Source organism: Dunckerocampus dactyliophorus, chromosome 18, assembly GCF_027744805.1.
Source record: "Dunckerocampus dactyliophorus isolate RoL2022-P2 chromosome 18, RoL_Ddac_1.1, whole genome shotgun sequence".
Classification (NCBI taxonomy): Eukaryota; Metazoa; Chordata; class Actinopteri; order Syngnathiformes; family Syngnathidae; genus Dunckerocampus; species Dunckerocampus dactyliophorus.
The window spans coordinates 5,789,019-5,910,914 of record NC_072836.1 but is presented as its reverse complement, the minus strand read 5'-3'; the positions used below and the strand labels follow the sequence as shown (position 1 = coordinate 5,910,914).

The following is a 121,896-nucleotide window of genomic DNA, read 5'->3' as shown; positions in this document are numbered from 1 at the left end:
TTGGACGGTATCTTTGTAGATGCTAGGATGCAATTGTGTCATTAAGTTTTATGCTGAAGAAAAGCATGTCCATTTGAATTATTTGACTAAACTTGTTAAAGTGGCAAATAAATTCTGCTTCTCTGGAGATCTGCATTGTATTGCTTGTATATAACTAGACTGAGTCCACATGAATACGAAAATGATTTTAGACTCCTTTTACTTTGCCTCTTAAATCTTCCTAAATTGATTTTTACTTTTGGTTTTTTGACCTATGCTACAAGTTGGTGTGTATATATATATATATATATATATATATATATATATATATATATATATATATATGTATGTGTGTGTGTATGTATGTATGTCTGTATATGTATTAATTGCATCATAAACATTACCTGTGCAATTTTCTCTAAGTAAAAATAACAGGCATGTAATATTACCCTCATGGAAACATCACTGTATATGATGACGCTTTTGAGTGTGCATGACATATATAAATTACTAATAAGACATTTCAGGGGGGAATTTGTTTTTATTGCCTAAAAATAATGAATAGTTACATCATTTTTCTTTTGTACAGAAAACAATTTTCAAAACATGGCAGTGCCTCCTCCACTCCCAATTAAATTCAATGTAAAAAACAAAAATCTGTCTTAAAATCATTGAAAAACGATTTTAAGAGTGAATTCAGGCCAGATGCAAATACTATGAGTAGACAGGTTATCACAGTAATTAGAACGCTACAGGTTCATTTTCTACTAAAACAAGGAGAAAACAGTGATATTAAACTGAAATAAAGAAAATATGTACATGTGTTTTATAGTGCTTCACTATATGACTTTTGTGGTAAAACTGTATTATTCTATTTGGCAAGGATTAAAAGTTTGTAACCCAAAAAAAGCAGTACATAGCTTATAGTACAACAACCAAATCTCTTTACAGTTTCTTTTGACAAAGAAAAACACACACACACACACACACACACACACCTTGTCATAAAAAGCTGATGATTTTCCCAGGGAAAATAAAGAGTACTGAAAGTGGTGACGATAACCACAGAGCTACTGGTGGTATTCATTAAAAAGTGGACATACATACATACAAGAATAATAGACCTTGTGAAGGTGAAAGTCATCCAGAGTGTCGATCATCTTCATGCCACAAATCTGCGACCACAAAGCAGTCTAAGCTCAACTTGAAGTATGTCCTCACATTGGAGACGCCACGTCCATGTCCAGAGTGAGAGATTCTGTCAACGTGATGACATCACACAAGGGTCAACATGGACGAATAAACATCTGGTCGGTCCATTCACGTCCACGCATAATGTCAACATTCGTCTGTCCCTTTGTGCACACACACACTGTGCCAACATCATGATACATTACCAGATACATTTAGGTTGAATATCATCCATCCATTTTCTATACCGCTTCTCCTCTTTAGAGTCATGGGGGCATGCTGGAGCCTATCCCAGCTCACTTCGGGCGACAGGCGGGGTACACCCTGGACTGGTTGCCAGCCAATCGCAGGGCACATATAGACAAACAAACATTCACACTTATGGACAATTTAGAGTCTCCAATTAACCTAACGTGCATGTTTTTGGAATGTGGGAGGAAACCGGAGAAAACCCACGCACACACGGGGAGAACATGCAAACTCCACACAGAAATGCCCAACAGAGAATCGAACCCAGATCTTCCCGATCTCCAGACTGTGACTGTGTGACTGTGTTGGCCAACATGCTAACCACTAGACCACCGTGCGGCCCGGTTGAATATCAATATACGATAAACAGTGAGTTTAGACAAAAATCAAAGCCAAATATGCATTGTTTTATTAAAATAAATACTTAACGAGGATGTTTTTTGAAATGTTAAAGCTCCACGTAAGATGCACATTAAAAAAATCTCATCAAAAAATATCCTTTAAAATAAAGTAGGCCATTCTCTTTTTGAAATAAATATGGAAAAAAAGTCAGAGTCAGAGGCTGAAATCCTCAGCTAATAACAACAGAAGTAAATATGAAGGAGTGCCCGGTTTAAAAGGAAATCTTAAAATGTCAGCAACTCAAAAATGCTTTAAATTGAGCAGTAGTATTTTGTAGGTAAACATTTTTAGAAGACACAAGCATGTCCTTATTTTGTGCCAGGAACACCAACCTGTCATCTGCATCAGGCTGTGCAACTGTCTGTCTGACTTCCTTGTACATTTGTGGTAGAGCTTGTTGTGCTAAATAATTGTGACTGCGAAGCTCGTTGGACATTGCGAGTCCATCGTTTTCAGCAGGTTTTTAAAGCCGTTTTTTTTCCACTGTTGCAAGCACTCTGCTTTTCCTTTTATGAGGAACGCAACAGGAGCGCGGCAGACAGTGCACAGCTTCACGCATTCCTCGTATTGGAGTTTGTGCCGAGTTTAAAAGGTGGCGAAAAAGATTTTATTTATGCTATTAAGTACCTCCACATTACTGAGCTACCGCTTATTCCTTGCCGACTAATTCTTCCAGCGCAGACGCTGTCGCTTCGACTGGAGCTGCCGGGCTTCTGCTCCGCCCCTCCTCCTGCATGCAGCGATGAGGGAGATACAGCGCAAATCCTGTCTATATCGATATCAACGATATGGTTGGTTTTGATATCGTGCTTAAAGTAAATATCCATCGTTTAAAAATAGCGATATATCGCCCTGCCCTAATACAGAATGTCAAAAAGAGTCTGTCCATTCACATACACAAAATGTAACGATAATGTACATAAGGTAAACATCTGCCATCCAGTTAACCGCCATCCACTCTGTCCATTCATATACATACGTAATGCAAACATCTGGTCGGTCCATTCTCATACATGCATAGTGTAAACATCTGCCTGTCCACTTGCTTAAACACAATATGTGAACATCTGTCTGTCCATTTGTGTACACACAAAGTCAAAATCTGCCAAGTTACATACACGCATAATTTAAACATTTGGTTGGTCCATTCACGTACACACATATGGTAAACATGTGCCTGTCCATTTGTGTACACACAATTTGAACATTAGTCTGTCATTAGAACAGTCCATCCATTCACCTGACGTAAACGTCTGTCCATTCAAATAAATGCCTGTTACCCTCTGCAGTTGCGTAAGTAAAGGATATGTACTGTATGTATGGGAGTAGACCAAAATACTGTATATTGTACATTCTTTATGTTTACGTAGCTATTGTCACACATTTCAAGTACCTTAAAAGCACTTTATCTTGACTTCCAGCTCTTTTCAAAGCTGTTGGTGATAGTATTGTACTGTCAAAAACACTCTGGATTTCGGGCTGTGTCTGCTGCGGAGTGTACAAGCGTTTGTATGCAAGCGACTCACCCAGATGTCCTGGATTAGCCTCTGCTTCGTTGGGCATCAGCGAGTCCAGAGTGCGCGGGGAGAGCGAGAGCGAGAAAAGGTCGCTCGTGTTTCCAGAGTTTGTGCTGCGGAGAAAACAAACAATGACATCACCGGCTTCATTACGCGACTGACTGTGGACACGACAAAACATGCTGACACAGACATATATCATTTGATGTTGTTACGTGTTACACTATGTTATTTCATAGCCAGCCTGCAGTTTAACACACAAACACACACACAGTGTTGTATACTGAGTATATCCTACGCGCCGCTGACAGAAATGAAAATGTCCAATCGGTGCATCTCTATTTGTGGGAGCTGAAGGCAGCACAAGTACAAAAAACCAGGACGCACCCATGCACCCTCTTATATTTTAACATTAACATTTGCACCAAATAGTCATTTAGTGACTGTGTTGATTGGTGAGCTGCTCTGACACTCCAACACACAAAAAAACAACAAAAAAAACACACACACACACACACACACACAGATACAAACATTCCGTACATGCCCCCGCCCTCCCCTCCAAGCGCCTACCCTGGGAATCCGTTCCCAAGCAGCTCACTGTCCGGAAAGTCCATGAACACGGAGGGACACCTACGGAGACAGGTCAGGGATCTTTCTGAGCAAACCTCACAAAGCAGCACCACAGCCAGGGACACATTTCAACCGAGGCGTTAGAGGCAGAGAGGGTCACTGGAGTACATGAGTTAGTCCACACACACATTGATACTCACTACCTACTCTCCTCTATCCTTTTTGACCCTTTCAGGCCACCGTAAACTGGAATGATCTCAACAACATACGGTGTACTGGCTGAAATTAGTTTGATTTGTAGCAATACGACTACATCAAGATTGTTTGTCACATTGCACATATGTCCGTCCTTCGTATACACACGATGTCAACATCAATCTGTCCATTCACATCCACATGTAATGTAAACATTGTCTGTCTCGTCATACACACAACATCTGTCCACATATAGTGTATCACGTATCCTCATTTTTTGCACGTTAACAGCCGTCTGTCCATTTGTGTACACATAAAAAATAAAGCAAACACCATCGGTCTGTACGATCACACACACACACACACACACACACAGTGTAGACATCTGTCCCTCCATTTACATACACAGGTGGTGTAAATATGTGCGTCCATTCACATGCACACATAAATTGACATCTGTCTGTCCATTCACGTACACCCACAATGTAAACTGTCCATTAAGACGCGCATTACTCAGGTATCAATATGTCCATTTTTTTATAAACATATGCAAACATCTGTCCCTCCCGCTATACCCACACATAAGATGAACATCCGGTCGATCCATTCACATACACACCTACAGTAAGGCAACCATACGTTTGTCCAGTCATTTACACACACAAATATCAGTTTGTCCATTCACATAATTTGATCATCTGTCAGTACGTTCACATACATATGTAATGTTAACGAGAACATCCATTCAAATAGACATCGTGTGAACAGCTGTCTGTCCCTTCACATAGACATACATGGATCTTGCAGACGTCATAATTTTCTACAGCAGCAGACAATTCTCCATTTTCATCTAATTTGCTGCACAGTAAAACAAAAACAAATAAAGAAGCACTTCAGAATGTACATTATTTGGAGTAGAATCGTCGACTCATAACGAGAATGTTTTGTTCTCGTTTTTTTTCTCCACAATTATTACAAAAAGGGAAGCAGAGACACAGAGAAAGGATGTTGTGTCTTTGCAGAATTCGTTTATAAATGCAGAAGGAGCTTAAGAGAGGAAAAATAAGTCATACTCACGGGGTAACGCAGATGAACTTTGTCTTCAAGTATGGCTGAGTAGCTGTTGAAGACAGGACAGTGTTGCACTAATCCCAGAAGGCTACTTACTACATAGATATGCAATATGTGTATAGGTAGCCACTTACTGCTTGTGGAGTCTCCCGGCATCTCGGGTTCAGGAGCCGCTTCGGGCCTGCAGTACTTCCCAAAGGCTTCCTCCTTGGGGATTTCAGGGTAGAGGTACACAAGGGGCGAAACCAGGATGTTGGTGGCGTCCATGATTTTGTAGCCCATGATGATGTCGGCGAACGACATGCTGTTGAGCTGCTGCTTGGTGTAGGGCTCCACCGACTGGATCTGAGTCTTCCCTGGGTAGGGCAGAATGAACGCTCAGTGTCACAAAAAACAAAACTGGAAATGACAACCGCTACGTCTACCGCCGGGATTGGAAGCTCACCGCTGATGTCTTTCTCCACCCACGTAAACGTGATGCCGCCCTCCTTGCTGCTCTCGCTGAAGCGCAGCAGAAAGGTGCCTGGGGGTTTCGGGCTGAGAATGGCCCTCTCTCTTTCTTTGCTGATGAAGCCCATGATATACCTGATGGCCAGATACAAACACATTGCAGAATAGAATGAATGCAATAGAATACTTTATTGTCTGTCCCAAATGGGACAGAAATGTCATAGAAATTTTTCTATGACAGGGCTCACAAACACATTCACACATTACCATCAAGACACATTTTACCTTAGAAACACCATAAAAACAAATAATTAAGACACATGACTACTGCATGTTGAAAGTGCAATATTTTATTTCAAGGTATTCAGGATGGTTATAGCAGATGGAATGACAAACACCTGGAGCGTTACATGTCATATCCCCACTGGCTTACCCCTCGTTCCAGAGCGCCAGGATGTATTTCTTGACCAGGTCGATGATGTTGTCCAGCCACACCCAGAATGAAAAGCCTTTGCCAGCCATGTTTTCCTACGAAAACAAAAAAATCATATTAGCGACAACCACTGGAGCAACAACATGGCTGATGAAAAAGGCAAGGTACCTTGCAGAACTTGGCCCAGGTGAACTGACAGCCGGAATAGTTGACAGACGGCCCTGAATGGACAATGAGACAGTTACAGAGCACCGCATTTATTTAATGTATGGTCGCTGTCTGGTGTAAACTATGCATTCTATATCAACTGAGTCAAAATCAGTTGACTCATTTAGCAATTAAAGTAAATCTAACTAATTTGCACGCACATAAGGTAAACATCTGCTGATCCATATTTTTTGGGGGGGGAGGGGGGGACCCTCCCCCAACACACACACACGTACACAATGGCAACATTACTCTGTTCATTCATATTATGCAAACATCCATATGTCCATTCACATACACAAATAATGTAAATCTAGCCATCCATTCACATACACACATCAGGGAAACATCTGCCTATTCCTTTTTTCCCTTTAAACACAGAATGCAAACATTAGTTTGCCCATTGATATTATGCAAGTATCCGTATGTCCATCCTCACACACACACACGAACACACACACACACACACACATAAAAAAATCTGGCCGCTTGATTCACATACACACAGAACGAAAACATCTGCCTCTCCATTTGTATACACACAATTTGAATATCAGTCTGTCCATTCACATACACATGTAATGTAAACTTCTGGCCGCTCCATTCACATACACACATCAGGTAAACATCTGCCCTGTCTGTCTATTCCACACATACAAATACAAATCCATGTGACAAATTTAGCAATTTAACTATTAAGTAATCCAAATGTTACAAGCTGTGAGGAACATAAACAGAAGACAGAAAATGCGTCATCAAAACTTGTCACTTGTGTGGTACTCACCTAACAGTTTCTCAGCAAGCGTGGTGAGCTGCTCGATGGTCAGCCCCCTCTTGGTGGTGGATGAGAACTGCCAGCTGAGCACCTCAGCCACCTGGTCCCACGTCCCCACAGGGGGCTTGGTGAAAAAGTTCACATTCTGTATAAAAAAAAAAAAAAAAAGGACAGCACAGCACCATTTAGTTAGTGTGTAAACAGTGTGTCAGTCAGAGCTTCCCCACAGGAGGCGCCTGTCCGACCTTAGGCTGGTCGGTGAGCATGTTGTACCACAGGATGGACGCCCAGGCGTTGGGCATCTGGCAGATGTTTGAAATGACCACCACAGGCAGTGAATGCGTCTGGACACAAGAGTGGGAAAATGGACAAAGGTTTAAGTTCATTGCAGCATTTCAAGCCTAGTTTGTCGAGTCTTGCCTTCTTCTTGTGATTACTTCTTCATATTGCACTCGAGATATAGCTGTGGTAAATTGCATATTTGTACAAAAATTAATACAAATTTATAAATTATGTTTTATGTGCAAATTAGACATTTGTTATTGTACTTGTTTATTTTATTTTATTAAACTATTTGATCATAAGAAAATAATGGTAAAATACTGTCAAAAAATTTTTGACATCCAATTATTCCAATGAGTGAGCAATACGTTTAAAATTTTATGCTAGTTTAATGGGGCAAAAATGCAAATGTAAACTAAACTGGTATATATCAGTATATATCTGGGTTTATTTTTTCAGAAATTTGTAAGAAATAGACCTGAAAAAATGTCCACTGAAGAGGATGTTGTGCATTTTTTATAAGACGAAAATGCAACCTTAACCTTAAAATCAAGTAAACCCTGTTACTATACATTTTCTCTGTGCTTCCAGTATAGTTTTTTAGCAGGGGTTCTTGTGGAACCTACCTCCAGGTCAATCTTCAGGCCCTGGTGATAGACTTCCGTCTCAAACGTGATGAGATGGAGCTCCTCAGTGACAATTAGAGAGGCCTACAGAGAGAAGAAGTTTCATAAGTATCAAGCCTGCGGGCTGTCGACGAGTGGGAGGCCTCTGCGCTTACGTCACTGTTGGTGCGTCCGCCGTTGCCGCACCGCTGCTCTCTCAGGGTCTGCAACGAACAGGAAGTGGGGGTTCCGTCGTGAGGAAGTGTTTGTCAGAGAAAGTCGAGGAGACATGCCACAACTCACCAAGTGTTTAAACTCTGCCGACAGGCTGCCGTTGTTGGACTCCTCCATGTTCATGACTTTGGTGTTGGTGCCAAGGATGTTAAACTTTCGTGACCTAGACAGAAGTGAAAGTGAGACTTCTGACTTTGCTTTCTTGAAAAAGACAATGTGTGTGTTTAGAAGTTCAAAAACAAGTTATGAAACCCTACCCTCTGATTGCAGCCACATCTCCAGACTCTCTGAAAGATCAAGTTTACAATGAAATGCAGTATTTTTTCACATATTACTAACTTAGATTGCATTTGTAATAAAAAAAAAAGGCTTACTTGTCAATGCAAACTTTGATTTTCAGCTGGTAATTGAGTTCGGGGAATTTCACAAGTAGCCTGATTGAATAGAAACAAGGATGTTCATTGTGCATTACCCAGATTATATGAACTGCATGCACAAAAGCAATAAATCCCGCCCGCCCGCCCGCCCCTTTTAACAGCTTACACTCTTCTAGAGAATGGGTTCGATTGTCCCCGCCTCTCCTGCTCCCCGCTGGCCTGCGCTCACAGTCAGCATTTGTGACTTCGCCCATTTGCTTGCACTACCACATCTATTCTACAGCATTACAGCAACATCCAACATCCTTTGTGGATTATTTCCAGTCTTATCTGGAGTCGTTCTTATAATTTCTTTTGCGGAGGGTGGCAGATGCATGAATTAAATGACACATTTTTATGATGTACATTGAATATAGTCACGGGTGAGCAAGCCGTGGGTATCGACTTTTGGATTATTTTGAGTCTTTGTATTTATTTTCATTATGAAATGTGCGGGTTATCATTAAGACCCTTGCAAGGAGCGATTACATTACAGTCATTCTCTTACTCGGCTACACTGCACGTGTGTTAAGCGCTTTGCTTTGTGCAATGGGAACAGAAAAGGGTCTTTTCCCAACTGTTCCCACAAGGTTGGTTGCTAAGATGAAGAATTAAGATCACAGGTGCAATAAAAAAGTGCATCCCAAGATTTTTGTCCATGTAGTGTATGAAATAAAACAAACAATAAAACAAACTCATTCCTTACCGAACTTTATTTGTGAACTGCACGCCTGTTTTGATGACCAGCGGTCTGTCCGGGTGCATGGGCATACAAGGTTGTCTTTCCACCACAAATGCACTGTGTAACACAGGGACACAGTTAGGCCAAAATAATAAAACTACTGTAGGTGCATTGATGATGATGAGGAAAGGCTGTGTTCATGAGCAATACCTCTTCATGAGGTTTCGAAACAAGTCCACTATCTTCTCCTCTAGGGCGGGCCGGTGCTGGACGATAGGGTCCCCTTTGTAGGACACCTTCTGCTGGAGCTCCTCAAGCTTCTTGATCTGCTGACGAATCTGGAGTTGGGACTCGGCCAAGGACGTGATCCTGGTCGGGAAACGATCAGTCATACTTTTGTGTGATACCATCTGTTGCATTTTGGTGCTTCATTTCAGCAAGCTTACCATGTCTCCAGGCGGTCCAGGCAGATGTTAGGCGGACCACCGATGCAGGCGATTTGCTGCCGTCGCTTCCAATCGGCCAGTTCTTCGTCTGTCAGGTTTTTCTGTACATAATCCATGGCGGTCAGCAGGCCTCCCATTTCTGTCACAATTTGCTGCAAAAAGAAGCATCATTGGCCAGTTAGCCTCTGTGGTAGTATTTTACTGGAAATGTTGGGACACCCACCCTCCTGAGCTGGTCCAGGGTGCTCAGCATCTGCTCCAGCTGAGCCATCCTCTGCCTGGTGGCGGACGCCTGGCTATTGCCGTTCAGGTCTTGGGACAACTCTGGAAACACAATTTAAAGAGTGACTTTTATTCTGAATACGCTGCTCTAAACACATTGTTCATACCTCCTTGGCTTTTCAGCGTCTTGTAGTTGAAATCAAAGTCGTCCTGCAGGTTCTCGAGCATTTTCATTTTCTGTTCCATGTCCTGGAGAGCGGTAGAAGACATGTTAGAAAAAGAAAAAAAAAACATCACGATGGTGCTTGAGAAGCTGAATAGTCAATTATCAATGGAGGAAGTAGGGTATCTTGCGTTAGCACAAAACAAACCTGCACTCGTTTCCTGATGTCTTGAAGGTTGTGCTCCAGAATCTGCTGCTTCTCGGTCACCACAGTCCCTGTAGGGTGGGCGGCCTGTCCATCCTGACAAGGTATTATACTACATCGTAAAATAATCCCTACCATTTAAAAACCCAAGTGTAAAAAAAGCATTGTTGTTGTAATTCCCCACCTGCGCAGCGGCAGTGGCGGTCTGCAGCAGCCGTTGCTCCTCCCACAGGCAGCGGGCGACGATCCGGGCGATCTCCATGGGCTTCTCCAAGTACTTGCTCTGCAGGTGCTGCTTGATCCGCCGCAGGTTGTGCTGGTAGAGGACATTGTTCTCCTGTAGAAAGCGGCTGTACTGCTGGTCTATCTCGCCCAGGAGGTTGTGGAACACCAAGGTGGCGTGTGACTCCTTGTTGGCAGCGTAAGCCCTTTAAAAGAATAAATTAAATGACTACATATTTACACAAATTTGTTCCACAAGCATCAAAGGATATTATTATTATTTCAAAAGGAGAAGCAGCATCAAAAAGGAGTGTCAAGACTAGACCTGTCATGATAATCAATAAATCAATTGAGCGCATTATAATTAAAACAAACTCAATAATTTTGACAGCCTTGATACACTGACATGTGCATACGTGTTTGTTTTCCTCCTCTTTCTCTACCAAACAAGCTGGATGACAAGAGGTACACTCTGTATCTGTCTCACCACCCCGGCACCTTGGTTCTATCACGGAATGAACAGAGAGAGTGAACCCTCCTGTCAGTCATTCAGTCTCTTTGTCCCAGTGGGTGGAGGCGGGGCCGCTGGCAAGTGCACACGCAGAGTGGGGCAAGTGAGGAGTTACCGGTTTCAAGGTACACCACAGTATGAAAATGTCACGGTTTGAAAACCGCTAAAATAGTCCGTCCTACGGTATGAGAGAAAGTGGATGTCCAGCGCGGCCACTATGTGGAAATACTTCGTCACATCCTGTGTTATTCCTCACAGTTGGAACCGGGCTTCGATGTGCTGAAACCACGAGCATGAGTTGCCAAAAGTTGGCAACTTAACCGGCACAGCATAGCTAGCAGTGACGTCAGTTGTCTCGTTAGCATCAATCGGCGCCAGTGTGACAGGACGCATGCCCTTGTAGAGTTTTGCATCCCAAAGCATGTGGATGTAGTGCGTATTTCACATGGCTTTGCAAGTAATGTGTCAACACATAACACTATTTACTGTAAGTACATTTTCGACATGTTAATGTCAATATCATAACCTAATATGTCACAAATCATCATCTAAACAAACACGTATCGACACTACACATTGCAGCTTAAAACGTATAGTAAATGACAAAATACACTATTAAAGCATTATTAAGTGAAAACATTGCACTCATGTGAAAGATTCCTTCAAAGGGATGCACTTTTAGAAGATTTACTCCATTTACAAGATGGCTCCTTGTACATGCATGCGCAGTAGCGCTAGCTGGCAGAACTCGAAGGCACACGTGTCGTCATTCCACCGGCACGGCCATGTTGTTGTCATCGTTGTTGACAACAGATGATAAGTTTCTTGTTTTGATACGGTGTACTCGCAATATTATGCCATATTATCATTATATTAATGAAGAAATGGTCATAAAATAATGTCGACAATATCGATTATCTGCAATAATTTGCTGAAAAATTTGTCCAGCAAAATTTGTTATCCTGACAGGCCTAGTCAAGACAAACGGATAGAAGAGGAATGCAAACAGGAAGTTGGCACTGACTCTTCTATTGTTTTACCTTTTACCATTAACACCACTGACAATGTTCTTGCTTACCAGCAAGTCACGGTTATGCATGTGCAGGAAGTGGGCCATTAAAACATTGGTCATTGTTTACTAGGGGAAAAACAGGTAAACAATTGCATGTGCATCAAGGCAGCCGTCTAGGACGTGTGTCTCTCACCAGTCCTGGCTTTCGATCCAGGGGGCGAGGAACTGCCGCAGCTCCATGGGGAAGCTGTCACTGTACAGATGGTAGAGCTGCTCCAGATACCTGGTCTCCAGCTGCTGCAACTGGTTCCACTGGGCCATCTTGACCTGCAACATAACAAGTATAGAGCTAAATGTCTAATACAAATACAAGAAGTCTTCTACAAACCAGCGCGCCCACTCTCTGGACACGTCACTGGAGGTAAACCACTTTTGAACCTGCCTTATGCTTTATTAGTTAGTAAAGAAAGAGGTGTGCTTCCTCTTCTCCGATGCGGTGTAGAGTTACAGATAAGGGTGATGTTAGCGTAGCGGAGTTGCAACCTGAGAGTAGTTATAGATGTTTTCATTGATTATCAATTAGCTGCACGGATAGAAAGCAGCTAGCCAGCTCATCTTACCAAATGTTAGCAACAGCAGACTATGGCGCTCCCAAGAGGGCATGAAGTATATTATCTTCTCTTATGACCATCTTAAATGACCACCCAGTATTTCAAGGCCAGTCTTTTCTATCCTCTTATATTTCCTACAAACAGTCACACTAATAAGAAATAAAAAGATGACAAGAACAGAGGTATAATCCGAGAATAAAAACAAAATATTACAAGACTAAATGTCTCATTTTATGAGAAAAAAATGATACATTTGTGACAGAAGTCTTCATTTTCCTAGAGTAAAATCAAAGAATAATTTGAAAATATTACAAGAATAAAAGGGCATCATTTTACAATAATACATTTCTAATTTGTTGTAATAAAATGTCATCATTTTTCAAGAGTAAAGTAACAGAATCCATTCGAAATAGCTTGAGAATAAAGGTGTAATTTTACAAGAATGAAGACCTAAATGTACTAGGCTAGAGTTGTGACAGAAGTCCTTAAGAATTCAAGAATTAAGTCATAAAACGGATTTGAAATATTACGAGAATAAAGGTGTATACACAAGAATAAAGATGCAACTGTACAAGGACAATTGTACAAGTTCTGATTTCAAGAGGGTACAGTTGTATTAAAATGTCATAATTTTCAAAAAGTAAAGTAACAGAATAAATTCAAACCAGCACGAGAATCAAAGTGTAATTTTATAAGAATAAAGACGCAACTGTACTAGGAGAGTATTGTAAAGAAAAGTAATAGTTTTTCGAGAATAATGTTGAAATATTACGACAATAAAGTTGTAATTTTACAAGAAAATAGTTTTAATTTCACTTGGATAAAGCTGTATAGGAAGTCATCATTTTTATGGCAATAGAGTTGAAATATTATGAGAATAAAAACATAATTTTACAAGACAACGCTTCTATTTTACAGGAATAAAGTCAGAATATTACATGACATTTTTTTCAGAGGATGATGTAATCATTTTGCAAAAAATCCAAGTCCTCATTTATCGTCACTAACAATAGTCAGATAGGAGCAGTTTCCTTCCTTTCCTTTCCAGGAAAGCACAACCTGATTCTCAAAAGCACCTTGGATGTGATTGCTCCGGGAAGTGATATTGTTCTCAAACGAGCTGCAAGTTTCATTTTTGTGACATCCTCACATGCGTAAGCAGAAACCGAAAACAAACACAGAACTGCATGCAAATGCTGATAAAAAAACAAAACTCAGTGGTCAAGCCAAAAGGCCCCCAATACATAAATAACACTGGCCAATGAATCTGAATGCTGCAGAATGACTGGTTTGCGGCACAATGTAAATCTTTCCGACATACAATAGCGTATGTGTGAATGCTTGAGACACATGTGAGAACATTGCATGGATTTTAACATCGTATAATCCCTCTGACAGCAAAGTAATGTGTGTTGTTGTAAGGCTTTTTGCCAGGCAGGTGTCAGCCATGTTGGCTTGCATAATAAGGATGGAGATGGGCGTGGCCAATGCAGCAAACTAGCCATTGCTTTGAAAGACACTTCTAAATGTAAGATATTTAGCAATCTGATTATTAACGTGAGCGATTTTGAACACATTGTCAACTTTTTCTCTTTTAAAAGTTCATTTCGGAATAACTAAACAACAGCTACACAGCAGGTCGTTGCCAATGAAAGTTATGTAAAACCGAACATTGACCCAGCAGACATATCTACGGTTTTAACAATGTGTTAGTGTTGTAGATAACACATATATCACTGTATATATAATTAATTCACATAAAAAAATCTTTGCGTATTTAAATAATAAAGGCAAGGCAAAAGTCGTGACGGCTGCCTACCTGACTTGAGAATCTGACTCCTTCAGAAAGTACCTCAATAAAAGATTGCCACCCGTCAATATAAAAAAAATATAAAGGTAAAGTAAATTAGACACAGAAAAGTGTCAAGACTTATCCACCCACTTCTTCCAGCTCTCACGTCTGAAGCCTGGTTGTATACATTGCAGCCATTCCAGCCACACAAACCCCATAAACTGCTTAATTGACAGGTCTATCCATCCAATGGTTACACGACTAAGAGCTGTAAGCCAATCAGACTGTCCTATGCCGGCACAATAGGCGGGACTTTACTGCAGTAGCGTTTGAGTGCAATGAGTTTTATTACTGTCGCAACTGCGCTGTTCAGGGTTGAAAACCCTCCCTCCGGAAGGCCCGGAGAGTTTAGATCTCCGGAGGGAGGACGTTAGGCTTCCGCGGAACAGCCAGGCTGGAAGTCATCTGAATTACTGGCAGTGGTGACGTCATCATCAACGCCATTGCTGTGCGTTTCTGACCTCCATTATTCAGCACAGGTGGAAATAAATAAAATACATTTTTTTCTTATTATATTTCAATACGCAACTTTACATTATATATATGATGGCATAGAAAATAATACGATCATATATATATAACATCCGTGCATTTAATCAACCAAATAACGACTACCAGTCCCAAATCTAAATTAACCAATCAGCTTTTATTTATATTTGGCAAAAAAAAAGCATAGAACAAACAAGAAAAGCCATTATTATTATTCAAATGTCTTTTTGCAGTCGTTTGACTTCTCTTTAAACACAATATTTATAGGCCATAGCAAACACAATTGCTGTATAAACTTATTTTTTTTAATAACAGTGTATGTTATCATATTTTACAAATAAAGATACGCTTCAGAAAAGTATGATATTAATAATGCATAATGTAAAGCCTTGTGCCTCTTAATGCTTTATGCGCTCTTTTTCTGGTATTTGTGCTAAATGGTACAATTAAATAGCAGTACCTGTACGGTGTCCTATATGGCGCATCATTCCAGCCACACACATAAACACACACACACACACACATGCATACGCTTCTTTTATCCAGTGTTCTTGCTGTTCTGTTCTCCACTCTGCTTGGTGCACTCTCCTTAATTGAATTCTGCAGCTCATTGATTATTAGTTTGGCCTACACAAGTGGGCTTGTGCTAGACTGCACCACATCAAGGTCTCTCCCTCTCTCCCTTGCACACACACACAGGCACACACACACGCACAGTCTCCAGGCAAAGAAAATGGGAGCTTTGTGTACACTCAGTGTGTGTGGAAAAGCGGATGACAAAGATTGCAAATAACAATAATTGCAATCCAATTATGGCAACCTCACTCTCAGCCACAGTAGATTTTTTTAATGCACAATTCAATGCAATTACTGTGTAGCCAAGGTGCATTTTATTACACTTTGACATTTTGTCTTCAATTTAGATGTACACAAATTTGCCCTTTGTGAGGAGGACAAATCTGCCTTTAGGATGACGATTACATGTTGATATCTAGCAGAGGGATGGGTAGAATTCCAAAATAAATATATATTTTTTGGTTCTCACTAAACTTGCCCACTTTTGACCAACATATACCCTTAAAAAAAAACAGGATTTGAGATTATCGTAGATGACATCACTGGCGAAATTTGGTAGACTTTTCAATAAGGACTGGCGGATCTGTGCCGGCATACGTCAAACCCTGCATTCTTCTTCTTTCTGACAACTTCCTGTTCCCCTTTTAGCAACGTGTGTGCAAGTCATACAAACATGGCGAATATACAGTATATATATATATTTATATATATTACTATACATCACATCTTAACAGCAAAGACAACTTATACCTTTTTTCTTCTAATCGGCACTCCATTCATGCAAAGGTGTGCAGCTAGCGTAACTTGTCAGGTGTGAAGGTGCAGCCTATTCGTTTTCAAAGCATTGCTTAACGCAAGAAGAAGTATGAAAAGCTTTGGGATAGAAAATAATAGAAGAGATGTGAAACATTTGCATGAAGTCCTTGTGATTACTGATGTGTCCTCAGGGATCTCTTAGTCACGCTGGGTCTTCTCTAGGTGGTCTGCCTCCACCATGACCAACTGAGGGTCCTCCATCCCCGGGCTGTCCACCCTCACCAGCTCCCCTTCCTCCACCTCCACGTGCATGCCAAGCCCGTTCTCCTCGCCCTCCGCCTCGGTCACTTCCGCCATCTCGGTGCTCTCCGTCACCACCTCCTCCGCCTCGCCCTCTCGGATCTTCTTGACGTGGAAGGTGAAGGGCGGCACGCGGTAGACGCTGGTCTTGGAGCGGGCGTAGACGGTGTGGTCGGGCGTGAGGGACTTCTTTACCTTCTCCTTGGAGCTCTTCATCTTGACCCGGCGCTCCATGTTGGGGGTCATGCGGGAGCCCAGCTTGCCGATCTTCTTCTCCAGGCTGTGCTTGGTTTTCTCCAGGTTGTCGCGGGTTCTCTGCCTGGTCTTCTCCAGATTCTCGCGGGTTCTCTGCTTGGTCTTCTCCAGGTTCTCCTTGGTCTTCAGCTTGGTCTTCTCCATCTCCTCCTTGGAGAAGGCCTTCTTTATACTGGCCACTTGCCTCTTGGTGGAGCGCTGCAGGCGCTTGGTTCGGGACTCCTCCACAATTTCCTCGATCTCCACCTCCTCGTCCGAGTTGAGGGTGGTGGGCTGGGCCTCTCCCTCGCCACCCTCCTCGGGTATCTGCTGGAGGCCCTCCACTGTTCCGTCTTCGGCGACCGTCTCGCCCGTCTTGGACGGCTTTGGGGCCTTCACTTGGTCCTGAAGACAAATAGGACAGAAATTAATTAAGAGGTGCACGATTGAAAAGAGTGACATTTCCATTTTGACATTTGCAGCGATTCAAAAAATGCACTTTGTAATTAATTTCATTTCATTATCAACAGGGGAGAATGATTGGCCTTTGGGTGGGGAATGAAATTATAATTCTCACTTCATCCAAGCAAACGGCACAGTGCCATCTAGTGGCCACGTGGACGTACATCGTCATAAAGCCCTCATTTTTTCAAGGACTTGCGGTTGATGTGGTTGCATTTATCAAATACCACATCAAGAAAATTTCAGTAAAGCTACTAAGCTTAAAGGAAAAGACTGCATTTTTTTTTTGCATCCTCTTAGTCAGAACGAAACAACCGCATGCACATTTCCTGCTGTTTGGCAATCACACACACACACACACAATAAATGTTAAAGGATAAAGGTTTAACTTTCATTTTAAAGCTAAATTAACACAGACTCATATTTTTTATTGAGGTATCATGTATCATGTCAAGAATAATACTCATTTTTGACGTATTTGACAAATATGTCTATACATACAATACAATAGAAGGGGTAAAAAAAATGTAAGTAAACGTCGCCCAGTGACGTAATTAAAGATTATACTATTACAAATAAATTTAACAACAAAAAACAAATACACACAAAATAAATATTGGTTAATTCATATGTAAAAGTATACAGAAGTTAAGATTTATGCTATGAATAAATAAGAACAAAACATTTTAAAATGACATATAAAATAAATCAATACAAAAAATTAATACATTAATAAATATATACAACTATACAATTGCACTTGATGTGATTACATTTCCATTGTAAATTACATTTATTTTCAGTATGTAGAAACTTTCAATACATGGCCAATTATAAAAAAGAAAGTGATAGTTTATAGCATCAGACGTGTTGTGCTATTTATCATTTATTTAATATTTGATCATTTAAATAATGAAAAATAGATTAAATTTAATAGTTTTTGTTTGTTGGTTCATTACAAAATGCAAAGTTTATAAACTTTGAAAAAAAAAATGTATTTTGCAATGCATCATTTCAAGTGCAACTGTAAAGGTAAAGCTGAGACTTAAAAAAACCCAACCTAAACAAAACTTCATATGAATGACAAACACATAAATATAAAATTATAAGATAAGATAATACAACAAATCATTTGCAAAAACAGATATTTCATTCAATGTATTTTGCAGAAGAAGTGAAGAGAATTCACCTGTTCTGAAACATCAAGTTAATGGAATGCACATCGGACAGCGCTAGCACAGACAAAAGCTATTTTTAATTCCAACTAAACTCTCAGTGTGCTCTGTCATAAAACAAACCAACTTTAAATCTTAAATATCGCTTGAACTTGACGATGTCAAGACACCTGACAGATGAAAGGAGAGGTACGTTTCCAAGAATTAAAAATGGACATTCCCGCTCTTTCTGGCCCTGTGGTGCAGTGGAGTGTTCCGGGCGCTTCTGTCTGCACAGGTTTATTCTGGGCTGGCCTTTTCCTCTCTCTGGATTCCATCCTTCGTTCTCTGGCTACCCGCCAAGCCGGTGTTGAGCCCCACATGGACAGCCTCCCCCTCCACTGCATGCATGACGACGGGTAAACACAGGGCCGTGTCGCCATGGCAACCAGCTCCACACCTCGCCTGGTGCAGCTGGTGTAGTTTGTAGAAGGGCGACCAGATGACGCCACGACGGCGAAACTTCTTAATCAGACAAAAAAATGGGCGACTCTTTTTAGATACGTATCGAGCGAAGTGATGATGTCATCAGGCGATTGGAGCACGTAATGAGAGAAAAGATCCTCAGAACCGACCAGTGACAGCTCCTGGCTTTGCTTGAATGAACCACTGTGCTCCCTCGCAAAACAAAACAACCACTTTGTCACTTACCTAACACCTCAAATAATGGGAAAATAGTAGCACACACAGCAGCGTGGACTCATAACCATCCATGATGTAACAATGCAAGAGCAGTATCATGGTTTGGTTTGTACAAGTACAAATGCATTGACCCAAGACACTGTGATATTTTGCCTTTACTGTACTGTATTAAGATGCAGGACTGAATGCTGGCCTGAAGACGTTACAAAACGTCAGCTTGTATTCATAGCACCATCTACTGACAACCTGAGGTACTGCAGTACTTGTGTTTTGATCTGACAAATCTTAAGTAAATTTGACGTGACGCCACGCAACAGCAGGCATCAGCCCTAGCTTCATTAATTCCTCTGTTTGCAAGGGAACGACAAGATGTTGAACTCCAGAGAAGAAGCTCTCATTGCAGAAAAGAAAGGTAAGTCTATATTATCTCGCGGCTGTAGAAAGAGAACGCAGAAAGAGCAGGAAGAAGGCATGAACTATAAAAAAGGAGGCACGGACAGTGTGAGAGAGGGAATTGCTGACCGGAAGACTTTGTGTATATGATCACTTCCATCCATCCATTTTCTATACCGCTTCTCCTCTTTAGGGTCGCGGGGGCATACTGGAGCCTATCCCAGCTGACTTCGGGCGACAGGCGGGGTACACCCTGGACTGGTCGCCAGCCAATTGCAGGGCACATATAGACAAACAACCATTCACACTCACATTCATACCTATGGACAATTTTAGAGTCACCAATTAACCTAACATGCATGTTTTTGGATGTGGGAGGAAACCGGAGTACCCGGAGAAAACCCATACAAATACGGGGAGAACATGCAAACTCACTCAGAAATGCCCAGGGTAGTATCGAACCCAGGTCTTCCCGATCTCCAGGCTGTTACTGTGTTGGCCAGCATGCTAACCACTAGACCACCGTGCGGCCTATATGATCACTTATTAACAGAAATTCACAAGGAAGACTCAAGAGGCTACAAAAACTACTTGAGAATTCCCCCCAACTTGCGCCAAGAGGTGGGGGAAAAGTTAACCCAGTCATGTGAAGCCATTACTCATTGGCACGCAAAATTGCATACCACTGCAACTGATTCAAACCAATTGAACATTCCGTATATCATTCGCCTCATTCAGGCTATTTCTTTTCAACCCTCACACATTCCATCTTTTCACAGAATTCCAAATATTCCAGGCCCAAATTTATGGAGAATATAAATGAATGGAAATGAACGGAGAATATAATTTTCAAGATCCACAATTTCCAACCCATTCAAACCATTGCAGCATCAAAACATTCAGCTCCCAATTTTAATTTCCCCATTCCTAAAGTTCCCACATTTCCCCATAACCCACATTTTCTGTACAACATTTCAGCTGTGCTTCCTCTATTATTAAGCATTCGCATGCGATTTCTTCAGAAATTGGCTTTTTGAGGTTTTATTTGTTAGTAGAGGACAGGTTTTCAATTTTTGTGTTCAAGGGATAGTTGAAACTGAATGACGAGGGTGTGTTGCTGAAGTTTCCTGTGCAGTGAAGTGCAGTGAATCATACCTAAATGGAAATGTTGGTCGTGTGTGTGCGTCTGTGTGTGTGTGTGTGTGTTTGGACACAACAACAGCTGAGTCAGTTATTTTTGTGAGGGAGTGCATTTACAAAAAAGGCAGAAAAACAAACTAAATTCTGAGAAAATACTGTAACTATGGGCAATAACGACATCAAAAAGTCCTGCATGACATATTAAATGTCATCAGAGTCTTCTCACACCGGGTTTAATCGACTGTTGCCAGGGAGAACGGAGCAAACACTCCTCTCTGACTAAAGCCGCTGATATCCGTCTTTCACCATCCCTCTTTCCATCCCATAATACAATAGAACCATTGCTTATCTGTTTTTTTCAAATGCTGACATCCAGCACCAGTCAATTAGACAATATATGAAAGCAAAATGACTGCGTGCACATTGTAAATTTGACCATATGTGTATCTCCATGCCAACCATACGCTTCTTGTTTGTTGCCGGAGCTGCAGCCTACGGAGAGCACACAGAAGTACAGTAAAATGTCTTTTTTGGGGGTGCAATTTGCACGAGTTAAAAATAAACTGCCGAATAACGCAATGACTCGAATATAAGACAACTCTGCTTCATTGAACACCATTATTTTGAAATTAGTTGTTAGCGATACCTGTTTGTTGGCATGTATAAATCATGAGATGCTGAATATAAGACGACCCGTCTTTTTTTGCTGAGAAACCTCCATATAGTCGGGTTTATGCAGTAATTCAGCCATTGATGTAGGACAGGGGGCGTGCAGACCTGCAGCCTGTTTTTAATGGGTCGGTGACACATTTTACAAATAAAATGAAATTTTAACATGACATTAAACAAAGCAAATAGAGTAGACGCCCCTACAACGTAAATAACCCATTCCGAGAACACTTACGTTATAGGGTTTTTACGTTATACGAAGCGTAAAATACATGTAAATAGCCTAATCCGTTCCAAGATCTTCCCAAACTCACCCCATTGGCCCTTCAAAATATTCAAAGTCCACCAAATATGGTGGGTAAATATAACAAAACGTTAGCATAAACATAGTAGTTTACGTTCATAGAACTTTCAGTGGAATTTACGTAAAAGGAGGTTTACGTTATGCGAGGTACTACTGTAGCTCATACTTCAGAATAATGTCATCTGCAAATCAAACTGGTCGACTCCCTGTGCGTCTTCCATTGGTTCTTTGATTATTTCATGCGTCCTGTCCTGGCGTTAATATTTTCTGGGCGGGTTTTGGGCGGTTGTGTCCAAATACGTACATTTTTGTGTACACTACTGTTTGGAACCTTTACGCTGTTTAGAGTGAGCTGGGGAGCACACCCGAGATTTATTTTGTCCAGCTGGGGCTTCTGCTAGGTGGCCGGTGCAGTAGTTTTCCTTGGACTTTGGTTTACTGTGTCCTATGCATTCTGTTGCATCTCTGTTTTCCTATTTCCTGGTATTATTCACCTTTCATGGTGCGTTTTATGTTGTGTTTGCCTTAGCTGCCTTTTTGTGTGTCGTGCCGCTCTGTGTCAGCTCATCTTTCAATAATGAAAGACTGTATTGAGCCAGTCTTCCATCGTGTCCCTGCATCCTGGGGTAATGCTACATGAAATCATAGGGAAACAGGGCAATGTTCTCAACAGTTCTTTTTACAGACCAGAGTTACGGTAGCTAGTTTTTTCGTACCTGACAGTTTCGACTGCCCGCTTGCAATCTTCCTCAGAGTGGTCACGTGATGTTCCTGTGACGTGTCATGTCAGCTGATTTATAAATCTGTATAAAACTGTCAGGTATGAAAAAACTAGCTTTTTGATACAATCACATATTGCTGCATTTACATTGCTGATCAGTCTGCACCAACATGTCTGTTGTTCCTTTTCAGGAAGCGAGACGACTGCGCCTTCATGGTGGCACGCAAGACGGGAGAGAGAGATCAGCTGTCGGATCTCGTCTGCTCCTTGCAGCTATGCATCCCGCTTTCACAATGAGTGATATCAGACGACGGGCCGCATGAGAGCGGCACGGAGCGGAGGCTGGAAGTCCGCATGCAATGATCCCTAAAATAAGCAACCTCAATACGCCACGGTGATTAATCGTGACGGCCACACACCATCTCCAAATAAAGCTGCAACAACTGAGCACACAATTCAGTTGTGAAGCCATTCAAGGAGGGCTGCTGTGAGTTATGGAAACCCCGCAGGCACCAAACAGAGGCCTGACTATTCCACAGAACCAACACGGTCATGTTATAATTCTTCCACTTCTTCCATAGCCGGGGGAGTTCCGTGGTTCTTTGTGATCTCAAGAGCGGGGAAGCCCTTCCGCATTCTCTGAGGTGGAAAATGTAACGTCTGCGCTCACAGCTCTGCGAGAACTGAGGTGGAACTTATGACCCAATGAGCTCCTTCACTCACGCTTTGATGCTGTCATTTATGCTGACAGACACACAGACGGTTTAGTCAGAAGCACCTACGACTCACCTCAGAGTTTCCACAGCTGGAAGTCTCGGAACAATTCCAGTCTTTTGTAACATTATGTAAGAGTTAAGATGTTTTTTTTAGACTAGTCGGCTAAATTCTCATCATAATGTGACATTCAGTTTACTGCCAACTATTAAATTAAGTTAAATATAAAAAAAAAATGTTAAAATGTCGCTTATTACGTCGCCAGACTATTATCAAAGCTTTAAAAAAAAGTGTTTCATTCTTTAGCGGGCTGCTACTTCCTGGTTCATGGAGGATGGAAGGATTCATGTCCTACTATTCACTTTGTTAGCGTGACTGCTGTGAAAAAATGTTGTTAAAACAGCAACGCTAGTGGTGGACCAAGTACTCACTCCCTCGTATAGCATCAGCACGTTTCCTGGCATCTGCCTGAATTTTGTCTTCAACAATCACAAATTATTTACTAAGAAAGACAGTAAAATGTAAAATATTATTTAAATATTGTTATAAATTTGATTATTATTAATTATATTTAAAAATGAATTATTTATTAAATGTAATAATTTGAAAATACTGTAATATAAATATATATTTTTTTAAATCCTGCATCCACATGCATTATTTACTAAAAAATATATTTAAAATATGAATAAATATTATTATTATTATTATTATTATTATTATTATTATTATTATTATTATTATTATTAAGCTAAAGAAATCCTGAAGCACCACACATTTTTACAGGCCCTTCCTTGGCCCATGCTCTGCTCCTCTACAAGTTTTACTAATAAATGCACTAACAAATGAAAACAGTCAGAGAAAAGGGACACCCAGTAATGGTAATGGTTTAGTACAGGGGTGGCCATTTAGAGCTGGCAGCTGTATTTTTATTGGCCCTCAGCCCAACATAAAAACTTAAACAGCAAAAATGGAGAAATAAGGAATAATTGTGCAAGAATAAGGACAAAATATTAAAAGAGTAAAGTCATAATATTAAGAGAAAAAAATTATAGGAAAAAATTGTATAATGAGAAACAACAAAATAAAGAAAAAGTCAGCATTTTTGGAAAATTAAGTTTGGAAAACCATAATAAAGTCTAAATATTATGAAAATAAAGTCATGATATTGCGAGAAAAAAATGTACAAGAAGAAAGCTGAACTATTTTGAAAAAAAAAGTGTGACGTAAGGAGAAAAAGTTCACACTAATAATACACTTTGTCTCTGATAACACAAAGCTGAGACGCAGGCATCGTGGGTTGATTTAGTACATCACATGTGTACACTTGCACAGTTCAATGAGTCCGAAAAGGAGTAGAAAGAAGCAGAGCTGATTTAATCCTACCCCTTCTCCATGCCTCAACAATTACTGAGAGTTTGTTCACCTCCTGTGTTTAACTTGTACCAGGTTATCAATTTTCTAATAGGGAAAGAAAAGGATCAAAAACTAGTAACATCAAAGGCATTTGTAGATAGCTTATTTAGCTGTACCACCAGGCTTCTGAAGGGACCGGCTGTGCTTGCTGACATGCTAAAGTGAAATATGGAGCCTGTCAGCCATCGTTCCACTGCCTCTAAAGTCTAAAGTGAGGCACGCTGAACTTGAAGACGGCAATATAGGGTGCGAGTGGTGTTGCAAGTAAGACGCCACATAGGACCTCCATGGGATTCTGGGTTAAAGGTCCGAGCCGGTGCAAGACGGACTGGAAGGGGGAAAACCTGAAACGAAGGGAGGGGAGCGGGTAGATGCCAGCGACATGAATCACAACGCCAACTTAGCATCGCTTGTCAGTTTGTTTATGAAGTCCACAGTTGTCTGCTCTGAATGGGGGGGGGCTTAGCTAAGTGCCACATAACGACTGCAGCAGTAACAAAGTGGAACTGATTGCTGCACGCCACCGGCGGGGTTGACAGCTAAAATGTAGCGCCGAGCGAGACTAGTTGGCCGCGATCCCCCGAGAGGTCGACGAGTTTGGCACAAAAAAGTGTCAAGTGAGACATGTCTCGAGAGTGGAGCACAGGGCGGCATCAGCTGCAACTGAACACACCCAGATTCCAGTCCGCACGCTCCGACACAAGACATCACGAACCGGATCCATCCGCACCATTAAAACCGATGCTATGACACGCAGAGTCAAATAGAGCACAGGCATCCTCATCAAAGTAACTTTATCAGGCAGGATGTACGGCGTTGTTGCCTCAAACACCATCCGGTAAGGTGACTGGACCATCGACACCATGCCCCTGCTGGCCATTTGAAAGAACGCAGCTTCACCTGGCATCAATCTTTGCTGCACTGTAATTAATTGTAATTGAATCCTTAAGCGAAAGTAGCTTGCCCCCTATTGGATTGGGGTATGAACAGCAAGCTGGGACATACTGTATATTTTACCTCGCCGCTCTTGCCAGCTCACATGACAGCGAGTGTAATTATAAAATCATCCTAAGGTATGTAGCTAATGTCAGTGCATAGAGACGGAGTTAATTTCGGATAAAAACACGACACCTGTAGTTAACGCTGCATTATCAAACTAGGCTGTAAGGTCCATCAGTGGTAAGCAAGGCTAATGACCACACACACTTTAAACAAGCCTGCATATATTCCATTGACATTCAGTGCCGCCGCAACCTCTGCATGCCTAACCCTTATCTCATCCTTAACCTGATTCTGAGTCTAAACTGGTCCCGCTGTAGCACATTAACGCGCACAAAGAGGAAAGTGGTAAAAGTCCACTGGGAGTCAGTGGAGAGTTGCAACCGTGCCAATATGTTGCCGGCCTATTGAATGAAAAACAACGAGGCCGTGGCAATAAATAGAACGCAGAGGGAGGGTGCAGAATACCGATGGGCAGCATGATAGCGCCTACCTCGTTGTACAGCTGCTCGGAAAACGTGACCCTGGTTCTAACAATGATAATGTCGATTCATAAAAATGCTTTTAGTCCGTTTGATCCATTCCTTAAATGACACAACACAGATAAAGATTCTAGCTAACTTTGCCGGACTTGCATGGAAACTAGTAAGTCTGTGCTCACAGGAATTTAGACGGATTTTGTGCAAAAAAAAAAAAAAAAAAACGAGCATGCGCTTTGTTGCAGGTAAGTACCTTTTTCAGACTTCTCATTGGCCAAAAGAAGCAGAGTCACGATATCATCTACTGTACAGCGTTGTAATGGCAGGCTACACAGACAGTCCCATTATAATGGGTTCATGAGCGAGCGCGTAAATTAAAAAAAGTAGCGCTAAATCATCAGTGGCAGTCCAAATGTGTCTGTGGCAGTCCGACAAAAGTACAGTTATGTGAAATCTTTACTGTGGAATCACTAACACAAGGGGGTGTCCAAATTGCGGCCAGGGCGCCATTCTACATTTCAATTAAAGAAAAAAAAAAGGGAAAAAAAGAGAAAAAGTTGAAATGTCAATAGAACAGGATATAACTGCACAAATTGTACAATGAAGTAGGTCTGTTTTCCTCGTCTCCCACCTCCAAACAAGCAGAAAGAGGGTTCACTCTGTGCATTTCTTTTAGCACCTTGGTGTGTTTGTTCCATAGAACAACGGCACGAGAATGGAGTGAGCCCTTTTGTCAGTCATACAGTCTCTTTGTCTCAGTGGGTGGAGGCGGGGCCTCTAGCATACATACACAGCGCAGAAGAGTGTAACATAGTAGGAATTCAATTAGTAGATTGCAATATATTGTCATATATTTTTAATATTTTTTCAGTGTGCTTTTCTTAAAGGTAATGGTAAAATCTTGTCTCGTTTCGTAGACACAAACGTCATGACACCCCTAGTAATAACCCCTAGTGAAACTTCAAGTGGGATAGCCGCACATGCACGTCTCTGTCCTGGTTACTCAGTACAACATGGCTAGTCGACACAATGTTGCTAGCCTTAATAAAAGAATAAATTCTACTGTGGAAAGTGAGATGATAATACATAAGTTTTGCTTTTTTTTTTACCTAAATTGGAAGACTCCTGACGGTACTACTGCCCTCGCAATTTTGTGCCCCCCAAAAAATTTTGGGGAAAAGAGTCACACAAACATCCAGAGGTGAGAACTTCTCCTTTGCCGAGATCCACTTCACAGATAAGACATATCAAGATGCTGATAAAGACAACATCACTATTGCACAGCTGTGTCTTAGGCTGGCCACAACAAAAGGCCAATACAATACAAAAATGTGTGTAGTAATTTAATAAAGTGCTTATTTTTTTATTTTATTTCCTGATGAATTCCCATAAGATCACCACAACCATGTAGACCAGGGGTGTCTTAAGTGCGGCCCGGTGGCCATGTGTGGTCTGCAGCTCCTTTTTTTTACGGCCCATGGAACATTCTACAAATATTAGTTGTGGTCCGCACCAGAACATTACGAAAGAGAACAAAAAAAAGCTTTCAAGAACAAACTGAAACGATATCACACTAATATAAACATGTTTTGCTTGATCGCTTCTAAAATATGCAGACTGTTTTTTTGTTTCGGTACATTTAACAGCTTAGCATATACACTAGATTGGATTTATTTTCTTAATAAACAACAAAGAAAATAGCCCCTGTGGAAATTTGACTGTATGCCCGCCTGATGCAGACGATCACACAGCATCAGAAACACCTGCTCGGCGTAATTTATTAAGCCCAAATATCTGCGCTTGCATGTCTGACAGATGCCAATAGTGTAATCCGCTCCTGCTGCAAAATTCCTATGCAGGGGACGTGAAAACCTTTCAGCATACCAAACCAGATCCTCTCACTCACTGACATGCACCAAAGTGAAATCTCTCTTAACCCCTTCGACTCTTGAGGCTTGCTAGAAAACGACATATCTAAAATAGATAGCATTTTTTTTCCCAAGACTTTGCTCGTTACTGTAAATGTGAAATGTGATCTATTCGAGTCAGCATTCGCCCTGGCGCATATTCACGGATTTCTTTTCTCTGCTTTAAGTTGTAAATGATTCCTTTCTTTAGAGTAACTTTAAGAAAAAATGCACTTTTTGGGAATTTTGATCTACAATCCTTACGTGAGACATGAACACGTATGTCTTTCTCTTTTCTGTGTGTTCTAAAGACATAAAAACAGATAAAAAGAGATAGCTAAGAATTCACAAGAATTCACTATAATGCCTTCTGGAAAAAACCTCCAAAAAACGCTCCAATTACATCATGTGACGTGCATATTAGCCAAGCTACAGCGACATTGTTGTTATTATTATTAACATTGTCATGCCGAAGAACTACTTTACTGGAGTAGTGACACCTCACCACACCACACTGGCTAGCTACTAGCTTCTCCAAACACTCGTTCATAGCGCGTCAGCGCCGCGCTCACCATGTGTCAGGCCACTACTGAAAGGTAACGCTACATATTTTAGCTGCGACCACTGCTGCTGTGCTTTTGTTTTTGAGTTTGGAAGAGTTAACACTAGGTGCAGCGTTCCTTTGTATGTTGCTATGTGAAATCAATGTGCCCAGGAAGGGAGTTTCGGTATTGCTTAAAAGGACCAAAGTACGGTAAGTGTTACACGTTTTCATGAATGTGCCTGTTACTACATGGTTACAGCAGGGAAATAAACCCATGAAACCTTGTTGGAGGGTTTTGGAGGTGTTTTAATCGTGGGCGGAATAGGTGTGTCTCATTATGAGCTGCCTCTTTTTAGTTGTTTTTATATATTTAGAACGCACAGAAAGGAGAAAGACATGTATCAGTCTTTGATATTTTGTAGAACCTGTTGGAAACTTGTCCTGTTGTTTTTTTCCGAAGCGCTCTGACCATTTTTGGTGAAGTTATATGCACAAATGCCGAAAATGGTCCCATTTCGCAATGTTAAAGAATCCTTGAAAACATTCCCGGATCCAGACGCTGATCCGGATCGCCCCCAAAATCTGATCAGGTTTTCCATATCCCATTTCCGAAAATTCCTGAAAATTTCATCCAAATCCATTCTCAGCTTTTCAAGTTATTTTCAACACAAACAAACAGATGAACGCCGGCAAAAACATAACCTTGCGCTGTGCTTGGTGGAAGTAAAAACTGTAGTTTTTCCTTTAAACAGAACGCAGTTTGATGGCGCTATCTGCACAGGAAATACGGCGCGGCAGCTCCAAATTCAGCAGAGGGCGCTGTCTCACAAGTCAATTCACTCAACATTTTCCTGCAAGAAGATGCTTTGCCAAAACGTGATGTTGTAAAACTGCACATTTACTGTATCCTGTATGTCTGTAATTGTTTTTGAATTTAAAATGTGGGAGGCATATTATAGCGTTTAGAGTACCAAAAAACTGCATTTTTAGGGTGCGTCCATTAGTCACGGTTTTTCGCAAATCACAATTCCAAATAGTGGGGATGTGCTGTAAATATCTTTACTACTGGATACGAATAAATGAAGCTTCTTGTATTGTTGGAAGGGCTAAGTGTTAGTCTTACTTTGTCGCATTCGTGTTTTGTTTTATGAAATGATTCACAACATATGCTGGTCTCGGACTGTTTGAGTGCGTGTAGCTTGAATTGTTTTCTGTTTCTCTAAATTTGGTTGAATTTAACCTTTAGCTGACGCTCTCCTGGTTACGTGGAGGTGTACACAGCAGTCATTCCCAACCTCTGCGCCGCGGAAATGATCAAATTTCACTTAATTGGTCCAAATGTGCTGATTTATTTACTGCAAGTAATGTATCTATGGATACCAGTGACCTATAGTGACAGGCAGAACGATGAAATGGTAGAAGATACATGATCAACCTGTGTATCCACCTGTTGCCATTCATACAGCACAATAAGTCATGGCACCTGAGATTTGAGGTTAAGGCTAAGAGCTGCAATTAGCAATTTGGTCAGTGGTGTGAGGAAAAACAAGCGCTGTTGCTGCAAGCTAAACCTCCAGCAGCCGGACGTGAGAACGTCTCCTGCTAAAAACAGAGCGGCGCAGGGTGGGTGTCAAGTTCACAACGGTAGCTCCATCGCTCCGCAGCTCGGCCGTCACCCTCTCTCGAACGTTAGCTCACAATGTGGCCTTTATTTTATGACTTTTGTTTCCAAAATAATTCCACTGCTGACAGGTACAAATAGCCTTCCCGTCGGCCGTGCAGGGAGACCTTTAGCACGCTAACTACTGTACATCTTCATCTTGTGCCGCAACAGCCTGCCAACTATGCTCAGAGGCGGGGTGGAGCGGTGGGTTCTATCTCCCATGCCAGCGTTTACGAGCCTAATATTTTTATTTACACCCATCATATTTATAGCGTTTCACTGCGTAATCATAATGGAAGTCCAGCGCAATGGGAGTGGCCGGAAGAAATCTTCACTCGACACCAAACAACATTCTAAAGAAACAGCTTGCTGTTTGCAGGATTGGAGATAAACAGGGATGTTCTCTAACATCACCAAATCGTATATCGAATACAAAGTTGTGTTTCTGTAGGGACAACCTGCAGGGACCAATAAACAACAACGATGTTTAAACCTGACATTACTGACCACCGACATGAGTTTGAGTTTCCCGTGTGATGCTGCTTCATTCGTGTTAAACTTCCCCAGTTCTGTGCCACCACAAGAAGTTTGCGCATGACAAGTTTTGCACTAAGCTGCAACGTCTTTTAACTGCCACACGGCTGACATTACTCCTGCTACTTGCTACTTTGTTATCACGCTAGCAAACACTGTTGCTGTGATCACATGAGCTCTATCCGGTCACTGCTGGACAGCCGCGGTGGGCCGGAGTCTGGAATCGACTGCTCGCATTGGAGTGGCAATTTCGGAGAGCCAGTATCGTACATTTGAGATGTAGGCCGATATTGTTTTTTTGTTATTTTTCCTTTATGACAGTGTGAGTCAGACTGTTAAATTGCTCCCATGCTCACTGTGGGCTCTATTCTGGCTACTGCTAAGGCGCAACTTCCTTTAAGCGAAGTGAATTGCCTCTGACCATCTCTTCTGCAACTCCCGAGCACCTGCATATTATTATTTTTAGATCTTTTTATCACTAGTAGCTTACCATAGCTTGAGCTTGTTACAGGTTCTGGTGGTGTTTGGTGAACAGTGGTTTCCAATGTATGGGAAATACTTCTTTAAAAAAAACAACTTAAATTTACTGTAAAATTGAGTTGAACATAAGTGAACAGTTGAATTATGACATCAATCTACATTAATCCACTCGGTTGGCAGTTGCTTGTTTAGTGTTATGCAACTCCTCCCTGCAAAAGACACTATAGTTAGCATGACTGGACCCCTATGCAAATGAATCAATTGGGCTTTTTTTAAATGTGCCCCATGATTCTGCCTCACAACAAGTGACCACGAGGGGAAAATAGTACACGATACTGTACTTACAGTATTTTTTTCTCGTCATTTTCTATATCGCTCGTGTGGAAGCCAGAGAATTGAGGAAGAGGCGGTGTAGCGCTCATCGCCTGTCAATGACAAGGCTGGCATTGTAGCCCCTTTCATATTACCTGTAAAAAGCCACAATTTTTCCGCCTTTTTCATGTGTTTCTGTGCTGTATAAACAACACTGCAACTGAATGGTAGAATAAAGGCCACAAGGCAATTTTTGGCCTTCAGGGTAGTATCCGAGCTGTAACAGAGGTCTCAGGACTCCCCCTGAGACCCTGCAAAATAGCCGCCACACCAGAGCCATATGGGTAGCGACAGCATTTTTCCGCCTGTGCCTTTTACACAGAACACAAGGAAGCAGGGTATTGCTGCTTTGGCCATTTTGGACTGCGGAAGCAGCAATACTTGCAAGACCTGGACATCTATGATCTAGTACACCTGGAAGATGAGGACTTTGAAGTTGCGCCTCTTGAGTAGCTCGCCCTCGTTGCTCTCCAGCTTCTTGATCTGGCCCGCCTGCTTCTCCAAGTTGCTCCGCACTGTCTTGACGTTGACGCTGACTTTGCGGACCTTGTCCAGCATCTTGCTGACGGTGGTGCCCGTCCCCAGGTGGCTCTTGGACAGCTTGGTCAGCTCGCCCTGGATGGTGGACACCGACTTCTCCATGGCCTCCTGCCGAGCCTCCAGCCCGTTCTGGGTCTGCTGGATCTGGTCCACCACACCGATGATCTTGTCGAGCAGGGACAGGACCATGACGCCGTTCACCTGGGCTTCGCTCTTCTCTCCAGAGCCGACGGCCAGCACCGGGTCCACTTCCTCGATGGGTTTACCGCCGTCCACCGCCGGCTCTGTGGCGGCACCCACGAGGGCGACCTCGTCATCATCATAGGAGACCTCTGCCAGAGCACCGTGCTCTTTCTGGACCGCTGTATCCGCCATGGTTGTCAGCTCCAAACACAAACCGCTTGCACTCCCTCTGCAGATAAAAATAAACTCCTTAAAAATGACCAACAGGAGCGCCTCGGATACCCTCTTGCTTCTCTAAACGTTTCTGGTCTTCTTCCTCGTACCCTCTCACACTAAACCCTCTGTGCCTCTGCTTTGGGATGCCAGCCAGCCAGCCAAGGGGAGTTGGGCCTCTCACAGCTCAGGCACTCAAATGCCTCCGCTCCATGTGAAACCACCGAGTCAGACTTTTCCCGACGAACCCCTCCTGGCTCCACCTTGCTGCCGGGACTCCACCCCATTCTGTCCTCCACACCCCTGGCACATGGGCAGCATATCAGCAAGTGACAAACGACGACATGATACACTGCTGTTTGAGTGAAGTCAGAGGCGGGATAGAACATTTTTTAGAAATGAAAAAACTGTTTAATTAAAGTAATAATAACAATATTTATATTTTTCCTTAATATAAAACTGAATTAGTAATATCCAATCTTTTAAATTACGATAATTGATTTTCACGTTACAGATCACAGAGGCCCTTAGGTCATTTCATGCTGCAGTTCTTAGCTGTTACCACTAGATGACAGTAAGCAAATTTGAAGCGCTGCCAAGGCCCATTGACAACTTTATTTGTATTTTGTATTGTATTTTGTATTTGTATTTGTATTGTACTTTATTTATCCCACAGCAGGGAAATTCACTTGTTACAGCAGCAAGCAAGATACGCAAGTAAAGAATACATAGTGACACATGGTTCAAGTGGTGCAGGTGTTGTAGAGCCTGAAAGCGGTCGGTGTGAAGGACCTGCGGAACCTCTCCTTCTTACACCATGGTTTAACAGTCTGCTGCTGAAGGAGCTGCTAAGGGAACCCACAGTGTCATGTAGCGGGTGAGAGGTGTTGTCCATGATGGATGTCAGCTTTAATCAACAAATCTCTCTCTCTCTCTCTATATATATATATACATGTATATATATGTATATATGTATATATATATATATATATATATATATATATATATATATATATATATATATATATATATATATATATATAAAACAAGGTTAAACGTATGCTATATTGTCTTCAAACCAAATTTAACAAAAAACAGACTTGTTGATTTTATTTCTGTCCTGTTTTTTCATGTGACACTCACCTTTTAGATCCAGAAGAGAGCCAACTCACTGTGTTTTAAAACGGCAATGTATTTAAAAATATTTCCACAGAAAGAAAAATTCGCAGCCATCCATACTCATTTTGTTACCTTTTTCCTATAATAAATACCGCTAAACGGTAGTGTTGATGTTAGCGTTTGGCATTACATTACAGTACAGCCAACACATCAGAACTAATGCAATGTTTACCAAAAGTCATTACTGCCCCCATGTGGTCTGTTTTTGTAACATACATCTTGAGACGGAGGCCATTGTGCGTTTCCGGTGTAACCTTTCAAAAATAAAACAACTATTAGGCTCGACTAGATGCTAATAATAAAATGTATATATTTAGAACGTGCTTACCAAAATTACAATAGAGCATAATATGCGTAAACTTGCTCAATTCCACGTGTCCAAAAAGGATTTGGGGAAAATAAAATCTTATTTAATCCTACACTTTCTAATCGGTCGTTTGTTCAAATAAGAACCCGTCTTGAGCGTTCACAATTCAACCAAAAAAAAGAAAGACTATCACATGATGAATAATTTAGTATAAGATGGTAAAAATCGTTTCCATTCGTCAACGACATTTGGTTTTATGTTTTTGTGACGTCAGCTGGTGGCATGAAGGAAAGATGGGGGTGGTCACGTGACCGACAATCCCACTTCCGCTTTGAGGGCTCTCGCTAACAAATGGACTCTTCACTCTTCTCTTCGCTGCCACTAAAAAGTCGACCATAACAAACACGAAGAAAGACTGTAAGACAGCCAGAAATCTCTATCTAATCGGTAAGTACACCGATTTAAAAAGAAATATAAACACAGGATGATTATTATAACAGTAAGTAAGACAGTCGATGATGCGAAAGTTAAATATTGATCAACAGGTGCGCGGCGTTAGCCGTACTGTGACTGTATATTTCCTGTTATACTAGCACAACAAAGCTAATTACGGTAATCTGGTGAGCACAGCATTTGTTACTAAGTGCCTAATGTCGTCGTTCGGATGTCGAAATGTTTTCAAATAATGCTCAAAGTTTGCATAAACTGTTTAACATGTACATTACAGCTAGCCAGGGAGCTCTACTGGCTCCGTTGTGAGCATTTTATCCCCATTATAGTCGTTTATTAGCATATTAGCTGTGCATTATGCGTCATTTCCTGTTTTGGACTGGTGAAGCTGTCAAAGAGCCAACCGGACAGGTGGAGGTGTTATAAAACATTTAAACTGCGTTTAGTAACAGAATAGTGTTTTTATAGTGAAGTTGCATGCATAAATAAGGGAGTAGTGAGGCTTAATGAGCTACAGGTCACATGCTCCCCTCATAATCCACAGATAAGCCCTGTGTGGTCCTTTTTTCCCTCCTCCTTCAAGGTGGTAATGGCGCCTCTTTGGACTGAGAAATGCATTGTTTTTCCTTGCCTGACATCCCAGAAATGGCACAAATTAGTTTCTGCCATTGCTTTGTTCAATCTTTATTTGCATTGTGCTATTAGTCTATGCTAGCGTAACCGCATTCCTGCACCGATCATGGGATCAGCGTGAAGGCAACAGGATTTTCTTTCCTCTGGCCGTCACATGTCAACCTCTCACGCTGGTGCCAAACTGCACACATAGCTGATATTAGTCTGCATCATTAGCGAGCATCACACCACAGTGCTACACAAGAGAGCTTCTCCACTATAAATGTCATCAAATAAGGCGGTTTATGTGATTTGTTGCAGGTGCCGGGGCACTCTCGACCACCCGCCATCATGGGGGAACTCTTCAGAAGCGAGGAGATGACGCTGGCTCAGCTCTTCCTGCAGTCGGAAGCGGCCTACTGTTGCGTCAGTGAACTGGGAGAGATTGGAATGGTGCAGTTTCGTGATGTGAGTCTCCAACCGTCATCTCCATCACGTGCTCACAGCTGGCACCTCATTCCTCCCATGAACGGCCATTCCCCGGTCATCCCTGAGGGAAGCTTTGTGCTAGAGAGCTAAAGTGGAGTTTGTCTCGTCTGTGCAGTCATGTTGTATCCTCACATCCCCTACTCGCTGAAAGAAAGACTGTATTTTCTGGAATAGTATCAGAGCACATGATGAATTTTTCATGGGGCACAGTCATAATTGACACTATAAGCTTGTTCATGTCACCTCTTTAACGACCTTTGTATTGCTTTGCTTTATTTTCTCGCAGTTAAACCCTGATGTCAACGTCTTCCAGCGCAAGTTTGTCAACGAAGTGCGGCGATGTGAGGAAATGGATCGCAAACTGAGTACGTCGATGATTAGTTGCAAGGAATCTCTTATTTCTCAGATTATTATACTATGATTTCAGGTTTTAACATTTATATGAACATAAGGACACACTCAAAAGCACTGAAAAAATATACACTGGATTAGAAAAAAAAGTTGGAATGTTCCAAGAATAATGACATAATATTAATTGTGCATAAATACCCAAATTTTACTCAAATTAAGTTGTAATTTTTTTTTAATTTGAGAATAAATTTGTAATATAATTTATAATGGAATGTAATATTTCAAGAAGTCAGTCATTTTTGGAGGCCAATGCTGTGATGAAATCATGAAAATAAGTTAGTAATTTTAGGAGAATTAAGTTTGTTTTACAAGAATAAAGTAGGATAATACAAGAAAAAAGTAAGCAGCAAGACTGAATTCAAAGTCATAATTTTACTGGAATTAAGACACAAGAGTAAAGTTAATTTATTTAATATATAATTGTATATTTTATAAATAATTTATACATTTTATATAATATCAAATTTATATACAAGTTAATTTATATAACTAATAATAGTTTGTTTTTTTTTCCTCTCTAGTATTTTTTCATATGTTGTAAATTGAATTGTGATAGCTTGCTTTCTGATGAGGGCTTTTTATTGTGTTGCTGGTGCTTTCTGATCGTCAGGGTTTGTGGAGAAGGAGATCAAGAAGGCCAACACTCCAATAGTCGACACAGGAGAGAACCCAGAAGTGCCCTTCCCGAGAGACATGATCGACCTGGAGGTGCCTTCTCACCGTTGCCTGCCAGTAAAGATTCCCCAGTCGTGCTGTTGCTTACTTCCTTCTCTCCTCACCTGCAGGCCACCTTTGAGAAGCTGGAGAACGAGCTGAAGGAAATAAACACCAACCAAGAAGCCCTGAAGAAGAACTTCCTGGAGCTGACCGAGCTCAAGCACATTCTGCGGCGCACTCAGCAGTTTTTCGATGAGGTTAGTCCGACTTACAAGACAGAAACAAAACAACGTGCAGGCTGAGACACTGTAGCAATGTGTACTTCCAGCACAATGTCTCTTTTTTTTTTTTTTCTCCCTCACATCAGTGCCGCTCCACTGCCTTCACAAACGTGTGAAATGTGAAGCTGTCTTTAACGAGGTTTAATGAGTTGTTATGTGCCGTGATGGAGGTTAATCGTTGAGCCAGACATCTCAGAGTTTAGCTATTGACTTTTTTTTTCTTTTTTTTAAACCGTTAATGGACTCTCCTGCAGATGGAGGACCCCACTCTACTGGAGGAGTCATCCACCCTGCTGGACCCCAACGAGGCTAATCGAGGGGCTCCGCTTCGGCTTGGGTGAGTCTTTTTGGTACTTTGCAAAAATGGTCAGTGTTTAAGGTCTTCGATTCAAAGTGTGTCTCTGTTACAGATTTGTGGCGGGGGTCATCGGCAGGGAACGCATTCCCACGTTTGAAAGGATGCTGTGGAGAGTTTGCAGAGGGAACGTGTTCCTGAGGCAGGCCGACATCGGAGATCCCCTGGAGGACCCCCATTCGGTCAGCCTGCAGCTTTACGGTTGGCGCAATGCATGTCTTCTTACCGTGTTCAATGTGTCTACAGAGCGATCAGGTCCACAAGTCGGTCTTCATCATCTTCTTCCAGGGAGACCAGCTGAAGAATAGAGTGAAGAAGATCTGCGAGGGGTGAGGGAACAAAGCTGAACTTGTATTTTGTGTTATTTAATTTTCTTATACCTCCTTCTTTTGTGTCTTCAGCTTCCGAGCAACCTTGTACCCGTGTCCCGAAACCCCCCAGGAGAGGAAAGAGATGCTGGCGGGGGTGAACGCTCGCATCGATGACCTGCAAATGGTAAATCATCTCAAAAGGGACCCCACCAGTTCAAGCCCACAAGACACATTTTTGGCACCACTCTCTGGGGTTGGGCCTGTAGGTGCTGAACCAGACGGAGGACCACAGGCAGAGGGTCCTGCAGGCGGCGGCCAAGGCGGTGCGCGTGTGGTTCATCAAGGTGAGGAAGATGAAGGCCATCTACCACACCCTCAACCTCTGTAACATCGACGTCACCCAGAAGTGTCTCATCGCCGAGGTGTGGTGCCCCGTCTCCGACCTGGACTCCATTCAGTTCGCTCTACGCAGGGGAACGGTGAGAGACACCTATGATGCTTGTGCATTTCTTTTGACAATGTGCCATGGAAGAGTGCCTCCAGGCTCTGCCTTCTCAGCACTATCACCAGTCAATGGCTCCCGCTAGTCAAAGGCTTCACACATGTGGAGGTGCCCGGCATGTCTGGATCTTCTCTCCCGTGACGTCATGTACTCCAAATCATTATTAAAGTAAAAAACAAAAAAAACCTTATTATATAAAATTTGTTTTCAGTTTTTTCAGCATTAAGTCTCTCCGCTTGCAATTAACAGCCCGTCCTCTTTGTGGTTTTGTTAAATAAACGCCCTGGCTATAATTAGAGCATTTAGGGTAAATGAGATGTGCTCTCCTGTCCTAAACCTCCTTTATATGCCTACAGGAGAAAAGTGGCTCCACAGTGCCTTCCATCCTGAACAGGATGCAGACCAAACAGACCCCGCCCACCTACAACAAGACAAACAAGTTCACCTCGGGCTTTCAAAACATTGTGGACGCCTACGGAATCGGCAGCTACCGCGAGATCAACCCAGGTATGAATTGTTTTCACTTTTCTCTCCGTGTTGCGCCCCGTCACCCATCATGACATGTCTCCTCTTCCACGCCGCCTCCCCCACCCCTCCCAGCGCCATACACCATCATCACCTTCCCCTTCCTCTTTGCCGTCATGTTCGGCGACCTGGGCCACGGCGTGCTCATGACCTGCGCCGCTCTCTATCTGGTATTGCGGGAGAGCCGCCTGATCGCTCAGAAGAACGACAACGAGGTATCAGCAGTCACCTCATTACCCGTCCCGTCTCGTTGGTTCCTCCCATCATGCGACACGCCCACTGTGCTCGTAGATTTAACATGATGAAGTGTGTCGTTGCAGATGTTCAGCATGGTGTTTGCCGGGCGCTACATCATCCTGCTGATGGGAATCTTCTCCATCTACACGGGCATCATCTACAACGACTGCTTCTCCAAGTCCTTCAATGTCTTTGGCTCAGGCTGGAGCGTCCGGCCCATGTTTGACGCCCGAGTGGGAGGGAACTGGACGTAAGCGCGGCTGCCGAGCTTCTGTAACAAACAAACATTGTTAGCCTCAAGATGATCTCTTATACTTTTTGTATTTAAGGGTGGAGTTGCTTGAAAGCACCTCAGTTTTGCAGTTGGACCCGGTGATAGATGGCGTGTTCAGAGGACCCTACCCCATTGGCATTGACCCGGTACGTGCCGTTCTGTGTGTCTGTAGCTTTCGTGCTAACGAGCTTTGTTTGTCCGTGCCTGTCTCTGCACTTTATCCACTTTTTACATTTATTTGTCCAATGTAATATAGATGTCAGCCAGTATATCACATACAATAATGAAACATTAAGGAGTGGTACAGGTGGACACAAACGTTAGCGGCACTACCATAGCTATGTGATGCTACAGTGCTAACATTACACTCACATTTTAACAGCAATATCATGCTTGAAAAAACAGTATAATCAACTTACAGGTCACATGTCTGTTACTAACGGACGATTGTTTGTTTTTAAGATGTGCAGCTAAGCCTTTTATTTAATTTTTTTATGAAGTGATGGGAGTATTCACAGGGCGGGCGGATTCAGATAGGGGCGGGTCAGTGGCAGGTATGTCCACGAGGAAGGAGGTTTTTGCTTCATCATGTCATGAAACGTCTTCAAAAGTGGAGCAAACAAGTAAGGGAATGATAGATTTTTCTCACGTTTGGTGCTCATAGTAAGGCAGGGGCAGGGGTGTCTAAACTTTTTTCAGCAAGGGCCACATACTGAAAAATGAAAGGACGCAAGGTCCACTTGGACTTTGTAAGCCAACACATGTAAATATGCTAAGAAGTTAGATATATTTCAAGAAAAATGTCAACTTTCTGAAAAAGCGCGTTATTAGTATGCAATTTGGTCTTTGCTCTTTTTTTCCGCATTTTTGCAGTTTTTAAAAATTTTCCAAGTATTTAAACTTTCTTCTTGAACAATCTTTGGAATTTTTTGCTCGGAACATTACGACTTTATTCACATGATATTTTGACTTTAAATTCATAATGTTAAAACCTTTCCCCAACCTAATTTTCAAAAACTACAACCTTATTTGGTTTTGCATAATATTACAATAATATTTTCTTTTAATATTTCAACTCTATGCTACTAAAATGACATTTTTTTACTCATAATACAACAGGTTTATTCTCGTGAAATTGGCACTTTTTTTTTCTCGTTAGAAAATTTTTTCTCTTAATATTTTGCCTTTTTTCTCATAAAATTGTTTTTTTTAAGTTTTTTTTAATGTATTTTCCAACTATTTTTGTCTTATAATTTTTTTGTAATGATGACTTTATTTCTAATAATATTTTGAGTCTCATAACAACTTTTTCTGCAAAATAATTTTCCACAAATTACACCTTTTATTTGTTGTTTTGTCATTTATAATATTGTGAAAATAACTAATAATATTTCAACTTTCTGCTACTAAAATGTTATTTTTCCTCATAATATTACGACGTTATTCTTGTTATTGTCAACATTGTTTTCATAGTGTTTTGACTTTATTCTTGTAAAATTACTGGTGATTTTTCAATTTTTGCTGCTGTTGTGTTTATTTTTTTAGTTTTCTTATTGAACACTATGAATGTGCTTCCAGCCAATTAATAAAAGAGCCGTCGGCTGCAAATGGCCCCCGGGCCACACTTTGGACACATATTGCTGTTAGAACATAGCAAAATAGGGGACCTTTAAGATTTAAGGGTTAACTAAGGGCTCTAGTGCAACCTCTGATTGATAAGGAGGTGTACATGAAGGCTTGTATTCATAAAGTGTAGCTGTAAATGTCTACACTAAACACATACTGTCCTTGCCCGTCAGATCTGGAATATCGCAAAAAACAAGCTGACATTCCTCAACTCCTTCAAAATGAAGATGTCCGTCATCCTGGGAGTCATCCACATGCTCTTTGGAGTCACCCTCAGCCTCTTCAACCACCTGTGAGCATTCCTCCCATCTCTTAGTGTCTCCTCTTTTCTCATTCGTCTGGTCTTTGCCGGACTGCCGACTGACTCTGACTATCTCTCTGCTCAGGTACTTCAAGAAGCCCCTGAACATCTACTTGGGCTTCATCCCCGAGATCATCTTCATGGCCAGCCTCTTCGGCTACCTGGTGCTGCTCGTCTTCTACAAATGGCTGTCATATGATGCCCGGACGTCCCGCGATGCTCCGAGTCTTCTCATTGCCTTCATCAACATGTTCCTCTTCAACTACAACGACCCCAGTGTCAAACCTCTTTATGCTGGACAGGTGGGTTCAAATAATCAGACTTTTTGTACCCAGAAAGGAACTAATTCTATTTGACTTGTGTACGAATCTGCAGCAAGCCCTGCAGTCCCTCCTGGTGATCATCGCCTTGGCGTGCGTTCCTTGCATGTTAATAGTGAAAACTCTGGTCCTGCGGCGACAGTACCTGTGGCGCAAGAACCTTGTAAGCTGCACTTAGACCTGCACATTCTTCATTCTTCACCTTTCCCAAACGCTGCGTGTTGCACGACAGGGCACGCAGAACTTCGGGGGCATCAGGGTGGGCAACGGTCCCACAGAGGACGAGGCAGAAATTATCCAGCACGACCAGCTGTCGCAACACTCCGAAGAGGAACCCGAGGTGAGACGAGCACGTCGCTGTGCTGTCATTGGACCAGGGTTTTAATCATTTATTTGGAAACATTCCACTGCGGCTTTGAGGCCAACAAAAACATCCATTATGTATGAAAGTTCTGATGTTACCCTCGCCTACATTATACACTTCATACATTGGAACCTCTAAGGCTCAGCACAATCTGGTTCTTTTCCTCCAGAGCAAATAAAGGCGATAGAGTCAAACTGTGACCATTATAAAAACATGATTAACTCCACAGGCAATGTTTTAAGTCACATTTAACATTATTAACAGTGATACAAGTTTAAACACAAGTTAAGCACAAAACCTCCAAAGCCAAAAAATATTTGCCAATAAAAAGTTCAGAAATACTAAAGTAATATTATTTTGAAAAATACTAATAAGGCTGATATATACACATAAAACCACACACAACATGGTCAACATCACATTTGTCCTTTGCCATTACTGGTCCGCTTCTGTTGTGGCAGCCCAATAAAAAGAAAGACAAAGAAAAAAAATTCTCAGGGCGCGACTTCAGAGGCGGATTTTCCCCCAAATTGGGGTTGACCTTCTGAACGGCACAACGTTCCACTTTAGAGGCTCCACTGTAGAAGACACCCATGACAGTTTGACTTTTTGTTCTTCCCCACAGTCTTTTTCAGTGTGTAATCCCGTTTCTTCCATGATTTTCCTGTGTGTTGACGTTCGTGTGTGTGTGTGTGTGTGTGTGTGTGTTGTCAATAATCAAGCGTTGCCTTCTGTCGTCTGCTTTCAAGGCCCATGAGGAGGAAGAGGTAGGACTTGAAACGCTACCACCTCTCCTTAGTTGTAGCCGTGCATGTGTTGCTGCCCCCTTTGTGTTGTCGCTCCAGCGGTGTGTAGACAGTCGTGTTGGGTGTGTGTCCCTGCGCGCGTGTGTGTAGGATGATGCACGGCAGCGCTTCAAGCTTTCGGGTTCCAATCATTTCAGGTGTTAAATTTAATGGCTGGTATCGGATTTACAAATGGCTTTATGGACCTCAAGGGGGCGCCAGTAGTAGTACTATAGTAGTAGTAGTAGTAGTAGTAGTAAGTGGCTGTTTTTGACTGACATACATGTGTCTTGTCTATCAGTTTAACTTTGCAGATGTTGCAGTGCACCAGGCCATTCACACCATCGAATACTGCCTGGGCTGCATTTCCAATACAGCCTCCTATCTTAGGCTTTGGGCCCTCAGTCTGGCTCATGCACGTGAGTCCTACACACTCAAAAGGAATTATTTCACATTTTTGGCCACGAGGAGCAAATATTGCTTTTTATGTGTCGCGTTGCAAAATGTAAGGGTCAATTGTGCTTTCATCCACTAAATACATGAGAAAATTCATAACAAGTCCAGTGAGATACAATGTGGTCACATACCCCCGTGCCATCCTTGACTTCAAATCTTCCAATTTGAATGGAATACCAGTAAAACAAACACGCGCCGCTTGTGATGGTGTCTCGTTTGTTTGTTTGCCACACGTGCAGAACTGTCCGAGGTGCTATGGTCCATGGTGATGCACATCGGCCTCTCCACACGCAGCCTGGGCGGCTTCTTCCTGCTGGCCGTCGTCTTTTACTTCTTCGCCATTCTCACAGTGGCCATTCTGCTCATCATGGAAGGCCTGTCCGCTTTCCTGCACGCGCTCAGGCTGCACTGGTAAGCCGAATTTGCATCTGTCGGTTTTGTCTCCACCTGTTGGTCATTCTTTGTTTTCAAATTTGGTGTCGGATTTTAAGCAGATTTTATTGGAACTTTTCCAAGATGAGAGAGCACCACTTTGCACCCCCACCCTCCATAGTTATTCCTGGCTGCTCTGCTGAAAGGTCAACTCGCTAATTAGCGTCACCATTTTTAAAAATACAGCAAGATCAGTTGCCAGAGAGGAAGTAGGGCTTCAGATTCCCGGGTGCTGCTGGTCCAAGGGCAGCGTCTGGCTTGTAGTCGTGAACTAGTACATGTACAGCCTGGGTGGGGAGTCCAAGTGGAATGGAGGGGGAAAGTTCTACAAGTGCCCCTCTCCTTTAAGACTTCATGTGGTTCTTTCCTTCTTGTATCTGCAGGGTGGAGTTTCAGAACAAGTTTTACTCAGGTCAGGGCTTCAAGTTCCTCCCCTTCACCTTTGAAAGCATCCTGGATGGAAAGTTTGAGGACTGAGATCACATCTCCTGTGTGTCCAACCTGTTTTTGTTTTAAGTGTCTCGTCTTTCCAGAATCTAAATCCTGATCACATAGATCAGGATTCAAGTAGCATCGTCCGCTGTGTGTGTGTGTGTGTGTGTGTGTGTGTGTGTGTGTCGGTGTGGTCTTTGTGAGTTTGAATATTATTTATGCAAACAGTTCCACACAGTGAATTATTAACATAAACATTCAGTCACCCTCATCGTTCATGAAGGTCCAAAAGGGAAAACGTTCATCAGGACATGACTGCATGTCCATCTCTTTGCAAACCGTGTTAAACTAGATAAATATGATTAAGAATGAAATCCGAAATTCAGAAGCTCGACACGATCAGATGCATCTTACATTCTGCTTGTGTTGTTTAAATGTCTGTTTGACTGATCATCTGTCGCCAATAAAAGTGGGAAGAGCTGGTATGGACTTTTTCCTTTTTTGCTTATGTACCTTTTCTTGTAGTAGGATTCTCCGCCCTCTCATTTAATTTAATTATACAAATGTACGCATGCATCGTGGATGAGTTACTGCCCAAGTGGAGGAGTTTAAGTACCTCGGGGTTCTCTTTTGCATTGTTTTCAAAAATGGGTTGCTGAGATTTATTATTATATTATGAAATATTTCCGTATTTAGTAAATATACGTATACGCATATTTCGTATTTAGTAAATCACCGTTATTTTTGTTAAGTTTTGTTGTTACGTTAAAGCACCTTTTGGTGTCGCTGTTGTCCAACGAGAAGGCCTTCCGTTCGCCTGTGCGCGTGTGTGCAACAAGTAGCAACAGTAGCCAAGGTTGTCAGTGTGATTAATTAAAAAGTTAGGTTGCTAAAAAAAAATGAAATTGGCAAAGAATGTAGATTGTTTTTTTCTTTTTACACATCATCCCCTCAGTGCAGCCTCCTTGAGCCAATTATTTTCTCTCCAGGTTCCAAACAGAAGGATCCACTTTGTCGCTCCTGGCAAAAACATTTTCATAATGTGCGTGTGTTTTTTTTCTTGTTTTTATTTGGCACGTTGCAGTTTCTAAAAATGAGCAACATTTGGGAGGTGAGAGTTGAATGTAAAAGGTCTTCCAAACAGTAGTTTGTCATCCTGCTGACACCTTGTGAGGCCAAGGCAGTAAAAGTCCATCATGTCCTTTTACTGGGGACGGAGGGGGTCTTTCCTGTTAGCCTCTGGTAATAATAAAGCTCTTTATTTATATTACCACCCTTTTTTTCTTAGAACTTCATTTAATGTGATTTTTCCCAGAGACCTGTCACGCACATCATGGAGGGAATATGAGGTCAACTTGCATAAGCAACCCCACAATGGCCGCCGTGTTTACACATCCCAAAGATGATTATTGTGCTGTCTTATCTCCAGCAAATACTAAAGTGCACTTTAAGTCAAAACGTCTGTAAGGAATGTTGGCTTACATCTCAAGTTTAGAGGATCCTGTCAATATGGCAAAAAAATCTCCAATTTTAATTCTAAAAATACTCAAAACGTATCAACAAATATCAGTGAGGTCGTAGGACATTTTTACAGTCTCAAACCACTCCTCGGAAAATGTGCAAATACCAATACCAATTTAAATTGTTCAATGTCATATAAATAAATCAAATAAATAAAATTCTCATATCTGAAAAGTCTCCACCGAGTTTCAAGATAATCATGAGCAACACTAGCAACTCTGCCTCAAAATTATCTCACAAAATCACAAAATATTCCAAACTCCAAAAGAATCTCCATCAAGTCTCAAGACAACCCCCTAAAAAAAATGACAATAATGTTCTCTTTGCTGAAATCTAAGAATAATCTCCACATTTCCCAGAAATCTCTGTTAAATCTCCAAAACATCTTCGCCAAATATAAAGATTATCTTTGCACAATATTAAAATGGAATCTAAATCTCAAACTTTAGTGACGATTTATTTGCTTGTTTGCTGCACGTCCTCTCATGGTTTCACTTTGTCTTTCTAAGAAACGTCGCTCCATGTTGTTCTACTGTATGGTTGATATTTGGACCTCTGTCTCATGCTGCCGGAGCATGCATGCTTTCGGTTTCACGTGCACAGACGCCACCCTTTGCTGACTGTTTCTACGTCGGGCTGCAAAACACAAGAAGGTGCAGCTTTCCTCCATTTGACCTTCGGCTCCAGTTGCCCCGCTCCTTTTCCAGTTGTCGCTCCTAATCTGTAGCGTATTTCTCAGAAGTGCTCCATCTTGCACCTTACATAATGTGGACATTCCTTCGCACTTATGTTCCCAATTATTGCCGGAGAATCAAAACCATTTACCGTGTACTCATCAAAGGTTATGGAGAACTTCCTCTGACCTGTGCTTCCCCCTCCGTATACGGTCATGCTCTGTGATCATATGGCTAATCAAGTCATCTTCCCTTCATCCCTTTGGAATGTGGCCCGTGATGCTCTGACCTCTCCGCTCGCTCGCTTTCTGCTGCTACATTCCAGTGCTGACCTCAAGCTTTTGGTGCAAACATGAGACCATACACATACACACACACACCTACACACACACACACACAGCACCTATAGTCCGAGTAAAGTAGAGGAATGCAACACAACCAATGTAATAGTAACAAATGTAATAGTGCTAAGGAGCAACCTACTCAGCCAGCTTTAATAGCACTGATGTGGTCATAAATGCCATTTTCAAGGAATTTAAAGCTGCTGGATGCTGCCCACTCATGATACTTCAAATGCAGCTAAAATCTTATGGCGTTAATTAAAAAAACAACTACATCAGGAGGTTGCCTACAGCCACGGATGTTAATGTTTTGTGACCCAGCGCTAATTACAGACCCCAGCAGTTATTATTTATTACAGAAATCTGTGGTTAATTGAATCGAGGCGTTAATTAGAGCATTTGCGGTATACGTATTGTATTTCTGGCAGCGTGGGGGACAAGAGAGAAAGCCTTTTGGCTCAAGGCTGGTGTGGGGCGAGAGAGGGGATGCCTTTGGTTAGGCTCGGTTATTTATTCTGTCCCTGGAAACCAGCAACAAAAGCATTCTCAACAAAGGACGAGCTGATGCTGCCGCTGCCGCCGCCACCGCCGCAGCCTGTTTTCCGTTTGCGGCAGCCATTTCCTCCCTTGGCGTAGCAAACAAAAACACGCACAATAGGTGACACATTTAGCTGTGGGAGAACTTGTGAAGTTGTGTAAGGAGGCCAGCAGGGTCAGGGTGTTCTCAGCATATTTACTGTACTGCTGGATGAAGACGTGAAGAGCTCATGCATGCATCCAGTATCTCACAAAAGTGAGTACGGCAAGCATTTTATAAACTTGGATGTGCTTTAGAGTAGTCAATGTACAGCTTGTAGAGCAGTATAGAGTGACTATCCACCGAAAATTTGAAAAACATTGAGGGGGAAGGTGAATTTCAACATTCTTGGTTACTCTGTGTGAAAAAGGCCCATTCAGTTGTTTATTTTGCCAAATAAATAACACAAACAAGTTCTTGAAAAATGTATAAAATGACAGTGGTCTAATATAGTACATTAGTTAAGCACTGCATCGCTCAGACTTTAGTACACATGACGTAGGATAAGCAAAATGGTAAAACAGAGTAAATAAAAATATGTTTTTTAGTCAAAAATACTTATTTTTGATCATGATTTAAGAGATTTACTTGGTTTTTGCAGTACGGTAATCGCTTGTTTATTGCACTTAAATGGTTCCAGACCCGACCATAATAAGTGACTTTCCGCCAAGCAGGATTTGTAAAAGGAATATTTTCATAGTTAGAGCATAGAAAATCTTTTTCCGACCTTCTAAATTAGTTTTTTAACATTATTAGAGCCCTCTACGCATGAAATAACATCCCTGTAGTCACCTTTACACTCGTATTACTCAACATAGTCGACATAATAACAGAAGATAAGCCATTTAAGACATAAATAAGACTCGTGCTCATGCGTGTTGCTGTAAATGTGTTCCGGTGCTAGGTGAGCTGAGGGAGGACAGGAAGTGAGGATCAGAGTTGAGTCCTAGTTTGGTGTAACAGGCGCAACAGTAGCCTGTGATTTTATTAGGGATTATTGTGCCTGTGGTGAGATAATTCAAACCTGCAATAAAAGACTTGCCGCGATCAAGTGATTCACCGAATAGTACAGTAACATTACTGACACCTAGTGACCAGTGTAGAATACTACATATCATCACAACGTCTTTGAATGCGTCTTCTGAATGCCTTATATTTGTATTTTTGTCCATGTAGCCATTTTTATGCTTGAAAATGATTAATTTCGGCAAAAACACTTAAAATTTGCCCAAATATGCATTGTTTTTACAAATAACAGGCCGTATTCAACCACAAAACAGCATGATTTTTAATGATCACAGTTTAAAAATCTTTAAAAGAACTGTGAAGCAGCAAGAGATTACCGTATCTCAGATACGAGTACATATGACGCAAATTGGTAAAACATTGTAAGAAAAATATGATTTTTAGTCAGAAATACTTATTTTTGACCATGATGTTGGATTTTTAATCAGTTTTTGTAGTATAAAATTAATTACTGGACTCCAAGGTAACAGTTTGTAGCAAAGTACCAAAGTCAAGAATAGAAAGACACCTCGACTGTTAGCTTGCCTGTTCTAAGTCAGCCTGAACGGTCCAGTTGTGATCGAATCAATGTCCTTGACGTTTCACAGGACCCAAAAATGTACAGGTGCATTCCCAAGTCAGGCGTCAGTGGTGTAAAAGCAGAGCCTTCAAAGACCCTTGTGGCCTTGTAAAAACATATCCTTTCTACTCATGTGTTTGTGTTGTGAGTTTAGATCATCAGATAAACTCCGACCCGGAAATTCCTGAAAGGCCTACCAAGGCCTGGAAGAGACATCATGCACTGTTTACGTGTCCTTGTACAATGTTTTCAAGTCAGCCAGCCATCTTCCGCAAAGGTATTTACTGTATGCACAATATGTATGAATGAACTCGCTGCACTGTTCTAGTTTACTGTATGTGCGCCTCTCTGCAGGCTTTCTAAATTGGTAGGCTGCAAACAATGACCGGGGGGGTCGCACGGGTCGTGACAAAGTATGTTATCTGCAGTTTTAGGTGAAGAGGCGCTTCCGTTGTGCATTCTGTCCGTGTTAACAATTTTAACCCCGACGTGCCCCAACGGGACCCCGCGCTGGCTTTTCCTTTGAAGCATTTTGGCTCATTTGTATGAAGTAAATCAAGGAAAGTTTGTTATTTTGCTATCATTCTGGAAAGAGCCATTGTTGTCTTTGGTTTCTCTGCAAACTATTACCGTTTCTATTACATCAGTCAGTTTAAATGAAAATGTGAGGTTGTAACAGTTTATAAGCACCAAACATGAGCAAAATCTGTCATCTCCCTCATTTGTTTGCGTTATCTCTATTTAAAAGTGTTTTTTAAATGAATTGATCACGATTAATCACCATTTTCAGCTATGGGTGAAATATGCTAATTTTTATTATATTTTATGAACAGAAAGTTCATTGTTACGATTTGTGTTTCAAATGAACTGAAAATTGTAATTTTAGTCAAGTTAAAGATACCACTCTATTTGCCAAAAAGTAGCCAATGCAGATCAGCTTTAACTGGGTTATTATGAGTAATGAGGAGTTGCGTTCAAAGACACCACGTAATTTAAGATTAATTCACGTGTTTTGAGTGTACATATATTTTCTGGGATTTCCGAGCATATAAATTCAGAACATTTTACTTCTGTAGTAAGAGTTACGTTAGTGGGTGATGAGAATATCTACTTAAAGTTTTTTTTGTCTTTGTCTATGTTTATTTAGACTACGCATAATGAAGAAGATGTTGTGCTGTTTGGAGTGTCCCTGAATACATCTCGCGGTCGTCTCGTGACAATGAGGAAGTGTCTTTCCGATGTCAAACGGACGTGTTTGTGAGTTGGAGACACATTTATTATATATATAAAAAACCATACATGATATATGGTGTGTGAATTGCACTGCTGCTGATGTGTTCAAGTCAGAATACAGTGATAAATGAAAGGTGTGACTGTGTGAGGGCACTGCACAGTTTCACCTTCTGCCTTCGTAACAGAGGCGTGGCTTGACATGATGCACGTGGCTAAAAAAGTTTAACATAATCAATCAAATAAATTAGTTACTGGTATTTTTTACAGCGCTGGCTTTGAACAAATATTTGCCTTGTAGCCTTGATAGCTGTTGGATAAATTGGTCAAACATGCTCAAACAATCTTTACTTTGCGTATGTGTTGATGTTTGTAATGTAATGTAACCTTTGAACTTTCCTCCATATATCCCTCTTCTTATCGTCAGTACAGACCGCAGATAGACAAAGGCATCTCCCTTTGTGTGGACACATCGTGGTCACCATGGTTACAGCTACTGTTCCAGAGAGTTCTGCACGCTGCAGCGTCACCTCCCACTGGGAAAACAAACTTCGCAAGGATGGAGTATGGAGGTCACAGGAAGTGGGAACATTTCTGGCATTCCTCAGCCTCCAGCAGACCACCACAACGCTCCTCTGGAAGTACGTCCTTCACTTTTCAGCAGGGTTGAAGTTGGTTCTAATATTTTGGCAGCCTTTTTAGCTATGAGAGGGGCTAAATATGATGTGATGATATTGTTAATATGTTTTTTTAATGTGATTTGAAAAAATGGAGCGTTATCTTGGAAAAGTAGGAATTTTTGATATTTTATCAGATGAGGGCTGCTCAATGTGCCGCAACAGCATTTCATCAGGACCACCATGTTAATAACAATAACAATAAATAAATAATAGTCATATTTTTTTCAACTTTTGCCTCAGTTTCAAAAATCAAGTCCCACTTTTTACCCTTGCGTCCCAAAATGGTTTCCCCTCATGGAAGTGCAATACATTTGTAATATTTATTCCCCCCACGCCCCACTTTGGTCGAATCAAATCGCTTCGGTAACATCAAACCTAACAAAGGTTGTTTTTAAATGTATGTTTTTATGCTCTTTTTGTTATAAAAAATAAACAAATAAATATATATAATGTGTATATATACACATATATATATATAAAAATACTTACATGTGTGTATGTGTAATATATATATATATATATATATATATATATATAACACACACACACACACACATATATATATATACACATACATATATACACACTATACATATAAACGTACATGCTATATACATGTATATATAGATACATACATATATCTATATATATCTATATCTATATATCTCTATATATCTATATATATATACATACACAGTATATACATACATATATACACACTATACATATAAATAAACGTACATACTATATACATGTATATATAGATACATACATATATATGTATCTATCTATCTATCTATCTATATTTTTTAATGATTATTTTTTCCCTAGTCACCCAAAAAGGTGCCTTGTGGTTTAAAGCAATTAAACAGACAAAAAAAACCCATTTGATACAAAATGTATTTCTTTCCTCGTTACATTTTGCAACGAACAACAACATTTATTCATCTTTATACAAACAAACAAACAAAAGAAAACGTCCAGAAGGACAAGTGCAAAACTGCCCGTCATCCACAAGCAGAAGACGACGACAACAGCAAAAAGCAAGTAAAAGTTAACATTGAAAAAAACACTTCAGTTTATCCATCTTAATACTAAACGCACGATTTTATACCGCTGAAGGCGAGCATCATCGGTGTAAACAAGTGTGAGCTTTGAGCCGGTTATTTTAGCAACGCGTGAAGAGCGTCAATCTTGCGGCACTCTCACTCTGACTTTTTGAGTAAAAGTTCAAATAAAAGTTCAAATAAAATTTAAATTAAAAAAGAAAAGAAAAAAAAAAAGGTGTGACTTGTGCAAACGCCCAGAAGAACAACAAAACAACAGAAATACGCCGTAAGGTGATGTGGACACAGTGTGACATGGTGACGAATCATATGTACAGTAAGCGACGTGCGTTTTTGTTGTCTTTATACCGAAATATTTGTTGTTTTTAACATTAAAAAAAAAGTGCTACAGATTGTACTCAAAATGTGAGAATGCTGCCATTTCCATTCAACGCAGGTTTGCGGGATGTCGAAGAAGCTAAAGTTATACAAAAAAACATAAATAAACATATAAAAATTGTTTTTTTTTTAAACTTCCTTCACCAAAAGTTCATCACAGAACGTTGAGAAGTCCGAGTCACCTGAAGAGGAACCTCCTTATCGTCTTGATAAACAGGAGGTGTGGAACATCTCAGCAGGAAGTAAAGAGTTCAGCATCTCCACAGCAACGGGAGTCCTTCCTAGCAGATGAGCTCCTGCTGGATTTCGGGCCGCGTGGGGAAGGGTGGCTCGGCGAAGGAGAAGGCTCCGCATCCCGTCTTCAGCTCCCCCTGGCACGGGCACGCCAGGTAGGATCCGATCAAGTCCAGCTCCGGGGAAGGTGCCGGGCTTTCGGGCTCCGACTCGGACTGGCTGGTCTCCGGCTCGTCCAAAGACGTGTAGGAAGACCTGGTGTGGAGCAGGTGGGGATGGGGGTGAGGGTTCAGCCAGGGGTGCTTGAGACATTGCTCAGCCGTGGCTCGCTTCCTGTGAAAACAAAATGTCGCAGATCAGTGGAAATTCCATGAAAAACTGAAGAGTGGAACAAAAAACACTCGTCCTCCTTTGTCGATCAAAGATTATGCAACACTGAGGAATCTTTGAGGTCTCCACGCTAATCTGCTGCAATTTATCAATACTGACAGCACAAAAACATCCACTAATCCCATTTTGACACAAAAAATCCCCCTTCAAAATCACCTAGTTTCAGACAAGATGGCTCTTTGGGCGAGTAGAGACTTAATGAGGTGATGGGCTTGAAACACGATCATGTGTCATGTTCTGAAGCCCTACGCTGGCACTAAATGATTTCCCCAACAAAAACACGCTTTGCCTTTATTTTATTACCGTTGCATTCGGCTTCTGTTAGCTTTTTAGTGATTTTCAGGAACAAAAAACTGAGTGCACAGAGTCTGATCTAAAAAGAAAAAAGTGTGATGTTTGGCAAAAGGTTAAGTTAGCACAAGTGCTAGCATGATTTCCCCCAACAAAAACAGACTGTCAACCTGTACCGTTACGCCCTCCTTATCTCGACTTTTTAGCAAATGTAGGTAACAAAAAAGCACCACAAAACACAAAGTTGGACAAGTTTTAGCTAGCTTGTTCCATTTAGCCAAATGATTGCAAGCGCACTAACACGATTCCCCTACAAAAACACACGTTGGAATTATTCTTTACCACTACAGCCTGTTTGCCAATTTTTAATAATGCTTGCTAACAACAAAAAAAACCAAAACAAAACATGAAGGTCTAGACTGCAAAAACAGGGTTCTGCTAGCTTGCTACTGCTGAAAGTAGCTTAATATGACAGTTAATTTATGAAGGTCAAGTTTGTGTTCAATTTAAACAAACTCCAGAAAAAAGTTTTATATTAGTAAAACATTTATGGACCTTTTTTAAATAAACATAATTCCTTGTTAAGGTGAAGCCACATTTTTGCCACATTGCAGCGTGCTAAAACTAACGTAAACGTAAAAAAACGAGTTACTGCTAGCTTGCTACTATTAGCCGCAGGTTGCTAAAACTTATGTTCTCATAAAGCTGATCAATTAGTGTTCAATTTAAGTATAAACCCAATAAAAGGAAAGAAAAAGTGTGATGTTAGTCAAAAACGGGGATTTTTTTAAAAAACCACCACACAAAGGTAAAGCTAGCACTAGTGCTAACATCATTTCTCTGACAAAAACACACTTTGTCATTATTCTGTACCATTACTCTTGACTTTTTAAGTAACAAAACTCCAGAAAACACAAAAATGAGTTATTACCAGCTTGTTAGTGTTAGCCATAATCACACCTTGCTACAACTCATGTAATATTGTACAGATAATCTTTCCAAACAATGTTGAATAAAACTGCTCTCATAAAATGGACACAAAAAGTTGTGGGTTTCCCCAGAAAGGTCAGACCTGACGTGGTAAAACGGGTGACCAAAATGAGTCACGTATCCGTTTTGGAGTAATCAGAACAAAAATGACTCCATTTTTTTTTTTTAAAGGAGATGAAGTCACAACTTGCACAAGAGGAAACAGACTTTTTGCCCAAGACGGCGATTTAGACGCACATATCCGCCTGACTCAGATCCGGTGCGTACTCGTGTCCTCACCTGGGGTTTTTCACCAGCAGGCATTTGATGAAGTCGACGGCCATCGGGGAGATGTCCTCGAAGGTGTCGTGCGAGTACTCCACGCTGACTTGGGAGATGTTGAGAAACGTCTCCTGCTTGTCGTCGCCCAGGAAGGGTGACTCGCCGGTCAGCATGACGTAGGTTAGAACCCCCACGCTCCTGAGAGCAAGACGATGGGTCAGGTTTGAAAGTTGCAAAACGTGATGCTAAAAAGTAGAATAAAGCGCTCACCACATGTCTGTCGCAGTGCTGATTGGTTCGTAGTTCAGGATTTCTGGCGCTAGATCGCAAAAGAACGGTAATTAGCCGACGGGTAACCTAAAAACGACACAAGTGCTTCTTAAAAGAGGACTTACCGACATACTCCGGAGTACCCAGAATCTCCCGGACCTCAGAGATGCTGTCCATATGTCTGGACAGGCCAAAGTCCACGATGCGGATGTCGCCCAGAGGTCTAGCGCTGGTCAGTAGGATGTTCTGCGGCTGCGGAGGATCAGACGGACGTGAAAGGTTATGTAACCGCCGAAGGGATTTGGCACTTGAGATGAAAAGAATCCCGAGAGGATTTGGGAGTCTGCTTCGCCAGTCTGCATCTGACAGTGCCTCAGATCTTCGACTAAGCCAATCAGGGAGGAGAAGGGAGGGTTATTACATCCGATGACTTCCTGGACGCATTGTTAGGAGTGCACAATGACTTTGGGGTTGGTTTGGACAAACGCCAGGTTTGCTTGGGAACCCAATCTCTTGACACCGCAGTCAGGACCCATTTTAGCGCTAATAGGGAAGGATTATCTCATCTGGAGGACAGGGTTCGTGAAGGAAAACCACAATGACAAAAGCCACGTTACCTCATCTGCTGTTATTAGACGGTTCCCCTCATGGGACACCAAACCAGCTTACATAACAGACTAAAACACGCTGCCACCGCCGCCTCCAGGGAATAGTCTGCCCCGTATCGTCACATAATCTCTCACGAAAACCCTCCTCACCTTCAGGTCCAGATGCACCACATTGTTCCGATGCAGGAAGGCCACCCCTGACAGGATCTGCCTGGCCAGCCGGATTACGTCTTTCTCCGTGAAGGCCTCCTCGCTGTCGGCCACGCACTGCTCGAAGATTTCTCCTCCGGCCGCGCTGCAAGGATAGGAGGAAAAGGTCAAAGGTCATATATTGTAGTATTTCTCCACTAGCATAGCTATGTTAGTTACAGTGCTAACCCTCCAGTCACATTTGAACAGCAACATCATGCTAGGCTGGGCTACTCGCTGAAGAAAAACAAAATGAGACTTGGATCTCCCATGTCTGTAGCTGACTGACTCCTGTGCTGCATTTTAAGACATGTAGTGAAGCCTGCTAGTTAGGGGCTGGCTACTTTTGCATCCTAGGGGACCTTTAATGTATGTAAACCAACCGGCTCCATTTTGAGTGTTGCATAACCAGGAGTCTCCTGTGTACTTTGGTGTGATGATATCAGCGCTAATGAGAGTCATTGCTGTTCTACAGTAAATGTTATTGCACACTGGCCACCGTTACGTGCTGCCTCTCAGGGGGAAAATTACACAAGATAAGCACGGCGGCAGATAAGGACTCCTTGGGCCATCAACACGTCATGAACATGCATTTTTTAATGAATGTCAACAATGAAGGTGAATGACAAGGCAGGTAAAAGCTGTCAGGTTGGTAACAAGACACTTTAAAAACCATTTTTTGCGTGGGTGATTCAAATAATTTGTGGAATAATAACTCCTCCTGCCCGGTCTTGCTGCACTTGTGCAACAGCATCAAGTACAGTAAAGCGAGGACACGGTAGACTTCACCGATGCCTCCAGCCTCAACAAAAAACTGGAAGCATCTGTGGAGGATTTTGATGTTTTTTGTTTTTTTTTATATTACATAACCGCGGTAGCGCCCCCCCCCAACTAGATTCAGCTGTGAACATTTGCAGGATTTTGAGGACACACGCACACAGCAGCAGCGGTTGGATCTGATGGACTTGTGTTGCGGAAATCCCGAAAGAGTACAGATGAAAATGAAAACACGCCTTTGAGGATCCCCGCATTATCAGTGAGATTTGGACGACCTCCCACGTCACAAATGAACTAACCAGTCAACGGGGAAGGCTCCTTTGCACTGACGAACGTCTTAAGTAAAAAATGATCAACCGCAACTTTCCAAGAAGGCATGGCAAGCAGACATCCTCCCCTGCAACGGGGGGATTAGACCCCCTCCAGTACACCACATGGACAAAGGGATGAGGTCAGATCAGCCCTTAATCTCCAAGTAAGGTACTTTTAAAATGGGGAAAAGGGGGCAAAAATATGTCTAGGACTTACAAGCGTACTTCTTTGAGAGTAGTCCAGCCCAAGTAAGGTTTTAGGTCCGCCAACGGGCCGAGTGCAGTCATGAAAACTGCCATGTTCTCCAAACGTAAATAAACAGAATCAGGAAATGAAAAGTCTAACCGAGGGTTAACCTTGCTGGCTAAGACAGGGGCTGCTTTTTTAACTTACGAGGTAGATATCGCAATATTAAAGCCATATTTCGATTTTTCAACCGGACTAGTTTACAGCAGGGGTGTCCAACCTTTTTTTGCTGCTGCTTTTGTTTTTTGTTTTTTTGCTAAATTATATTTTTAGAATGTGCCACAGGACAATTAAAAAAAAAAGAAAAAAAAAGACGTGGGCCTCAAATGGCCCCCGGGCCTCCCTTTGGGCACCCATGAGTTACAGTGTTTCACACAGGACTGCCACCGTCATCGTCTAGTTTGCATAACCATCCATGTCGTGTTTATGGACGCTATCGGTGACAAAAAGTCAGCAAAAACCATGAAAAGCAAAAGACAAAGTTGGAGTAACAAAACTGCACCAGTGGGTCGGTTACAAAACACTCTTGGAACCCGATAACGTATTTTTCACCGTTTGTTTACACGGTAACGCTGGAGCCTCAAAATGCACCCCCCCAAAAACATAATTTTTGCACCACATTTTCAAAAGACTGGTGGAAAGCGGATGGAATGAGGTTCCCGAAGTCTTTATCAATGCATGTTCTCCAAGCGTAAATACTCAGAAACAGGAAACATCCACTTCAGTTTACCCTCGCTGAGACACAAAGTCAACATTGCAACTTTCTGGTGTGTTTTGGTTTTGCTAACCCGCTGTTAGCACATTAGCGAGCTGCTTACGCAACATCTTTTTCACCATGTCTTTACGCGATAATGCCGCTTTGAAGCCTGAAGTGCACAACATCTCACAATGCATATCAATGTGGACGTTGTTTTTTTCTTTTTTTTCCCCAACAGACGGTTGCAAAGTGAGTGGATGGAGTGAGGTTCCCCGGGCTGACAAAGTTAGCGCCACAACTGCTGTCGTTAAAATATGCTTTCACAAGTTGATACGCAAATGCTTCTCTTTATTCCGCTACTCAGCTGGTGTTCTTCAGTGTGAAGATGTTTAGCTCTGAACCACACCACTTCACAGGAATTTTCCTTTTTTGTATGTACTTTATTTATCCCACAGCGGGGAAATTAACTTGTTACAGCAGCAAGCAAGCAAGATACGCAAGTAAAGAGTACAGTGTAAAGAATGCATAGTGACTACAACATGGTTCAGGTGCGCACTTACTAAGGGACAACGCCACCAACTGGCATGCATATGACATCAAAAGCTTTCCGACAGTGCTGTATAAACATAGCCTAAAAGTTTTAAGCTTAAAATCTGAAGCGCATGCAGATGGCGGTGGGGGTTGGGGTGTTCTGCGGCAGGCTACTGGCTGCAGCTGCACGCTAAGCGCTGAGAATTCAAGCGTCTGCTTCTCTGACATGACTGAGGATGTGGTTGCGGCCATGAGAAATGTGTGCGCTTGGCGGCAGGAGTGCTACTTTTAGCAGCCTTGCTCACTTACTGCCCGCACAGGAAATGGAGATAAAAAAAAAAAAAGGTTTGGGAGAGCGAGCCGTGTGACCCAGATGATTGCAACTGAACGCAAAGTGAAAGACCTCGTTAAGAGATAACCTTTTTGTTATGCATAAGGGCAGAAATTTGGACTTTGACTTCCTTGCTGTTTTGTCTGCGGGGTCGCGTGGTGGCAATACTTCCCCTTTTCCACGTCACAGAGATTCTCCAGAAGCCTCGCATGCGCAGCGCTAGTCGGGCGTGTGGCGAACAGCTCACTAGAACCATTGGCATAGCATAGCCACAAATGTGCGACGAGTTAGCGCTTAGCTCCACACCACACAGTTAGGGTTGTTTCCCAATTTGTTTAAATTTCCTGTGAACGTTTTAACACTCTTTCAAGAGGAATTCCTCACACCGGGCTTTCCCAAACTTGGCGTTCTGACCTGTTTTGGGTCCGTATTGAGTGAAATATGGGACGCTCTTTTATTGATCCTCACAATTTGTTGACTCATGTTTTTGCAATAAATGTGTCAGTTGTGTTTGTGTTTTCATATCTTTATATGCGGTTTAGGTTGTTGGGAAGCAAATGTCTGCTTTGGCCCCGGCTAGTTTGCTGCCTAAACGGGCTGCTGTAGGAATCAAAACAAAAAGTGAGAAAAGAAAGACAAAAATAATTAAAATTGCTAGCAATACTATATGTGCCTACAAGAGACTGGTGGAAAGCCAATGGAGCGAGGTTCCCAAAGCTAGCAAAGTTAGCACAACAATAGGTTAACTTTGGTACTGTTACAAGATGGTGCAAAATGCTGTATTTCTTGACTTTGCTGCTGAGTTTGCATTTTTCCAGTGTGAGAGACGTTTAGCTCTGAACCTCAGGTCTCTACATTCCATTGAAGAATTTCACTAATTGTCACTGAACTGCAATGCTACAGTATATGTGCCAACAACAGGCTGGTGAATGGAATGAAGTTTCCTAAGATGACAAGGTTAGCGCAATCAATCTGTCACAAGATTGCTTTTATATCTTGACATGCTAATATTTTTTTTACTTTATTTAGCAACTTAGGTTGTGTTTTTCCAATGTGTGAGAAGTTTAGCTCTGAACCTCAGGCCTTTTCATTCCATTGTTCAACTTAATTTTACTACTACTGATTAAAATGCAAAACTATGTGTACCTACAACAGGCTGGTGAATGAAGTGAAGTTCCCTAAGAAGAAAGAGTTAGCTCAACCAATCTTCGATACCGTCACAAGATTGCCTTGATATGTTGACATGCTAATATTTCACGTCTATTTAATAACTCAGCTCGTTTTTTTTCCCCAATGTGTGAGAAGTTTAGCTCTGAACCTCAGGCCTTTCGTTCCATTGTTGAACTTAATTTTACTGATCTTGATTAAATTGCAAAACTGTGTGTGCCTACAACAGGCTGGTGAATGGAGTGAAGTTCCCAAGATGACAAAGTTAGCTCAACCAATCTTTGGTACCGTCACAAAATGGCTTTCATATCTTCACACGCAAATAATTCTCGACTATTTAACTACTTAGCTTGTGTGTTTCTAATGTGTGTCTGGGATGTTTAGCTCTGAACCTCAGACCTTTGCATTCCACTGACAAACTTATTTCTACTGATGTTTAGTTAATTGCAGTGCTACATGTGCCTACAACAGACAATTGTTTGGGACTGTTGCAAGATTGCTTTCATGTCTTCACATGCTAATATTTCTCAACTTTATTTAGCTCCTTAGCTTGTGTTTTTCCAATGTGTGAGATATTTAGCTCTGAACTTCAGGCCATTGCATTCAATCATTCGACTTAATTTCCCCTGATCTTCACTTCACAAGCATTTTTCCCTTAACGCCAATACCTAATTAGGACGTTCTTCCACCGACCTCTGACGTTTTCAGATAATCATTCGTGGAAAGCCTTTGGCAATTAGAGACAAAGCCTGCGTAACCCACTTTTCCTGGCACGGCCCAGGCGGCGACACGTGATGTGGGACATTTCAGGCACGAGGTCTAATGGCGAGCCTTTCATACTTTTCCAGCGTGACGTCTTACCATTCCAACACCAGGATGATCTCTGTGGTGGTTTCGTAGACCTCGTGCAGCGCCACAACGTATGGGTTGGACTTGGCCAGCTCCAGCACGGCAATCTCGTTCAGGATGTCCACGCGGCAGTCCTGGCCCTTCCGCCGCTTTCTCTGGAACTTGGCGGCGTACTGCTTCCCCGTCGTCTTCTCCACGCACTTCTTCACCACCGCAAACTTTCCCCTGGGAAAGAAAGCAGGTGAAGAGTGAGAGAATTTTAAACAGCAGGACAAATATAAGCGTTAACACAAGACAATGGGCCACACACAGACGTAAAAAGGTTGGACAGTGCAGATGTTGCTATTGGGCTCAAATATGTGCACAGGAAATGCCAGTGGACACTCTGCACACTTGCTTTTCGCCTGGGGGATGAATCTGAAACTTTTCCATGTTCTCAACTCCTGTTTACATGCCTGTGTAACTTCACAAGCCTAAAATTTTGTCTCAGTCAACAATGGAATCAACACATCAGACCCAATCGACTGAAATTTCGGCGCAAAATCCCAGATCTGACCCAGAAGTTAGTGTTTTTTCCCTTCACCCGTGCACCACTCCTGCACAAAATGTAGTAAAAATCCCTAAAGTCACTTGAACAGCAAAACAAACGGCAATAAAAACATGACTTCCTTGGCAGGGTGCTGCCTAAATGTTCTCAACAGTCATTAGCTTGAGTCAAAGGGCATGTGTGGGAGTGGCCAGGATGTCCAACATGAGCTGACCCCCCCCCACCCCCCTCCAAAGACATAATGATCCCCCCCCTTAACACAGCTGACAGCAACATGGACAAATGGACGTTGTGGACAATGTGTTGACGCCTCCACACAGAGGCCGTGACAGTCGTACAAAAAGCTAACCAGTTGGTACCAGGGACAGTCAGAGACCACCCACCCGCCCGGGGGCTGGCGGGGTAGCTGGCGGGGGTCAAAGCGTCCGTGGATGCTAACATTTCGATCCAGCAGACAGAATCTGAATGAAATGTCCAGAGGTTGAAACCCAGCACGGTGCCGCTTATTTTCCCAACATTCCCACACTGTGCTGTGGACCTAATCCTGTCTGGTTCTGTTTTTGGGGTTCGGGTCCAGAAGGCTCTGTTGGTAGTCTGTGAATAGTGATGGCTCATTGTGCAAAAAGCCCCGTCAGAGCCTTTTCAAGTTAATTAGCCCCGTGGAGAAGCGCACCATGTGGGCTGGGAACTACATGTGTGCTGAAAGGATGTGATCAATGTGCACTGAAAGGAGCCATGAGGGGTCTTTTAAAAGAGGGGTCAGAGGTTACCACTAAACATGGCCGTCGTCCAAATGGCTGTTACAAAACATAACTTTACTTCCCTTCCTCTAAAGCCCTGATGAGTCCAGCTATGATGATCAAATAGCTCCCATTACAGTACAGCCATGGCTGTAATTAGTGGCGCCCCCTATTGGTTGTCCTCAAAATGCTTTGGAAGACATGCTACCTCTCTGAGAATTTGATGCAGAAATGGAATTCCTGTGTGATTTTTGTTATGCATCCCGTAGTGTGAGGAGAAATGTGCACACACAGGTTCACGTTCCTGCTTGGTATGGTACAATCGGACATACTCATCACAGAAGAGCTTCACCACCAGACAAAAATAGGCCAACTTGATGAAATAATTAGGCCACTTTGATTAAAAAAGACAAGAGCTGATGATTTGCCTTTAATTTCCGGCCACTAACTATAGCTCTAATATGCTTGACATACCTTCTAATGTAAAATCTTTTAATTTAATCTCCTGGAATGCCGCTCTACACACACACACACACACACACACACACATGCACGCACACACACATAATGTGATTACAAGGCCCGATTTCAAGCTGATATTACGAGGAACAAAAGACACGGGGAGGGTTTTAATGTCAAAAAAAGAAGAAGAGGGGAGGAACTTTACAAGCCCCCCCATCCAACACACATGTCCTGGCTGCTGTCCCAGGATATCCCAGGGTGTTTGGCTGCATGGGTGCTCCCCCTGGCCTCCTTTATTTAGCTTTTGCTCTGCATTTGCAACAGCATTTGATCCAGGCTGCCGTGCAACAAATAAATAGCCCTAATGTGATCCAATACAAGAGCTGCAACAAAAATCCTGCATTCATAACAGCACTTAGTTAAAGTGACACTTTCTACAGTTTTTGTTGCCTTATTTGGGTTTATGAGCTGGTTAGAATATGAGAAAGAATTCTGAGCATGAGACAAGCAGTGCCAAGTGCAACATTTGTATTAATCAACTTGTGTTTCTGACAGCATCCCATCAAAAATGAGCATTATAGTCTTACTAAAAAGGCTGATTTTTTGATTGAGGTTTTGTATGTAATCTGCGCAACTCGATAAAAGAGAAATGCCACCAGATATACAACAATAATGTGAAATGTTTGTCAGTGTAAACATGACCGGTAACTTCTTTCTTTGGAACAACATCTGGAAGCCCCCATATCATTGTAGTTTGAATCCAAACATTTTCAGAATGTTCTTTTACACAAGGAATGCCAGGATCTGCAGTTAGCATGAGTTTCAGTCACACGTGCAGAGTGCAAAATAACTAACGTGATTAACACGTTAGCTTGCAAAGCACCATGGGAAGCCCCCCAGGAGCTGAAACGTGTCTGATGTGATCAAATACAAAAGTGTAACAAACAATACAGCTTGACACGATGTATACACTATGACAATATGGAATGTTTTGCTTGCCTTGTTTGGCTAAATGAGAGGGTTACAATATGAAACTGTTCTGAGCATAAAAATGTCAGTGAAAAGTTCAACCATGATAACAATCATACTGTTTCTGACAGTGTCAATCAAAAGTGGGAGTTATAATCATTCTAAAAAAAAAAAGGGTGTTTTTGTATGTAATCTGTGCAGACGTACTTGGAATTGTGCGCTTCAGGCTCACATGTTAAGCATACAATTTGATAAGGACAAATACAGCAGTATAATATTGATAATATCAATAAAATAAAACAAACTAATTAAGACTTACCGGCCCAGTTCTTTGCCCACCAGCTCATAATTAGCTGCAAAGGGGTCTGATTTTATCCTAGTCTGGATTTTCGCCACCATTCCGCTCTTGCTGTCCATCTTCTCGGAGTTTATTATTACTTTTTTTAACGAAATGAAGCGTCTCTGTCTGTTCTTCCACGGACAAAACAAAGATCAAGTAGAGGCGAACATAGTACGTGGGAATATACTATCAGAGGAAGGTGCGTAAAACCGACTGTCGGATCGTTAACTGTTTCCTGACTTCCTCCTACTCATTCCCACTCTTAAACTCCGCATGTACGCCCGCCTCTTTAGGTGACGTCACACCCAACACACCAATGAGAGAGTGTTGATAGGCGAAAAGGGTTGCGGCAAATCGAATGCAAACTACCCAGATTGGCTGTGATGCGTTCAGGGGTTCATATGTCTGTAGGCGCAGGTAAAGATATTTGTCATAATGACGTTTTACTTTACGGGTTCACTCGCGTTCATCTGTTTATCCATACAAAAATACTGTCCTCAAGTAGTTGTCAGAGTAAATGTTTGTCTTATTTGTGTCGCTTTTTAGTGGTTTAGTGGCATATTCTGGGCGTGCAATGAAGCACATTTCACATTGCTTCGTCATCTTTTAAACAAAACAGACATTTAGGTCGTTTTTTAAAATATATTTTACCCGTTTGCACATCTTTGCTAAACTTATAAGCCATATCTATCATATGTCTATCAAAAATGCCAATCAAACATATATATCCTGCATTTAACATTAAAATTCTTTATTATGTCCTGCATGTATTCAATCATTGGGTTCTGTCACTGTTTTTCTTTTGTATTTAATACAGTATTTAATACAGGATTGTTTTCATTGCGTACTTCATGAAGCGTTCCCAAGCATGGCATGTTCACATCCATCTAAGGACACACGCGCGGTGCCAAACATACCAGGCACGACGCGATCATCGGTATGTGCGTTGTTTTTACCGCCGCTGCTCGGCCTGGGCTTGGCCTCTGCCGCTCCAGGTGAGACTTTGGCGGTGAAGCTGGCCTCAGGCTAACGGGAGCATCTGTGGGAGAGTCCCAGCGAGACAAACAAGCGCTTGTCCGTCATTTAAGAAGAATTCCAAGCATCCCCGGCAGCGGGCTCAGCGTTGGCGAAGGAAAGTGATGATGATCCGGACCAACTGGTTGTAACTGTCGACTAACTGTTTACTGGCAAATATCTGCTGTCTAAGCGGTTTGGGGCCAGAAATTGATACATTCATTACAATTGGGCATTAAAGAAAAAATCCTCCATATGTTCAGATTAAATTTTTTAACATCAGGAGGTTGCCTTCAGCCACAGCTCTTAATGCCAATGTTTATTGATGGTTAATTGAATCGAGGTATTTATTTGCAGCATGAAGCTAAAACAGTGTAGTGATTCATATAGACCTGTGATGTCATAATGAAAGAAGATAAGATGGTGTGTGCTTGTGCGATGGCTCAGGGCACATATCTATTGTTGGGTCATGTGGTGGACATAGCCGTTAACGTAGCACACAGCGAGCGATTGTCCACTTTTAGCATGGCAAAGCAAATTGCGTTGCAGTGATGTCAAAGTGAAGCATTGACGGCATTCCTCCAGTCCCCCCTGAGTCATTACAAGGTTGCATAACCCCTTCTTACCTGAAGACCTGGCAGAGGCGCTCTGAGAAGCCTTGATCGTCGGGGGTTGATGTTCAGAGCAGCAAAGGAAAACACATACCAGCAGAATTAGTCTGCCAGCTCGCCGTTTACTGTAGCTCGTGTGAATATGAGAAGTTTGGTCGTGACCCGCTAACACTTACAAGAGCTGCAGGACGTGGGCCCGTCCCAGTAAAGCGTCCAACATGTGGATGTGATTGATGCTCAGTAGGGGTTTTAATGAGGTGCACGAGGATGTGATAATGTTTCACTGAAGATATATAGCGCCGCTGTGAATGTGCCTTTTGTCCACAGTGCTAGCTGGTACACCACTACAAGTCATGCACGGTGCATGTTCACCAAATGTTCCCACTGAATGGTACAGTCCATGAAGTAAATACCAGTAGCTCAATACAAGGAATTCAACCATGACACAACTTTAACTTTCCATGGGAAGTTTAGCTAAGAAATGTATTTGTACACTCCCCTTATAGAGTGGAACATTTGGTGTCATTTCATTTAATCCCAATATAAATTCTTGTCATACACAGACAAACAAATATATACTTAATCATATTGTTTATGATGTATACTATTATTTGGACATTTTCCATGGGAATTAATGTCAAGTTTTATCAAAATAAATTGATTAATATTTTAATTTTGTCCTATAGCAGACAAGCATGCAAATATATAATTATTAATATTATTTTACAATATTTTCAATGTTTTATCGTTATTGTAATAATATTTTTACAGACATTTATTTAAATTTAATACATATTTTTATCAGACCATTTCGTGTCACTGCCCTTTTTTTTATTTTTTATTTTATTTTAATGAGACAAATTAAAGATACCGATTACTGTTAATTTCAATATTTAATTTTTCCTTTACAGGCACTTTTCTAAATCCAAAAATGGTATCTCCTTCAGTTTTATGCAAAAAATAGTATCCCCATCTGTTTTGACCCTAAAATGGTATCTCCTTCTTCAGTTTTGAGCCCAAACTGGTAAAACCTTCATTTTTATGCAAAAAATGCAATCTACTTCAGTTTTGACCCAAAAATGTCATCTTCTGCTTCAGTTTTGAACCATAACTGGTATATCCTTATTCAGCTTTAAGCCAAAAATGGCTTCTCCATCAGTTTTATGCAAAAAGTGGCATCGCTTTCTTCAGCTTTGCAGCAAAAATGGGACATCTTTCTTCAGTTTTGACCATCTTATGACTTTTATCCACATCACTAGATAAGGAAACCACGCTCAAATGCCGTTTTCATCCACTTGGGCATCGCGTGAGACAATCTAAAAAACACCCTTTGGGATGCAGAAAAGGCAGACGTCGAAACCCCCGGGTGTGCCTTTACATGCGCGGGGACAGTGGTCTGTTAAATATTTGCCCCCATTTCGCCCTGAATACCTTGCCTTCAGGCCCGTTTAGTCGCTTTTGTAAACTTTTTACTTGTGTGACCCAATTCCAAGCGGAGGAGGAGGAGACGGGAACGAGGAAGCAGACCATCACTCAGAGCTGGCAAATATAAAGTCACTCTGTGTCCTTGTTAGACCTTTGTAAGGGAGAGATGATGTCGAGAAAAGACAAACAGCTCTCACTAAGTGTATTTAAGAATGAAAGAAGAACCCCATATGAACCCCATATAATATTTTTTGCGTCCCAGTTAACCAAATACCTGGAGAAACTTGCAGCCGGTAATTGTAGTGAGCGTCTTGGTGTTTGTAGCGTTTATAATAAAGGGGTTGTTTACACAATCAAGTCTTATCTGATTTCTGCAGTGGCAGGCGTCTCTGCTGGCCTAAACACTATCAGAAGCATTGACCTACATTTACAACTTTTTTTTCTAATATTCTAATATTTGTTCCATTCAATTGTAGTAATTTATTCCCAACAGTTTATTAGCATCATTCCGCAGCGTGTCTCTTGGCAGCACTGCTTCCAGCATGTGTGTGTTCAATTGTTTAGCTTCTATGTGTTGCCATATCAGTGTAATCTGTCCAGTGCCTTCAGAGTTAGGAGTGCTGGCCTGATGTCACTTAATGAGCACTGGGACTGTTTCTTCAACCAGTCAGATTCCAGATTTGCCTTTACAGGGCCAGCTAGCTGACCCGCAATAACGGCAGCTGTCCTCTGATTGATTGATCAGAGCAAAACAAAGCGACACTCGACAAGCAGAAGGTGGCGACCAAAGGTTGTGTGATGCAACAAAGTTGCCCATCACCAATAAACAACAGAAGAGTAGTTTGTACTGCTTATGATTTTGTATATTATTGATGATATGTATAATAATGGTAGTGCTAAGAGGTAGATGGGGTCACTTTAGTCCCCACTGAAGGCCCATGTAAGAAATGCAAAGCCTGCCATGGATTTTTGGGTACAAATTGTGCCGTAAATCACCACAATGGCTCTCGACATCACTTCCACATTGAAGTATGGTGGCCGAAAGGGGTCAAAAAGTCTCAATATTAGACTGGAGGACACTACATCACTGTGTGTCTGATTCCAGATCAGTTGTATTCGCATAAGCAGCAGATAGAAACATCCCTACACCTCCTGACTAATTTATAAGCTAGTGTGTGTGTGTGTTTGTGTTCGACTTGCTATTTAACAACGGCCTGATTTAATACATGCTTTCACCGAGGACACACACTGGTGTCATGTCCAATGTAAAGGGGGTGCAAAAGGTCTGACACCTCATAAAACCAAACAGTCCAATAGCGGCGCTTGATTTAGGTGGCTTAAACACGCCACCCACGACTTCTACTACCACCACGACTATACCGTGGCCGAAAACAACAACAAAGAAGTGACACAAGGAAGGGAACAGCGGCGTTCCCAAACATTTGGACGCCTCAGGACATGCACTGCTGACGCTCAAACCGTATTAAAAGTTAAGTTCCTAATCTCTTTTGGCAAATGGAGGAAAAGGGAAAACACTCTTGAGGGATAAAAATAAGACGTGCCAATAAGCTTTTTTGATCAAGAACAGAAACGTGATGTGTGGTCAGCAAGTCAGACTTACCTTATTAAAAAGACGCTGGAATTTCCATTCACGACGGCTAACATGGATTGCTTATTAGAAGTACGGTAAGTGCAAGCCTGTTTAGTATCGACTCTCTAATGCTGAGGTCAGCAGTGGACCAAAGGTCAGGAAAGATTCAGGCAAATTTTGGTATCGATCCAACTAAACAAAACTCCTTTGGCTTTTACCTCCAAAGCTCTGATTCCCTGAGTGTCTATATAAAAACATAAAAACAACAAAATATGAACAACACAAACAAAAAAAACATAGATATTTGTGAAAATAAACACAAGATAACTTATCACATTAGTATCCATCCAATACTGACACCACTCTAAAAGTAAGAGCCTGGACACAAAAGCTTCCCGAGTATGCGTTTAAAGACGAAAGGTTGTGCACTTAAGAACATATTCATAAAGTAAAGACATGATCGGGCAGCTTTCATGACATATTACGTGACGCAACTTAAATATTGCAAACCAAAATACTGTCTGATATTTTTGAGAGGTTAGATTTCACAAAAAGCTGCTGTCTGCTGTGTTATTTTTACATTTAAGAGCATGGATTTCACAAAAAGATTGTAAAATATACTTTTAAAGCACAAAAGGCTGTGCACCCAAGAACATATGCATTAAGTTAGGACTTATTGGGCAGCTTTTGTGACATTTTACTCTGAGCCAAAATGAATATGTGGGTTATTTTTATATGTTTGCGATATTTACCAGTCTAGAATGCTGAAGCATTTTCTCTTACTACTCATTTTCATTGTCATTTTAACCATGCGTTGTGTATTTGCCGTGTGAAGCGTTCCCATTTGAGCTCAAGTCAACCAAACCGCACCAGAGTTCAACTGCAAGTGGACCAAAACCTCTCTCTCAAGCGGTCTGGGTCCACGGCGCTTGGATGATTGTGTTAACCAAACGACTGACCAAACGAACCGTACTAGCACCAGAGTTCCGTCCAACCGAACCAAACATGGCCAATGTGAACGCAGCCTGAAGAGAATTTGGTAAAGGTCATGGGTTCATTTGACTGAACATGCATACAAGTTAAGTAAGTAAGTTAGATATGGTAATACCAGAGAGCAATAAAGAGTACTGAGTGTTTTTTGGTGAAGGACAAATTTTGCTTGATTCAATATTGAGGTATTTCTCGCCACCTTATGTTGTATCTTTTTAATGTGACATTTCTCATATTTTCACCTATTATGATCCCCAGAAATGTATTTTCGTTCACCCTCTCAATGTCCACACCGTCAAATTTGGCAATTTTAATTAGCAGCGCATCAATTTAATGGGATGAAGACTCAGAATGTACTACAGGTGCGCCTCTGCCGCATTTTTGGATGCTAATTAGACTGAATTATCAAGTTATTTGCCGTATTTCCCCCTTAGAGAAAGCAAAGTGTAGACATGTAACAAACTGAACTCACAGCAAGGCAGGAAAAGCTAACATTGAAGTATCTCTTTGTGACTTGGTTCCTGCACAGGAAGTGCGTGATTCGAGAAAGCGGCGAGGCCCGACGCCGGTAGTAGGTACGGATACCAGACGTTTGGCCACATCTTGATCTCTCGCTTTCTGGCAGAGAGTGTGTGACCTCAAAGAACCGCAGGAATTCAAAACGAGCGCTTGCACACTCACGCTTACGTGTAAAGACATATAAAAGGTGGGGGACGCTTTAGCGGAAACTTGTGCTTACGGGTTGCCTTCAGCGGTGCTGAGAGTGACTTTAGTCGCAGACATATGCAAACACAGTCAGTCAGAAGCCCTCGGTGATTCATTTGAACCAGGGTGGAAGGTACTTCTTCAGTTCCTTTAAAAAACAAGAATTGGGTGCACAATTCTGACTTTATTTTGGAATTTCTGTATTTTAGGCAGGGTCAGGATTCGACATACAACTTCAAATACTGTATAGTATATACAGTACATAGTCATGTAAATCTTACAATAAGTGGTACTGAAGGTTTCAGAATAATTGGACAAGGCCACCTATTTTATTATTATTATTATTATTCGATTAAATGTACTAAATGTACTTATTTGTATTTATTTATTTTTAGATTTTTTAATTTAATGTAATTTTTTATTAATTTTTGTAATTTGTTACTATGATTTTGCAATTTTTTTTTTTATTATATGATTTTCATTTAATTTTTTTTTTTAGTTGTTGTTACCAAAGATGTTCAATGAGTAATCATTTCCCCCTAAAAATAAAAAAAGGGTTCAAATAAATCAAAGGGCTCAAAATGGATTCCTCACAATTCAAATCCATGTTGAGCGTGAGCATTGTTTCTTTACATCACCAACTACAGGCCTGGCATGCACACTGCAGTCATTTTGCAGATCCACGTGAGCCGTTTAGACAACATTGTTACACGAAACCTTTCAGAAAGCCAAAGGGAAAACTGCCCCTTCCATCACGCTCACGTTGATCCAGCGACCTCGCTCTGCATGTCAGCAAGGTACGGTATCAGGTGGCGTGAACAATAACCTTTGGAATTCACTCAGAGACACAAGACGTCGTCCCAAACCAGATGGAAAACAAATCTGGGCTGACAAGGAGCGGCGCTGCTGCACCCGCTCCCGTCCATCAGGAGCTCGTCTGAGCCGAGACGCCTGGCAAAACAACAACATTGTTGTCTCAGTTGGGTCTAACTCGGTCGTGCGAGGACGACTCTGACACGTACTAGCAGGTAACAAACGCTTAGGAGGAGGAGTCTGGATGCTCGCCATTCATGCATACTTGAGGATCGGGATGGAAGAAGTGACGGCGGCGGAGGAGAAGAAAGAAACAGGAAGCGGGGAAACAGATCCATTAGGAATGTCTGACTCAGGAGAGAAATGGAAAACATTGATTTCGACTGGCGGGGACTCGCAGAAATATCAACAAAGTTAAGATGGTGCTGAAGACGCGATCAAACTTTATTTTATCTTCATGTCAACGCGTCGTTTTTATCACGAATGGAATCCCACAGAACACTGAGTCACACAGCGGTTGGCTGACGCTGTGTTTTCCGCTAAAAACCCCAAAGATATGTATATGATATGCTGAGAAACCGCCCACTTGTATATTTTACGTAACCATTAAAGATTCCATCCTGGCACTTTGTAAAAACCTCAACTTAGAGGTTGATTTCCATCCATCCATCTTCGATGTCGCGAGTATGCTGGAGCCTATCTCAGCTGACTTCGGGCAAGAGGCGGGGTACACCTCTGCTGGTCTGCAGTCAATCGCGGGGCAGATATAGACAAACAGTCATCATACCTGTGGACAACTTAGACTCGCCAATTGACCTAACATGCAGGTTTTGGGAATGTGTGAGGAAACCGGAGTGCCCAGAGAAAACCCACGCACGCACGGGGAGAACATGCAAACTCCACACAGAGATGCCCAACGGAGAATCGAACCCAGATCTTCCTGATCTCCTGACTGTGTGGCCAACATGCCGACCACTAAGCCACCGTGCGGCTCAGAGGTTGATTTGTTGCACTAAATTACATTTTTTCCAATATGGAGGAGACACTTGCTGCAGTTGGGGTCCAAAATACCGACATGGACCACCAAGAAGTGTCTCTGCTACAAAAAACGCATCCTGTAATCAAATGCCTTGCTCTTGTGTGACGTTTAAAACATGTCGGACAGCAACAATTGCTTTCAACACAACAGGACAGGAAAAGAGAGGTGTGAAAGGTCATCCCAAATTTTTAAACACGGACAAAGTGAGGAAATAGCGCACATTTTCTGCATAAAATACATATAAATTTCATAGTAAATTAATTTTCAATGATAATAAACCTTAAAGCCAACCCCTATGCTTTCTAGCCCCTTGAACTGTGATGTCATCCCAGCAAGACATCCTGCAAGGATATTATTTTCTGTGTAATCTTCCACGCTTCCAAGCAAATTTTGGGAAGTTTCTGGATCGAATGCCAAGACTTTGTGTCACGGGAAGGTGCAGTAATAGCGCGGCTCACGGTGTTTGTCTTTTTAAGTGGCCGAAAGACAAAAAAAGTTGCAAAGAGCTGGACAAAATTTGTCTGGAACATGCAAATGTGGAAAGGACCATTGATTGAAGTGGTTGTTGTTATTCTTGGCGCATTTCAATGATGATCGCTCTGAAGAAGTTTGCTGTGTGAACAGAAAGCTGGGATGCAAGGCTAGACTGAAGCCTTCAGCTGTGCCTTGCATAAAATATCCCTCCTGTCCGACAGCCAGCCCATTAGAACCTTTGACATCGATGCCTGAGGCTAAACCAAGTGGAGGCGCTGTTGGAAAGCGAAACTGATGTAAGAAGTAAAGCATTGTCATAAAATAAATAACATGTTGTTGTTGCGGTTGTGTAGTCTGTAACCAGGGGCGGACTTACTGTTACGCAAACGCAGGCAATTGTCTCAGGCCCTGAGATTTCCAGGGGCCCCCAAACGTCTCATAAAAACTGATTAATTTCTTCGATTTATCGTACATAATTACTGTTTTAGGCTTAATTCATTTCTTTTAAACTACATCAAAATGCGCAATCTATCATGATCGTTTCGACCGCTCCCCCGCTCCCTTCTCATGCAATGGACTATTCCATGTTACCGCACATGTGCAGATTGGTTCCGGAAGGCGGTAGGAAAAACAAACTCGTTGGCGCAGTTTTGAGAAAAATGAAGTGGAGATACCCCAGTGGAGGGGAGAAGAGGAGAAGGCGAGAGGAAAACAGTGTTTTGTCAAAATCACGGACGGTTTCAACCTTTTTCACAGTCACAGCAAATGTAGACACACCATGACAGCAAGTGTCAGCCGTGGAGAATGCAGTAGTCGTAGAGATGAAGGCTTTATTAAATCTTGCATAATGTTCTTGTCAATTATAGCAAAAGCATTGAGATGATTCATTTGTTAGCTAATCATATTTCCCCACTTCATCTAGCTCCGGAAATAGGAGAATGTTCTCATATTCACACTAATAGATGATAAACATTAATATTTTAAACTGTTTTGGGGGGGGGTGTATAAACATGGCTATGTAACAAGCAACTTAAGCTGACATATAACTGCAACAGATTTCAAAAGCAGGAAGAAAGTGGCCTAAATGACGTACTACAAGGAAGTGGAGGGCCCAAATGACTCAGTATGCCCGTGTCTGTAAGTGTTTACATTTTTGACAAAATAGTCCCTGAAGAAAGTACCTCTAACTCACATGAACAGTTACGAACACTCATGTCACTCTCGGCTATCTCCGGTTCAAATTGACGCAGCTTTATATGTGATTTCCTGCCCACAAAAGGGCCAATTTTGTCTGCCGGAGACATTTCTTCTTCATAGTCGGCAAAAAAGTTGGCATCAGACAAACTATCCTCAATATAATCACTGCTTCGAAGCTCATTGTGTATTCTGTGTTAACGTGAGCCGCCATTTTTAAATTGAATCTCTCCTCGTATGACGTCAAGTTGATGAAACATCAACATCAAAAGTGCACAACATTTTGGAACCTGTTTCCATACATATGGTGAGGTACTCGACACGTTCCCAGTATGTGTTTGAAGGAAAAAAATCCAGTTTGGGATAAGCTTTAAACCTCACGCCTGTGATGCTACCTCTGAAGGTGGAAGATTGCAAGGTTGCGTGGCATTTTACGTCAGAGCACTTTCTACAGACCAGCAACCCGGAAAAATAGACAAAGAAATGCCAGCTTTTACTGCCGTGTGTAAATTCCTTTACACACACGAATCCTCCCGCCTGTTAAGGCGTTGATCCAACCTCCAATAGGTGGAAAATTGCAACCGTTGAAACGCCAGCCAAAGTAGAAGGGAAAAAAAGCAAACATATATGATATGCTGGGACGTTAATGCTGTGAAACCTCACACTTTCATGCTTCTATTAAAGATTCCGTCCCGACACTTGTAAAAACCTCAACTTAGAGGCTGATGTGTTGCACTGTGTTCATTTTTTTTCCAGAGTGGAGGAGTTTGTGGTCCAAAAAACCCGACATCCAGAAAGACTCTGCATCAGAGCTGTAACAAAAGGATAATAACAAAAGGATGCGCTTTCACACAGCAACACTGCATCCTGCCATCGCCCGATGCCAGCACGCGTCTTATGTGACGTATAAAACATGTCGGACAGCTTTAAACGCAACAGGGCAGAAGAAGTGAGATGTTACATTTCTCACACAGTTCCCGGCGTTGCAGAACTCCCTTACACACAGGCGCTGATCCAACCCCGCGTAACCCATCAGGGTCCAGCCAGAGTGGAGAGCGCTAGCCATCCAGCTAAAAGCCCGAGCTGTCAACTCGACGTCCAGCGCGACTTCTAAGGCGTGAGTGAGGTCTACCGACACATTCACACACATCCGCATCAGTTCTCAGACTCCAGCCTCACCATTTTGCCTTGGTGAACATTTATACTACACAGCAACACGTAAAATTTTTTTAACAAGACTGAGAAATTCCAGCTTTTAGGGCATTTCCTTGCACACAAGCTCTGATACGCACCACAAAAGGTGGAAATTTGGTGGGTCAGATTTGTCCCAACGTAAAAATTCTGACTCTTAAGGGCAGTGTGAAAAAGGCTTCAGTCTACTTCCAAGTTGTTGTTTTTTTATTTTAAACATTTTATTTCGCTTTTCGGTGTTTGCCTCACAAAATTAAACCCATTTCCAACAGGGATTTTGTAGAAAATCATATAAAAATTCAAGCATGGGCATAATAATTGATTATCTGATTTATTGATCATGAAGAATTCTGTAAATTGTGTGGAAATGGATTGAATTGCAGCAATTGAAGCAAAACAAAAGGAGTGCACTACTTGGCTGCTACCAGCAGAGGCGCTGTTGCTGATTCAACTACTTGTAGTTTGCAGTCTATAGATAGATAGACGGCATGATATCTTGACACATTATTTGGCTCCATTATAACACGATAAATGGGAACAATTTCATGATTTTAATGAGTGAGTGGTCCAATCTTTTTGCACAAAACGGTTTGATCTTTTCATGTAAAATCTGAGTAAATAAAGTACATTATACACATTGCATCAAAAGTTGTGTTTATGGTATGAATCTGTGATGCAAAGAGGTTAAGAACTATTAGATTAGAAGCCTCAACGGAATAAAATATTCTAAAAGGAGGCTATATTATGTTGAAAAAACAGAATTAGGTAAATAATTGATGTGATAGAGCGGTGCATTCATGCTCCTCATGACAGTCATCTTCTACGATGAGCGTCTAGATGAAACTAGATGCCATCTGAAAATGGAAAACTGGCTAATGGACGCACACTTGGAAAATAGCAGTGGGAAGTCATCCTCACGTGTTAATGCTTCATCGTGCATGTGGCTAGGAACACATTCTGAACACGCCATGCTCGTAGTTGAATCTTTCTTGTACGTGCAAACCAAAGAGTCCCTAAAAAAAAACAGCCGCATGTAACCTGCAGTGAAGATGTCATGTGAAGGGAGGTTTCACATGAAGAGTCACGTGCGTTCGTAACTTAAAGGACGTATTCCCACGCAGCTATAAGATAAGCAGACAGACAAACGATGCCTCTGTCTTGAGGTGTCGCTTGTGTAAAGGTTCAATATGTACACTCCTCTCTAAGTCAAACAGTATTTGCACCTAAATACAGTATGTCCTCAAAGACTGTCCCTGAAGACAAGGGTGTGGGACATTGCTTTTATTCCTAGTTCTGTTTTGATAAAGTTCTTTTTACACGCATCAATGTACAATTTATTTTTTGGGGGTTTTTTGATCGTTTCTGCACTTGGAGCGTTTGCTCCTGTTGGCCACTGTATTGTTTCCTATAAAGTAAAAAAAAAACAACGAGAAAAACCAAAAACAAGAGCACAGGAGCAAAAAACACACGGCAACAACGGGCCAACGAGTGAAGTGGAGCAGGCAATAAATAAACACACAGGTGGGAGAAGGCACAACAGGTGAAGCCAATCATGGAGGAGCGTTAACACGTCAGCCAAAGTTCATGAAGCACAAAGTCATTATAAAAACAGACATGCTAACAGTAGACCATGCAACATTAATTAAAAAAAATATGCAACAACTAAGAAAATGTGTATTATTATATATTATGAGTATTTATGGCTTGAATTTTATACAAGAGTTCATCTAAAGTTGTATTTATTTATTTTCATTAATATATATTAATATTGCCATTAATATGATAAATCATATTTATTTTTATGAGAAAAATACATAGATTTTTATTTCTTTTCTTCTTTTAATCACTGTATTATCAGAAAATGTTGACATTAAATAAATATTAAAAATATGTCAGTAATTGCTGATCCATGAAGAAGGGGTACAGGCCAAAAGACAACTGATGTTCCCAACCCCATTAATAAGGCGAGAAATTCATGAAAGTCATGAAAGTAAAGAAAACGCATTGAATGAGAAACCTTTGGCTTGTACTGTGGATATAACACAGAAAAAGCTCTTGTGTTCTGTATAGAGCCCACGTGCTGCAGGTTGCACACCCCTGTCTCAAGCACAATCAACCAACTTTAAATGTGACTGCAGGTCCAGCTGCCGGGCTGTGCCGCTCTAGTGACTCCAGGAACAGCAGGTAGATGTGTCCGTATGTCCACAGAAGCACGGCAAGGTTCAAAGGTCAGCTTAGGACGAACCGGTGCCCGCTGAAGCGTGGCCGTGTCGTTTGGTGTTGAGGTGGTGCGTGTCAACACAGCCAGCTAAGATCTGTGCAGGGGTTCCTAATGAAGAGGGCCCTTCTGCATTATTCATCAGCTTTATTAGCAAAAAAAAAGACAACAGAAGGACAGCTTGCCCCTACACTCCTTTGTGACCCCCGCACCCGCCCACCAGCATGTGGACTCTCGCCAGGGTGGGGTCAAAGGTCAGGCAGTTGTGTGAATTCTCCTTTCTTGCTGTTACACTCCAGCCAATAGATGATTGATAAACAGATGTAGTGTGCTGATGTTTGACCCACAAATAGATACGATAGATATCTATATCCATCTGAAAACAACCCCACCTGCAGAAAACCCCCCCAACCCCCACATGCAATCAGTGCATTGACAGCAGATGCGCAGCAGGTCATTCTTAAAAGCTGCAGCATTGAGCGACCAAGTTGACTGTTTTGTTCAACTTCAGTGACATATTTTTCCAGAAATTTTTAATTCAACATTTTGATGTTTTACTTTCTCCAGGCTCAGCGACATGGACAGAAAATGCCCATATTACCATCTGGGTTATAAATGCATTTTCTGTATGATCTTTTAACATTTTCTGAAGTAAAAATTGCTGAATTTGCACATTTCCTGATCAAACACCAGGCAGCGACCCGAGGCGAGGAAACGGCAAACTGAGCTTCACCTCTGAACCTCCCAATGTGTTTACAGAAAGATTTATTATATGGCTCCAATGACCTGCTACAGACTGAGTAATGTGTTTCATGTAAGTGTGTGACATCATTATTCCTGCTGATCGGGCAATAAACTGCAGAGAAAATCCATAAGGTAATGCAAACAGTACCTGAAGGCGGCGTACGGGAAAATCTGTACCTCACCAGCCATGAATCTCCCCCTATATCACTGATATACACTGTAACGCTGCACTTGCACATACCAAAACATCACATTGACAGTGGAACAGGAGGACATAAACATTAGCATAGCTACTGTATGTGAGCTATAGTGCTAACATTTGAACACATACATGAACTATAACGTTACATTTGGAGGAGGGAAATGGTGCGGGCAAACATGAAGGGAAGAGTTCCCAACCCTCTCAGAACTCAAAAACCACTGACACAACTTCTTGTACAAAAAAATTAACATGAAGAGTCCAACAGTCCAAGAAACAAGGAGCAGCCAGTTGGGATGCGAGGTGCTCTTCAGCACGCTGGTGTCTATGCTCCGTCTTTTGTGGGGGCGACCAGTCCGAGAGCCCGGGTCCTCCGAGACAGTAGGAAAAAAACAACAAAGAGAAAAAACTCTAACAAAACTTACGACCCATAGTTGTAACATTTGCTGAAGAAAAACTACATTTCCCACATTTGGCAAAACACTAGTCGTTGTTTTAAGATGTGTAGCGAAGCCTGTTTTTTTAAACATTTGTTTTTACAAAGCCATTATGTCATGTTTGGTGGTCATAAACAGACTACAGCGACGCGTATACTACCAATACGTCCTTCATTTTTATGGCATGTGTCCTCATTGAATGGTTATTGCTTTGAGAGACACATTCCCTACAGGGATTTTTCATCTTCCCTTGTTGCTGTTATTGGGCCTCCTCAGCTCAAAAACATCCCCTCCTGAAGACCTCCCAGGGAGTTCGCCATAGAGCCGTGACTTATAGCTCATGTCAGCAGCTAATTGCATGTTAGTGACCCAACCTTTCCCAGTGTATTCATTGAATCCTTTTGTTTTTGTTATTGAAATCCTTACATTCATATGTATGCTTTCCCGAAATGACATTTAAAAATGGCTTGAAGTGTGAAAGGGGTAGTCTGGAGAATGGGAACATAAAACACCCTGGCAGGGATTCACATGGACGTCTGGACGGTGCTGAATTCATTCACGGCTGTAGTATTTTTTATCAATGGAGCTTCTTTAGCAAAGAGGAGAATCCCTCCTTTGTGCGTCCATTGAGACGCTGAGGAGAGACGACCGTCCAAAACGTGGGTTGCTGTTTGGATCATAACTCAGCTCAATGAGCCTCATTCACGCGGGCCCGGCCAGGAAGCGGCCACAGACAGCTGTTTAACTGTCCTGTCTCGTGAGCGTCGCGATAGAGACTGCAGGGACGCCAAGAATGCAGCACCCATACGATGGATCTCCAGGAATCCCCCGACTGACGCAAAGGCCGCTGTCACGTTCCTGTTAAACTTGAAGCGAAGCTGAGACAAAGCAAAAGTGTCTTCTGGAATCCGGTTGACCCAAAACAAACAGTGAAAAGTGAAGAAAATCTGGAGTTTATGGAGTACATTTATGCTGTACATATGAACGACATTTCAGGTGACCATATTTTCCTCACCAAAAACCAGGACACTTGAGATCCTGGAAGTTTACTCAAACATGCCTTATAATTTCAATACGTTTAAAGTCAATGCTAGGTTAGCTTATTTGCTGAAGAAAAACAAAATGCTCAAACTTACAGCTCCCATGTCTGTAATTGACTGATGGATTGTTTATTTTAAGATGCGTAGCGAAGCCTGCTTTATTTTATTTCAGTTTTTTGTTCTCCGGGATGTGGCGGGCACATACACGTGATGAGCTCATGTAGTCTAGCGGCCGTTTGAGTGCTGGACCCCTTAAAAAACATCTGTTTGCCAAATCAACAGGTGGTGCTATGGCCCCTGACACCCCTGTAAGGCCATTATAGCTGATCAGAGGATTGAAGAAAGTCATTTCAGGAAAAGGCAACATAACAATGGTGAATCGAGGAAAAGGGGAATAAATCCTGTTTGAAATGGTTGGTTTACCTACAAAAATGTCAGTAGCCATGTTGGTGTGGCATCGGTGTGGCCTGTTATGCTACCTTGTATTATCTAACAGGCTGCTGATGAGTCTGTACAGTATGTCGCCTGTAACAGCTAATCATCTGCCTTATAAACTTAAATTATAGCCCCACCTCTTATGTAACTCTCTCCAGACGTGCTGTTGCATCAACACACGCCCACATAACGTTCCTATCACCTTCGCTACCCGCTCCCAGGAGGACGTCTGAGAAAATGTCACACTGACCTCCTCGGTACCATGGATCACAAACGTCCGATAACTTGAAAGGACAGCCCAAAAGAAGACATCTGCAGTTAAGTGATATAGCAGTGACAAGACAAAGACGAGGGAGTGATGCGTGATAAGAACGCACTGCGGGCCGCGGCAGGTCTCTGGCTCCCGGTCTGTTGGCAGTTTTATGAGGTTATGATGTGAGGGCGTGATAAGAGCCAGATGGTCCTTGGGAATGTTTTGAATGCATCCTACGCTCTGGGAGAGGAGGTTGTGTAAATGAAACAACTTACATAATCTAAATACTACTGGGCGATGCATGTCAAGGGGCCTGGGCCTGTGCTACAAACGAAGTTGAACTTATCCAGGGTGTCTTCGGTTTTTGGCTTAACTAAGCCAAACATTGAAGGTGTGGGATAAGCCGTACTACAAAGCTTTTTGGAGGATTTTCTTGCCTCGTCACGAGCGTGTTCACGTAAAGGGGACGGGGTTATCAGCGGAGACCATTTTTAACATCTGTCCAGGAACAACAGATGAAAAATAGCCTGTTGGCTAATTCTGGTGCATTTGAAGCAGCGCTATTTAATGTACTCTGTGCCTGTCAAATAAACCAATACAAAAACATGACTGGTTTTGTAGCCCAATGTAGGCAAATCCTTGCTTTTAGACCCCACGTTACTCTTACGATTTGAATCCAAATCGGTCGTTGTCAATGAACGATGACATCGTTTTTCTGAGACAACTGATTGGCCAGTAGGCAGGGCTTTCATAGCCTGTGAACTCTTATTGGTGAGTGGGCTGCACTGTTTGTGGCTCCTATCTTGTATCTTGAACAGCATCACCGTTACCATGGTGACGTATCGTGCTAAAAAGCGTCCCAGCTTCGTATATCTGGACTTAGTCCTCAAATTCATCCAGGACAAGGAGAAATCCTGCTTCCTAGCACACGCCCCTGGAACTATCTGCTGGTATCATAAAATGTCAATTTATATACCGATGTTCAACTTGTGCTCTAGAAGATATCATCACACTTCTTCCTCGCCATCACTGCTACCAAAGGGAACCCGTGGAGTTGAACTGTTACGGTTTGTTTGACTTTTGAGGCAGGAAATTTGTTTTGAGATCCAAATTAGAGCACTTTTGGGGGTATTTGACTGAAGTTTCCCACTGTACTCAAAGAAACAAACAAAGACAAAGGCTTAAAAGGCAAACAATCTTGAGGACGCGCAATGCGCATGCGCATACAATCTTGAGGACGGTGAGGTAGTTTTTATGTCATCCCGAAGAAATGGCGACGAAAACAATTCATTCCCAGCAGCTTGACTCGTGTGAAAATCAGGAGGTGGCAGCCAGGCTATTTTGGTGCCACCTCACCGCAGCTTTTGTTCAACGACAGATGACAACGAGGTTGGTGCTGACTCAGTAAGAAAAGCTAAACAGTGACAACAAGGAGGACGATGCCAGCAATGAAGACGGGTGACATTTCTGCAAGGGAGGAGAACTCGCCGAGCTCATAACGAGCATGACGAGCTGTCAGGAGGTCGTGAGAGCGCTCGCGCCGCACAAAGGATGCTGAGGAAATATGCTCCGAACGTGAAAGGGCCGCTCCATGTTGTCGTGTTCTTGGCTTGTGTGAAGAGAAAGCTCAGGAATGACGCGGCGGCAGCGTTCACATTGTTGTCGAGAGTAAAAAAAACATTTTGACCTTCACTTCCAGTTTACAAACCTCGTTAGGCGCAGATTACATAAGACAAACATTCCTGAGAATGCACTGCAGTGTATCATAGTGAAACCCGTCTGGTCCGCCCCTGCATACCAACCACGGTTCACCGAATGAGAGGCGAGAGCGCTAGGCATCGAGCAATGTCCAGCACGACTTTTAAGGGGGGTGAGGTTTACCAACATACCTTCACACAGCTGCTCCACTGGCAATCCCAAAAATCACAGAAATATGCCCCCTAGTGGCTGCATTTGTTTTTCTCAACCCTTTGCGCCGTCGTGCTGTTATCTTCCAACATCCAATTGTTTTTTGTTTTTTTCATTTTCACATTTATATGCAAGATTTGGCTTTTAAAGATGAGATAAAGTAATCCCTCGTTTATTACAGCAAATTAGGTCCAGATCTGACCGTGATAAGGGAAGTTCCAGGAAGTAGGATTCCTTATTTATAAATGGAATATTTTCATATTTAGAGCATATAAAATATGTTTACGACCTTCTAAATCCGGTTTTTAACATTATTAGAGCCCTCTAGACATGAAGTAACACTCCTATAGTCACCTTTACACTCGTTTTACCCAATATAGTAGACATGATAAGAGAAAATAAGCCATTGTAGAGTTTTAGCTTTGTGTCGGTAACGGCTGCAACAGTCGTCCGTGGTGTTATTAGGGATTATTGTGCCTGTTGTGGGATAATTCCAACCTGCAATAAAAGCCTACGTTTGCCGATTGTGTGTCTCACTGAACATCACAGTAACATTACTGACACCGAGCGACCAGTGTGGAGTACTACACTTCATCAACAGCAATAGTCTTGAAGTGCAAAATGGCGAGGGATGACTGTACATTTGTCACATTGCGTTCTTTGATTCAAAATGAATCCTTTCAGAAATTGCACCAATAACGGTTGTAGTTGCATACACACAATAAAAACATTGACACAACAAAAGAAAAGACCTTCCAGTTCGAGCACATTTTCTTTCCGTTTATTCTAATCTGCATGAATCGACACCGCCAGCGTTTGAGAACAACAGGAAGTCGGGTTGAGGTTCTTCTCACACATGAGGAGGCCAAGCTTTTCTGCATAATGTGCACGTGCGGCTGCTATTTTTGCATTTGTGGTAAAACGTCCTGTTGTGTCTACATACCCCAGTATGAGTTTGGGCTCAGGCAGTAAACACAGACAGTATCCTGGCAACGGGTGGAGTCGTGCTGATTCAGTGTCTCTCAGAGGACAGGAATGTGCAAAAAGGCTTGGAATCAGTAACAGACAAAAGCAAAATGATTTATAAAACAATTCTGACTGTTAGCAGGAGCCTCGTGCTATAACGCGCTGACTTCTCTTCATGGGAACTTATTTACAAGTAGCCTATCGTAAAATACCGGCCTGGCTGAGTCACACCACACCACCCGTCACCTCGTTATTGTCTGACTTTGTTTAGCCAAGCTATGCAGTCAAAACACAGAATCCTTCTACCAGAAACCTGGACTTCTTCACCTACAAAGTCTTGGTAGTGTATGTACAGTATCTCACTGCTGTATCCCCTCCTCTCAAGGGACAATACTACAATACTACAGACCGTCAACTTGGATATGCTTTAGAGTAGTCAGTTTACAGCTTGTGTAGCAGTATGGATTTACTGTCTAAATAGCTGGCAACACAAGTGAGTAGCAAGATAATTGGGTTTTGCGTACAGTCCAGCATCGTGGTGGTAGCATCATGGTCCGTGGCTGCACGAGTGCTGCCGTCACTGGGGAGCTGCAGTTCATTGAGGGAAACGTGAATTCCAACACGTACTGTGACACTGTGAAGCAGAAAAGGGCAGCAGTCGAACATGTTAAGCAGCCCAAACACACCTCCGAGATGATCATCGCTTTGCTGACGAAGATGAAGGTGATGAACGTGAGGTCTTCTCAACACCTCAACCCAACGGAGCACCCGTGGGGCCAAAGGAAGGAAGGTGGAGGAGCACAAGGTGTGTAACATCCACCAGCTCACCTCGTGGTGGAGTGGAAGATTCCACGCCCAAGAGGATTAAGGCACAAAAAACCCCACAAAATTGTCACACCAAGGACGTAATTTGGACATGTTCTCATGCAGCCCATTTATCAACACCGTTATCTTCATGCTCACTTGTGGCTGTGTTTTCACTCCTTTTCAGTGGATCGTAAATCTAGACTGCTACACAAGCTGCACACTGACTACTTTGAAGTGTACTTTCTATGGCAGGGATGTCCAAACTTTTTCCATCAAGGAAAAATCCATACTGAAAAATCAAAGAATGGACAGGTCACTTTGATATTTGATATTTTGTAAATCCATGTACTGTAGATATGCTAAGAAGTTATATAAGTATACATTTAACGAAAACAGCCTGCATCTCAGCTTTGTGATATACAAGTAGGTGAAAAAGTGCATAGTTTTTCTCCTTAGTTGCACTTGTTGCTTGTTTTTCATTTCTCTTGTTTTTATTTTCCAAATATTTAATTTTTTTAAATTCCTGCAATCTTATGACTTTATTTCCATAATATTTTGACTTTATTCTTGTTTATTATGACCACTTTTTCTCATTCTAAGTTTTGTCCAAAAATTGCTCATTTTATTTTTTTTTTAATTTTGTTTCTCGTAATGTGATGACTTTGGAAAATAACGTCTTTTTTTCTTTAATAGTTCAACTTAAATGAGAATGAATTTTATTTTAAATTGTTAATTGTTTTTTCCTCATAATATTATGACTTGAATCTCCTAACATGTCAACGTTATTCTCGTTTTTTCATTATTTTTTAAAATTTTTGGGGGGTTTTCTTGTTTAATTGTACAGTCTTAGTATTTTATTTTTTTCCCATTTTATTTATTTATGTTCTTATTAGTATTTAATTGCATTACAATGTGCCGTGGGCCAACAAAAAGCAGCTGTGGGCCGCAAATGCCACCCAGGCCTCACTTTGGACACCACTGTCCTAAGTATTGTCCCTACTAAAAGGAAGCGACCGTTTCCCATAACTTTGCTGCAGCTGCTGGTACACAAACTGGTTCTGTGGAATGCCCACTGCAGCAGGTCAAGGCAGCGGCCCAGAGGGTTAAACTGACGTCAAGACCACACCTCCATGACCCCAACGTCCATCCATGTATCCAAAAAGCCTGGGAAAGCGGATCAAATAATGTTCTTGAACGCAACTCATGAGGACACACAAAAAAGGGTTTTATTTTGTTTCACCGCACCATAAAAGATGCTGACTCCGTGTCAATGAACATGCTCATTCTTTCCACACGTGCGCTCCTGTTTCACCCGGTGATGATTTTAGCAGCAAAGCCCAAAGCTCCTGCTGCCATTGAACCTTTCACTCTCTCATGAAACCTGCCACTCAGTCCTTGAACAGCTCAGCGCTGAATTTCTCCTTCTGATTCTCACGGGAGTCAACCTGAGTCTGTTAATGGCTTTTGCAGGACTCAGGATGTTTTCTATTTTTACCATCAACACGGAGGAGCCTGACCCACTCGGGGTCTGAGGGCTTATTAAGGAAATCGGGGACCCCCAGCGGCTCATGTGTACGAAAGGGAAGAATCTCGGATCATTCATGCGGAAAGGAAGAATCTCCGGAGAGACAGCAGGAAAAACATTGACGGGGGGTTGAAATGATGATAGACTGCAGGTTTTGCAGGATTTTCAAAGCGTTCTACTGTGGAAAGGGCAGACATTATCCACAAACAAATGAAAAAAAGTATTTTTAACGACTATAAAGGCTTACAGCATTAAACAACGCTATCAATACATAACATGAACTCTTTTAGTGTATTTGTAGCATATTGTCAGTGCAATGAAGCCTCACCAGCAATGATTTAAAGTGTAATAAGAAATTCTGCCCTGTCTTGCTCATGTCCAAACTTCCTTTGTGTCCACTAGGGTGGTGATTTTCAATTGCTGGGTCTTGGACCAGGTCTTGGGTCTTGGGTCTGTGCCTGGTGGGAAAAAAATCACACAAAAATAATAATTGATTTGATTATTATTAGTATATTACCAAAAAAAATTGTTTGGTGAAGCATCAAGGCTTTGGTTGAGACCTCACATTGCTCATATTTACCATCCCCCAGTGGAATCAGTCACTATGACCATTTGTCTTGTCAGACTCAACACATCTTCATCTACACATCAGTCTCACGCGGAACAGCCTGTCTTCTTCCAGCATGGAAGACAAGCCTCGCATTGTGTCAGTTCATGTGTCTCTTGGCTTGAAATAGAACTTCTTCTCCAATATGACCCGCAGTCATGCGCAGGGGGAGCACATGGCTCGACACTGGGGAGATGTTATGACTGTAGATAGTCCTCAAGCACCAGTCAGACACCATCATTCCTCTCTTAAACCTTGGAATGCTACTGCTGGCACAACTTGCTGTCTTACATTCCTGACAAACTCAACACCTTTCCATAGGAGGGGAAAAAAATGCCTCGGAAGTTCACGGGTGACGTGAGGTGTCGTCCAGGAGGTGTTTATGGAGTTTTTCCCAGTGTCCTAGTGGACTGTAGGGATACAATTGAGCACATTTAGGAAGAAATTCTACACTACAGGTGATAGACTGAGCCGTTATTAAATGATGAGGGTTTAATATCAGGAAAATTTAAGTGTTCCTACTAGAATTTGGTTTTTTACTTCCTGGCAATACCAGTAAAAAAAAAAAAAAAGATGAAAAGCATTTGGAATGTGTGAAAATAAAATAACAAAAAAACACAATCTATATAACGTAAAACATCCCCAGGTAAACAAACTCATTAAGTACTCATTACTCCAACTACAATCAGCTAACAAAGAAGTCAATTAAAAACCATTATGGGGTGAAACTACGCAGGAATGGAAGGTATGTCTCTTGTTTTTTGTTTTTTTTAGCACTTCTTCCTGTTAGACTGTGGGAGCTGAATGACGTTTGAGACATGGTTTTGATTTCGCTTGCTCTCTTTCATACGTGAGATATTTTTAGACTTTTTCGTCTTATTATAGAACATTTCATACCATTGATATTTGCAATAGTTCACATTATAAATGCCATTTTCTTTGGTCAGTTTTATTTCTGTAGTACGTTTTTGCAATTACTGCTGCCCAAGGTGCAATATGCACCCTCGGGTGAGCATTTTATTTACATTTTAAAAAGGCAGTCTTGTATATGTGAAATCATTTATTATTATTTTAATAATAATAATACATAAATAGTTAAATAAATACATAAAAATAATATTAAAAATAATACAAAAAATAATTTAAACAATGTAATTTTTTGTACTATTTATATACTATAATGTATATAATTGATTCATTTATTTATTTATGATGCCTTTTTAACATTGCTTTGTACAGAGTCGAACAAAAGTATAAACGATTAATAATTTGCTACAATTTATATAATAAATGGATGTTTTAAAAAAACACAGCATCTTGGTCTTTGCTGATACTATTTTATATGGAGCCCTCATAGAGAGAAAGCGTGCTTTTATTGTGGAATGTTTCATGATGTTCTGCTGCCCCCTTCTGTTACTTCTTGGGTCCGTGCAGCTCTAAAAACCATCATTGCTACTGCTGGTGAAGCTTCTTTCAGTATTGAATGGAGTAAATGAGGTCCTGACCTTCCCAGATGTCTCTAAACCCAGAAAAAAACAACCACTAGCGCCAAGGGCATGAGAAAAAAACGGGAGGACTCCAGGTGTCCGATAATAAGGAGATGTTTAGAGAGGAAATGGCCTTGTGAGGCAAGAGATGGGAAAAGACTGACTGAGAGGCGTCTCCTTCACTCGGCACCGTCGCCATGGACAAGAAGGTGGTGTTGATCACCGGCTGCTCGTCTGGCATCGGCCTCAGCCTGGCGGTCCGCTTGGCCTCCCACCCGGATCAGATGTTCAAAGGTCAGCGAACGCTTTACTAGAAAAAAACAACGTTGTCAGTGCATCATCTTTGCTTGTGTTCAGTGTACGCCACCATGAGGAACCTGGCCAAGAAAGAGCGTCTTCTGGAGTGTGTCAAAGGTCTGCACAAGGACACCCTTGAGGTTCTTCAGATGGACGTCACCGACTTCCAGTCCATCCTGGATGCCCGGGACAAGGTGACGGAGAAACGAGTGGACATTCTGGGTGGGTTCATCTTGTGTTGCCCGGTACAGCCAAACCTCTAAATTCCATCCGACTACTACCTCTGTGTTCTCCCATCAGGGTAGCATTGAGAAACAATGTGATGATAACCAAAGAAGCAGAATGTCACACTGGAAAGCAGTACACAAATATGTGTCCCTGGCCTGGCTGCCAGTACAATATGGCTAAGTTGACAATAGCGTCTTTTTCACAGAGATCCCTAAAAACTGACGAAACAGTAGCTTTCACACAGACCTCAGAGAGGGCAGCATATTCCCATAATTCTTAGTGTGCTTTCACACAGCGACACAGCATAATTAGACGCATGACGACTTCATGACAAATACTTACACACAGGGGCGGGAGAAATGAGTCGTTGGATGTTAAGCATTACATCCCGCCTCTGTTACTACCCCGGGAGGCGAAGGCTTTTTGCACAGAACAGCAAGATGGAGAAAACAAAGGAAAAAGATGGCTTTTATGAGCAGTGTGCTTCTGATGCTTCTGATAGTCGTAGAACTACGAAATTGGCTTCTTCCTGCTATTCCGTATTGGTGCCGTTCATACAGAGCAAAAAATGCAGTGCGAAAAGGGCAAATGATGATGATGATGATGACAATAATAAAAGTTTATTGGAAAGTGAGATGAATAAAGTCTCTCTCGACGACTTTTATTACGTGTTACTATCAACAGTGGTTAGCTTCTTTTTACACTTGCATGACCTTGAGTAAATCAAAGGTTACGTAAAACATTGCCTAATGGTGCACAGTTTGACCCTGGAACAGATCATTTTTACTTTCATGGCTTAGTATTGTTCTCGAGTGTAACTGGCAACCGTCTCCGTCGTTTTGTTTAGTGTGCAACGCCGGTGTTGGTTTGATGGGTCCGCTGGAGGTCCAGTCGTTGTACTCCATGAAGCACATTCTGGAGGTCAACCTTCTCGGAACGATCCAGACCATCAAGGCCTTCCTACCCGGCATGAAGGCCCAAAGTGGGGGCCGTATCCTGGTCACGGGAAGCACCGGAGGTCTTCACGGTGAGAGCAGCTCTTCCTGTCACTGACAGCGTGAAGTTTACCAAACATGCCATGGTCCACTTGCGTCCAGGTCTTCCTTTTAATGAGGTGTACTGTGCCAGCAAGTTCGCCGTCGAGGGAGCGTGTGAGAGCTTGGCCATGCTCCTGCAACACTTCAAAATCCAGTCAGTGTCCCAAAACATCTTCTCACCAAATATGAAAAAAAAACAAGAATGAATGATTGATGGACTCCTACCCTGTAGTGTTAGTCTTATAGTGTGTGGCCCCGTCAACACCGACTTCCTGCTCAACCTGAAGAAGGCGGAGCTTGGGGATGAGTGCCTGGAACATGTCGACGCCCACACACTCAACCTATATGAGAAATACCTGCAGCATTGTAGCCACGTCTTCCAAAACGCAGCACAGGACACTGAGGACATCGTAAAGGTAACGGGTGGTCTTGTTTATCACCTCTAACAAGAGGTGTCATGTTTGCCTCACCAAATGGCATCATCATGAATCATTTCATACTTTAAAACATGAACAATACGTTCGCGCTTAAATGCAAAGATCATCCACAGGAGTGCTGTTTTCTTTTAATGTAAAAAAAGCGAGTCAAAGATCCTCTACGTGACAGAAGCGATCTGCTTTTGTTAAGTATCTGGTGCCAAAAAGCTAGTCAAAGATCCTCTACGACAGGAGCAATCTGGTGTTTTTAAGGATCTAATGCAAAAAGGCTAGTCCAAGATTTGCTATATGACAGGAAGGAAAAAAGTTAGTTAGTTAGTTGAAGAAGTGATCTGCTGTTTTTAAGGATTTAATGCAGGAAAGCCAGTCAAAGATCCACCATACGACAGGACCGATCTGATGGGTTTTTTAAGGATATAAGGCGAAAAAGCTAGTCAAAAATCCTCTATATGGCAGGAGTGATTTGCTGTTTTTAAGCATCTCATACAAAAAGGCCAGTCAAAGATCTTCTATTTGACAAGAGCGTTCAAGGCTTGAATGCACAAAAAGCTAGCCAAAGACGACATGAACGAGTGATCCGCTGTTTTTAAGGATCTAATGCAAAAACGTTGCAATGTCAAAGATCTTCTGTATGACAGGAGTGTTTTGGTCAAAGATAGCTTTATATGACAAGAGTGCTCTGCTGTTTTTAAGTCGGCAGCAAAATTGTTAGCCACTCCCAACATTTGAACTGAACATGCACGCTGGTCTGATGTTGGTCACCTTTTTTTGTCCCACGGGCCGCCAGTTGCTGCTGTAGAAACTTGCACTGGACCCTAACACCTGTTTCTAATATTTTCATATCTAAATTTCACAGTTAAAGGTTGCAAAAATGAATAAGAAAGGTAAATGTGACTACATCCATAATGACGATTACCTTTGTAAAGGCAACACTTGTATTTTTTAAAAATTAACACTTCCTTTTCATGAGCATCTCTGCTAACTAAGCAGTTATACCTCAATAGTCGTTATTTATGTTCCTGTTTCAGGTGTTTTTGGAAGCCATGCAGTCACCCAACCCCGCCTTCAGATACTTCGCCGGTGGGGCAGTGCCCCCTCTGATCAAGATGAAGGTCATGCAGCTGGATGGCCTTGAGTACATCAACACCATGAGCAATCTCATGTTTGTGTTTGCAGAAAAATAACCTCTTGGCCTGTGTGTGTGTGCGTGCGCGTGTGTGTGTATTGGCTCTAATCCATAGTTGGTTAATACTTTAGTGACACTGAGTCATTGCACAACTCAATGAGGGCAATGAATTGACATGTACGTTTTTATGGCAAAAAGCAATCAGTGATAAGAAGATAAAAAGTCAGAAAACCATTTTTAGGCACTACTATACTGAAGCATTAGCCGAAACGTTTATGCTTCATTGATTTATCTCAAATTGACAACTCACACTAAATGAACAAAGTGTCTGAAATGGCTTACAATTGCATTTAAATTAAATGAATTCAAATCAAATTGCTATATTGCTACATTCATTCATTGTATATTCTACTGCAATTTATCATTACGAAAATTGCCTTTACAAAGGCAAATTCATTTAACCCAAGTGTCGCCCTCAAATTTACCACCCTTTGGACACCTTTATGGGGGAAGAAATTGTACACGCATACAAAAACAGCAATTAAAACACATGCACTGTATCGTTGTTTTTTTCTGCTTTTTCCCATTAGTCTTCAATGAACGTGATTAGTTATAATGTAATGACTTGATATTACGCCATAGTGTGACACACATGATAGTCATTCATTCATTCTCGTGCAAAAATCTCTATTTGCCCAACTCGTGCTGTGATTGGTCCAGAGCGCCGTGATGTCACCGTCTTGGCTGGGAGTGAAACCCGGCCGGCTGGCAGTTGAAACAAGTCTCGCCTCCGCTTTTGGACAAACTACTGTAAAAAGCGTACGTTTGTTTTGTTAAAGTAAATCTAAGTAGTTATGTCCAGTAAATCGACTCCGCAGCTCGCCAGGACTATTTTGGATGGTTTTCAAGTCCACTCGAACAAATTTGTCCGTGGGAACCTAAAACGCGGAAATGCCAGGTGAGTCTCGGGCGATGGCCATGACGAATGCATATGCATCCATCATTTTATTGTTTCTTTTTTCCCCAAGTAATTTTCTATTCTAATGTCTAATAGACAATTAATGGTTTCCTCATCGTGGAATAAAAGTCTTGAGTAGGCAAGGTTGAAACAAATAGCTTGCTTTTTTTCACAGGTTCAAAATGAATGATTTTTGTGTGAAGTTAGCTATATAGACTGGCTTTTAACGTGAAATACTTGAATAACTTCAATTTATACCTAAAGCCAAACAATACCATAGTATACCATACTCAACTATACCGTTACACATCCATGCAATACTGATTTAACATAGTATAACATTCTTGACGATACTACAGCATATCAGACCGAGTTATACTTTACATACCAGACCATACTAGGCTATACCAGACCATACTATTGATATATTATTGTACCATGCCGGTTTATACTATACTTGCTGTATACCATATTATTCCATAACATGCTTTACTAAACCATATACCCTAACTCTACTATACGTTACCATAGCACACCATCCTCTATTGTACCACATTATACCATATCTGGATCATAACATACTCTACTATATTATGCCCTTCTATTATACACTGTGATACATACCGTACTCGACTATACCATATTGTTGTTCTCTAAAATACTCTTTGCATATCATGCCACACTATACCATATTATACCACACCATACTGTCCCATACCATACTATACTGTGTCATTCCATACTCTCCTACACCATATTATGTGATACCATAACATACTCTACTGTACCATACTCTACCATATTATATTAACTACAGTATGCTACGTACTGTATATGACGAATATACTCTACAAATGTAAGGTTGTCCATTAGAGTCATTCATCATGCCATGTTTCTCCACCTCTGCAGACATGTTGGTCCTGGTGGGGCTCTGGGGACGTTGAGAAAGCCCAGTTTGTCCCAGTGTGCCACCTCCTACATCAAGACCCCCCACCGCAGCTTCATCAACTTGGCCGCTCCCATCAGTAGTCGCAGAACCGAGTACGCCGAGAGCCGGACCATAGGGTGAGTCCTTTGAGCGGTGGAGCCGATGAGCAGAGTAGACTAGAAGCTCAAGAGTGTTTTGGTATTGCAGGTTCACGCCCGAGCAGATGTACAGCGTGGTGGCCTGCGTGGAGCAGTACCAGCACTTTGTTCCCTGGTGCAAGAAGTCCCGCGTCGTCAAGGGGCGGACGGATGGCGATATGCATGCCGAGCTGGAAATCGGTTTCCCACCCGTGGTGGAGCGCTACACTTCTGAGGTCACCGTTGTTCCCAACCACCAAGTCAGAGTACGTCCCTGCTCCCAAAACACATAAAACTGTCCCACTAAAACTGTAGGTTGTTTTTAACTTTATTAGTAATTTGTGTTTGTCCAACAGGCTTTGTGTACCGACGGATCCCTCTTCAGCCATCTTGAGACAGTGTGGAGGTTCGCACCTGGACCCAAAGACGTACCCAAGTCCTGCAAAGTGGACTTTTATGTAAGTTCATTCAGTCAGTCAGTGTCAGTCAGTGTGCTTGAAAGGACGTGTTCTTAAAGTTAGCGGTGCTTAGCTGGCTGAAAATAGCTTCTGTGACAAGAGTTGGTCCTCAGCGAGGATTAGCATCCAGGAAGTGTCGCATTTTAACGAAGGGGAGCGTCTTAAATGGGATTAGGGGTAAAGAAAGACGATATTAGATAACGCGACTTTTCCTTTCCGCAGGTGTCCTTTGAGTTCAAGTCGCTGCTCCACTCTCGCCTGGCCAGTGTCTTCTTCGACGAGGTGGTCAAGCAGATGGTCTGCGCTTTCGAGTCGCGGGCGACGGAGCTCTACGCTGGCCAGCAGGAGGCGCCCTTGAGGAGGGGATCAAGGTGACACGCCCGCTGCTGTTCTGCTCTCTTTGCACTCAGTTTGACTTTGACTAATTTTGTATTTATTATTAGTCACTAGCTAATTTATTTCACTTGTATGTTCACAAATGTCCTGGTGTCATACTCACATACGTTTTACTTAGTTTTTTTTTTGTATTAAAATCTTATTTTCCCAACACTTGTACTGTCATTTATACCATATTTTTTTTAACATTCCGTACGGTAAAAGCAACAATTTGTAATTATATGACAGCTGCAAATATAGCGCTATAACCAATGCCGTATTAAAGAATTGTTTTTAGTAGAAAACTGTCCGAAAAAACAAAACATCTGGACTATTTCCTTGCAGCAAACATCATGTCACTGCATTTGGTCATCAACACACACACAGCACAGGGTTGGAATGTAAAAACAAAGCACAAAATGTATTTTTTCTACTAAAATCTACAAAATCATCCTAATTTCTTGTTAGAACAGACTTCCACAATTCAAAGCACACCATGATGTTTACACAGTATATTTTTATCTGCATCAAAACTGTACAAGCAAAATTTTAACGTGGATTTCGGACGACAAGCGATGCCGAGCAGAAGGTCTCTCCGTGCTGGTTGGTGGCTTTGCAGGTGTAAAAGTTGGCGTCGTGCGGCCCGACTTTGGCCAGGATCAACGTGCAGCGTCCGTCTTCCTCGTACTCGATCCGGACGGCGGGCGACTCTTCCACAGGCTCCCCCCCGCACAGCCATACCACATCTGGGTCAGGATATCCTAAATACATTGCAGAAAGGGATAGTAAAAACATCATAAGCCAGGTCGAGACAAGACAATTTAGTAGTCAACGAACCTAACATACTTTTTTTTTTTTGCATGCGTAGAAGACAATTTCAAATCTTTTTTGTCCAAGGGTGTCCACGACAGGTGAAATTTTAATTTGTCCTTTTCATGTCATGTTTGTGGCATTGTTATTTGAATGTAAAATTGTGCACGTTAAAAAGCCTTTAATAAAACTCTGCATATATTTTTTGTGGCATGAGTGCAGAAACTGTTAAAAAAAAAGGCACTGCCCTGCAAGCATAATCTCCTCTCCTCCCTCTCTTTGCAAAACTAGGTAAAAGTGATGTTAAATGTTCAGTTGTCCATTCCTCTGTCGTTTGTAATTTTGTTTGCGTGGCTTTCTGCATGTAAAAGTATAATTACGTGTTTTATGTACCAATTTTCTGGGGTCAGGAACGGGTTAATTGGATTTACATTATTTTCTATGGGAAAACTTGCCTTGGTTAGAGTCTGTTTGTTTTCAGTCGGACCTTCGGGAACGGATTAATGACGTTAACCAAGGCACCACTGTACGTCTTTTTATGGATGTAGAAGACAATTTGCTCCTTATAGAACCTGACTTGTTTATTTTTGTAAACATGGATGGAGATTTAGAGTCTTTATTGAACATCTACTGTACGTGATCAGTTCAAAGGTTAATTAGGATAGAGTCCGGGCCTACCCGTGAGGTGACAGGAGAGGTGGGCACTGGATCCTACAGAGACCGTCTGGTCCTGCAGGGTCTTGGTAAAGTCGGGTGGGCCCTGCATCTTGCGCTCCAGAGATATAAGGGCATCTTCTGTCTCCGGTGTCAGCGGGGAGTCTGACCCAGGACGGAAGGACGTGAAAGACCGGGAAAGAACAACACAAACAAAAAATAGCAACATGCCTGACCTTCTGCTGGGCTGGTGGGTGAAGCAGAGCCGTCCCCTTTGCTCAGCAAGGTCATTCTCTTCAACGCCAGCATGGCCTTGCCTGCTTTCTATAAGGACATAGCTGATGAAACCCACCTAAAAAACATCTCAGATATGTTTTTTAAAAGTTCCTCACCTTCCATTTCTGCCTGGCGAGGAACCTTTTCATCTTCTCCTTGGGAAGACTCCTGGTGCAGGCGGGGTCTTCTGAGTCAAAGGCCGCCATCCAGGGGTGAGCCAGGGCTTCTTCGCATGCCATCCGTCGCCTAGGAAACGCACCCATCCTTAGACGTCTAATTGCATCTGGAGGATTAGTGCAGGTGCACCTAGAGGAGAGATCACCTGGGATCTTTCTCCAGCAACGAGCTGATGAAATGTTTGGCCTCGTCAGTGATCTCCTCAAAGCTCTCCTCGTCAAACTCCCACTGAGCTGCGGTGACCAAGGCCAGGGTGTCGGCATCGCTGCTTCCCTGGAAGGGCGACTCACCACTTAGTCTAAAAAACACACACACCAAAATACTGTCGGTACAGGAAATAATGTTTACCGCTAGGTGGCAATAAAGAGTCAAGGCGGCTTGATGACTTTTCAGACGTTTTTACATCATTTTTGTCAATGCGAAGTTGAAGTATATCTTTCAGAACGCCAGTAAGTGATATTGTTTTATGCTGAAAGGGATGTTAAATTCATGCAAACTTCAGCTCTTTGCAGTTTAGTGGGTAGTGGATATGGTTACCCAGTTGGTTGTTTTCTATTTTTATTTCAAAAAATACTCAAAAATCATTGCTCTTCCTTTTATACATATATATATTTAAAAATGGGTAAAATTAACAAATAAAATAAATGTAATCATCATGGTAGGGTTTCCACAAAAGATTTTTACCATAAAACATCATTTTGAAAAAAGAATAAACAAATTAAAAATATATATATCTTCAATACTAGAATTTTGGTTTTGTAAAAAAAAGGAAAAAAATATGCAAATGAATAGAAAGTTAGATCGTGCTATTATCATTTTATGAGTATTATTGTTACCAGGATTTTGTACAAATAAAAAACACGTTATGCAAAGAAATAGAGCAAGTGTGTCCAACGTGCGGCCCGGGGGCCATTTGTAGCCTGCGGCTCCTTTTTCATTGGTCCGCCCCACCTTGTGGAATCAAATTAACTAAAACAACAAAAATAAAGAGAACATAAAGAGAAAAAGATGACATTTTGGTAGCAATAATAACGTTTTGTCTTTAATAAATATATATTTATATACAGTATATAATATTTATTTTTGCCTTTTTCGTAGAATTATGTGCAAAATAAGACATTGAAGAATTTGTACAAAGAACATCTTGTGTGCTGATTTGAATAAAATGATGTAAGAAGTGTGTTTTTATATGTTGAACATGGCAAAAGAATGAAGGTTGCACATGGTATCACACAGGCGTTGACCTTTGTCTCCGTGGGAGAATAAACACGTTTACGGTTAAACGTTGACATTTCCTTGAACAAAGAGGACTCACAGGATGTAGCAGATGACCCCGATGCTCCACATGTCAGTGGCCAAGCACACAGGCTCGTAGTTGATCACCTCGGGGGCGACAAACTCTGGAGTCCCCTGCATCACCTTCAGAGGGCTCCTGTTATCTGTCAGTCAAAACGTGATGTTCAAGCGTGTATGAGTGGTGGAGCGGACTGACACTGTGAGGACATTCCGTGTACCGAGTTGAGTGGCAAGTCCAAAGTCGATGATCTTGATGGCGGTGCCGGTGGTGTCCACGCACACAATGTTCTCAGGTTTGAGGTCCAGGTGGACGATGCTCTGCCGGTGCATGAAGGAGACGCCCTGCAGGATCTGCTGCATGTAGCGCACGCTGGCGGGCTCCGTGTGCTCGAAGCTGTCGTCCACGATGCGCTCGAAGAGTTCTCCGCCTGCGATGCTGCACGCGGACACAGCATGACACGCCTCTTTTTAATATGTCATAGTTTTTAGGGGTAAAGTGATGTTTTTTTGGCATTGGCACTCTTGAAATGCTTGTAAATTCAAATGTCCACACATAGAAAACAATTACAAGACCGTTTTACCTTCAAATATATATATTATTACCATTATATTTAATTACAATAATTTATTCATTCATTTGCAATTAATTAATTTAAATTGAGTCTGTTTTTAAAATAAAAAATGTTTTTGGATGAGAAAAATAGTAAAATATGAAGATGCTTGTTTAAATGTGAAGATGACAGTGATAATAGGTATTAAATACATTAATTTCATTATTTTTAAAATTATATTTATTAAATATTATTATATTTAAAATTGAATATATATGTATTTTTTAATCAAAAAAATTTAAAAGTTTAGTTTTTAATCAGAAAACTAACATAACTTTTGGGTAAAATTTGAAAAAAGCAAAACAAATTAAATACAAAAATAATGAAATGAAGACAAACAAAATATGAAATGTGCAAATTGTGAAGATACCAGCACATGCTTTTCAATGGAAATGCATTAAATATATGAATTTAATCATTTTTTTAAATTAAATTTCAAACTGAATAAAACAAATGTAATCAAATCCGAAGACTAGCAGAATGTTGAGGTAAAACTAGAGAAAAACAAAAAATAAATAATAAAAAAATTGGACAGTGACCCATTCCCATTCTAATAAATTCTAAAAAATATTGTAAATATTTTTAAAAATGTCCTTTGTTTGGAATGAATGGCAAACAATCAATAATTGTGAGGGTCACACATTAATTGTAATGTTTTTGTAGCTTCTAAAAGTAGCTTACTGGTATCGTGTGCATCTTTATGGTACAGAAACATACCTAATGAATTGGCCAGTGAGTAAAAAAAGTAAAACACTCACAACTCCATGACCATGACCATTTCCGGCTTGTGGTCGTAGGCGGCCAGGCAGCGGACAAGCTTGGGATGGTGGAGCTTGTTCATCAGCTCGATCTCTTTGCGGGCGGCCTCCCTCTCCTTGGTGCGACGCCCTTTGTAGAACTTCCCCGCGCACACGCGGCCGCTCTCTTGGTGCCTCAGCTTGAACACCAGGCCAAACTTCCCCCTGAGGAGCACACATAGGGCCGCAAGACCTCCTCTCTAGCGTTTGATAGGCTTCTTCCAAACCAAAGTCACCCAAGCATGCGTTTACGGAGCCTACTTTGGGCATTGGTTCCCACCAGGAAGCATATAATCATACAAAATGTCTCGCTAACATGAAGATTTAAGAATCAAAGGGTTTAATCAAACCCCAGTTGGATACATTGATTGATTAGGAGGTGTGTCTCAATACTTTTGACCACACAGTGCATTGTCATGGTACATATCGAAGGAGGAGAGCCATGCCTGCACACGCTTATCTTAATCCCAGCTTCCTGGGAATGTCCCAATCCTTCCGCAGACATGCGCCATACTCACATTCCCAGCTTCTCCTGCACATCGTAGTGGTCTGTGACTTTGTGTGCGCGGTCTATGATGACCTCCAAGGCCTGGGGGGCCTCCTCCTCCTCTTGTGGTGCGGAATCAGAACCTGCACAGACAATAAACACAAGTCCTCATACGTACTGGACACCCGGGAAAGCAAAATCCTCCATTGAACTTCTGTTTGTGCATATTTTTATCATTTTTATTTTTCATAATGAATTTTTTCCCATAAGAAATAATGGAAATGGTACTGGGATCACTTCCGTACATGATATTACTGTATTAAAGCTGCTATTCATTAAATTTAGTTCAATGTCATGTACCGTAAGTGCAAAAAGAACTGTTGTAACTGATTAAGTAACTTTATCGAAGTAACTTTTTAAAGTAGTTCATTGTCTGTCATGTCATTTAGAATATTTCGCAACATTTTAAAGTTGTAATATACTGTATGTTTGTATATATTTAATGTATGTTCTGTTCTATCTATTCTATCTATTTGTTCTATTTTGTTCTATTAGTTATTAAGTAACTTTTTTTAAATTGAACATTTAATTTAGTTTAATTTGATCCAATTTAATTTAATTTTGTGTGATTTTTTTGCCAATTGAATTTTATTATTATAATTGTATTATTATTATTAATTTATAAAATTGTATTTAATTTATTATTATTATTATTTGATTTCATTTCATTTTGTCTGATTTTCTCACATGTAATTTAACTGTGTTTAATTGTTTGTTGTGTTCAGGTTATGGATTCTTGTTCAACTTTTGGAGCATCAGTTCTTGTTTTTTTGGTTGAAGTACAAAGTTTGAGGACCATATGAAGTGTAGTGGTTCACATAGTTGTCTTTCACACGACTGTCAATGCGCCTTATGTGTTTCTAGAGACACGTACAGTCCACATACGAGGATAAACGTCTCACCCTTGTCGTCCATGGTGACCACAGGTGATGGCGGTCCTGGTTCACTGACCCCCACCGTGTTGTAGGCCCTCACCCTGAAGCAGCACTCCTCCCCGGGCTGCAGGCCTGCACACACCCTGTAAGACGTGTTCTTACACTGAGCCGTCAGCTCGGTCCAGTCCCGTCCTTTCTTGACCTCCACCACGTAGCCCAAGACGGCGCTGCCCCCGTCGTAGGAGGGGCCCGACCAGGAAAGCACCAGGCTTCTGGAGGACAGGAGGGACACCAGCGGGCAGGAGGCGGGGGGCTGCGGCCTGTCTGGTGAAAGCAACAGTACACTTGGTGTTGTGCACTGTGCGTGCGCGTGCGTGTGTGTGTGTGTGTACACTCACCTATGACAGAGAGTGTGAGTGTGTGTTGGGCCGAGCTCTTGCGGTCCTTCACTACCACAGTGTAGCGGCCTGTGTGCTGGACTCCAGCCTCAGCCAGAACCAATGTGCTGCTGTCGTCCGAATTCTCCGTCCACACCTCAGGACCGGCTGCTATCTGCAGGAATGAGACCAAATTAAAAATATGCTGAGGAAGAGTGTTGATCCCATAAATTGGGGTACATAATATAACAATACTAACTACTAAACTACCAGGAAACGAGTCTATTCATGCGTTAATGCATGTTTTATTACTACTTTCTGTGTTTGCTTTTTTAAATAAAAATATTTTATACAGTACATACATGCATATATTTTTATATTTTATTCATAGTTATGTTGGGTGAAGATTAATATGATTTAAAAAACATGTTGATTGTATTTCTGTATTTAAACATAATAATGTATTTTGTATCATTATTATTGTCATGATTATTTTTATTTACTTATTTTTTTTGCAGGTAATATTTCTAAAATTTGTTTTAGATATTTTATTAGATATTTTTTGTAATTGATTAATACCACACATTACCAACACATCATTGGTAACCACATTTATTACAATAAATTATATTAAATCCACAATGAGAATCTATTTTCAAGAAAAATACTTTCTATAATAATAGAACATTTAATAATAACAGCACATATAAATATTTTGAATGTTAAAATCATAATATTATATTATATTAATTATAATAAAATAAAAAATATATTAATAATTAATGTACTTATAAATGAATTTATTATAATAAAAAGGAAATATATATATAATTAAATATTTTTTCTTCTTGTAATTTTATATTGTGGCGTTGTGGGTGGGTTATTTTTGTCTTTGTCTTGTTCCAAGTTGCATTCCGATGGTCTTCAAATGGCGTCACCTGCTCTTTGTTTTGGATCCAACAGGACACCACGGGGGGGCTGCAGGTGAACCGGCATGTGACGCGTGCAGGATGTCCCGCCTTCACCTCCACGTGCTGCGGAGGCTTCTCGAAGCGCAACACTGGACCTGCCGGGCCGGGAAAACAAACAAACATACAAACCAGTAAAAAGAAAAAAAAATGCAGGACACGTTTTGTGAGAAGCTGTCTCGAACAAGCGAGCCAGGAAAACCGTGCCAGGAAGCTGGCGTGTCAAATAAAAACAAAACAATGAGGGAGGGAGGGTGTTAGGGGAGGTCATCGCCTCGTGGCAATTGTGTCAAGTTGATACACAAACAGAAAAGAGCACGCATGCACAACCAGTTCAAGTGGAATACTCTTTTTACACACTGTAAAAAGTCATATGAGAAGGTAAAAATGTCAAATATGAGTAAAAATACGAATTTTTAACAAGCAATCCACTTGCAAGTACCACGTTTTTGGTACCTTAGCTTACCATCACAGTTTAAATTGAACTATGTAGCTTGTGTGTATATATAGTCAAACCTGTCTATAGCGGCCACTAAAGGGAAATGGCAAAAGTGGCCACTATAGGCAGGTGGCCGTTATAGACAGGTTGGTGGCCATTTTGAATTCGCACATATTAACATGCTATACACAGGGTCTATAACACATAAATTTTCTGAGGGAGATTTTTCAGTGACTGCTATAGGCAGGTGGCCGTATATGTCTATAATACTGTATATACCTGCCATTTTTGCATTTGAAAATTTGAAAATGGCTGTGATATAAGGGAAAATCCTTCACCCCCCCCCCCTCCACCCCTTCCCATGAAGCATTTGACTTTTTTGAAATTACTTAAATATATTAATATAGAATGATATTATAATATTGAATTATTTTATATTACATTTATATAATAATTATTACTATTATAATTATAATAGTTATTACTATTACTATTACTATTACTATTACTATTACTATTACTATTAAATATTAGAGATTAGATTATTTTCAATAAAATAAAACATTAAAAAAGAGGGAAAAAAGCAAAAATACAGGAATTTATAAACTGGAGGGTGACGGGAAAGAAAGGCAAAGTACGTGAGTGTCCCAGAAAAAAACGGGAGGGGTGACGGGTGGGATTTAAGGCCCTTGTGTCTACAAAGTGTTCCCAGAAGAGTGGAAGCTGTTAGAGCAGCGAAGGAGTGAGAACAATTCCATACTTTCTGCAGTTTCACCCTTATTTCTTGAGCCTGCTTTTATTACTGTGCACAACCAAGCAGCTATACAGTATGACATAAGAAGTGGGGCAGTTAAAAATAGCAGGAAAAGAATGCAAATGGTGTTTCTTACCTGTTGCGGAGTTGGCTCTCTTCTTAGGGACAACCTCTGCAAAGAAAAGAGTGCAGGTTTGTCCATAAATAAAGAGCGGGAGGGAGGAGGTTGCGCTATTGTAATGACTGCTTCCTTATATGGCTCGTATCAGGAAAAAAATATCAACACAACAGCTTCCTGGCGGATGTTGTGGCGGTGGTATGATGCATTTCCCTTTTTCACTCCCAAATATAACATGGATGTCCGGACAAGAGGCCACTAGAAGTCTCAATAACAAGCAAAAAGCTTACGACCTCGTGGAGAAGAGACGGGACTCTGCAGATGGGTGATGGTAGGTGAGGTGCAAGTGGACCCTCTGGGATTCTCCAGCTTTTCTCCAGGAGTGTGCAGTGGCTTCCCGTTTCCCATCATGCTCTTGGTTGTCTGCACGCCGTGAATAGTTTCAAAGTCTGCACAGGTCCATCAGGTCGGAGGGAGGAAAATGAGATAACATGATCAAAGAGATAAGATAAAACTTTAAATACATGTGGAAAAATGGAAGACATCTCATGGCTTCTGCTCCTGAACCGCTACGGACAAAAGGGTGAAACTTGGTCCAAACATGCATCCCGACTGTGTTGCCTGTGCTGTTACTTTTCTTACAAATCCCCCACATGGTGGCGCCGTTATTAAACCCCATAAGTCGGCTGACTACGTGACTTGAAAGTTCTCACATAGGTCTACAAAACACATGCTGTAACTTTAGGGTGTTTAGTTGAATCACTGTGAAATTTGGTACACATTTTTAGTAGACTGACAAGCAAATGTGTGTAAAATTTGAGTGATATTGACTGAAAAACATGGCCTCCAACAAGCGAAAGGGGCAGGACTTAGCAACTAATTGCCCATACCGTAAGTCATTGAGCATTTGTCCAATAGATATAAAACACTGAGGATATCTGTATTACATGTATGCCTGCCAAAGCACAACCCACAGGGGGCACCATAAATGGTGCTCTAACTGACATAGCTGTTCATTCGGAGACGCCCCCTAACCTCTGACAAAGACAGCAGCACAGCAGGAAGTTTTTCCCGCCGCGTTTTCCGCCAAGCAGGTGTAAGCGCCGGCGTCCTCGGGCAAGCACTCCTGCACGGCAAAGCTCACCTCGCCTCCATTCAGGGTCGGAATCCCGAAACGTGCCGCCTCACCTGCCAGTGGTGAGCGTCGAGCAAATGAGGCCACATTAAAGGTCAAGTCAATGTTTGCTAGCCTTGAGTATCAGTCAGACGTTTGGAGACACGTGCTGTCTCCAAACGGTTTGTACGGCAAAGGATTTTATAACAATCCTTACCATTGTGTAACCACGTCACTTTGACGGGTCGACTCCCAGAGATGACGCCGCGCAGCGTGATGTCATCACCTTCGTCCACGCAGCAGTCCTGCACAGGCTGCACAAAAACGGGCGGGTCTGCGGGCTTGGAGGAGGGAAGGAGACCTGGAAAACAAAATAAAATAAAATAAAATAAAATAAAATAAAATAAAATAAAATAAAATAAAATAAAATAAAATAAAATAAAATTCAATGGGGACACAAACTTGCCTAACTTAAGTTAAATTCCATCAAATAATTACAATTAAATACAAGTACATAACATAAATGTAATTTAATTTAATTTAATTTAATTTAATTTAATTTAATTTAATTTAATTTACCAGGGGAACACACATGCCTAAATTAAATTAAATTAAATTAAATTAAATTTAATTTAATTAAATTAAATTAACGGGGACACAAACTTGCATAACTTTAGTTAAATGTAATAAAATAATTACAAGTACATTAATTTAATTTAATTTAATTTAATTTAATTTAATTTAATTTAATTTAATTTAATTTAATTTAATTTAATTTACCACGGGAACAAACTTGCCAAACTTAAATTTAATTCAATAAAATAATTACAATTTAATACAACTTAATTACATTACATTTAATTGAATTTATGAATGAAGTTAAATTGCATTTATAGCAAAACAAAACGGGCAGAGCAACACTCCTCAATGAGGTGTCATTATTTGGCCTAGGCGTACCCAACAAATGATGTCATGTACTTGTTATGGCCACACAAACTGAAGCGTGTTATTGTTGACCTTTTAGCCAATGCACTCACTTTCAAGACTTTTCTTGTGAAAGATGTTGAGCAAGACCGCAAAAAATTTGACTCAACTTGTTGACACACACACACGCTCACACATGCACGTGAAACTAAACCAGCAAGTGAAAGTAGGCTTGCTCTGCATCATGCTGAGAGCAGTTTCTAACATTTATATGACAGCGTCAATCAAAAACGAGCATTATTGTTTGCAAAGACAGAATTTGTGCATTGCATCTCATCCAGTACTACAGTACCACAGTATGAATATAAATGTTTTTGTATTCCAGCAACTAATAATACTTAAACCATCATAATACTCATCATTTGCAATTATATCATTATATAAAATGATTATATCATTTCGCCTGTCTTTGCAGATGCAACTGTAAGGCTTTGATTCTTTTTCCACTTGTTGCTAGGCAGAGTTTACACGGTAGGACAGCACCATAAAGCCAATGAAGGACAAGCAAAGAAATGAATCCAAAAACTGCAAATTCATGTCAGATGCTCGGTATTAGATATTAAAACAGGTGAGATACATGCAGCATGGCCACGGCCATGGCCAAGTGTCAAACGGAGCCCTTTAAGCCCTCCCGCACCCCCAAACAAGGACCTCTAAAGCTCACCAGCAGTCTCACCTGAGTCCAAAGTCCTTGCATTAGCGCTTCTAGGCCCGTTCCGAGCATGAGGCGACTTGAGGTGTATCCTGAAGGTGGACACGTATTGCTGCTGGCCTCCTGCCTCCACGCTCATGTCTGCCTTTTGTTGTGCCGGCTCGACTTTTGTTAGACGCTCATTTCCCCCCCCCACACACACTCACACATGCACAGCTGACGAGAACACTTCCTGTCTCTCTTCTTGCTGTGAAAAATCACCAATGCTCTTCACACTTGTGCGCCTGGCTGCACCCCCCAACCACACACACACACACACACACACACACACACACACACACACACACACACCCTTTATGATCCAGCCTGGCTCCACCTCCCTTCCCAGTACCACAAACCTGCCTGCTGCTACCTTTGCAGGCATGTCCTTATCTGCTTGCTGTCATAGCCCTCCAGCATATAAAGAAGAGGTGGAGACTTATCTGAAGCCGGCCAGCTAAAGGTCTCATTGTGCTGCTGCACCATCTATCTATTTGCTCCTTGTTTGCAGAGGCCCACCTATCAAACACTGGACGGTGGAGTGGGGAAAAGCGGGCTTGTAGCAAGGGGTCATTTCCCACCTGTGGACAGTAAAAGCCGTGTGCAACAGGCTCGTAAATCGCATAGCGGGAACATCTGCTTTGGCTGCATCCACCTGCTGCACAAGATGCGTCCTCTCGTTCCCCCCGTGGTGAACATCTGCTCTCCTGCAGGCTGCGCGTGTCAAAACTGTCACAGGAAGTGGCCGACCACGGCAGAATTGTCTCAGATTCCACATGGGTGAGCTCACATTGGACTGCAAAGTGGAGGCGGGGGCGATACACCACATTTTGGTATCGATCCAACACAAGGACAGTATCGCCGAAACTGATTCTTTTTACTTTACTTTTCTAAAGCCATTTTTGCCTTTAATTATTTGATGATCATGACTATAATCAGAATAAAACATTAAAACACATTTGTTTACAATATATATATAATTTTGTTACTGTTAATTGGTTCTGGACCCGACCGTAATAAGTACATTTCCGCAAAGTCGGATTTCTTATTCATAAATGGAATATTTTCATAGTTACAGCATAGAAAACCTGTTTACAACCTTCTAAATACGATTTTTAATATTATAACAGCCCTCTAAATATGAAATAACACACCTACAGTCACCTTTACGCTCATATTACCCAGTGTATAATATAATATATAATAACCAATTTCAAACATAAATAAGACTCGTGCTTGTGTGTGTTTCTGTACATTTGTCCCGGTGTTAGGGGAGCTGGGGGGGGGGGGACAATAAGTGACGTTGGGGCTTGTTGGAGTTGAGTTTTAGCATGGCGTGGCGTGGCGCAACAGTAGCTCGTGTTAGAGATTATTGTGCCTGTTGTAAGATAATTCAAACCTGCAATAAAAGCCTGTTGTTCCGGCCATCAAGTCTGGTGCTTGTGTGTCTCACCGAACATTAGAGCACTAATACTGACACCTAGCGACCAGTGTAGAATACTATGTCTTTGAATACGTCTTCTGAATGCCTTATATTTGTATTTCACTTCATTTGACCATTTTTATGCTTAATTTAGGTTTAAAAAAATACATACAATTTGCTTCAATATGCATATTTTTTGTACTAATAATAGGCCATATTCAGCCACTAAACATTGTGATTTATCAATTAATAGATTTGTTGGAAAACTGTGAAGCAGCAATATATTTGAACACAACAACAAAAAACCACAAATATTTGTGACAATAAACACAGAACAGATCTGAAAAACATCAATCTCGCCTATCCGATAGTGCCCTGGTATCAATAATATCGATATTTGGATCCTGTACTGCAAAGGCTGCTTCGGGTTTGCGTGTGGTCTTAATCCCCACATCACACAGTGACCACCAGCATGCGAACACAAAGGCATCATTGTCACGCTGCTAGCAGCAAACCAGCACGGCGCTTTAAAAGAAGCGCTGCTCTTCTTTTAATGCTCCGTTTTGCAAGCTGAATGTGAGCTGCTGAAAAACCTATTTGACAACCACAGACTTGCCCTCAAATCAGATAAAGCGTCAGCACCTCGTCTCGTGTTGCATGCAGAAGATGTCTTATTCGATGTGGACCGAATGATGAACCGGACGACGTTACATCTTTCTGTCGAGTTTGTCGTCCAAAAGTGCAATAAAATGCCAGCCCTGACTTGTGAGACAAGATGGCATCTTCACGTGTGGGAATTGATGGATAAAAACATAAAAGAGCAGCAAATTCCAACCTGATCTGATGAGATTTGATTGTGATACTGGAAGAGTTGGAACATGTTAAATGGGATTTGTCATGTTACGGTGACATTGCTGGCAAATGTACAATCTGGATCAAATCCAGATTGAATTTGCATTGTGGTTCTCAGAATTGGATATTTATACCTTCATATTTATAAATACTTTCAAAATTGTCTTGTATTTCTAACAATATATTTTTATGTTTTTTTTTCCATTATTACTTTATACCTTTTATATTTAGAATTACTTTCCAATGTTTCTTGTTGTATTTCTAAAAATAACTTTTAAAAAATTTTATATTTATATTTATTATATTCATTTTCTAATAGTTTTGTTGTATTTCTTATAATAATAAAAATATTTTATATTTATAATTACTTTTATATTTGTCTTGCTGTATTTCTAATAATAATTTACATTTTTGCCCCATTACTATTTTTATGCTGTTATAGTTATAATTACTTTAAAATTGGTCTTGTTGTGTTTATAATATAATAAAAATAATAAAATATATTATAATATACTAATATACTATCCTATATACTAATATTATATATTATAAATACTGTATTTAACTATTAGGATCATAATACTGCACAATACTGTACTACTATTATTGCTACTAACTATTTTTATTGCTCAATACAATTAAAAAAAATGAATATAGTAACTTCTGAACAATTTTCACATGAATATACTTTCAGCAATGCCTATGATTACAGTATTAGGGCCACGCTGACCATACCAATAAAGTCATAAAGTGATTTAAAAATGAAGAGAATACTGTCTAAATATTGAATTTCATTTAACATTTTCTTAATGTAACTGTTTTTTTCTTTACATTTTTCCATTTTTACCCCAAAAGTCGACCATCATAAAATATCTAAATAATGTATAAAATAAAAGAAATGTTTTTTATTATATGAAAAACTAAAACACGCTAACACAACCGGAGGTCATAAATCCTAAAACACCAACAAAATTCCAAAGGTTAAATGAAGCTCCGCATGGCAGCTTGTGTTTTAAAATTGCGTCACATAATTTGTTGTTTAGCTCAGCGTGTCCGGGCACTAGCAACAAGAAAGACAAATGTTGACTGTAATGGACTTTGTCATTAGCTGTGACTCATAGCTGACAATAACACACACACACACACGCACACAAAAGGTAGTGACGGTGCAGTTTTCACTCAACACTACTGGCAATTAGCTTGTTTTATTTTTTTACCTCTTAATATTCACAGTTGCCTGTCAAGTTAGCAAATGGTGGTTCCAGTTTGACACTGGAACAGATTATTTCTAGTTCCATTATTCCCTATGGGGTAACAACTGCTTGATAGGACTAATAAATGACTGGTCAGCCAGCATAATGGTTTGTTTTTAACGCATTCCAGGGCTTCACTTCTTGACCAATACAGTCTGGAACAGGAGGGACTCTCCCACCGCCTCCGCATCGCCTCGACGGGCCTGATGGAATGCTGCGCCTCGTCCCGAAATAACTGCTATGATTTCTTTTCTCCGCAACTATCCACCATGTTGCTCCAATGTAAACATGAGTCGGGGGGCGGTTGGGGCCTGCAGATAGGAAAGAATGCAGCATATGTATAGAAATAATTAAATGACTAGTCACTGTGCAAAAGGGAAGAAGATGACTTCTAATTATCTATTTTCTAATCAGAAGATTGAGGAAGTTGTTGCAGCTGCAAAGTCATGAAGCAGTAATGGTAGTTTTCTTCTCATTTTTATGATCATTTTATGGCGTACGGACTGCGTTACTTTTGAATTGCAACACGTTATAGCCAGCTTTAACGATTATGCATTGGACCGCACAGCGACAATGTGACGTCACACTATGTAGGGCCAATGTAGACATAGAAGCGAGAGCAGCAGTGCCATCTAGCGCCCACAGGGTGGCACTACAACTGCCTTGCAGGACGTGGCATCTGCAAATGTACCTTTTTAAATGGTGGCCTTTCACACCAACAAACCCTTATGTCATCTTCTCCGTCATCATGCCTGCACTCAACTTTCAGCAGCGGCGTGACGAAGCTTGCAAGGTGCTGTGAAACCACTGACCTCTGACCTCACCCACAGCTGCTCCCAGGACTAAAACGTCTGCATGGCCTCAGGCTGCAGACACGCTTAATTGTTGGTTGTGCATTGTTGCCCAGCATGACTTTAACACAAACACACACACACGAGTCAAGTTGAAGCAAATTTAGAGCGAGAACAACCTTTACAAATCTCCCTAATGACAAAAAATGTCAGATTCCCAAAAACTGATGTATTTTTTTATTATTTATGTATTAGATGTATTTTATTTCTACTCTAAGTAATACTTTTTGCATATATATATATATATATATATATATGTATAAAATATATATTAAACAATTACTGTCGTATTTTTTTCAGTTTTTTAAATTAATTTTATTTATCTGATTTTAAATTTTGACTTATTTTTGATAAATATGTCTTATTTTTTTATATTTATATTTTATGTATGTATTTATTGAAATGTATATGTATATATTTTTAAATAAATATTACTGTTTTACATATTTGTATTTATTTATTTATTTATTTAATTATTTAATTTATGTTGAATTTATTTTGTAAATATTTGTATATGTTTATGGTTTATACTGTACGTTAACTGTATTTATTTAGGTGCTTATTTGTTTTATTCTTAGAAATATTACTGTCTTACAGTTTTTCCATATTTTGTATTTATTTATGTAATTTTTAAATGTATATTTATTTTATTTTTATATATATTACATAATCATATTTTTCCATTTTAAACAACATGCATATGAAACCCACAAAAACAGTTTTTAATGTTGTAGTAAAGAAATTATACCAGCAGAGGGTGCTATTCGCTATGCGAATATAAGCATTGTCTGTCCCCTTTCAGGCCTGTGAATAAACTTAGAAGCGATTCTTTTTTAGCAGTCATCTCTCCGCTCTGCCAATTTCTTCAAAATCGCCTACTTTGGAAAAAAAGTCCTTAGTTGGAAACATGTGTTTATATGGACAAAAGTATAAGGACACGCCTCTAAAGCCATTAATGAAGCAATCACGAGTAGGACTTGACCCCATACTACGCTGGTAATTCTTCATCTTAGCAAAACTTTATGGACCGCTGCACGTGGGAACAGTTTTGGGATGACCCTTTTGTGTCCCCAGGGCTCAAAGCAAAGTCTGTAGTCAAATGTCGGTGACCCCTGACCTCGCAAATGGACAAAAATTCCCACAGACACACTCCACAAACTTCTACGAGGTCTTCCTGGAAGCTGTTATAGCTGCGAAGGGTGCGGGACAACACTATAGTTGCCTTACTTTCACCACTTCCTGTAATTTACATACACTGGTTGATTTTATGCTCACCACTTTGTATTGAATATAAAATAGAAAAAAAGATGTAATGTGGGGGGGAGAGCAATACCATATTCCTTTTGGGGGAGTGTGACCCAAGATTTTTGTCTAAAAACAGCTTAGTTTAACAATACACAATATAATCACTGCTCTGTATTGAATACAAAATAGAAAAAAAGCTTTTATAGCTGCAAACAAATACCATGTTTGCTTTACATCCTGTAGGAGGAATGTGTCCATGTTGGAAATTACTCCGAAACAGCACGGGAGACAAGTTTATTAATACACATGAATGGATTTCACAATAAAATCACTACTCTGTATTATATACAAAATACCAGAAAGCTGTAATTGCTGCAAAGGGAGCGGGACAAGAACATATTTTCTCGACTTCCTGTGGGTGCAATGTGTCCTTGCTGGACATTAGTCCAAAATCAGCACAAGTTTGTTTATACACGCTGGTTGATTTTGCAATAGAATTACTGCTCTGTATTGCATATAAAATCCTACAAAGCTGGAATAGCTGCAAACCGGGCACGGACAACAACATATTTTCTTTACTTTCTGCAGGTGCTGTAAATCGACAACACAAGACATATTGATGGATTTTGTAATGGAATCCCTGCTCTGTATTGACTATAAAATGTAATGAAAGAGCGCCATCTGCTGTGTCTGGCGGGGCACTGCCACCTAATTTGCACATGACTCTCATATGCTACAATAGCATAGCATTGCGTGTCTCATTACGGCTTATTGAAGGCTGTTAAGGAAAGTTTGTGTGCGCCGGCCTCGTGTTCGACTCCCACCTTTGCTGCGAGCCCCCCCTAACACCCCCCCCGCTGCTGCCGTGTTGTCAGGCCCACATGGAAGTGATTACGGCGTGCAGAGTGAAATTACAGAGATCCTACAGAGCTGGAGCCCTCCTCTAACCACTCACTCATTCATCTTGGATGTACACCCATGAACACGAGCACAGCAGAAGAAGAAAAACACACACACACACACACACACACACCTCGCCTGAAGCTGTTCATTCCCTCTTGGCTCTGTCGGGACAAGGCTGCAGTGTGCCTCCCTCCCCGCTGCCCTCTCTCCTGGACGGGGCCGGGGCTGTAAATTCCTCAGACAGGGCTGTTTAGAGGGCCTCCATTTAAACGAGGGGGTGGGGGGGGAGGGCTCGCCAGAGAGGAGCCTACTCAATAAGTCTTCATCAAAGCCCCGGGCCCCGCCGACGCTCATGGGAGAGAGAAATTATAGTGGCACGCCGGATTAAAGCATTTAGGTGGGGTTTACCTGCACATCAAGTTGTCTCGGAGGCGGCCGTGCGTTGGCCAATGGGACGCAGTCTTACTGGGGCCTGCGTGAGTTGTTATTGCAAAATGCAACAATGAGCTCCAGTGGAAGAGTTGGTTTAAAAAGGGTTTCATTTGAATTGGCACGTCCGTTGTTGTTATTGCGGTTGTAGTTTGCACTAGTGTCCAAATGGGGTGTCCACAGTGTGGGTGTGGGTGTGGGTGTCCTTCCATAAATTGTTTTCTCATGTCTGAAAAGGGAGTAGGATGAGGCACAGCTCATTTATTTTAAAAGTTTAAATTATAACGGTAACAAGGTAAGAAATTTTGCTGCATGCTTTAAATGGGAAAACCTTGTGCCCTCTGGTGGACAAGTGTAAGAAATAAAAATTGAAAGCCAGTAGTCCAAACTGAAATATTCTCATAAAGGATTGCATGTGTTTATGTTACAATAAATGTTGTGTCGAAAATGACATTTTCAATGCAACATTTTTGGTCACGAAGAACAAATATGTCGCTTTTTGTGCAGCTTTGCCATTTTAGGCTAAATTGAGGAGCAGAAATGACTATTCTAAATTGCCTAAAATGAATATTGTGGTTGGCATCTGTGAATGTTGATTTAATTGGTTCGAGCCATGATGTCTAAAGTGTGGCCCCGCAAACCATTTGCGGCCCGTAATACATTTTTTTTTATTGATCTATGGCATATTCGAAACATAAACTGGCCCACAACAAAACATTACAAAGGAGGAAATAAAAAAAACCTTACAAGACCTCACAATATTCTGTATAAGATATCCAAATGTAACTGCTTAGCACAATACAAGAGTTCATTCAAAATCAGAGATATTTTATTCACACAGCATGTTTGCTGCATCACATCGAGAGCTGTTTCTAATATTGTGTAGCTAAAAAAGCTAACTGAAACATTAGACACGCATCGCAGAATGATGGGGTACAAGTGTATCCCCCCCACACACACACACACACACACCACCCCGCAAACAACAACCTCACTAATCAAAAGCTTTTGAAATGAAAACCTCTTTGTTTTAATGAAGTCTTGTATTGGCTGATGGTGATTGTTCCCAATGAAGAAAGCGATGGCTGCAAATCATATCCACCATGTTAACCAGTTGATTCATGGAGGATCAACACATGTTCGGCCATATTGTTTCATAATTAGATGAGCATCTGGGTCACGCCCTAACTTTAATAGCAATTGGAGAGCGGGTTCACCTCGGCCTTCCTCCCCGCTTTGCTTTTCCTGGTGGCTCATTTTCACGCCTCATGCACACCATTTGTCTGCTTTTTTATTGCCAGTAGGCTGCTCAGCAGAGGCCGTTAGAGGGGAGGTAGGTCCATGCCGGTGGCAGGAAAGGATTTTGTCCCTGGACTATTTAAAGGGAAGACTGTGCATGTTATCAGGCATGAAGAAGAATAAGAGGGATGACTTCAAGAGCCCCTCCAGCTGCTAAGCCAAGAGGTGCCGACAGCTGTCTGACAGATATTTTGGGAGCCGGGAGCATGCCTGGGATAATAATGGGCTTGATTGGGAGGAGTGTTTGTGTGTGCGTGCATGCGTGCGTGCATGCAGGCATTGGAATGGTAAATGTGCAACCAGATACCACAGAGTGTACACACGCTCGCCACTGTCTTTAAAGCTTCAGTAGCAAATGATAACACACACAAGGAGGCAACAAGTTACAGTGTTGTACCATCATTTCCTTTGTTTTTTGTCCTGTTTAGTCCTTTCACACTAACATGCAACAAGCAGCCACCGTAGAAGCATACTAATGCACTTATCTAGCTATTTTTACATGCACTCTAATGCTAAATTAGGCCTAATAAGATCCAAAACAAGAGCTTTAGCAACAGTTCTGCCATGCCAAAGATAACAATGCTCACTTTTGATGGCCACTGTCAGTGAGACGCAAAGGATTGTAAAAGCTATTTGAATATTTTGGCTATTCAGCAACATGAGAGGCTCAAACTATTAATAACAGCTACTCAGTAGGACGCAGTCAGTGCAACCACAATCATAAACGCACTGCTTTTGTCTTTTTAAAAGCAAAATGTCTTGATACGACTTCATCTTAATATAGAACAGGTGTACCTAATGAAGTGTCCAGTGAGTCACCGTACTCCTACAGCACTTAAAGTGACTTATTATTAGCCCGCTGAGTATTGTACAGAAACTCTTAAAAAGGCAATGCAGTTGGTGTGTTAGTAAGAATATTACTACTTTTATGATGTAAAAAAATCTGTCTATTTTTGTCTATGTCGCCACAAAACGTGATCCCAAAGTCGTGCAAAATTTCAACGCTCAGTCCGGGAATTGTGCAGGACCGCACCATAACTCACTAGTGCTTGGTTCAGCAGACTTTCTTGCGACTTTACTTCATTTAAAAGAAGGACCAACGTCAACAAGTTTGTTTTTGTTACATGATGTACATTTTCACCAGGGTACACACGTTTGTGAGGTTTGGTACAATTTCAGGTAGGTATATAATAATACTAGTGGGAGTAAATAATGCTAATACGGAGAAATAAACATTTCATGTACCACAACGATCAAATTCAGGCTATTTTATCTTTAAATGCACTTCACTGATAAGCATTTCTTGACTTCAAATGTGAAGAATATTAAAGTGACGCTCAGTGGAAAAAGTTTGATCTCGCTATTGCGTTGGATTGCTCATGTGTACCTAATGAGTTGACCGATGAGCGTCAGTCTCTCCACAGTTTGGACACCCCGATCAAATGGTATTTAGGTAGACCAGGCATTTTTGAACACTGCAGAGAGTTCTGCAGGATAGAGCCGGCTAAATCGTGACCCTTTTTCGTGGTTACGCCTGGCGTCCAAGTCTAAGCGCCATGCGCCAGGGTGCTGAGCTCAGCCCAAATCACAGCGGCGGCCTCGGAACGCGAGAGGGGTTTGGGGGAGAAAGAACATTTTGGACTTCCTTTGGAGATTTCAAGGGCGCTCAGGACAGATAGATGTGTTCTGGAAAATCTCAGCTGCTTGCTCCCCTATGGTTATCATAATGTACGACTGCAACTAATCCACGGTGCAGAGGTTGACTTCTTTCTGGGTGCGAGCCAGTTTTTGATGAGAAGCAGGCATGTCTGGGTTCCTTTCCAGTTTTTCCGTCTGTCCAATTGTCTTCAAACCACCTTCTTCACAAGCCCGGATGAAATAGCACGGCTCAAAACATGCGGTGCATCCAGGCCAGCGCTGCTTCCATGCCCTCATAACATGATCCCTCTGCTTGCATTCACATCACAATAAGGTCTGCAGGAGGGAGCATTCTTCCTGAGACGCTCGGCTTGTCCCTTCTTGCCCTGGAGCGAGCCAGCAGCGAAGCTCGGCGTGCAGGAAGAGAGAACACAGAGACACGGGAGACGACTTACACCCGAAAGGAGTAGGTGGTGACATAAAAAGTGGGGGCGAATGATCCCTGTCTTGCAGTGCTTTTTGGCATCATCATCATCATCGCCATCATCAGCTCTGCGAGACGCTGCCAGACAGGAACCTGGATGAGTCAACGGCAAAGCATCTGATTCTGTTTCCAGATGTTTGAAGGTCTCACACGCAACAACCTTTAGCTGGAATATCAACATAATCAACAAGAATGCATGTTTGGATGAAGACAAAAGGAGTGGATGGACAGTGAAAGATGGCGTCTTGCTCGTGTGTCCGCTCATGTTTTATTCCTGACTGCAAACCAAATTTCCTTCATGATAGAAAAGCTACAAGTATGTATTGTAGTGGAAGGCCAGCACCAAACTAAGCTGTGGTATGACAAAAAGAGATGTGTACTTTAACTTACTAGTGCTGAGAGAGCAGCTGTAGCGTTACGGGGGTCCGTTTGCTTTTTGTGTAAACTACCTATTAAAATCTCTCCCTATTTGTCCATAAAACATGCTTGTCGAAGCTCACACCGTCATCATGCGTGACATCGTGAGCATGATGCACTGCAACTCACTAGTGCTTAGTTCAGCGGGCATCACAGGATGAAGTGCTTTTTGCTTCTTGTAAAGATGGGCCCACCTCAACAAAGGGAGCAATTCAGAGTTACGTTTGTTTTGTGTTATATTTGTAGTCTGTTAAAGCCGTCAAAATTGCAATTTAGTTGCTGCAGTAAATGCTGGGTTTCAACCTAGAGGCAGTTCGGGTGAGCAGACGAGGGCAAGCGTAAGCTACGGCCACGTACACACTCAGTTTGTGCAATATTTTGGAGTTTAAAGCGATTAAAGGTGCATGTCGTTGAAATTATTCGCTCCGGTTGTGTGAGTGTACATGGCGTGATGCACGAAGACGGAAAATTGTTGAAAACAAGGCAGTCGAAAACAGCGTTGCCAACTTAGCGACTTTGTCGGTAAATCTGGCGACATTCCAAACCTTCTTGGCAACATATTTTCGCAAAAGCGACTATTGACAAATCTAGCGACTTTTTCTGGCGCCGTTGGAGAGTTTTCTGGTATTTGAGGACTTTAAAGTGAAAGCACACTTTGTTCTGCAGTTTCTTTTCTCACTGAGCAGCAGCGAGTGCTGGTGAGCGGTCCACCCCGCCCCACCCCAAAACAGTCACGAGTCGTCAGTGTGCAGTCAGCTCCCGCGGCACAACAGCAGAGCTCTACGAACCCATGAATCACACATGCGCGAGGCGACATGCCACCGGGGTAGATCTTTACCACTTTTACAGAGCAGGATCTAAAACATGAATACAGTATTTCTTAATCTTTATTAAATTACTACTCATTACACTCAAGCCTCATTCGGACTCGGTCACTTACCTGTCAGTGTGTCAGAAGGTGTGATGGAAGAACGTTGTGTGATAAATTAAACAACTGCAAGATAAAGGGTGGAGGCTGGAAGCGAGTCCGGATATAATTCTTACACTGTCTAGACTTTGAGAGGCGGTGGCTGAGATAAAATATTAAAATCATTTTATTTTGATGAAGAGATGGCCAATTTTAAATCAACAAACCAAGAGTCACGTTTATTAGTAGTTGTAAACATAATTAAGTTGCTTTTACTCACTTTTGTGTCTCTCCTACATCAGACAAAATGAAAATGTTGCTTGTAACATGTCAATTTGCGTTCTTACACACAATCAGTGTGCATGAATACATTACTGTATGTCTCCTTCATTGCTTAGCTGCCCTGTTTGAGCTCCATAGCCAATTTTCACCCTAATGTAACGTGCTATTTCCGGGATGCTAGAAGCTAGCGAACTAGCTAGCAAGCCTCACTTCCAAGCTCTCCGTGGAGCATCGCTGGACATTCTTCCAGGTGGCTGCATTTCACATTTACCAGTTCCAACAATGTTTTCACTTTGATTTTAGTATAAATTGTGCTTCTTGTGTTTCACTGTAAACTGGATTGTGTTTACTCGGCCCCACTCGACGCGAGCCACAGCTGGTTAGCAAACGCCGAAAAAGGTAGCTTCTCGGTGTTTCCTGAACATCCGGTTATGATGGACTATCTTAATAATAACGTTTTCCGAAATATATATTTAAACGATTCCCACATGCGAGAACGGCGCATCTATGCGGTGTTTTTGCTCTGATTTTACATGACTTTCTGGAAACGAATACGCTTGTTTCCATCTCTTTGATGCGGCGCTGACAACAACCGGATGTGATGTCACGGGAAACCCAACAATAACAACAATAATAATAATAATAACCATGCCGTGATTTTATGCTGCAAAAATGTGCAACGCAGGCTAAAAAAGTTCTCCAAAAACAAAGTGTTGGTCCAACAAAAGTTGAACTTAGTCCCAAAAATGTATGTTTTTTTGCAAAACACAATACTGATACTGACTGTGGTGGTTGTTTTCTTCAACTGGAACTACAAATACTGGTTTATTTTACCCTGAAATGTCTCCTTGAAAGCTGAAACTGAAAAGGAACGTAATCCTTTTTATCATAAAGATGAACATAAACATTAAGATTGTGCATGGTGGGCAAAATTCCCAAAAAAGTTCAGTTTCCCTTTAAATCTGGAATCTCCAGTTGATACCACAAATTTTTGAATGACCCAGACCGGAATCCCATTGAAAGTGTGTGGAGTGACCGAAAAGTGGGGCTGTGTACGAGAGATGCCCAGGTGATCTCACACATTTGGAGCGCTTTTGCACGAGAAACTGCAAAAATTGCACCCAAAGGTCATTAAATTTGTCATTTGAGGCAAAATTCTACGGAGAAATGCCTCAAAAGTTGCACAAGACAAGATTATACAATACACCAAAGTGAAGTTCAGTACCGCCATGCTAGTAAAAGACTGTAAATTACATTAGGGGCGCCCCTTATGGGTTGTGGTCAAAATCCTTTGGGCGACATGCTAGCATACATAGAATACAGATATCCTCAAAGTTTTAGAATCATTGGACTAATGACATGCCAGCTAGTGCGGCTGTGGGATTGTGTAAACCTCACTCCCTGACACCTTAAGAGCTGCTCTGGACAATGAGTTGACAGCCGAGGGCCCGTTGGCTTGTGCTGCTCGACTTAACTCTCAATCAGTGGGGATGTGTAGTTTCGAGCCCGGGTGTGTACAGGGCTGGACTGTTACTCAATGACTTATGGACAATTAGTTGCTAAGTCCCGCCCGTGTCCTTGCAAAGACGTCTTGCTTGATAGCGGCCATGTTTTTCGACCAATCTTGCTCAATTAATGCACAATGCACGCATGTGTTTGTCAACCCCGAAATGCATGTACCAAATTTTGTGATGATTCGAAAAAACACCCTAAAGTTATAGCGAGAGTGAGAAATTTCAGGTCAATCCCACTTATGGGGTTTAATAACAGCGCTGCCATGTGTTGTATTTGTCTGAAAACTAACAGCACAGGCAGCACAGTAGGGGCGCACGTTTTGACAAATTTTCTTCCATATGTGTACAACAGTTCAGTAGTAGAAGCCTTCATGCGTGTGTTCTAATTTTTTCATGAGTCCACAGTGACAGTTTGACTCTGGAACAGATCTAATTCTAATTTTTTTATGGGGAATTATTTATAGTGCTGTCATTGTTTTACGCCAGGAAACAACTACTACTCCAACAAGGGCGTGTTCCCTTTTCTACACCCACTGAAACGCAGGTTTTCCACCCATGCGCCTCGAACAATCCCTCTCGGCGCCCTTCTCCCGCTCGCCGCTCCGCTTGGGTGCAAAGCCAAACAAGCCAGCCATTAAGTTGAGTTAAGCGCAGGAAGTGTGAGGGGAGGGGGCGGCTCGGGGGGCTTCAGGCGTCACTGTTTACAAGGAGCTAGTCAGGTTTCAGCAGGACTTTGAAGTGAGCGGCGCACTGGAGACCGTCTGTCAGTGTCGGCCCGGGCCTAGCGCCGCTCCACTGACTCACCCACATTCCCCCCATTCATCTGAGCGCAGAGAGGGAGGAAAAGGAGGCCGGGGAGAGGGGTGGGTGGGGGGAATAGAGCTAGAATAGAGAGGCACAGGTTGATTTATGTCTCAAACACCCCCCACCCTTGGTTCCATCTCTTGTTCCTAGCTTTCATCAGCTCTAACCGTCTGTTGTTGCAGCCCATCTGCAGGCCAAGCCCAGATAGGAGATAAGGACACAAGAAAGACGCTCTTGTCCAGCAGGTCATGAGAGAGCGTATAGGAATACCTCGGCCATTATGAGCGCCTACGAGTAAACGTAATATGATTACACACAATGGTACACCGCTCCCCCCACTCCTCTTGCCTCCGAGGCGAGAGGATCAGCTTCCCAACAACACCCAAACACACACCCTTCATGACATCACCGCAGAGATGGTTCCATTTCAGTCAAGCAGCGCGGCGGCTTGGGGGATTCCAGCTTGGCAGCAGAGTAACGCTGAAACCACCTTGTTTTTTTTCTCTTCCCTCCAACAAACAGGCGGGCGAGCAGGCAGGAGGGAACGCTTTCACGCCTATCCGATGGCGCAGGCGTTCCTCGCCAGATGATCCCTGTGTTGTTTTAACCGCGGCCTCCCGAACAAAAGGGGCTGTTTTTTTTTTTCTTTTCTTTCTTTTTTTTGCACTTGGTGGTGTTATGTGTGAGGCGACCCACCATTTGGAGAGGTCACGTTCTCACAACCACCTTCACACGCTTTCCCAGAGGCCTTCTGTCTAAGGAAAATGTCCACAAAATTGCACAATTTGGGGCTAAACCTGAATCTTGTGTAAAAATATGTCCCAGTTAAAAGTGTGATGGTAACCATAGAACCGGAACTAAAATTTAACTGGCCTTTAAGGGCAAATATCCCAAAAATTACACAATTTGGGGCTCAATCGAAATTTTCTGTAAAAATATGTTCCGGTTGAACTTTTAATTGTGTTTAAATTGAAAAAGTGTGATGGTAACCATAGAACCGGACCTACAAAGACAAATGTCGCACAAATTCCACAATCTGGAGATGGATCGATTGTTTTCTGTAAAAATATGTCCACGTTTAACGTCTTTTTTTTCAATTGAAGAAGTGCGATGGTAACCATAGAACCAGATATAAAACTTTACTGACCTTCAAAGACAAATGTAAAGAAAAACGCACAATTTGGGGCTCGATTAAAAAAGTATGTCTGTTTTTTGGGGGGGGAATTTGAAAAAAATGTGATGATAACCATACAACCAGTAATAAAACTTTAATGGTTGCTGGATATCTTTAAAAAATTAACTACACAAGAATGTATCTGAGCTATTTTACATAAGTAGCATGTAGCTAAAAGAATGTCTAAAGACTAGCATGGAAAGCTTGCCACAGATGACACAATTTTTCATTTGTGTTACTTCAAAATGTGAGTACTTTTACTTGATTTAAACTTTATTATACAGTGGCCAACTTATTTGTAGTCTAGACTTGTACAACAGGAAGTATAAAATATTCCTTAAAACATATATCTATATTGTTAATAAACAATAATTCCAGGGGCCTTCTGGCTGCCATTAACAATTCAAATCAAGTAAAACCTTCAAGGGCAAATTTGAGGCTCGACTGAAGTCTGCAAAATATGTCCGTGTTTACCTTTTTGTTTAAAATACATTTTGTGAATGGTAAAGAGGAAAATTGTGATGAATCTGAGAAAAAAAACTTCCATTACACTGCCATGTAGAAAAGTGTCTGGCTGCTCAATATTAAAAAAATACTTACACACAAATGTACTTTAATATGCAGATGCTAACATGAAGAGCATGTAGCTCAAACGGCTCATGACTAGCATGGAAATGTTTCATTTGTATTACTGCTATTACTATTGATTTAAGTTTTATTATAAAGTGTGTCGTTTATTTGCACACTTGTATGACAGTTGGGAATTTTTAAATATTACTGGAATAAAATATTAATAAACAACTATCCCAGGGGCCTTCTGTTTTAATCATGAACAATTTAAACACAGTTGAACCTTTAAAAGCGTGATACTACTTGGTACTACTATGAGTAGTTTTATTATACAGTAGTTAAATTATGTGTACACTCGTATGACATTTAAGGTTAGAATGTTACTTATTGTATGTATGTATTTTTTGTGATGCCAAGACAGAAGGGTACCAATGATGGCACAGAAAGTGTGACGATAACCATAGAACAGTAAATGAACCCTTACTGTGACATTGGATCCTCAATAATTGTAAAAATGACACAAAAATCCAGAGATTCATTTGTTTAAAGGGGAAATTCAGAAGGTATTCACATTCCAGGACAAAGGTGTTCAGGTACTAGTTAACTGGATTTAATCATAGGAAAACATATGGAGGAACATTCAGTATATGAACCATCTCTGCATCATTTTTTAGTAGGAAATTGCACAAATCTGTGACATAATCCACAAATATAGCTGACATTCTGCATCGAAAACGTTATATCTGGCCATTATTTAAATGTGCGTATTTTTTTCCATAATGCTCCTTAACAGAATTAAAGCTATACTACAGTACATCATACAAAATCCCACTAAAATGTCGCGACAAATTTGGTTATATCATGCAACTGACATTTTTTATACATGGCGACATTACGACTGCACCAAGATGCCAAGCATTCATACGCAACAAGTGTGTTCTCAAATAATCCAAATAATGACAGTGAATATTCTCATTCACGAAGGTCACTGAATCAATCGCAACTGGACTGTTCAGATTGTCTTACAAGCCTAGATAGGACGGCTGTGGTCCTATCCAGAACTGTCCTGTCTAGTCTTTGACCAAAAACCAATGAAGCCTGGTTAATAGTCCTAGTCAACAATAATAATCCTAACAACACGGAGCATGGGACACACACAACATTGGACTAGAGCTGTCCTATCTAGTCTTTGAGCATGAACTGATGAAGCCTCTCATCCAAGTAGGCTTCATCAGTCCTATCTAGTCCTATCCCATCCAGTCTTTGAGCATGAACTGATGAAGCATGCTTGGATGAGGTGCTACTAGTCCTAACAACATAGAGCATGTGACACAACATCGGACTAGAGCCATCCTATCTAGTCTTTCAGCATGAACTGATGGAAGCCTCTCATCTGAGCAGACTCCTATCTAGCCTTGTCCTGTCTGGTTTTTGAGCATCAACCGATGAAGCCTGCTCAGATGAAAGACTTCATCAGTTCATGCTCAAAGACTAGATAGGACAGCTCTAGTCCGATGTGTCACATGCTCATTGTTGTTAGGACTCGTAACGCCTTTCATCTGAGCAGGCGTTGTTAGTTCATTCTCAAAGACAAGACAGGACTAAAGACTAGACTAGATAGGACTAAAGCTGTCCTATCTAGTCTTTCAAGACAACCCGAATAGCCGTGTTGCAATCAATTCAATGCCCAGAGAGTCTAA

At 41.5% G+C, this 121,896-nt stretch overlaps 9 protein-coding genes across 17 annotated transcripts in view; 4 read left to right on the top strand and 5 right to left on the bottom strand.

The window, feature by feature from the left end:
- Positions 1-500: 500 nt before the first annotated feature.
- Positions 501-14,643, bottom strand: stat3 (signal transducer and activator of transcription 3 (acute-phase response factor)). Of its 2 annotated transcripts, XM_054758669.1 has the most exons (24): positions 14,473-14,643; positions 12,236-12,369; positions 10,482-10,725; positions 10,301-10,393; positions 10,097-10,178; positions 9,931-10,031; positions 9,708-9,859; positions 9,472-9,630; positions 9,286-9,378; positions 8,538-8,597; positions 8,421-8,450; positions 8,233-8,326; positions 8,106-8,153; positions 7,951-8,034; positions 7,288-7,386; positions 7,052-7,187; positions 6,229-6,281; positions 6,061-6,155; positions 5,623-5,762; positions 5,312-5,533; positions 5,184-5,226; positions 3,912-3,971; positions 3,348-3,451; positions 501-1,237 (listed from the first exon to the last, which is right to left on the bottom strand). In XM_054758669.1, exons 2-24 carry the CDS (start codon positions 12,361-12,363, stop codon positions 1,197-1,199), a joined length of 2,361 nt encoding a protein of 786 aa, XP_054614644.1. In that variant the 5' UTR covers positions 12,364-12,369; positions 14,473-14,643; the 3' UTR covers positions 501-1,196. The 2 variants fall into 2 exon arrangements, with proteins under 2 accessions (XP_054614644.1, XP_054614645.1); XM_054758670.1 differs by lacking the exon at positions 3,912-3,971.
- A 548-nt stretch (positions 14,644-15,191) lies between these two features.
- cavin1a (caveolae associated protein 1a) lies at positions 15,192-32,712 on the bottom strand. Of its 2 annotated transcripts, XM_054759555.1 has the most exons (3): positions 32,560-32,712; positions 31,928-32,465; positions 15,192-17,265 (listed from the first exon to the last, which is right to left on the bottom strand). In XM_054759555.1, exons 2-3 carry the CDS (start codon positions 32,426-32,428, stop codon positions 16,525-16,527), a joined length of 1,242 nt encoding a protein of 413 aa, XP_054615530.1. In that variant the 5' UTR covers positions 32,429-32,465; positions 32,560-32,712; the 3' UTR covers positions 15,192-16,524. The 2 variants fall into 2 exon arrangements, with proteins under 2 accessions (XP_054615530.1, XP_054615529.1); XM_054759554.1 differs by having other exon boundaries at positions 31,928-32,687.
- A 1,529-nt stretch (positions 32,713-34,241) lies between these two features.
- atp6v0a1a (ATPase H+ transporting V0 subunit a1a) lies at positions 34,242-43,985 on the top strand. Of its 3 annotated transcripts, none has more exons than XM_054760279.1 (22): positions 34,242-34,382; positions 35,319-35,465; positions 35,773-35,851; positions 36,508-36,605; positions 36,683-36,811; positions 37,090-37,172; positions 37,246-37,372; positions 37,437-37,519; positions 37,592-37,685; positions 37,768-37,980; positions 38,360-38,510; positions 38,604-38,743; positions 38,849-39,015; positions 39,095-39,185; positions 40,839-40,957; positions 41,052-41,268; positions 41,342-41,449; positions 41,519-41,626; positions 42,400-42,417; positions 42,737-42,854; positions 43,131-43,302; positions 43,707-43,985. In XM_054760279.1, exons 2-22 carry the CDS (start codon positions 35,349-35,351, stop codon positions 43,798-43,800), a joined length of 2,526 nt encoding a protein of 841 aa, XP_054616254.1. In that variant the 5' UTR covers positions 34,242-34,382; positions 35,319-35,348; the 3' UTR covers positions 43,801-43,985. The 3 variants fall into 3 exon arrangements, with proteins under 3 accessions (XP_054616254.1, XP_054616252.1, XP_054616255.1); XM_054760277.1 differs by having other exon boundaries at positions 42,373-42,417; XM_054760280.1 differs by lacking the exon at positions 42,400-42,417.
- A 7,173-nt stretch (positions 43,986-51,158) lies between these two features.
- Positions 51,159-63,247, bottom strand: stk17al (serine/threonine kinase 17a like). Its single transcript, XM_054760587.1, has 7 exons — positions 62,989-63,247; positions 59,964-60,176; positions 55,003-55,147; positions 54,370-54,496; positions 54,245-54,293; positions 53,993-54,172; positions 51,159-52,375 (listed from the first exon to the last, which is right to left on the bottom strand). The coding sequence occupies exons 1-7, from the start codon at positions 63,084-63,086 to the stop codon at positions 52,090-52,092; spliced, it is 1,098 nt and encodes a 365-aa protein (XP_054616562.1). The 5' UTR covers positions 63,087-63,247; the 3' UTR covers positions 51,159-52,089.
- Positions 63,248-86,879: 23,632 nt separating this feature from the next.
- hsd17b1 (hydroxysteroid (17-beta) dehydrogenase 1) lies at positions 86,880-90,113 on the top strand. The gene is made up of 6 exons (XM_054760350.1): positions 86,880-86,976; positions 87,040-87,201; positions 88,055-88,234; positions 88,305-88,398; positions 88,477-88,660; positions 89,710-90,113. Exons 1-6 carry the CDS (start codon positions 86,880-86,882, stop codon positions 89,863-89,865), a joined length of 873 nt encoding a protein of 290 aa, XP_054616325.1. The 3' UTR covers positions 89,866-90,113.
- Positions 90,114-90,537: 424 nt separating this feature from the next.
- LOC129171568 (coenzyme Q-binding protein COQ10 homolog, mitochondrial-like) lies at positions 90,538-92,854 on the top strand. The gene is made up of 5 exons (XM_054760351.1): positions 90,538-90,765; positions 91,675-91,830; positions 91,901-92,096; positions 92,187-92,288; positions 92,511-92,854. Exons 1-5 carry the CDS (start codon positions 90,662-90,664, stop codon positions 92,661-92,663), a joined length of 711 nt encoding a protein of 236 aa, XP_054616326.1. The 5' UTR covers positions 90,538-90,661; the 3' UTR covers positions 92,664-92,854.
- Positions 92,855-93,079: 225 nt separating this feature from the next.
- On the bottom strand, positions 93,080-104,872 carry mylk5 (myosin, light chain kinase 5). 5 transcript variants are annotated; one of them, XM_054760346.1, is made up of 17 exons: positions 104,733-104,872; positions 102,694-102,837; positions 102,398-102,550; positions 101,656-101,811; positions 101,381-101,416; positions 100,022-100,149; positions 99,105-99,258; positions 98,734-99,030; positions 97,803-97,914; positions 97,246-97,449; positions 96,095-96,312; positions 95,896-96,019; positions 94,726-94,878; positions 94,520-94,649; positions 94,364-94,451; positions 94,152-94,292; positions 93,080-93,424 (listed from the first exon to the last, which is right to left on the bottom strand). In XM_054760346.1, the coding sequence occupies exons 1-17, from the start codon at positions 104,848-104,850 to the stop codon at positions 93,213-93,215; spliced, it is 2,568 nt and encodes an 855-aa protein (XP_054616321.1). In that variant the 5' UTR covers positions 104,851-104,872; the 3' UTR covers positions 93,080-93,212. The 5 variants fall into 5 exon arrangements, with proteins under 5 accessions (XP_054616321.1, XP_054616323.1, XP_054616319.1 ...); XM_054760344.1 differs by lacking the exon at positions 104,733-104,872 and adding an exon at positions 104,125-104,678 and having other exon boundaries at positions 93,081-93,424; XM_054760347.1 differs by lacking the exon at positions 104,733-104,872 and adding an exon at positions 104,137-104,676 and having other exon boundaries at positions 93,083-93,424.
- An 11,459-nt stretch (positions 104,873-116,331) lies between these two features.
- moto (minamoto) overlaps positions 116,332-121,896 on the top strand; it is a 16,547-nt gene continuing 10,982 nt past the window's right edge. The window contains exon 1 of the mRNA XM_054760260.1: positions 116,332-116,384. The gene's annotated coding sequence lies outside the window, so the exon portion shown is untranslated. The remainder of the gene's footprint in view (positions 116,385-121,896) is intronic.
- Positions 120,614-121,896, bottom strand: part of fzd2 (frizzled class receptor 2) — a 3,811-nt gene continuing 2,528 nt past the window's right edge. The window contains exon 1 of the mRNA XM_054760262.1: positions 120,614-121,896. This exon is cut by the window's right edge and continues 2,528 nt beyond it. The gene's annotated coding sequence lies outside the window, so the exon portion shown is untranslated.

What these genes read in the sequence shown, in the direction of transcription:
- cavin1a (XM_054759555.1), bottom strand. Translation starts at nt 32,428, where the DNA reads ATGGCGGATACAGCGGTCCAGAAAGAGCACGGTGCTCTGGCAGAGGTC. An exon ending in TCAAAGTCCTCATCTTCCAG is followed by an intron (nt 17,266 to 31,927) that starts GTGTACTAGATC and finishes ATTTGTCTTCAG; the next exon opens with GACCAAGTGAAGGCCCCAAA.
- stat3 (XM_054758669.1), bottom strand. Translation starts at nt 12,363, where the DNA reads ATGGCCCAGTGGAACCAGTTGCAGCAGCTGGAGACCAGGTATCTGGAG. An exon ending in CAGTTCACAAATAAAGTTCG is followed by an intron (nt 8,598 to 9,285) that starts GTAAGGAATGAG and finishes CTATTCAATCAG; the next exon opens with GCTACTTGTGAAATTCCCCG. An exon ending in TGCTCACCGACCAGCCTAAG is followed by an intron (nt 7,188 to 7,287) that starts GTCGGACAGGCG and finishes TTTTTTATACAG; the next exon opens with AATGTGAACTTTTTCACCAA.
- LOC129171568 (XM_054760351.1), top strand. Translation starts at nt 90,662, where the DNA reads ATGTCCAGTAAATCGACTCCGCAGCTCGCCAGGACTATTTTGGATGGT. An exon ending in CTAAAACGCGGAAATGCCAG is followed by an intron (nt 90,766 to 91,674) that starts GTGAGTCTCGGG and finishes CCACCTCTGCAG; the next exon opens with ACATGTTGGTCCTGGTGGGG. An exon ending in GCCGAGAGCCGGACCATAGG is followed by an intron (nt 91,831 to 91,900) that starts GTGAGTCCTTTG and finishes TTGGTATTGCAG; the next exon opens with GTTCACGCCCGAGCAGATGT.
- stk17al (XM_054760587.1), bottom strand. Translation starts at nt 63,086, where the DNA reads ATGGACAGCAAGAGCGGAATGGTGGCGAAAATCCAGACTAGGATAAAA. An exon ending in GGGTACTCCGGAGTATGTCG is followed by an intron (nt 54,294 to 54,369) that starts GTAAGTCCTCTT and finishes TTTGCGATCTAG; the next exon opens with CGCCAGAAATCCTGAACTAC. An exon ending in CTGCTGGTGAAAAACCCCAG is followed by an intron (nt 52,376 to 53,992) that starts GTGAGGACACGA and finishes TTGTTTTCACAG; the next exon opens with GAAGCGAGCCACGGCTGAGC.
- atp6v0a1a (XM_054760277.1), top strand. Translation starts at nt 35,349, where the DNA reads ATGGGGGAACTCTTCAGAAGCGAGGAGATGACGCTGGCTCAGCTCTTC. An exon ending in ACCCCATTGGCATTGACCCG is followed by an intron (nt 39,186 to 40,838) that starts GTACGTGCCGTT and finishes CTTGCCCGTCAG; the next exon opens with ATCTGGAATATCGCAAAAAA. An exon ending in CTCAGCCTCTTCAACCACCT is followed by an intron (nt 40,958 to 41,051) that starts GTGAGCATTCCT and finishes CTCTCTGCTCAG; the next exon opens with GTACTTCAAGAAGCCCCTGA.
- hsd17b1 (XM_054760350.1), top strand. Translation starts at nt 86,880, where the DNA reads ATGGACAAGAAGGTGGTGTTGATCACCGGCTGCTCGTCTGGCATCGGC. An exon ending in CTGCAACACTTCAAAATCCA is followed by an intron (nt 88,399 to 88,476) that starts GTCAGTGTCCCA and finishes CCTACCCTGTAG; the next exon opens with TGTTAGTCTTATAGTGTGTG. An exon ending in ACACTGAGGACATCGTAAAG is followed by an intron (nt 88,661 to 89,709) that starts GTAACGGGTGGT and finishes TTCCTGTTTCAG; the next exon opens with GTGTTTTTGGAAGCCATGCA.
- mylk5 (XM_054760344.1), bottom strand. Translation starts at nt 104,251, where the DNA reads ATGAGCGTGGAGGCAGGAGGCCAGCAGCAATACGTGTCCACCTTCAGG. An exon ending in GTGCAGGAGAAGCTGGGAAT is followed by an intron (nt 97,450 to 97,802) that starts GTGAGTATGGCG and finishes TGTGCTCCTCAG; the next exon opens with GGGGAAGTTTGGCCTGGTGT. An exon ending in GGGGTCATCTGCTACATCCT is followed by an intron (nt 94,879 to 95,895) that starts GTGAGTCCTCTT and finishes TGTGTTTTTTAG; the next exon opens with ACTAAGTGGTGAGTCGCCCT.